Source organism: Staurois parvus, unplaced genomic scaffold, assembly GCF_062004578.1.
Source record: "Staurois parvus isolate SC_StPar_1 unplaced genomic scaffold, SC_StPar_1.0 ptg000184l, whole genome shotgun sequence".
In the NCBI taxonomy this organism is placed as follows: Eukaryota; Metazoa; Chordata; class Amphibia; order Anura; family Ranidae; genus Staurois; species Staurois parvus.
The window spans coordinates 1,277,222-1,421,400 of record NW_028317980.1 but is presented as its reverse complement, the minus strand read 5'-3'; positions in this window follow the sequence as shown (position 1 = coordinate 1,421,400).

Below are 144,179 nucleotides of genomic sequence, written 5' to 3'. Positions count from 1 at the left end.
GCCCTATAGTTCTGCACAGACAGGCAATGCACATTTTCTACAAACTTGCCTTCCAGAGACAGAAAAACAGTAACTGAGGACAACTTCCAGGAAACTATGGTCAAGTCCACAGAAGGGTTTTTCTCCACTTGGAGAGTTCTCCAGCCTATCCTGGCGTACCACTCCAAACCCTAGATAGTCTTTCTCTATCCTATTTCTATCTGAGGGCTTTCCCTGGACAAAGCAATCCTGTATCTGCCGCCTTAAGAGCACAGTCCACCTGGGGGCTAGTCAGGTTTCCCACCCAAATGTCCTCTCCCTTCTCTCTGGTCCACGAGGTGTAAAAGTACTCACTCTTCCTCTCCTACAAGCTGTAGGTTGGTAGCAGGCCTTCTGCTGGGCTGGTTCCTTCCTTAGCTCCACAGATGGTCCTCTCTCAGGAGACCGGTGAGGTTGAGCTCTCCTCCTGTCCAGATCCCACCTGGAGGCAGGTCCCTTCCTACTGGGTCCCCTCCCAGGCTCCACACTTGCCTCCTGGTCTCATATGTTCCACCTGAACTCTCCTCTTCTACTCTGAGCAGGTTCAGCAATGCTTATGGGCTGTCCAAACCCCTTGCCAAGCCTTCTTCTTCGGGATTGGTCAGGGTCTATTAAGCATACAGATCAGCCACTCTTCACCCCTGCCCACTGAGTTCTAAAGACTTCTCCAAGTCCCTGGATCAGGGGGAGGTACCAGAAAGCTGATCTGCAGAGTCTCTCAGCCCTGAATTAAATTAAAGAAACCAACAAATAAACAGCGCAAATCAAACACCTTGACTCAAACAATGCCTTAAAAATATAGTGTGAAAATCAATAAACATATGAGATATTCAAAGTAATTAAAGTGACCTTTTAAAAAAAAAAAAATTCCTTTTAAATATCATTCATATTAAAGTGTCCAAATAGAAGAAAAAGTCCTTTCTCCCCAATAAATTGTGAAAACACAAATATCCAACCGAGATAATGCTTCCACCAATCACCAGTGAAAAACCAACATCAACCACACTCACCAGATCATGGTGAGTAATGCGCCTTTTAGGATGTTAAGGGCTCCTAGACCCCCTTTAAAAGCTTTCAGGGCTCCTTCCCACCATATAGGATATAAGGTATTTTCTTCCACTCTCTCCTGCCTTCTCCTCTCACCAAACTCCACCGCAGTGCAAGGGAAAAAAATATATATTAGTGTAATACTGCTAGTAAAAATTAAATATTGGTAATAATCGCCACTCACATTTGATAGGATGAATAAAAGCATCTACTTTATTGCCTCCATAGGCTTAAATGAGCTTCCACATCTCATACCAGAGACCTCACAGCCAGGGGCGGACTGACAACTCATGGGGCCCCCGGGCAATAGGGGATCATGGGGCCCCTGTGTCCTTGCCCAAACTCAAAAAAGCCTATGAAAAAGGTACCAGGGGCATCTCATGGGGCCCCCTACTGACCCTGGGCCCTCGGGCAGTGCCCGAGTTTCCAAATGGTCAGTCCACCCCTGCTCACAGCCAGGTTGTAGCAAGGGATGACAGGATACAGCTCCAAAGATGGCCGCTTGGAACGCACCACTCAGCGTGCGTTCCACTCAACGGAAGTGACGCAGGACGGCAGACCGGCAGTGCGTCAACGCGTTTCGCCCCACCCCATTATTATTGCTGCTATAACTTTATTTCAAGAATGCGGTGCGTTCCAAGCGGCCATCTTTGGAGCTGTATCCTGCCATCCCTTGCTACAACCTGGCTGTGAGGTCTCTGGTATGAGATGTGGAAGCAGCACCGGAAGTGACGCAGGACGTCAACGCGTTTCGCCCCACCCCATTATTATTGCTGCTACAACTTTATTTCAAGACACTGATTCCTATTAGTTTGCGGACTACGTTGGCAGCTTTTTTGCTGCCTTGCCTTGATTAAGGAATACTTTATGTTAAGATCAATGACATTTACTGTCAAAGTTGACTTTGCAAACTGCTACAGAGAGAGGTCGCTGGGGAGCCCCAAGAGGGATCCAGTGATTCACATTTATGGCTCTGAGAGTAGGGAACATTTATCAACCTTGTTAAAGTGTTTGTTTCTATCTCTGTCAGTGGATCTGTCTGTGGATCACAATTAGCCACCAGACCAAAATTTAAAGGAAAAATCTTCTAATAGGTACACTTTTTTCTGGTGACAACTGTCAGACAGACACCACAAATAATTTCTGCAATGTACCTAATATGTGTATTTTCCATATTCTTCAGCTCCAACAAGTGGCCAGAAGGCAGTATTTTGCACAAATATGAAAATACTGCATTATGGCCACTAGATGGAGGTGAAGATCATAGGAAATACACAGAGAGTGTTTTGTAAATAGGCATCTTTGAATCTTTTTGAGGCTCTCTAGTTAAAAAAAAAAGTATGCTAATAATTAATAAATAAAATAAAGATTAAATAGTTATATCAGGGCATGAAGTAAGTGTTAGTGTCAGTGTCTGCATTAGGGACAGTGTCAGTGTTACAGTCAGCATCACTGTGTTTTAGGAAGTTTACATAGTTGTAAAGATATGGACAGTTTTACTAACACATGCCAAAGTTGAAAACAAATGGATTCTGGGGCTTTAAAGTGGCTGTAAAGGCTCAAGGTTTTTTCCCTTCATGCATCTTATGCAGAACCCTCCCAGCTCGCCCTAATACTTACCTAAGCCCCATCGCAATCCAGCGATGTGCACAAGAGCCTCTGCTCTCCAAGGACTTTCCCACCTGATGTGCTCCCGCTGCTGTCAATCACACTCTGTGAGCCAATGAGAAAAGAGAGGGGAGGGCTGAGCTGAGGTTCTGTGTGTGAATGAACATGTAGAACAGCGTCTCGGAAGTGAACCTGATTGGGTGCCCCCATAGCAAGCTGCTGTGGAGGGCACTTGGTAACAGGTGGGATTGAGGGGCAAGGATCACCAGTGGGAGATCTGTGAAGACGAAGATTGGGGCTGCTCTGTGCAAAAACACTTCACAGAGCAGGTAAGTATAATTGAATTTTCAGATTTTTTTTTTTATTGTCTTTATTATCACTTTAATTCCAAATTAAACATTCTCTGTATTGTATTTCTGTTACAGAGAGTATAGCAGCACACAGCTTTCTATTTAGAAAATGCAATGTGCAATGGGCATCCAAAGTGTGCCACATCAGTCTGGGCATCTTATTTCATGAGCGTACCATGCATTAAATACTTTTTTTTAAACAAAGGTTTCATTAAAAAAAATTACCTTAAGAAAAAAAACATAAAAAATGCATAAACTATAAAATAAGAATTGAAAATAAATTTACCAAAAATCATTACAGTTTTCCCCTTAGTTGGAGCTTTTGCCTTCAAGGAGCATCCCTGACAGGGTTCCTTGCCCAGGGAAGGTGGCATGGTAGGGTTATATTCCCTGCTAGTGCCATTGAACTATTCCGACCTCAATTTTTCTAATATGTCCTCAAATTATATTATTTGCAAGTCATGTTTATGTGATTAATGAGCTGTGATGCCTTACCGCAAACATGAAATGATAAGTACATATCACTTAATCCACCCAGACATAAGTTGGTGCCCTCTGGGTTCCAATCATGCTATATTGTTGCAAAGAAATGTTACTGTCTAACTAATAACAGAACCGAGCTGTGAAGTGACAAATCTCTTGTGTTAGAGCCCATTAGGATGGGCATTTCAATTTATATAGCAACGAATGGGAAAAGGTTTCTTTATGGGAGGTGTTCTTGCTAAATTGACAAGAGCCATCATCCCTGTCCTCCATGCTTGAGCTAGATTTGTGAGTCCATAAATAAAGAACCTCTGATAACAGGCATGAAGGGTTAATTTTTTTCTACACTGATGGGTTCTGTTTCAAAAGCAGCAAAAAATGAAATTTACTTACTTCACATTTTCTCTCTGTAATATTTTATACCTTCTTCTCCTCTTCCTTTACTCCTTCTTCCCATGCTCCCATTCATTTTTCTCCTTCTTCTTATGTTTCTTCACCTCTTCTTTACCCTTATCCTCTTTTATCTCTTCTTCCTCCTCCATTTTCTACTATTCTTCTTCCTTTAACTTCTCTTACTCTTCATCTTTTCCCTCCCTTCTCCCCATTCCCTCCCTTCTATTCATCTTCCTCATTTACATTCTCTTCATCCTCCCCCGTATCTCCTCCTTCTCCTTCTATTTATCTTCACCTTACTCTTCCTCCTCATCTTCCTCCTCACCCTTTCCCATTTCTCTTCCTTCTCCTCTTTTAATTCCTCCTCCTCCTCTCCTCCTCTTTCTTATTTCTCCTGCTCATCTTCCTTCTTCTCACCTTCCCTTGTCTTTCTTAAATTCCTCCTCCTTCTTCTACTCCTCTTTTTCCCTCTCCCCTGTGTCTTTCAATTCCTTTTCTGCATACTTCTCCATTTCTTTCTCCTCTTCTTCCATATCCACATTGACCTCTTCTTCTAACTTTTGATTTTCTTTCTCCTGCTCCCCTGTGCCATTCTCCTCCCTTTTCTCTTCCTCCTCTTTGTCCTTCCCCTCATCTTCCTCCTCTTCCTTCTATTACACCTCTTCCTCCTTCCCCTTTTCTTTTTCCCCATTTTCCTCCTCTCCCACCTCATACTCTTCCCCACCCTTTCCTTTTTCTCTTCCATCTCTTCTTCTTTCTCTTCATCCTCCCCCCTTTCTTCATTCCCCTGTTAATATCCCTCCACCTCACAACCTTCCTTTCCTTGTTCTTCATCCTCTTCTTTTCTTCATCTTTTTTTCTCTTCTGTGTCTTTCCCCTCTTCTTCCTCACTATATCTGGTCTCCCCCCGACCCTGCATTCACTATATCCGGTCTCCCCGGACCCAGTATTCACTATATCTGGTCTCCCCGGACCCTGCATTCACTATATCCGGTCTCCCCGGACCCTGCATTCACTATATCCGGTCTCCCCGGACCCTGCATTCACTATATCCGGTCTCCCCGGACCCTGCATTCACTATATCCGGTCTCCCCGGACCCTGCATTCACTATATCTGGTCTCCCCGGACCCTGCATTCACTATATCTGGTCTCCCCAGGATCCTGCATTCACTATATCCGGTCTCCCCGGACCCAGTATTCACTATATCTGGTCTCCCCGGACCCTGCATTCACTATATCTGGTCTCCCCGGACCCTGCATTCACTATATCTGGTCTCCTCGGACCCTGCATTCACTATATCCGGTCTCCCCGGACCCTTGGTCTTCTCTTCCATTCCATACTTATCCTCCTTCTTCTCCTCTTCTTCTTTCACCTCATCTTCCTTCCCTTCCTTCTCTTACTCCTCTTCTTTGTTCTCCTTATCTTTCTTCTCCTTCTTCTACTCCTCTTTTTTCCCTCTCCCGAGTCTTTCTTCTCCACTTCGTCCTCCTCTATTTCTTCCTCTTTTTCCGCTTTCTCCCTCTATTCTTCTTTCTCCTCCTTCTCTTACTTCTCTTTCCTCTTCTCCTCTGTGCATGTGATCAGCACAGGGCCAGTCAGCGCTGTCTAGACAGAGGGTAAGGGGTCATGCAGACTCATGGGACAATCAGGGGAGAAGGAAAACTCCTCCTACAAGCTTTAACCAGTGCTCTGCTGGATACTGATAGAAGACACAAGACTGCTATATACTGTTGATGAGAAAAGGTATTTAGCGGTTTATATTTACTAAAATAATTGCATTTCCAAGTTCTGTGTACTGTGGGAGACCAGATATAGTGAATGCAGGGTCCAGGGAGACCAGATATAGTGAATGCAGGGTCCTGGGAGACCAGATATAGTGAATGCAGAGTCCGGGGCGAGCGGATATAGTGAATGCAGGGTCCGGGGAGACCAGATATAGTGAATGCAGGGTCTGGGGAGACCAGATATAGTGACTGCAGGGACCGGGGAGAGTGTATATAGTGAATGCAGGGTCCGGGGAGACCGGATATAGTGAATGCAGGGTCCTGGGAGACCAGATATAGTGAATGCAGGGTCCGGGGAGACCAGATATAGTGAATGCAGGGTGCGGGGAGAGCGGATATAGTGAATGCAGGGTCCGGGGAGACCGGATATAGTGAATGCAGGGTCCTGGGAGACCAGATATAGTGAATGCAGGGTCTGGGGAGACCAGATATAGTAAATGCAGGGTCTGGGGAGACCGGATATAGTGAATGCAGGGTCTGGGGAGACCGGATATAGTGAATGCAGGGTCCGGGGAGACCGGATATAGTGAATGCAGGGTCCGGGGAGACCAGATATAGTGAATGCAGGGTCCGGGGAGACCAGATATAGTGAATGCAGGGTCAAACGTAGCAAGCAAGTCACAAAGAAGTTGCGTGACTTTGGGGTCGCAGCAGTGTGAACTGAGCCTTAACCATCTTCTGGTGACTCTTTTAAGGACTTCTATCAGCTTTCAGAGAATACATAGATGTAGTTTGAGAATATGATTTTGAAATGAAACATTTGCCACATACGGATATGAAGAGGACAACTTGGCTGCATAATGCTTACTGGATGGGAATCGTTCGTATAACTGCTGCCAAAATATGAACAACATTATATAGAATAATCTTCGGTAAACAGGGAATTCCTGCCAGCTACTTTATCTGCCAGCGTAAGAAAATGTCATTACAATTTCTACAATTCTCTGAGTTATACATATATGTTATTTCAAGTGTAATGCAAATATGTAGGTGGCAGAGATGACCAAAGCGGCAATGTTTACAATGATTCTCACCCATCTGTCCTGCTATATTTGTTATTAGTGAGGATTGTTTTTGCCTAAAGTGGATGCATAGCCAATTCTTTTTTTTCCTTTTGCTTAAAGCTAAAATTTAATCTGCTTTTATTTTGCCTTTTCTTCTTCCTTTCCCCATCATTAACATGGTAATGAAATCTAAAGAAAATCTTTCTGTTTTATTGCATACCATATATTAATAACTAAAACAATACATACAGTGCTTCCACACAAATATTATTTATTATTATTATTATCAGATTTTAGTGAAACAATGATCAAAATAATTAAAATCCATAAAAAATCCAATAAAGTGCAAAATCCTCCACTCCATAGTGTCATTGCTTCAACACCAGAATTGAGAGTCCTCAGTCACACACTCTCCACCACTGAAAGTACCAAAGACCCTTACCGGCTAGTTGGACCTCAGGATTTAGGAGGTCAAGCCACGATTGTGTTTGGAAATCACCCCATACAGATTTGGTGCACCCCTGTAACAGCTGCTAATGAACTTAGTCCTATTCCCCCACTTACAGAACACACAGCTAGGCACACAGCATTTCTTTATTCTTTTACTTGCTCAAAAGAACAGTCTAGGGGGTTCCTTTTGGGTTTTTACTGAGAAGGATGAACTATAGGGTAAAAGAGCATGGGATACCCCAATAAACTGTAGAACCAGGGGCGGACTGACCATTTGGAAACTTGGGCACTGCCCGAGGGCCGGGGTCAGTAGGGGGCCCCATGAGATGCCCCTGGTACCTTTTTCATAGGCTTTTTTGAGTTTGGGCAAGGACACAGGGGCCCCATGATCCCCTATTGCCTGGGGGCCCCATGAGTTGTCAGTCCAACCCTGTGTAGGACTGAACAATTTGAGGACTCCTTAACATCTGGCTGCACTGTACAAAAGGGAATGTCCCACAGGATCTCTATGCTGATGGTGACCTGTACTCTTTCCAGAGTTTAAAAGCTACACACAGTGACTGCCTTTCAGCACTGGGGTCAGTTATTCACAGGATCATTGCCTTCTGCCAATATCTACCAGGGTCTTCCTAGTGAAGGAGATGTAGATTCACACCACCATAGGATAGCTGGACTCTTTCCCACCAACTTCCTTCTGACTCTCTCCAGTGAGCTTCTCCAGACCCAATGTCATCCCAGGACTTCAGTTTGCGAACAGGCCCCAGAGTTAAGCCCAGCAGGGACCTCAGTATTTTCCTGATGGCTCCTTCAGACCTCTTTCCAAGAGGCAGAGCCTCCTGCACAGGGGTTTTCTCCCACAGGACTGGGCCCAAGAACTCTGCACCCTGCTGCTCAGGTTTCAGACTATTTATGGGCTCTCCTACCACCTACTGGGCACACCTCCCCAGGAACTGGCTGGAGTGCCATAAATATTGAGGCTGCATTCCCTGTTCTTCCTCCCATTCTCCTCTAATCTTCTAGAAGAGAGGGGAAAGCAACAGAGCAGCAGCCTGTGAAACACTGAGCAGCCCCAAATAATCAACCCTTTGCTCCTCTGATACAGTGGAGCCAATTAAATTTTCTTAGCAGCCTACTCTACACTAAGAGGGTGCTACGCAGGATTAGTAAGACCGCCAGCTGTACTGCCACTTGTAATAAGGCACAATAGGTACTCTGCAGTTTGCATAAAAAAGATGGCATGCTCCAAATAGTGCAGTCCAAAGGTTTATTAAACAGTTTTAAAAGAAATCCTTTGCAAAACCCTATTTCTAGTAACTGGGGTCCATGGTCATGTGACCCCGCCCCCCCCCCCCACAGGCACCTCTAGAAGTCAAGAAAAGTGCTCCAGTAAGAGACAGACATCAACCAGTCTTGTGTCTGCCTCTTGTTGCGACATCATCATGCTGGCACTACAGTCTTCAAGACCTCATGAGGAGCATGATAATGGACAGCCAATAGGAAGTGTCACTTCTCCCCAAACCCATGAGAACCACAACAATGGAAATCCATTGGATAGTGCTACCTGAAGAAGGGCCCATTTAATCTACTTTTTATAATTACTGGGTTAAGAGGGTGGTGGAGGGAGTGAAGTTTGTCGGGGATGGACCGTGGGCTGAATTAAAGCTTTAAAGTAGAAATAGGGGTATATAAACCCTGGAAGTTTTTTTGCCATCTGTGCCCCATTGGGGAGATTTCCCTTCATTTCCTGTCCCATAGACAAAACCATGAGGAAGTGAAAGGAAATCCCTCCAAAATGAAGGTATCCGTGAACTAGTGTCTCCAACGGAGGATTTTCTCTCTATTCCCATTCTGAATACACGTCAAAATTTGGGATTTTCTTTCACTTTCCTCAATGTTAAACAAGACAAACAGAGAGTGCAAATCTCCCAAATGTGGAAGCAGAAAGCAATAAGAAACTGAATGGCATTGTAATCCTTCTCCACTATATCAAGAAAAAAAAAAGTTGTGCCTTTAGTTATACTTTAGGGTAAGCAGGCTTAATATGTTTTTGCACATTTCTGATTTCTCATGGCTGATGTTAGCAACAGTTTGCCCATTGGTTCCATTGCCTGAAGATCTTTTTTTGTAGCTTAGAATTAAAGGACTAAAATGTAAATAAAAATAAAATAAGAACGCAGAGCAGATAATCTCTGCCGTATAGCGATAAATAATTAATGTACATCTAGGGACAAGATGCAAAGCGTGGCATTTCTTTTGCTGCCTCCAAGTGAAAAGATTTGACCTGTGCTCTCAGCTCTGAAGATGCACATTAAAAGGGCTTTATGACAGCTCGGAGCCCACTAACCCATGCAAATTGGAGCTTTCCCCTGGAGCGCTGTGATGGATAGGATTTGGACTTGCTGATTCAGTCACATTTGCTGGAGTGGGAGCCTGAGAGCAGGAACTGTTCTTTCAGCACCAACTAAGTCCCAGAGGGGACAGAGATGTTTCCAGTGGATCATGTCTGTTACAGACGAGGTGTCAAGGGCTCCCCGATGCAATAAATACTTCACTTATCTTGGCATTTTGATTTGTGCCTCTTAGACACCAGCATAAAAGGCTGTACAGGGCATTCTGGGTTACGCAGGTAGTGAGTCTACATACATAGCAATTGTATAATTAAAAAAATGATAAACCCTTTTATGACCAAAGCCCATTAATGCCCAGGTGGAATTTGCCAGCATCAGTTAAAGGTCAACTTTGAGTATTTGTGAAGTTTCACCTTGTAGTATTCTCTCACCCTCGTTCATCCCTTTACTGTAAAGATGAAATTCTCAATTATTCTAGGGTAGTGGTACTCAAACACTAGGCTTTGGTGTGCTGTCAAGCCCTTTACTGTAAAGATGAAATGCTCAATTATTCTAGGGTAGTGGTACTCAAACACTAGGCTTTGGTGTGCTGCCAAGCCTCCTGCCAGTTGGGGCTCTGAATGGGGCAGGGTGCCATTATGTGAAGATGGAGGTTTTGGAAAGCAGAGCACTTGGTGGCCCTGTAGAAGATGAGGTTTCTGAATAGGGCTAGGGTCCCTGGGGGAAGCTGGAGGTCTCTCCTGGAGGCTTGGGACTTCGCAGGGGCACTGTGGGAGAAAGGAGGGTGCTGAAGGGTCTGAGGTTCAGGCAGTGTCAGTACAAGGTCATCCTGCACCCAAGGTGAAGAAACCAAATGGCGCCCCACCCCCTCAAAATGTATGGGCATTATGTGTCAGCAATAATCCCTTTCCTCACCCAAAAAAATTCAAGCACTATAGGGGAAGTATAGAGGGCTATAGGATTGCAGTGTCGGGGTCGCACATTAGAGATGCCAATGGCTGTCAGATTGCCACTGTGCAGTGTTTGCTTTCCCACCCCGTACCCACATTCTGTGCTGGAAAGAGATGGGGAGGGTAAACAAATACTGCACAGTGGTGATCCTGAACTCCTGATCCAGTGGCAAGAGGAAGAACTGGTGGGGGAAAAGCACAGCCTATCCTTCCTCCCAGCTCTCTCCTCCTCTCCAGATCTTGGCTACGCAGACACGAGTAGCAAAGCTACCATCACTACTCCTGTCAGCTTCTAGGTAGGAACTCTCCATGTGGCACCCCTCACCTCACATGATACCATTGCACCCAGGGACGTTAACCCTCCCACCCACCCCTTGTTGAGGCCCTGGGTTCAGGGTTGGAGGCACTATGGAGGGCTGGAGGCTCTTCAGTAGGTTGCAGGGGCATTACAGGGGAGTGGGGGCACTGTGAGAGACTATATGTCACCGTGAGAGGTTGGAGAGAACTGTGGGAGGTTGAGAAGCACTGTGTGGGCTGAGAGGCAATGCAGTCCAAGATGGAAGGTTGGGGGAACACTAGGATAGATGGAAGGCACTATGGATGGTTAGGTGCAGCTGCAGACCCCCTATTCTCTCATAGTGTCACCCATCTCCCTTAGGGCCCCCCAGCCTTCTATAGTGGATGGATCGTGGTGCACCTCAGCCCACATAGTGCTTGCCAACTATCCACAGTACTCTCCTATCCCCCACAGTCCCATCCAGCCTCCCACAGTGCCATACAGCTCCCTGCAATGCCCCCCTACAAGTCTATTGCAGAGCTTCCAGCCCCCCATAGTGCCCCCAATCTCCAGCAGTGTGCCACTCTATCCTATAACCTCCCACAGTGTCCCCCAGTTCCTTCAGGAGCCCCATCCCCACATTTTTCCTTTGCCCCCTCCAGAAACTACATACCCTACAGGGCTACCAAGTCTTCTGAAGACTCTTATAACCCCCAACCCCCACAATGACACCCAGATCCATCCAGAGCCCCTGGTGTGAGGGAGGCCATGGCTGAGCCTGGCATTCGAGAACCACTGCTGTAGACTAAATGAACCAGAATCCAGAATCACGCCTAGCCTTATCCAGAGCCCTTTTAAAAATGCCTTGCTAGTGTTTTTTTTTTTTTGCATCCTTTATTTAAAGGTAGAACATATCACAGACGAGAGGAAGATTTTAAAGCGCATGAGCCATATATTGACAAGTAATTATTCATGAAAATACAATCAGTGCTACAAACAGAAATAGCATGGACTTCGTGATACAACACCTAAAGGAAGACGTGCACTCAGGGGCGGACTGACAACTCATTGGGCCCCCGGGCAATAGGGGATCACAGGGCCCACACTCAAAAAAGCCTATAAAAAAGGTACCAGGGGCATTTCATGGGGCCCCCTACTGACCCCAGGCCCTCTGGCAGTGCCCGAGTGCTCGAATGGTCAGTCCGCCTCTGTGTGCACTTGAAGTATCCAAACCGGAAAGAGAAGGAAATGTACAATTTAAAATAAAACTGCGACAAACGATTTCAAATACCAAATATCTTAATAAACAGGTCTCAGAATAGTAAGTGTTTAAGTCTCATTTATAAAAAAATTACTTGGACTTTGGCTGTAATTCAGTAGATAGGTTCACCTAGACCTGCTAGTCTGACACTATCCTCTCCCCAGATTGACAATGCTGCCGTCCAAGGATGTCTCCGTTGGTCCACCATCCAGAATGGAGACACCCAAGACAGGTAGCGTGTTACTACCAGATCACCAGGTGAAAAAAAGCCCCCCAAAAATGAATGCAGCCACCACATCCAAAGACTGGTAAGCTGCAATACATCATATTTTTGATTTTGGGTTGAATACTTCTTTAAATAAAAGGACCATTGTTACAGTAACTCTGAAGCAAACTGTAAAGCAGTGGTCTCCAAACTGTGGTCCAGGGGCCAGATGTGGTCCTTTGCTTGCATTTATCTGGCCCTTGCGGCACTATTTCACACTTATACCAACAATGGGGCATAATTCCCTCCACTGACACCAATGAAGCAGCATAACTCATCCCAATGACACCAATGAAGCAGCTCAACTCCTTCCAATGATGCCAATGAAGCAGCTCAACTCCTCCCGATGACACAAACATTGGGGCATAATTATTTCCAATGATGGGGTGCAATTCCTTTCAATGACATCAATGATGAGGCCAGGGGCGGACTGACAACTCCTGGGGCCCCCGGGCAATAGGGGATCATGGGGCCCCTGTGTCCTTGCCCAAACTCAAAAAAGCCTATGAAATAGGTACCTGGGGCATCTCATGGGGCTCCCTACATGGTATCATGTGAGGTAAGGGGTGCCACGATAGGGCACAATTCTTCCCAATAACACCCAACCATTTGGCTCAATGACACCAATGATAAGGCACATTTCCTCTCAATGACACCAATGATGGGGCACAATTCCTCTCAATGATACCCAACCATGGGGCTCAATGACACCAATGACACAAACGATAGGGCACAATTCTTCCCAATAACACCCAACCATGTGGCTCAATGACACCAATGATAAGGCACATTTCCTCTCAATGACACAAACGATGGGGCACAATTCCTCCCGATGACACAAACGATGGGGCATAATTATTTCCAGTGACACCAATGATGGGGTGCAATTCCTCTCAATGACATCAATGATGAGGCATAATTTCTCCCAATGACACCAACGATGGGGCTCAATTCCTCCCATTGACACCAACGATAGGGCACAATTCTTCCCAATAACACCCAACCATGTGACTCAATGACACCAATGATAAGGCACATTTCCTTCCAATGACACCAACGATGGGGCACAATTTCTCCCAATGACACCAACGATGGGGCACAATTCCTCCCAATGACACCCAACCATGGGGCTCAATGACACCAATGATAAGGCACATTTCCTCCCAATGACACCAATGATGGGGCACAATTCCTCCCAATGACACCAATGATGGGACACAATTCCTCCCAATGTCACCCAAACATGGGGCTCAATGACACCAATGATAAGGCACATTTCCTCCCAATGACACCAATGATGGGGCACAATTCCTCCCAATGATGACACCAGTGATAGGTCCCAATTCTTCTCAATAACACCCAATGTTAGGGCTCAATGACAACAACAATGAGGCACAATTCCTCCCACTGACAACAAAGATGGGGCATTTTTTTTTCCAACTGACATTGGGACCTCTTCTGCCTCCAATAGACACAGTCTGGCCCCCCTAAAGTCTGAAAGACAGTAAGCTGGCCCTTTATTTAGAAAGTGTAGGGGCCCCTGCTGTAAATGATATGTAAGAGATGATAAACTTTTTAGTAGGTATGATTTTTTACAGCCATCCACAATTACAATATAATAAATAGATGGAAAAAGATTTTAACCCTTCTCAACTCTATCCAATAACAAAAAAAAGAGAAACTTTTGGTTTTACTTAAAATGTAAAGAATAACTCCACCTTTGTTGTGTAAAAAAACACACATTCCTCTTTGGGTGATCAATGTACATTCCAAAGACTTTAACAAACTTTGTTGCAGAGTCCTACCTGTTTCTGTTCTGATGAAAAGGCTGGTTGTTGTATGCAGGATGTATCTGAATGAGAGCGACTTTTTCATTGTTATTCTGCTGATGCACTCTCAGTGTTCTAGTGATAAAAGTTGCAGTGTCTGCATCCCTGTAGAAGTAATTAATCCTTTTGGGAGTATCTCACCAAAAATGAAATTGTTGTTGCAGAGGATGCCTAAACTTTGACTTGTATCTCAATGTAGATTTTAGGGGAAATTAGTGAGCCAATCACACAAGCAGGAAATTACATTTGGGGGGGGTTGCCATATTGCATTATATTTTACAAAATTACAGAGCTGTAGATTGAAAAGGAAAGGTAATATTTAACCATTTCTCGACCTCCCTATAGCAGAAGTACTGCTATAGGGCGGCAGGGCTGCGCAAAATCACGTATATATGCGTGATTTTGCATTTCCGGGTAGGGGGCTTGTGCACACCACCCTACCAACGCTGCCATTGGCGGCTACAGATGTCAATCACTGGGTCCCAGATGGAGATACCCCACTGATACCCAGCGATCACCAAATATCGCTGACAGGGGAGCAGGGGCGGACTGACCATTCAAGCACTTGGGCACTGCCCAAGGGCCCGGGGTCAGTAGTGGGCCCCATGAGATGCCCCTGGTACCTTTTCATTGGCTTTTTCAGAGGCTTTTTTGGTTGTGGGCGAGGACACAGGGGCCCCATGATCCCCTATTGCCTGGGGGCCCCATGAGTTGTCAGTCCACCCCTGCAGGGGAGAGACCTGTGTGTACACACAGGTCTCTCTCCTGCCAGCAGTAACATGCTGCAGTGTATCTCTCTGCACAGCAGGCCTCCCTAGTAAAACACACACCGCACACAGTTAACCCTTTGATCACCCCAGATGTTAACCCCTTCCTGCCCAGTGCCATTAGTACAGTGTCAGGGCTTCTTATTAGCACTGATCACTGTATTAGTGTCTTTGTGATGTCAGTGGCAGTTAGTCAGTTCCCCCCCAGTTTCAGAATGCCCGCAACAGTCCCTCTATAAGTCGCTGATCGACGCCATTACTAGTATAAAAGAAAATTAAAGAAAAAAATCCCAGTATATATACCGCCATTTGTAGTCGCTATAACTTTCACGTAAACCAATTAATTTACACATATTGGGAATTTTTTTTTTGGCAAAGACATGGAGCAGAATACATTTTCACCTAAATTAATCCTGAAATTTGATTTGTACATTTTTTTACTGGATATGTTTTATAGCACTGATCACTGTATTAGTGTCACTGGAATGTCAGTGGCAGTTAGTCAGTTCCCCCCCAGTGTCAGAATGCCCGCCGCTGTCCCGCCATAAGTCGCTGATCGATGCCATTACTAGTACAAAAGAAAAAAAATTCCAGTATATATATCGCCATTTGTAAACGCTTTCACGTAAACCAATTAATTTACACGTATTGGGATTTTTTTTTTAGCAAAGACATGGAGCAGAATACATTTTGACCTAAATTTATGACGAAATTTGATTTAAAAAATTTTCTACTGGATATGTTTTCTAGCAAAAAGTCAAAAATATAGTTTTTTTCCAAAATAGTCGGTCTTTTATTGTTTAAAGCGCAATGAATAAAAAATAAAGATGTGATCAAATACCACCAAAAGAAAGCTCTGTTTGTGGGAAAAAACTCATAAATTTAATTTGTGTAAAGCGGTGCATGACCGCGTAATTGTCCGTTAAATTGACGCAGCGCCGTATCGTGAAAAATGGCCTGGTCAGGAAGGCGGTTAAATCCTCTGGAGGGCAAGTGGTTAATAAGAGAGATTTCAACCCATTTCCTTTTGTGCCAGCTTTACAGGAAGGGAAGGGAGATCCTACCAGTGGGAAAAGGCTTTTAACCCTTTGAGGACCAAGGGACGTATTTGTCCCATGTTTTTAATTGCGTGTATCATCTGATTAGGAACTTAAAACTCTTTTTTTTTTTGGTTTGAGTCAAAATATTAGTTCTTATCAACAAACAACAAATGGATCTAGCTTTTTGCCAATTATTTCATGAAATGGCTTAGTTACAGCAACTGAAGTGTACGAACTTTAAAAACAAAAAAATTGATTCTTTTGGCGTTCCAAAATCTTATGGTCCTCAAAGGGTTAACCCTTTAAGAGTTTTTTTTAAAAAGTTATGGCTTTACATAAGATCAGGGGTGGACTGATAAATCATGGGGCCCCCGGGCAAAAGGGGATCATGGGGCCCCTGTGTCCTCACCCACACTCAAACCACACCCAAAAAAAGCCTAGGAAAGGTACCAAGGGGCATCTCATGGGGCCCCCTACTGACCCCAGTCCCTCGGGCAGTGCCCAAGTTCCCAAATGGTCAGTCCGCCCCTGCATAAGATTTAAGTATTGAAGGTTTTGGCCAGCAAGTGAAAATTAGAGCTTCGAAAGTTGCAGGTAATCCTTCATATTTCCATATTTCTACAGAAATTTCAGGTCCATATTAAAGTCGTAATGGTCCGCAAAGCAAATGGTAAACATGCCCAGCCAATGATCATTAATCAAAAGTGCTGGCGTGGAAGCGTTGCGTGCTTATTATATCCCATAACTTATTGTTCTTTCAGGAGAAATAGTATAAAAAAAAAAAATGCAAATTGAAACTCGGAAAGAGAAATTGAGATTGCGGTAAGATTTACGCGCTGTCATTTGTTTTGCCTATTTTTTTTTTCCTCCTTGATAAACATAAACACAGCAAATTACAACATATTTCAATTGGAAAGCTCTTAAAATGCTCTAATTTTCCAATTCTGAACAGGTAGCGGCAGAGCCCCCGGCACAATGTATAGGAACAATCATTACCTGGGAATTAATCTCGCCTTCTAAACAGAAATGGCTTTCTTGCTCCCGATGGGAATGACCTGGAAAGTTTACCTGAAAATTTATATTGCGGGCATGTTTAATAAACCTGTTTGTTCATTCCTTGCCTCCGAAGATAGCGGAGAACAATTGTATTTTATGAATAGATTTGATTATTTCCTCTTTTTTGTCTCACAGGTGGAATGAATCATATCTAGTTCAAAAGACAGGGCAGCTAATTACCTGGCCACAGATGGTAATTAGATTAAAAAAAACAACTGAACAGTCAGTTTGAAACTTTGTTTTTTTTAACCCAATTTTCCCAGAAAAAAATGTACTTTGATAGACGTTTTGGTAAAATAGTAGATGCCATATTGGCAGGGATAGCACAGTGGCATAGTGGTTAGCACCCCTGCCTTACAGCACTGGGATGCCTGGTTTGAGTCCCAACCAGGACATTGTTTGCATGTTCTCCCATGCTCTATGAATGAAACGTGATCTATGAATATTATTATTATTATACAGTATTTATAAAGCGCCGATAGTTCGCTCAGCGCTGTACATTACAAAGGGGGACAGAACATGTGACAGAACAATAACAATACAATGCAAAACATGAGGGGATTGAGGGCCCTGCTCCTTGGAGCTTACAATCTAGGAGGGAGGGAATAGTGGTACAGGAGAAGATAGCTGTGGGGGATGGGGTGGTAGGGCGAGTGGAGGAGGTTGGCAAGTTAGCAGGGGGTGGGGTAGGCTTCCCTGAAGAGATGGGTTTTCAGGGTGCACCTAAAGGAGAGGAGAGTAGGTGATAATCTGATGGGTTGGGGCAGGGAGTTCCAGAGGATGGGTGACACCCTGGAGAAGTCCTGGAGGCGGGCATGGGAGGAGGAGACCAGGGAACTAGAGAGAAGGAGGTCTTGTGAGGAGCGTAGTGTGCGTGCTGGGCGGTTCTTGGATATTAGGTCAGTGATGTAGTTTGAGGCAGTGTGGTGGACGGCTCGGAAGCCAGTGGAGGGATTGGCAGAGGGGGATGGCGGAAACGGAGCTGTTGGAAAGGTGAATGAGTCTGGCAGCCGTATTCAGGATGGACTGAAGCGGGGATAACCAGCGGTGAGGCAGGCCAGTGAGGAGGGAGTTGCAGTAGTCAAGTCGTGATATGATGAGGGAGTGGATGAGCTGTTTAGTGGTTTCTGGGGTTAGGAACGTGCGGATTTTGGCGATGTTGCGGAGGTGGAGTCTGCACGAGTTTGTTAAAGATTGGACCTGGGGCTGGAAGGATAGGTTGGAGTCCAGAATGACACCAAGTACTCTGGCCTGCGGGGCGGGTTTGATGGTGGCGTTGTTGGATGTGATGGAGAAGTCAATGGGGGGTGGTGTGTGGGCTGGGGGGAAGACAATAAACTCGGTCTTGGAGAGGTTCAGTTTAAAGAAGTGGAGCGACATCCACTCAGATATGTCGCTCAGTAGGTGTGTGATTTGGGCAGAGACTGAGGGGGTGAGGTGGGGGGTTGAGAGATAGATTTGTGTGTCGTCGGCATATAGGTGGTAGTTGAAGCCGTGAGAGTGTATGAGTTGGCCAAGGGAGAAGGTGTAGATGGAGAAGAGAAGGGGCCCGAGGACGGAGCCTTGAGGGACCCCAACAGAGAGGGGGAGTGAGTGTTGTAACAGGTAGGATGAGAGCCAGGAGAGAGCAGAATCTCTGAGGCCGAGGGAGTGTAGTTTTTTGAGGAGGAGGGGGTGGTCGACTGTGTCGAAGGCCGCAGAGAGGTCAAGGAGTAGGAGCACTGAATAGTGGCCATTAGCTTTGGCGGTTAGCAGGTCGTTGGAAAATTTGAGTAAGGCAGTTTCGGTGAAATGTAGGGGACAGAAGCCGGACTGTAGGGGGTGAGAGCATAGGCGGGTGTAGACTAGGCATCGAGGAGTTTGGATGTAAATGGGAGCAGGGAGATGGGTCTGAGGTTGTTCGGGTCATTGGGGCCCAGGGAGGGCTTTTTAAGTATGGGGGTGAGGTGTGCATGTTTCAGAGGGGAGGGGAAAGTGCCGGAGGAGAGGGAGAGATTAAAGATGTGGGTGAGGGAGCGTAGGATGGAGGGGGAGGGAGGTCGTAGGAGTTGTGAGGGGATAGGGTCGAGGGGGCAGCTGGTGAGGCGGGCATCAGAGAGGATCTTGGAGACTTCCTCGATGGTTGGTGGGTTGTGTGGAATGGCTGTTGCGGAGGGGTCTAGGCCCTCTCTCCGCGGATGCGGCGTGCCAGCTGGATGTCTTTGGGCATGATGGTGGCCCTCTTGGCGTGGATGGCGCAGAGGTTGGTGTCCTCGAAGAGTCAGACGAAAATAGAATAGAGAATAGAGAATAGAGGATAGGCTGATGATTGGAAGGTCCTTCCCTTCAATTCATGGATCCTGTCTCATTAGTTACATTGCAGTTTGTCTTTGGCAGCATAGTGATTAGCACCCCTGCCTTACAGCACTGGGATGCCTGGTTTGAGTGCCAAACAGGACATCATTTGCATGCTCTATGAACAAAACAGGATCTATGAATAGAGGATAGGCTGATGATTGGAAGGTCCACCTCTTCTATTCATATATCCTGCTTCATTAGTTACACTGCAGCTTGACACAGACAACATAGTGGTTAGCACCCCTGCCTTACAGCACTGGGATGCCTGGTTTGAGTACCAACCAGGACATCATGTGCATGCTCTATGAACAAAACAGGATCTATGAATAGAGGATAGGCTGATGATTGGAAGGTCAACCCTTTCTATTCATATATCCTGCCTCATTAGTTACACTGTAGTTTGACACAGACAGCATAGTGGTTAGCACCCCTGCCTTACAGCCAGGGGCGTATTTATCACAAGGAAAACAAGTCACTTGCCTAGGGCGGCATTTTTCTGGGGGGGCAGCGGCATTGTCCTGGGGGGCAGCGCCACCCCCTGAAAGAAGGGATAGAAGAAGGGACACACGCAGCACGGTGACCAGGTGGGATCTGAGAGAGGCTGTGGGGCTGCTTGATGGTGTATGCAGAGCCTGACTGTTGTTCCTGGATGTCTGGAGCTGTGAAGGTGAGTGTCTTCTCTCTCGTCGGGGTGGGTGGGGGAGTTGCCCATGTATGGGGGGCGGTGGTAGTGGAAGGCTGTCTTGGGGGAGGGGGGTTGGGCTGGGATGTTGTTGGTGGTCAATGTCAGGCTCTCTTTGTGGGGTAGCGGGGTGTTGGTCAGTGTGTGTGGGGGCATTTTTGTGTTGCCTAGGGCAGCACAAAACCTAAATACACCACTGCTTAAAGCACTGGGATGCCTGGTTTAAGTCCCAACCAGGACACTGTTTGCATGTTCTCCTATGCTCTATGAACAAAACAGGATCTAGGAATAATAGAGGATAGGCTGGTGATTGGAAGGTCCACTCCATCCATTTGTAGATCGTGTCTCATTAGTTACACTGCAGTTTGCTTGGGCAGCAGAGTGGCATAGTGGTTAGCACTCCTACCTTACAGCACTAAGATGCCTGCTTTGAGTCCCATTCAAGACATTGATTGCATGTGCCCTTGCATGAGTTTCTACCATGCTCTATGAATGGAAGATGGGCCAATGACTGGGAGGTCCACCCCCTCCATTCATAGATGTTATAGTACAGCTTCTAAGGCTGGAGACATCCATAGTTACACCTCAGATTAGCTTGGGCAGCACAGTGGCATAGTGGTTATAAGCAGTAGGATGCCTGGCTTGAATTAAAGACTGTGCTGGACTGACTGGATCAGTCTCTGGTCATAGGTGGGTAGTTGTGTGGATGGGTAGGGAGATGTCCCTCCAGTCGGTTGTGCCCAATGGTGGATACAGTTGGTAAACCCTCCTAGAGTTTGGGCTGCTGCGTTTCTGGTATGGCCTTAATGTCATTTCCACACGTAGACTTGGAATAAAAGCAAAGAAGTGCCCAATGTTCAAAAGAATGCACTTTTGATGGTAGATTAACCACTTCCGTGCCGCCCTCTAGCAGAAATACTGCTACAGGGTAGCACGGGTGCACAAAATCACGTATATATATGTGATTTTGCAGTTACGTGTAGGGGGCACGCTGCCATTCGTGGCCTTGGCTGTCACTCATTGGGTCCCGGCCAGTAATTTCCCACCGTCACCCGGTGATCTCTAAGTATTACCAACAGGGGAGAGGTTTCTATGTAAACAATACAGATCTCTCCCCTGTCAGTTCCTGCACACTGCTTTGTATGGCTCTGCATAGCAGTGTGCTTACAGTGTAAAGCACACAGCACATAGTAAAACAGCACACAGGACTCAGTTAACCCTTTGATCACCCCAGATGTTTACCCCTTTAGCCCAGTGCCATTAGTACAGTGTCAGTGCTTTTTATTAGCACTGATCACTGTATTGGTGTCACTGGGAATGTCGCTGACACCAAAGCAGTTCCCCCCACTGTCAGAATGCCAAGTCAGTTCCCCCCACTGTCAGAATGCCCGCCACAGTCCTGCTATAAGTCGCTGATCAACGCCACCAAAGGAAAAAAAAAAATTCCAGTATATATATACCGCCATTTGTAAATGCTATAACTTTCTCGTAAACCAATTAATTTACACGTATTGGGATTTTTTTTTTAGCAAAGACACGGAGCAGAATACATTTTGGCCTAAATTTATCACGAAATTTGATTTTTAAAATTTTTTTACTGGACATGTTAAAATAGCAAAAAGTCAAAAATATTGTTTTTTTTCACAACTGTCTGTCTTTTTTTGTTTAAAGCACAAAATAATAAAAATGCAGAGGTGATCATATACCATGGGAAGAAAGCTCCATTTGTAGGAGAAAAAGGACATAACATTAATTTGGGTGCAGCATTGCATGACCGCTCAATTGTCAGTTAAAGTAACGCAATGCCGTATCGCAAAAAATGGCCTGGTCAGGAAGGGGGGTAAATCCTCTGGAAGGCGAGGGGTTAAGAGGCATTTATTGAGAATTTTGACAACTATATCAAACCAACGCGTTTAAGGAGAAAAGACTGTCCCTTCTTCAGGGCTGTTGCTGCTCGCTATTAAATGGGAAAGATTCCACACCAATTATATATTTTCCAGGTTTCAGAGGAAACATTGACAAAGTGACGGCTGTCATTCCAGGGGCAATGAAAACGACAGCCGTCACGCCAGTTTTTCTTCCGAAACCTGGAAAATATGTAACTGGTGTGTGAATCTTTCCCATTTAATAGCGAGCAGCAACAGCCCTGAAGAAGGGGCAGTCTTTTTTCCTTAAACGCGTTGGTTTGATGTAGTTGTCAATATTCTCAATAAATGCCTCTTAATCTATCATCAAAAGTGGACATTGGGTGCTCCTTCTCTTCTATTATTCCTGGTCTGAATCCCAGCCAGGACACTAACTGCATGGGGTTTGTATGTTCTCCCTATGCAGTTGCTTGCGCTTTCTCCCACGCGCTATGAATGAGTAACATCACTGTTGCCCCAGTGATGATCTCTGTTTGAATAAAACACGTCGTTCGGAATTACAGCGGTGACGTCATCATGCCCGCCGGGGCACTGAATGCTGTGTATACGATATACTTTGTTAGATGTGAGTATATGTCTATTTTTAAACAAACGTACTTTTATTTGCTGCACTATGAGCGTTCCCCTTCCTTTTGGAGTACTTCATTCTGAGTTGTGCTTGGTGCAGGGTGGCGTTATAAGGTGTGGTGATATTACCGATTGCCCAATCTGGTTGATACCAGCTGGAGTTGAGAGGTGATCCATCCCTAGAGGGATCTCTCCCTAAAGCACTGTCAGACCTTCTGTTACAGAGGTCTTTGCTTCTGGTAAGAGGCTTTGATATCCCCCCTTTTGTGGTGTTCGGGGCGGTGAGGATTGGCGACACAAGATCACTGCGATTGCTGTCAGGCGCACACATTGAGCACGTTTGTTTTATATAACACCTAGTTACTCCTTTACTATTTATGACCTTTCATGAACTTTTAAACACCTATTTATTCATTTGCCTATTTACTACACTTTTCTTTATGAATTTGTATTTATGTGTATTTGGCGATCTCTGAAAACCTCTCTCTTCAGGGAAGCCTATCCTGCCCTCAGCTAATAATGGAATCTTCTACTCTTCCAACCAGTCCATCCCCCACAGTTACTACCTTTTGTACTACTAGCCCCTCCCTCTTAGATTGTAAGCTCCCAGGATCAGGACCCTCCTATCCCTCTTGTATTGAACTGTATTGTTACTGTATTGTCTCCTGTTATATTGTAAAGCGCTGAGCAAACTGTTGGCACTATATAAATCCTGTATAATAATAATAATATATAAATCCTGTATAATAATAATAATATATAAATCCTGTATAATAATAATAATATAAATCCTGTATAATAACAACAATAATAATATTTGTGATGTGTGGTGAGAGTTTTTTTTTTTTTAATCTATTTATGCACTATATTGTATTTATTGTTAATTCACAATATTTTGGCAGCTCAACACATTTGCTTAGGTGGAATTTTTCTTGTATCATTGTGTATATATACAATGAGTGCCGCCGTCATCTGTTGATATCTTTTAGTGGTTTTTGTTATTGACACTTTAGCTCAGGATATTGTTTTTTTTTATATTAAGAGAGGATAGGCTGATGATTGAAAGGTCTGCCCCCTCCATATTCATAGATCCTATTCAAAGATCCCACCCACATAGAAGAAAAATATATTTGAAATACTACAATTTGGGCCATATTCAATATATTTAAAAAGATATATATATATTAAAAAAAAATATATATATATATATATATATACTGTATGTTGAAATGTGTTTTTCTTACTATATACATATATATATATATTTATATATATATACGGACAGACAAATGAAAGACCCCCCCCCCCTCTCCATTCATAGATCTTGTTTCATTGATATATGATATAGTACAGCTTCTTGTTTCATTCATAGAAGCACTCCAGCCTTACAGCACTAGGATGTGTGGCTAGAATCCCACACACTAGGATGTGTGGCTAGAATCCCACACACTAGGATGTGTGGCTAGAAACTGTCTACATGGAGTTTGCATGTTCTCGCTGCACACTGGCATGCTTGAGTTTTCTCCCACGCACTAGTAATGAACCAGAATCTATGAATAGAGGATGGATGTGTGAGATGGGAAAACAGCTCTCATTGTTTGAACACTGTTTGTGCGGACGTAAATTAATGTTTTGACTGACATTCTGCGGTTTAGCCACAAGATGTCACTGTTTTTCTAACACAGCCTCAGACTGCATAGATATTTGTATATTCATGAAAAGGTGGGGTTTTGCACACAGAGTTGGAGAGAACGGGGGAGAGGGAGAAGCCATGTTTTGGAGCATGGTGAATAAGGGGCCATGTGAGCTGAGAATCTGATGACATCCAGGTGTGAAAGCGTCCCTCAGTAACCAGAGCTGCAGCTGAGTGAAGCCGATGAGATTGCTGCCAGGAAGCTGATGAGATTGCTGCCAGGAATGCTGATGAGATTGCTGCCAGGAAGGCTGATGAGAGCAGAGGAACTAAGCAACATATACGGTGAGACCACATGCTTGTTGGAGAGACATTTGTTCTGTTCAGAGTAACCAGCGGATGAAAAAGCAGACCCGGGTCGGTAAGATCGTGCACGCACCTCATTTCAGTGTTGGCACCTTGAGACTGAGTCCAGGCCTATAGTTAGTTAGTTAGGGTCTCTGTTTGTTTCAGGCCACAAGTGTTGTTACTTATCATTGGAAGGACTCCACAACTTAAAGTGACATTTCACATTGGAGAGCTGATAAAATCCTACAAACTCAAGCCAGACTGGCGTTTTGCTCAGAAGGAATACTCAGGCACATGCTACAGGACCAGTTATGGGAGAGGGAATACTGTAGATTTGTGTAGGATTGTAAGCTGTTGTGCTGCACCGCAGGCTAGCCCATACCATACACCCATACACTGATTCCTGCTCTTTTAGGGTAATAACAGGTAAGGTGTGTTAGCTTAGTTGTGCCCCCCAGTAGGTAAATTACTTCACTTTCTACCTTCATCCATCAGGAGGCGCCGTGCTGTGCAGCACAAGGGTCTCAGCCTTTGGGCTGGGTGTATGTAAATTTATTGTATGTTCCCGGAATTTGTGGTTGTGTTTATTTGCCACATCTAAGTAAAATTCTGTTGTGGCAAAAGCTGGTGTTGGGGTTGCTTTCCTCATTCGTGACTTCACTGCATCCTGGGGAGCCCACCCCAGTACACGGCCTACAGATGGATGATTGAAAACTCCCCTCCTGACATTCATAGATCTTGTTTCATTTATAGAAGTTCTAGTACAGGTTTTGTGATGGAGGACAGACAGATGAATGAAAGTCCCCCCCCCCATTCACAGATCGTGGATGGTATAGTACAGCTTCTATGATTGGAGGAGGTGGGCAGGCATATTCACACCTCAGGTTGGCTTGGGCAGCACAGTAGCCTGTGGTTAGCACTCCTGCCTTACAGCACTAGGATGCTTGGCTTGAATCCCAGCTAGGACACTGTCTACATGGAGTTTGCATGTTCTCCCTGTGCACTGGTATGCTTGAGTTTTCTCCCATGCACTAGGAATGAACCAGGATCTATGAATAGAGGATGGGCTGGTGATTGAAAGCCCCCCTGACCCCCCTACATTCATAGATTTTGTTTCATTCATAGAAGATCTAGTACAGGTTCTGTGATGGAGGACAGACAGGTGAATGAAAGTTCTCCCCCTCCATTCATAGATCTTGTTTCATTCATAGAAGCTCTAGTACAAGTTCTGTGATGGAGGACAGACAGATGAATGAAAGGCCCCCATTCATAGATCTTGTTTCATTCATAGAAGCTATAGTACATGTTCCGTGATGGAGGACAGACAGATGAATGAAAGGCCCCCATTCATAGATCGTGTTTAATTCATAGAAGTTCTAGTACAGGTTATGGTGATGGAGGACAGATAGATGAATGAAAGCCCCCCTCCATTCATAATTTTTGTTTCATTCATAGAAGATCTAGTACAGGTTCTGTGATGGAGGACAGACAAATGAATGAAAGCCCCCCATTCATAGATCTTGTTTCATTCGTAGACACTCTAGTACAGGTGCTGTGATGGAGGACAGGCAGATGAATGAAAGCCCCCCCCCCCCCATTCATAAATCTTGTTTCATTCATAGAAGCTCTAGTACAGGTTCTGTGATTAGAGGACAGACAGATGAATGAAAGCCCCCCCTCCGTTCATAGATCTTGTTTCATTCATAGAAGCTCTAATCACAGAACCTGTACTAGAGGACAGACAGATGAATGAAAGCCGCCCTCCATTCATAGATTTTGTTTCATTCATAGAAGCTCTAGTACAGGTTCTGTGATAGAGGACAGACAGATGAATGAAAGCCCCCCATTCATAGATCTTGTTTCATTCATAGACACTCTAGTACAGGTGCTGTGATGGAGGACAGGCAGATGAATGAAAGCCCCCCTCCATTCATAGATCTTATTTCATTCATAGAAGCTCTAGTACAGGTTCTGTGATGGAGGACAGACAGATGAATAAAAGCCCCCCCTCCGTTCATAGATCTTGTTTAATTCATAGAAGCTCTAGTACAGGTTCTGTGATGGAGGGCAGACATATGAATGAAACAGGATCTATGAATGGGGGGCTTTCATTCATCTGTCTGTCCTTCATCACAGAACTACTAGAGCTTCTATGAATGAAACAAGATCTATGAACGGAGGGGGGCTTTCATTCATTTGTCTGTCCTCTAATCACAGAACCTGTACTAGAGCTTCTATGAATGAAACAAGATCTAAGAACGGAGGGGGGCTTTCATTCATCTGTCTGTCCTCTAATCACAGAGCCTGTACTATAGCTTCTATGAATAAAACAGGATCTATGAATGGGGGACTTTCCTTCATCTAAGTTCTAGTACAGGTTCTGTGATGGAGGACAGACAGATGAATGAAAGCCCCCCCTCCATTCATAGATCTTGTTTAATTCATAGAAGCTCTAGTACAGGTTCTGTGATGGAGGGCAGAGAGATGAATGAAAGCCCCCCTACATTCATAGATCTTGTTTAATTCATAGAAGCTCTAGTACAGGTTCTGTAATGGAGGGCAGAGAGATGAATGAAAGCCCCCCTCCATTCATAGATCTTGTTTAATTCATAGAAGCTCTAGTACAGGTTCTGTGATTAGAGGGCACAGGTACACCTCCGATCTGCGTGGGCACAGCACAATATTTATTAGTAATTATTCTGTATTTATTTGTTTTGCTTAGTAATCTTTCACAGTGTAGTCAGCCGTTGAACTTTCAAAGTTTTCTCCTACAGAAAAAAAAAAAAAAGTGTCAATCTATTCCTTCTCCTTCTGGAAAAAGAAAAAAAACACATTGACTTCTTGTGGAAAGCGAAACACACTTTGCTGCAAATAAGAGCAGCAGAACATAATTTGTTTTACAGCTGTTGCAGCAAATTCTGCCTCGTTCGCTTTTGTACACCAACGCCGGGGGGGGGGGGGTATCGTTTGTGACAAGCGCTGGGCTGACCGCATTACCTATCGGCCGGCCTCAGTCTCACCCAATTTCACAGCTGCGCTCGGCTTTCCGTACCGACCTCACCGCTCTGCCTTCTGCAGCCAGCGATAGCTCTATGTATTATCCGGCGGATTCGCAGCCATAGCCGATCGGGAAATAATCTCCGCCGCTAAGAAGATAAATTGACTCGGCCTGTTACTTACTTTATCGGGACCTGAGTGTGTCGCAGCCCCAGAAACAATTATGAATGATTAAATCAGGTATTGTGTGGCATGCTATGGTGATGGAGTATTATAGCAAATCCGCTCCTTAAGTAATGGAGGAGTTTAATAAATCAATAGAAGCCATTTGCATCAGGGCCGGATTTACATCTCAGAAGCCTATAGGCAGAGAATTCTGAAGCGTCTCCTCCCCAAAAAAAAAGACAGACCAACTTTTTTTTGCTTGCTAAAATATTTTTAGATACATATTTTTATATGTATAAAGGGGAATTTTTTTTTTAAGTCCGCAAACGTGCAACTATAACGAAAAAACCCGTAAGTGAATCACAAAAAAAGTGCAAGTGCAAAACACCACACAAAAAAGTGCACTTAGGGGTGTGCTTGTGTCCTACCCCTAAAGGGGCTTGGACCGCTTACCCTGATCCCCCGGGGCACGAAGCTCCTGACGGGGACAAGGTTCCCAATTGGTCCTCCTGGCCAAAAGGCCTGGTGGACCACCGTTCCTTGTGTCCAGCCGAAGCCGGACACCCAGTACTTGGTCAGGGGGCTCTCCCGAAGAAAAGCCCCCTAGGGATCAGGGGAGGAAGGAACCAAAAGGCCACACATCCTCCCCCTAGACTTCAGGGTAGGCCCGAGGACCCACACCCTCCAACCTGTGAAAACACACACATAAGCAAAGAAAAAGTGACAATGCTGCGGACTATGATGTAAAGGGGAAAGCTGCACACTCTGATGTACAGGGGAACTCTGATGTATTGTCACCAGAGCAGGGGCGGACTGACAACTCATGGGGCCCCTGGGCAATAGAGGCCCCTGTGTCCTTGCCCAAACTCAAAAAAGCCTATGAAAAAGGTACCAGGGGCATCTCATGGGGCCCCCTACTGACCCTGGGCCCTTGGGCAGTGCCCGAGTTTCCAAAAGGTCAGTCCGCCCCTGCACCAGAGCCTCCCCCTCCCCTCCCTTACTCGATAGTCCTCAGAGTTCCCCTTACATCCCCAATGAGGAGGGAGTTACAATAGTCAAGGTGAGAGATAACAAGGGAGTGAATAAGCTGCCTATTTATTGGTCATTTGGCCACAAAGGTTGCTATCTGAAAAAAAATACTGATTATGCTAATATATGCAAATGGGACAGAGACAATCCTTTTTTCCTGATTGCACTGATCGCATTGTACAGTATAATAGAATAAAAATAGCTTATCTGTTATTTAAAATAATGCGGGATGCCTTCTAAGCCCGGCTACTGCAGCTGCATGCAGACATGTAATCCCCACAGACTGAAACGCCATCACAAGCACATAAACCGCCTGTGGGATCGCGCGGCGTGCTTGCCAGGTCAGTCCAATTTTTTTCCCATTGTTTGCCGGTAATTTGTTCTGTCTGCCAGCCTCTCTGGCAGCTCCTATAAAGCAATAACATTAAGATCCCGGGTGGAGTCCCAGAGGTGCTCCATATCATGTCCCTCCCTGGGAAACAAGCCTATTAGGGACCGAAAGAGGACTTCGAAAAAGTAAAATAGCGCGCAGTAGAGGCTGCGGTGAATTACGACTCCAGAAGACGCTCCTTACGAGCTGCGTGATTTGTGGCCTGCTTATTAATGTCGGGATATCAAGATAAACTTTATTCCGCTGAGTTACGGGTGGAAGTACACTGACAGCGCGCTGCTTGTGCTAAAGATGTAACTCACCTTGCCGCGGAGGGTGGACCTTTAAATCTAATCTGCAAAGCCAATACCGGGAGCGATTTAAGTCGTAAGTCTCAGCTCGCTATAACTTCATAAGATGCTGAACTGACAGGTTGCAGGAGATGTAATAGCTCAGCGCATGGGAGATTATTGTCATCAAAGCTTGATTCAGCTTCAGTATGCATGCCTTCTTTTTAAAGGCATTATAAACCTTCCTACCTGCACCTCCATAAGATGTGTATTGATCACCTAGTTTCATGGTGTCATCTGTTGCCCTGTACACACAACCTATAGTACAGTAAAACTTCACATTCCGGTGTCAGCAGTTTCTGTTTGCATTCAAACATGAGGCGTGTGGCATGGCACTGCACAGGTTAATGCATGACCTCTGTCTGTAGTCTAAGAACTGAAACTTCCTGTGATAAAAACTACATGTCCCACAGTCCCTGGGTCTCTCAGTCTAGTATTCTGCAGGTGAGAACTACACATAATTAGATCTGACACTGACACAAACGGTAGAGCATTGATCATGTAGTTTCATAGTGTCATTAGTTGCCCTGTACACACAGCCTACAGAACTGTAAATCTTCACATTCTGGTGTCAGAAGTTTCAGTTTGCATTCAAACATGAGGCGTGTGACATGGCACTGCACAGGTTAATGCATGACCTCTGTCTGTAGTCTAAGAAGTGAAACTTCCTGTGAAGAAACTACATGTCCCACAGAACCTGGGTCTCTCAGTCTAGTATTCTGCAGGTGAGAACTACAAATAATTAGATCTGACACAAACGGTAGAGCATTGATCATGTAGTTTCATGGTGTCATTAGTTGCCCAGTACACACAGCCTACAGAAGTGTAAATCTTCACATTCTGGTGTCAGAAGTTTCAGTTTGCATTCAAACATGAGGCATGTGGCATGGCACTGCACAGGTTAATGCATGACCTCTGTCTGTAGTCTAATAACTTACACTTCCTGTGAAGAAACTACATGTCCCACAGTCCCTGGGTCTCTCAGTCTAGTATTCTGCAGGTGAGAGCTACAAAGCAATTGGATCTGACACAGACACAAATCAGCAGAACATTGATCATGTAGTTTCATAGTGTTATTAGTTGCACTGTACACACAGCCTACTGAAGTGTAAATCTTCACTTTCTGGTGTCAGAAGTTTCTGTTTGCATTCAAACATGAGGCACATGGCATGACACTTTAATGCATGACCTCTGTCTGTAGTCTAGGAACTGACACTTCCTGTGAAGGAACTACATGTCCCACAGTCTCTGGGTCTCTCAGTCTAGTATTCTGCAGGTGATAACTACAAAGTAATTAGATCTGACACAGACACAAAGCAGCAGAGCACTGATCATGTAGTTTCATAGTGTCATTAGTTGCACTGTACACACAGCCTACAGAAGTGTAAATGTCCTGTGAAGAAACTATTGTAGCACTACTCCCTTAGGAGTTGCCGAAGATTTGGGTCCCCCTATAGTCCTGCACTGCCAGGCAACACACATATTCCACAGACTTGCACTCAGAGTCGGTAAACAGTCATTGAGCTTGGTTTTATGGGGTTTTTTTAAGAGGTGTTGAACTTGGATGGGGTAAGGGGTTTACGGGATGCCCAATGGAACTGCAAAACTGAGCACAAACTCCTAAGCAACTATGTACAAGTCTTTACACAGAAGAAACTCTTCTTGGAGAGCTCTCCAGCCTCTCCTGGTGTACCACCCCAGACCCTAGATGATCCTCTTCTTATCCAGCTGCCTAGTGGAATCCCTTGGCAAGGGAATCCAGTGCCTGCCACTATAAAATGAAACCATCTTGGGTAAGGAGCTAATCAGGTTTCCCGGACCTGGCCTAGGGGGTGTAGGATTACTCACTCAGTCTCAGTCCTGCAAGCAGATGTAGGCAGGTGTCTGCCTTCAGGCGTTCTGCTCGGCTGACTCCTTTCCTGGCTCTACAGGTGATCTTCACTCTGGGGGCCGGTGAGGCTGAGCGATCCTCCTTTTTTTGCGCCCTGCCTGTAGGTAGGCCCCTTCCCACTGGGCTCCCTCCCAAGCTCCTGCATCTCAGCCTCCTCACATCTTCCATCCAAACTCTCCCTGCCACTGAGCAGGTTCAATCACTTTTAAGGGCTGTCCTGACTCCATAATCAAGTGTATATACATTATATTACCAAAAGTTTTGGGACGCCTGCCTTTACACGCACATGAACTTTAATGGCATCCCAGTCTTAGTCTGTAGGCTTCAACTCTTCTGGGAAGGCCGTCCACAAGGTTTAGGAGGGTGTCTATGGGAAGGTTGGACCATTCTTCCAGAAGCACATTTGCGAGGTCAGGCACTGATGTCAGACGAGAAGGCCTGGCTTTCAGTCTTTGCTCTAGTTAATCCCAAAGGTGTTCTATTGGGTTGGGGTCAGGACTCTGTGCAGGCCAGTCAAGTTCCTCCACCCCAAACTCTCTCATCCATGTCTTTATGGACCTTGCTTTGTGCACTGGTGTGCAGTCATGTTGGAACAGGAAGGGGCCATCCCCAAACTCTTCCCACAAAGTTGGGAGCATGAAATTGTCCAAAATGTCTTGGTATGCTGACGCCTTAAGAGTTCCCTTCACTGGAACTAAGGGGCCAAGCCCAATCCCTGAAAAACAACCCCACATCATAATCCCCCCTCCACCAAACTTTACGCTTTGCACAATGCAGTCAGGCAAGTACCGTTCTCCTGGCAACCGCCAAACCCAGACACGTTCACCAGGTTGCCAGACAGAGAAGCATGGTTCATCTTTCCAGAGAACACGACTCCACTGCTCTAGAGCCCAGTGGCGATGTTCTTTACACCACTGCATCCAACACTTTGCATTGCACTTGGTGATGTAAGGCTTGGATGCAGCTGCTCGGCCATGGAAACCCATTCCATGAAGCTCTCTACACACTGTTGTTGTGCTAATCTGAAGGCCACAGGAAGCTTGGAGGTCTTTAGCTATTGACTATGCAGACAGTTGGTGACTTCTGCGCACTGTGCGCTTCAGCATGTGCTGACCCCGCTCTGTCATTTTACATGGCCTACCACTTGGTGGCTGAGTTGCTGTTGTTCCCAGTTGCTTCTACTTTATTATGCTACCACTAACAGTTGAGCGTAGAATATTTAGTAGCCAGAAAATGTCACAGATGGACTTATTGCACAGGTGGCAACCTTTCACGGGACCACGCTTGGAGTCACTGAGCTCCTGAATGCAACCCATTCTTTCACAAATGTCTGTAGAAGCAGTCTGCATGCCTATGTGCTTTATTGTATACACCTGTGGCCATGGAGGGGATTGGAAAACCTGAATCCAGTGATTTAGAGGGGTGTCCCAATACTTTTGGCAATATAGTGTATGGGAATTCTGTTCATGTAGTGCGACTTTCATGTGACTTTACACTCTCTGGCACTCAAGTAGCATCAAAGTCACATCAAAGTAGTGCAGGAACCTTTATGTGACCAAAGTCACATGTTAGGTTTAAAGGCTAGAGTTAGGCTTAATTGCTAGGGTTAAAGAGAGGGTTAGAGTTAGAGTTATGGTTAGAAGTTATTGTTCAGGTTATCAGTGATTGTTCATGTTGAAACGCTAACCCTAACAATTACCACTAACCCCAACACTAATTATTACCACTAACCTTAACCCTAACTCTTTCATTAATCTAACCCTATCCCTTAACCCTAACATGCGACTTTGGTCACACAAAGGTTCCTGCACTACTTTGATGTGACTTTAATACTACTTTGATGCTACTTGAGTGCCAGAGAGAGTAAAGTTGCATCAAAGTCACACTACATGAACAGAACTGGCATACTTTTCTATTACCGAAAAAAAAAAAATGCAAAGTGAGTCACAAACGGTGTGTTTAACCTCCCTAGCGGTATGATTATTTCAGATTTTTGGTGCTGAAAGCGGTACCATTATTTTGCATGGAAATATGTCGTTTTTTTTATTGTAGGCTGTAATATTTAGGAATAACTCACTGAAATCTGTCCGAACAAGAGTCTATTAAACATCCCGGGTATGATAAAATTTGAAACACAAAATCATAAATTATAATTTAATAAATAATCATAAAAAATAATAATATAATAATATAAATTTAATTCAATAATATAATCAAACCAAAAACACTGAAATTTGAAATATAGCGCCAAGTTCGCACATCGCTGAGCAAAGTCGCAGAATTGTTTTCAGTGTCTGATGACGAATTTCTCCAAGAATCATTATCACTCAATTCTGCAAGTGGTTCTGATTTACTATCGCTGTTCTCTAGCTGATCTAAACCCGCTTTTGACCTAAAGGGACGCTTTTTGGACGCCATGAACGTTTCTCAGTTTCCAGGCAGAAAGAACATTCAAAATGCAGACAGGGGACAGGACAAAGCACTCGGGACAAAATGTATGTGAAATGGTTTGAAACAGTAATGTTTTACTATGTAAAATCGTTTTGAAAAAAATGACATTTTTTTAAAAATTTTCAAATTTCCCACCGCCGCCGCCCGTACGTCCCGACGTCACAGGGACCGGAACACAGGAGCCGGATGCCGGCATCGGCCGGAGGAAATGCTCGGGGACGCTGCAGGGGACACATTGCGGGAGCAAAGGACAAGGTAAGCTCTGCAGGGACTCCCTATGCAGCGCCGCATGGTGAGCCCGAGTGTAGCTTTGACATTTTACCCCGAGCTACACTCGGGAATACCGCCAGGGAGGTTAAAAACTCAAATGCGCAGGAAATACGCATCAACCGCAACCTGCATGGATGTGAACCTAGCCTTACTTTTGTTTGCTGCGGCAGTACTTGTCCATTACAAATTAGGAATTACAGTGCAGCTCCTCACAGCTGTGGGTAAGTTTCCAATAGCTGGAGAAGCTGTTGGAGAGCCCTATAGATGCAGAATTTTGGCAAAGATAGGTTCTATTGCCTGTTACAGGCTCAAATTCATTTTCTTCTTACTACTGCCTCCAAAATAAAATAAACAAACAGCAGCCAATGGTAAAACAATTTTTATTTTTCATAAATTTGAATAAATAGTTTTTTGTTTTTTGTTTTTTGCTTAGGATTGTCCTTAAACGTTAACAAAAAGCAGGGTGTAATTCTGATGCAGGACACTAGGGGCAGAAGAGGTTGCTGTGGCAATGGCATCTCGCCTGAAATAATATGTTTCTTCCGCTGCATATCACAAACTACTTATTGCAATTTTGACTTTAGAAGAAGTTATTTCTGAAATTAATTGGCATTTTACATATTAAAAACTCATCAATTTCCATTTCACCTGAAAGTCATTTTCCACTAATTTCCGCTAGACGGAACTAAACGCGGGGCCGTGCAAAGTTATTTACTGCTTAGTAAACTAAACTTGGAAATATAATTTAGCCTTTTAATTTTGCATTATGCTAAATAAATAAATGGTGCACGCTGTGATTAGTAAAAGGATATAAAAACTCATTTTCTCGCAACAAATGTTCTTATTAAATGCATGAAGGTAATAAACTGACATTGTCAGATTATCAAGAAAGGGCTTCGGGGTCTGCCTAATTGGTGGAGTTATTTTCTGGGTGAGAAAAGACAAATACAAAGCTGACTTAAAGTGGCTCTCTGACTCAGTTTTTTTTTTTACTTGGGGCCTTGTATGCATTGGCATGTGTTGCTCAATGCATTCTTGACCCATGGACATCAGAGTGTTACAGTATGTGCCCAAACCTATCATGATGAAATCAAGCCGCCATTGGAGACTAATGGAAATTGGAAGGATGTTCAAGCTACATAGCTAGTAGGAAGTGTCCTTATCACCCAGGCTCCTAAAAAGGACCCCCCTCCTTTGCAGTCCAGAAAAATGAAGACCTTGGATTGGCACATTATATCTAAGAACAGGGGCAGACTGACAACTCATGGGGCCCCCGGGCAATAGGGGATCATGGGGCCCCTGTGTCCTTGCCCAAACTCAAAAAAACCTATGAAAAAGGTACCAGGGGCATCTCATGGGGCCCCCTACTGACCCCGGGCCCTCGGGCAGTGCCCGAGTTTCCAAATGGTCAGTCCGCCCCTGTCTAAGAATGAAGCTCCACAATATATAAGGATATGTATTTTCGTTAATTATATCCTTCTTGTTACATTCTAGCCCTGGTGAAGGGGCAGAATATATCCTCAAAAACACATTGACTTTGTCAATAATTTGCCTTTGGAATACATTTAATTTTGGACATTTATTTTTGGATGTAGCATGATGGTTTTGTATTTGACCCTGGTGTTCTGAGACTGGGAGTAACTAGATTAGGCTGCAGGAACTTGGAACAAGTAAGCAGATCATGTCCTGGCTTTACTAACCATAATTGTTCTAGATGACTCAAGGAAATATTAATAAGGAAATGGAATAGAAAGGAAATGAAAAGAAAAAGGGAAAGGGTAAAATAAAGAGAAGAGGGAAAAAAAAGGGCAAGGGAAACAGAAAGGGAATAAGAGAAACAGAAGGGGAAAAGAAAGGGAAGGGAAAGAGAATGAGGTAGGAAAGGACAATGAAGAAAAAGAAATAGAAAAAGTAAAGGAGAAAAGGAGAGAAGAGGAGAGGAGAAAAGGAAAGGAGAGGAGTAAAGGAGTGGAGAGGGAGAAGGAGAAAGGGAAAGGAAAGGAGAAAGGGAAAGGAAAGGAGAAAGGGAAAGGAAAGGAGAGGGAAAGGGGAAAGGAAAGGAAAAGGGGAAAGGAAAGGAACGGAAAGGAAAAGGGGAAAGGAAAGGAAAGGAAAAGAAAAGGGGAAAGGAAAAGGGGAAAGGGAAAGGAAAATGGGAAAGGACAGGAAAGGAAAGGGTAAAGGAAAGGAAAGGGGAAAGGAAAAGGGTAAAGGAAAGGAAAAGGGGAAAGGAAAGGAAATGACTCAGAAAGACTCTTTCAAACAAGAGGCAGCCCACCGCCATGAAGTCTACACCGTTATAGATAGTAGGATCCTATTTCTACCCTGACAGGGTCACTCTAGAAAGACATAAACAACATTCTGATTGCATATAAAAGAAGATTTTGCGGGTGTATAATGGCCAAACTTTTTTAAAGGAAAAAAATGAACATTTCGATTGATCACTTTCTTTTTACTGGCAAGTTTTAGCTTGACTTTGTGATAAATCCTCAAAATGGATAATTTGACATAAGTTCATGACCCAACACATTCTTATCTCCTGTTAAATTTTTGAATGTGCAAATTAAATGTCTTGTCTTCCCCCTCCTCAGCATAACGAAAGACTGTTATTTTTTATTAGCACTTTCACAGACTCCACTTAAGTGCCGATGAGGTCAATTTTCACAAGTTTTACTCCATTTTCTACAACTAGTTAGCAGGAAAAAATATGAAGTCATGGAAATCAATAAAGTCATAAGTTGATAAACTTGGAAAATAACTCTGGTGTCAGCAGAGAACATCAAGAGATTGCCCTGCTTTAAATTTAGAACATAAAATATAGTCTGGTGTCACGCGGATCCCCAAAGTGGCCAGGACAGTGCGGGTAATTAGGGTACTGCAAACCTCAGTCACGCTCATTACAACATTCTGCATCTTTTAAACTTGGAAGCTGAGGAGAGTCAATTTGACTGCATCTATTCTGGGAATGAGGGAGTTCAGTAAGAAAGGCCTCACTTGGGGCTCTTTATCTTTCCGAAACTTGCAGAGTCTATCGTTTTTGGAAGAACAAAGCCAAGCACTATAAAGCAGATTTATTTAATAATGGGGTTTTTCATATGACTGATATGGTAAATCCAGCAATGAAAGTATATAGTGACACCGTCAAGATTAGAGGAGAAACTAAAAGCCATTGGTGCAAAATTTGAAAGTCGCTCCAGTCTTTTGTCACAATAAAAAACCTTATGATGGCCCTGGTCCTTTCTTTACTCCCTTTCCACTTTTCTGGACTCTTAGCTGCCAGCTATGGACTTACTGCCTTTATAGACCTACTGCCAAGGATTACTTGCTACCTCTCTGAATCCCTTGCCTTGATGGACTCTTGCCTCTAAAGTGGTACATACAATGACCATTAAATAATGAACTGAAATTGAGCGCTCACAAAATATAGATTGGGATGGTGTTATGGGGCATAATGGAAGGAAAATTGGAACTGACTGTACACAAGATGTAGCGGAGAAGAGTCACTGGGTTAAATAGTCCATAGGATGGGCAAATGAAGGAGAATGCAGACCAAGGAACTAGGGCAACTGGATTGGAGGCGGCAAACCTTGTTAGGGATGGTGAAGATCCTATGTGACTGATGTGGTAACCATATCAACACAGTTAATGCGTCCCGAAGCTGACCATCCTGAGCTTGTCTTGCCTCTAAAGGACTATGGATTTGCTGTTACCCAGGTATGATTAACTCATGGGTACTAGAGAACCTCTGCACAGGAATACAGGAATGTATGTGAAGCTGCTGTGGAAGAACTGTTCCTGTATGTTTTGCACTACTTCATTAAAGGCTGTTTGTTGTTCTTTTAAATGTCTGGTCTAAAGTCTCTCAAAGGGATGCAATGCATGGTATATCTAAAAAAAACAGGGCTTATATCAGGGAACTGTAGGTTAGAGAAGATGCAATTCATTTTGTCCAGCATGTAGTTTGCTGTCTACCATGGGCTATATTTCCATTGCTAGGGACAACTGTACATGTATCATTGCTAAATGTGGCCAACCAGCCAGGGAATGGGTGAATTGGCATAGGGTGACGGTTACTCTGGTAGTGAAGAGGTGTTCTGCTTGACCCAGGGGCGGACTGATCATTTGGAAACTCAGGCACTGCCCAAGGGCCCAGGTCAGTAGGGGGCCCCATGAGATGTCCCTGGTACCTTTTTCATAGGCTTTTTTGAGTTTGGGGAAGGACTCAGGGGCCCCATGATCCCCTATTGCTTGGGGGCCCCATGAGTTGTCAGTCCACCCCCGGCTTGACCCCTTCACTAGTGGCTGGCTCCCCACATATTGGGACTGGATCTGAGGCACAGCTTACCTAGGGACCTAGCCTGGAGGTTACAGGAGAGTTATGTTATGAAGAGGGCCCCTGAGAGAGAGGAAGCAAACACGTAGTTACAGAGTGAATTGCATTCCCTGTATTCAGTAGCAACAGTTGGACATGTTACTGGGAGGGAGTTGAGGGGAATTGCTGGGTTGGTGGATGCTGGTACAGGCTCTGCGGTATCAGGTCCTAAATGCTGCACACTTGGGAAGTGGTTTTCTCTAACTGTAGAGGTATCTAGAGTGCTTAGAGTTAACAGTGCAATAAGTTAGCCTCAGGTTACTAGAGGGTTAACTGTGTTAGTTGTTGCTCCTTTCTTAGGGCTCGTTCACACTAGGCTGTTTTACCAACGCTTGCCAAACGCCCCTATAGCGTTTGGCAAGCGTTGGTCCGGCGTTTGCGGAGCGTTTTTTAACGCTCCGCAAATGCCGCATGCGCGGTTTAGCAGCGGTTGCTAGGCATTTTCTGAGCGTTAAAAACGCCCCACAAATGCCTATAATGCAGTTTGAATGGTGTTACCGCTCCAAAAACTCGTCGCAACCGCCGGGCGTTTGCTGAGCGGCACCATAGACTAGAATAGGAGGCTTCAACGCCTCCTGACTCGACCAGAGGCGTCCGTTTTGCCGTGAGGTGACGCAAACGCTCCCGTTAGAACAGCACCATGTGCTCTAATGTGCAGAATTGGCAGAGGCTGATTCTTAATGACTGCAAACTCCTGCCTACTGTTTAGTCTTAGTGTCCTCCCTAGGGCACCTAAGCCACACCCTTATGGTCAGAAAGGACTTCTTGGACATTTAGTGAACCAAGCCTATGAGCAGAGGAATGAAATTTCTGGTAAGACCTATTCCGGAGGTGGGCATCATTGCCTAATGTGCAAGAAAGAGACTTGTTTGATGGTTGAAGTTGGCTGCAGATTGAGATGGAATAATATTTTGATATATTATTTTAGAAACATTAAAGGATCAGTAATGCAGAAACTTCCGTACTGCCATTTTTATTCATTTGGCAGAGCTGTCATAATTACCATAATATACTACTTACTGAGTCACTAACCCAGAAATAACATGTAGAATTAAGTCAGCACTTCCTTACTTCTAACCTCATATGTTCCCTATACAGCTGATCGCTGGTAAAAAAAAAAAAATCCATTTTCCCCACTTCCAACCTATACCTTTAGTTTTTTTCAAATGGATAAAATCACCAATTGCTAACCTTAAACAATGGTGGCCAAATAACAATTATTCTTTCTTGTGAAGTCTAGTGTTTAATTTCAAAGTGGATGAGAGCGGGCCAAATTCAGGCACCTCATCCCCTGAAAATGTTATCAGAAGCTCAAGAAAACAATAATAAATTGGACTTTTTAGGTGCCAACATTTACAACACAAATGTATGTATTACATAAAATCACATTTATGTACAGTTGAATTTAAAACTCAGACATTGTTAAAGCCAATGACAATTGGATAAGCATAATACATTTTACCACAAAATAAACACGTGGTGCGTAATTTCAAAGTTTCATCTTTCATTATTCCTATGCATAAACTATCATCATTGGTGGTTTCAACATGTTTCACTCTTGTGCTTCATCGGGAAACCAACTTTGTAAACCACTCCAACTGCCCAGTTGGATAAACTAAAGAGCCCAATGGTCCAGCCCAAACGGGGCCCCCTCCGACTTTGAAGACCCGGTCTGTCCCACCCAGAGGGAAGCACAGAGTGAACTTCAGGACCAGGTAATCAGGAGACAGGGGTACTGAAAGGTGTCTATCAAAGAACAAAACCCATGGAACATTTTTGGCATTAGGTGGCTGTCCATGCATGAGTGTCCCCTGAATCCAACCATCACACAGGGTCATCAGAGGGTTTTTGCAAGGTCTTTACAGGCTATCCTTTATGACTAAGTCTAATTGACGAAACATGTCAAAGGGAAGTGACGTCAGACGCACAGCTGAACTGGAAGTGATCAAGCGGACATTTTGGATCCTGGAAATCTCTATCTGAGACACAGGAGAGGATCCGCTGAGAATTTCCTGAGGTCTGGCTGGGCTGATTTCTTGTTTGATTGCAATTTTAAAGATGAAGATATATGTAAGCACATGAATAAAGTATATTCTGTTTACGTTTTTATGGAATTACGCTATTGTGGTTTCATTTATGGTGGGCATCGTTTGGAGACTGATGTAGAGAGGAGTATAATACTGCGGCTGTGAAGATCCCTCTGGAGGAACTTATTATTATATATCAGTACCCTACCTGGAGGATTACTAAGCTTGTGTTTATAATTTTTTGGTAAGGGTATTTAATTTGCACACTCTAGAAGTGGACACATTTTTCACAGTTTTTTATCACTAGATTGTTTCACGGGTACGTGTTTACACAGCTATTCACCTTACCATATAGTGATCACGAGTGTTTTTGTGTGAATCACATGCGTTATGGAATTAATAATTCAAGTTGTTAAGGATAATACACTATGTGCGTTTTCCTTTCTTTTTTTTTTTGAGGTTTTTTGGTTTCAGAAATCACTTTGAAGTCTGTCTTCACCTGGAGGTTGATTTTGAGATTTTGAATGACTGATATTTTGAAGGACTATTTTATTATTTTGGGACTTGTGTGGTTTTTGTTTTTGTTCAGAGCACTTATTATATTTGTATTTGTACTTGGGATACTAAGCATACTTCATAAGATTATCACACTTTTTGGGGTTTAAGTCTATATGCGTTTTGGGGAAGTTTGTTAATAAGTGAAGGGTACACTGTATTTGTTTGTCATTATTTTGCACTAGGGGGGTTTATTTGTATTTATATACTTGGGATACTAAGCATACTTCATAAGACTTTACAGGGTCTTCACAGGTTATTCACAGGGTCTCCTTTGAGTCCTTATAGGAACGTAACAAGGTCTTCATCGGTTCTAACCTTGTCCTAGCAGGGATTTCAAAGGGCTCACACCGGGTTCTCACAGGGTCTTCAATGGGTTCTCACAGGGACTTTACATGATCTGTACTGTGCCTTCACAGGGTCCTCACCAGTTTCTCAATGGGTCTTCACTGAATCCTTATAGGGACTTCACATGGTCTTCAAAGGGTCTAACCTTGGTCCAAAGAGAGACTTCACGGGGTTCTTACAGGATTTTCACTGGGTTCTCACAGGGTCTTCAATGGGTTCTCACATCATCTATACATAGTCTTCACAGGGTCCTCACAGGCTCTTCACGGGGTCTTCCCAGGGTTCTCATTGGGTCTTCATAGAATCCTCAAGTCTTCAAATGTCATGACACAAGGGACAGTAACAAGACCATCTGGTTGCGTTCAACTTCCAATCACCACTCTCCAGTATCAAATGAGACACTGCAGATCATCAAGTGACAGTGGATTCTGCTAAATAAAATGAGGTCTTAGAAGCTTTTAAAAAGATTACTGCATTAACAAATAGCTAAAGTGGGCTTCAAAATGACATAATGGCTGACTGTATGCAGACATGATATAGAAATTGTGAAGTTTATGTTTGTTCTATAAATACCACAGTATATTAAAAAAAATGCCATTTTCTCTCATTTGCTTTCGCACATTAGCTGAAGGCATCAATGTAATGCTTTTAGCAAATAAAATAGTGTGAGCATATAAGTGACTCTTATTAGCTGGCATAACAGCCAGAAAACCATTAGAGCAATTAATATATCATGGTAATAGGCTCACATGACTTAATAACATTGGTATTAGCGCATTAGTGTATAACCCGCGTGCTTAGTGAGAGACGTTAGCTACAGGCTTTTATTGCTATACAATGATATGTGCAGTGATGTATGCAGGGTTGGTATACATACACATTTGTTTGCAAACATATATGACATTTCCATTCATTTTTCTAAGTGTAACAGATAAAAAATACATAAAAAGTGGCCTGTGCAAAAATATGGGAACTCTGTCAGTCACAATTGTACTGTATCTATCTATACCAGGGCTTTTCTTCAGTGGGAATGTGGTAGTACACAGTTCAGGCACCTCCAACACTGAATGTATGTACAGGCAAGGGCTGCTTGGGCATGCTGGAGGGTCTATTGATATTGGCTACTGGAAGATCTATTGTCACTTGGGGGGGGGGCTATAGTTGGTGGGGTCTACTAATGATGGATACTAGGGGAGCTATTGTCACTAGGGGGAGCATAGTATTGCTGGGTGGGATCTATTGTTGCTGGGGGGTCTATGGCAGGGGGTGGATCTATTGTTGATGGCTGCTGCTAGATCTATTGTTGCTGGGGACTTGCTTGTTGCTTTTGGGGGATATACTGTATTGTTACTGGGGGAATCTATTGTTGCTGGGTGGGGATCTATTGTTACTAGAGGGTTTATGGTTGCTGGCTTCTGAAAGATCTATTGAGGCTGGCTGTTGGGGAATCTATTGATGTGAAGGTGAATCTATTGTTGCTGTGTTGGATCTACTGCTGTGGGGTGGATCTAATGTTGCTGGCTGCTGCTGGATCTGTTGTTGCTAGTGACTCAGTTGTTGCTTTTGGGGGCTATACTGTATTGTTACTAGGGGAAATCTATTGTTGCTGGGTGGGGATCTACTGTTACTACAGGGTCTATTGTTGCTGGCTTCTGAAAGATCTATTGATGCTGGCTGTTGGGGAATCTATTGATGTGATGATGGATCTATTGTTGCTGTGAGGATATATTTATTTCTGGGTAGGGGTCTGTTGTTGCTGGGGAGGATCTGTTCTTGCTGAGAGGGGTCTATTTTTGCTAATGGGATTTATTGTTGCTGGTGGGTCTATTAGGAGGAGGGTAGGGGGCAGTGACATGAAACAATGCTCGAAGGTGGATTGGGGGCACGGACAATGGTTGAGCTAGGGGGAGGAGGGTGTAACTCCACCTATTCTCTCAGAAAAGAAGCCCTTATTTATAATATATTACATTGTATGGCCAATAGTTTGTGACCTGACAAATACACGTATATGAGTCTTTTGGATATCCTATTCCAAGACCTTGGGCATTAATATGGAGTCAGTCTCCTTTCGGGACAATAAAAACATCCACTTTTCTAGAAAGGCTTTCCATAATTGGAGTGTGTCTGTGGGAATATATGGACATTCATCCAGAAGAGCATTTGTGAGATCAAATACTAATGTTGGAACAGAAGACCTGGTACATAATTGGTTTACCAATTCATACCAATGGTGTCCAGTAGAGTAGGAGGTCATAACTCTGTAAAGGCCAGCTGAGTTCCTTCACACCAAACTCATTAAATAATGTCTTTATGGAGTTGACTTTGTGCACAGGGGCACGGTCTTGCTGGATTAGAAAAGGGCCTTCAACAAACTGTTACCACTAAGTTGGACATGCAAATTGTCTAAAATGCCTTTGTATGCTGTAGCACTAATAATACCATTCGCTGGAAACACCATAACACAACAATTTGGAAAGTTGTCTACATATATTTGGTCATCTAGGTAGGTGTAATGGTCAGGTGTCCACAAATTCTTGGCTATACAGTATATGTGTGATCGTCAAGTGTCCACAAACCCTTGGCTATATAGTATAGATGTGATGGTCTGTTGTCCACAAACCCTTGGCTATATAGTAAAGATGTGATGGTCTGTTGTCCACAAACCCTTGGCTATATAGTATAGATGTGATGGTCTGTTGTCCACAAACCCTTGGCTATATAGTATAGATGTGATGGTCTGTTGTCCACAAACCCTTGGCTATATAGCATAGATGTGATGGTCTGTTGTCCACAAACCCTTGGCTATATAGCATAGATGTGATGGTCTGTTGTCCACAAACCCTTGGCTATATAGCATAGATGTGATGTCTGTTGTCCACAAACCCTTGGCTATATAGTAAAGATGTGATGGTCTGTTGTCCACAAACCCTTGGCTATATAGTAAAGATGTGATGTCTGTTGTCCACAAACCCTTGGCTATATAGTAAAGATGTGATGGTCTGTTGTCCACAAACCCTTGGCTATATAGTATAGATGTGATGGTCTGTTGTCCACAAACCCTTTGCTATATAGTATAGATGTGATGGTCTGTTGTCCACAAACCCTTGGCTATATAGTAAAGATGTGATGGTCTGTTGTCCACAAACCCTTGGCTATATAGTATAGATGTGATGGTCTGTTGTCCACAAACCCTTGGCTATATAGCATAGATGTGATGGTCTGTTGTCCACAAACCCTTGGCTATATAGTAAAGATGTGATGGTCTGTTGTCCACAAACCCTTGGCTATATAGTAAAGATGTGATGGTCTGTTGTCCACAAACCCTTGGCTATATAGTATAGATGTGATGGTCTGTTGTCCACAAACCCTTGGCTATATAGCATAGATGTGATGGTCTGTTGTCCACAAACCCTTGGCTATATAGCATAGATGTGATGGTCTGTTGTCCACAAACCCTTGGCTATATAGTATAGATGTGATGGTCTGTTGTCCACAAACCCTTGGCTATATAGTATAGATGTGATGGTCTGTTGTCCACAAACCCTTGGCTATTTAGTATACATGTGATGTTCAGGTGTCAACAAGATTTTGGACGTATAGTGGTCTAATTAATAATTATTCAGCATTCATGCGGTTGTCGTGAATAATCCCTGATCGATATACTGTACCTCTACCCGGAAAATACCACTAGACGGGGTTGCCAATCATGGCAAGCTGTGGAAAAGCTAATTTTTTTTTTTTTCAATAAACCCCCAAATAGATACAGTACATATATTTCAAATGATAAAATCAAAACACAACACTTTTCCCCAGAATTTCTGTAGCTTTCTGCAATTTATCAAAATACAGTAGCTAACATAGATATTTCAATATCAATAATACTACATTTGCCAGGTTTTGATTCCATATGTTTGTAAATTGAACTACACAAAATGTAAGAATGAATAATTGTACAATGTTGACTAAAACATTTTAGTGAAACATTTCAACATTTATGACATGAGTTTCTTACTGACATCAAACCTTAGACATGAAATATAAACAAAGCATATTTCCCTTTAGTATGTACTCATTAAGAACACAAAGTGTCATTTCTGTCTGCCGCCTCGTTCCTCTGCTATCAGCATGAATCACTTCTGACAAGTTTTCCTGACACCATGAGAAAAATGGTGCGATGGACCACCTGGCACTCCGCCTGGGTGCATCAGTCAAGGAACTGCTTCCTCGCCGCTGGGACACAGGACCAAGGTGTTATAGCTGGGCATTGCACCCAAGAACTAGACAACACTAGCTTTGGTGCAACAAGGAACTCTCTTTAATGAAAATTCAACCAGAATTTATATGACACACAATCAGATAAGAGCTTAATCACATGACCCTAAGCAATGCAAACTTTGACCAGTAATATCATCAGTACATAATAATAATAATAAATAGCTAGCAGCTAACAGTAACCTAATTAAACAGTGCTCTAATTAACAGTAAGCTAATCAACAGCCAGACACCAGTGAAGCATATTTCTCTATAGTATGTACTCATTAAGAACACAAAGTGTCATTTCTGTCTGCCGCCTCGTTCCTCTGCTATCAGCATGAATCACTTCTGACAAGTTTTCCTGACTCCATGAGAAAAATGGTGCGATGGACCACCTGGCGCTCCACCTGGGTGCATCAGTCGGAGAACTACTTCCTCGCCGCTGGGACACAGGACCAAAGTGTTATAGCTGGGCATTTCACCCAAGAACTAGACAACACTAGCTTTGGTGCAACAAGGAACTCTCTTTAATGAAAATTCAACCAGAATTTATATGACACACGATCAGATAAGAGCTTAATCGCATGATCCTAAGCAATGCAAACTTTGATCAGTAATATCATCAGTACATAATATTATTAATAATAATAAATAGCTAGCAGCTAACAGTAACCTAATTAAACAGTGCTCTAATTAACAGTAAGCTAATCAACAGCCAGACACCAGTGAAGCATATTTCTCTATAGTATGTACTCATTAAGAACACAAAGTGTCATTTCTGTCTGCCGCCTCGTTCCTCTGCTATCAGCATGAATCACTTCTGACAAGTTTTCCTGACTCCATGAGAAAAATGGTGCGATGGACCACCTGGCGCTCCACCTGGGTGCATCAGTCGGAGAACTACTTCCTCGCCGCTGGGACACAGGACCAAAGTGTTATAGCTGGGCATTTCACCCAAGAACTAGACAACACTAGCTTTGGTGCAACAAGGAACTCTCTTTAATGAAAATTCAACCAGAATTTATATAACACACGATCAGATAAGAGCTTAATCGCATGATCCTAAGCAATGCAAACTTTGATCAGTAATATCATCAGTACATAATATTATTAATAATAATAAATAGCTAGCAGCTAACAGTAACCTAATTAAACAGTGCTCTAATTAACAGTAAGCTAATCAACAGCCAGACACCAGTAAAGCATATTTCTCTATAGTGTGTACTCATTAAGAACACAAAGTGTCATTTCTGTCTGCCGCCTCGTTCCTCTGCTATCAGCATGAATCACTTCTGACAAGTTTTCCTGACACCATGAGAAAAATGGTGCGATGGACCACCTGGCGCTCCACCTGGGTGCATCAGTCAAGGAACTGCTTCCTCGCTGCTGGGACACAGGACCAAAGTGCTGTAGCTGGGCATTGCACCCAAGAACTAGACAACACTAGCTTTGGTGCAACAAGGAACTCTCTTTAATGAAAATTCAACCAGAATTTATACCACACAAAATCATATGAGAGCTTAATCACATGATCCTAAACAATGCAAACTTTGACCAGTAATATCATCACTACATAATAATAATGAATAGCTAGCAGTAACCTAATTAAACAATGCTCTAATTAACAGTAAGATAATCAACAGTCAGGCACCCAGGCCAGCCAGGAACCCACCCCAGACAGCCCAACAACAAGCCCACACCCCTGAATATATAAAGTACATTATACATGCTGTGTTTCAGATGTTTGCCTTTCACTTCTGTGATCTGTCCACTAGAAAAGTCTTCATAAGACAAAACTCATACAATGTTCCTGCAGTCTGAAAAAGTGGAATTAATTGATCTTTATAGATTTCTTGAGGGTGATTGTTGATAAATATTTCTGTCCCAAGTGGAGGAGCTTCTCCAACCCAGTCCACAGGAGGACCACCATATTTCCTCTGACCATTAACCTGTACAAGATTAATATTACACCTTACCATCCTCTCCAGAAGGAAAGCTTAATTGTCTTTATTGAGAGAATGAATCCAAGCCTCGCTCTCAGCATTTGTCACCTTATTATCCATCACTGCAGACTGATTTGCTCTCTCTATGTGACCAAAGGCTGAACTGAGTTCTTTTCCATGTTCTGACCAGGAGAAACAGATGAAATCCCTGGTTTCCTCCATGGGCCATAATCAGTGGGTAGATTGCTCAGCACTTTACAATATAACGGGAGACAATACAGCAACAATACAGTTCAATACAAGAGGGATAGGAGGACCCTGATCCTTGAAGCATACAATCTAGGAGGGAGGGGCTAGTGGTACAAAAGGTATTAACTGTGGGGGATGGACTGGTAGGAATAGAAGATTTTGTTATTAGCTGAAGGCGGAATAGGCTGTCCTGAAGAGATACATTTTCAGAGATCGCCTAAAAGTGAGTAGAGTCGGTGACAGTCTGATAAATTGGGGTAGAGAGTTCCAGAAGATGGGGGAGGCTCTGGAGAAGTCCTGGAGATGAGCATGGGAGGAGGGGACAAGGGAGCTAGAGAGCAGGAGGTCATGCGAGGAGCGGAGATTACGATTTGGGTGATTTTTGGAGACAAGATTGGTGATGTTATTTGGGGCAGAGTTCTAAATGGCTTTATTTGTTATTGTTAATGTTTTGAATTTTATTCGTAGGGCAACGGGAATCCATTGGAGGGATTGGCAGAGAGGGGTGGAGGATACTGAGTGGAGGCCAGTGGAGGGATTGGCAGAGAGGGGTGGAGGACACTGAGTGGAGGTCAGTGGAGGGATTGGAAGAGAGGGGTGGAGGACACTGAGTGGAGGCCAGTGGAGGGATTGGCAGAGAGGGGTGGAGGACACTGAGTGAAGGCCAGTGGAGGGATTGGCAGAGAGGGGTGGAGGACACTGAGTGGAGGCCAGTGGAGGGATTGGCAGAGAGGGGTGGAGGACACTGAGTGAAGGCCAGTGGAGGGATTGGCAGAGAGGGGTGGAGGACACTGAGTGGAGGTCAGTGGAGGGATTGGCAGAGAGGGGTGGAGGACACTGAGTGGAGGTCAGTGGAGGGATTGGCAGAGAGGGGTGGAGGACACTGAGTGGAGGCCAGTGGAGGGATTGGCAGAGAGGGGTGGAGGACACTGAGTGAAGGCCAGTGGAGGGATTGGCAGAGAGGGGTGGAGGACACTGAGTGGAGGTCAGTGGAGGGATTGGCAGAGAGGGGTGGAGGACACTGAGTGGAGACCAGTGGAGGGATTGGCAGAGAGGGGTGGAGGACACTAAGTGGAGACCAGTGGAGGGATTGGCAGAGAGGGGTGGAGGACACTGAGTGGAGGCCAGTGGAGGGATTGGCAGAGAGGGGTGGAGGACACTGAGTGGAGGTCAGTGGAAGGATTGGCAGAGAGGGATGGAGGACACTGAGTGGAGACCAGTGGAGGGATTGGCAGAGAGGGGTGGCAGATACAGAACGGTTAGTAAGGTGGATGAGTCTGGCAGCAGCATTCATAATAGACTGAAGAGGGGATAGCCTGCAATGAGGTCGGTCAATGAGGAGGGAGTTATAATAGTCGAATGGTGACAGGGGAATCTCCAGCAGATTGACAGCCTCATCTCTGTGCCTGTAAGGTGTGTGGATGGGAGCTTGGACCTCTCCTCACTGAGCTCTGAAGTGTGCAATTTTAGCTCTCCACCTCCCTGTTTTCTGAACTCTCAGACGAGCTGTATAAATTCCAGACTTTGAACCGATGTAGTGAAAAGAATTGTTTAGAGAGAGATTTGTTTCATCTTTGTGTAACACCTGAGACCAGTCACTTCACTGGATATATGGAAGGGTTTACAACCACTTTAAAACCAAGAAAAATGATGGAAAATATAAAACTGTCTTCTGAACCACTTTGCTTGTCTTGCAGCAATCAAATAATTATGTTTTTCACGTTCAGACTGTGCCTTCTTGGAACACACTATACCAATGAACCAATGAACAGCAATTTATAGGCACTTTTTAGTTTGCTCACAAGTGTTGTAATGACAACACTTACCAGGACACACAGAGAACATGAATCTTCCTAGCCAGGACACTGACCACAAAAATAAATAAATAACAAAAATAATAATAATAAAAAATGTAAAGATGTTAAAAATATGTTAAAGAATAAAAATCTGACACGGGTTCCAACCCCTTTATCACGCTACCATAGATACATTTTTAACCCCTCGCCCTCCAGAGGATTTACCCTCCGTCCTGACCAGGCCATTTTTTGCAATACCGCACTGCTTTAATTTCAATGACAACTGCGCGGTCATGCAATGCTGCACCCAAATGAAATTGATACCCTTTTTTCCACACAAATGGAGCTTACTTTCTGTGGTATTTGATTGCCTGTGCGATATTTATTTTTTTCGCTATAAACAAAAAAAGACTGACAATTTAAAAAAAAAAATATATATATTTTTGACTTTTTGCTACAAAACATATCCAGTAAAAAATGTATGTATTCTGTAATATTGTATAATATTATGTATTCTGCTCCATGTCTTTGCTAAAAAAATCCCAATACGTGTAAATTAAAATTGGTTTACGTGACAGTTATAGCGTCTACAAATGGCGGTATAGATACTCAAATTTTTTGTTTCATACTAGTAAGGGACTACAGTGGGCATTCTGGCACTGGGGGGAACTGACTAACTGCCACTGACATCCCAATGATACTAATATAGTGATCAGTGCTAATAAAAAGCACTGACACTGTACTAATGGCACTGGGCAGGAAGAGGTTAACATCTGGGGCGATCAAAGGGTTAACTGGGTGCTGTTTTAAATAATGTGCTGTGTGTGTTTTACTAGGGAGACATGCTGTGCAAAGAAATACAAAGCAGCATGTCCTTGCTGACAGGAGAGAGACCTGTGTTGTTTACATACAGGTCTCTCCCCTGTCAGTTCCACGCAGCAATGGTTGGGTGCCGGTGGGGAATTTCCAGCTAGGACACGGTGATTGACATCCATAGCCGCCAATGGGGGCTCAGGTAGGGCAGCGCACAGGCGTGCATGTCCCTTACCCCGAATTGAAAATCACGTAATTATATATATATATATATACACATGATTTTGCACAGCCCTGCCACCTTGTAGCAGTAGTTCTACTATACGGCAGCGGGGAAGCAGTTAATACTGTCTATACCCGATGACCCCCACAGTGTTTGTACCCAAAATTTAAATACATTTTACACCTCTTATAGTGTTACTGAACCCACAACAGTACAATCAGTCTGTAGATGCAGTAAAGCATGCTTGTTATACTCACTGTGGAACCTAAGGGATTAATCCTCTGCATTGTGTATAAAGGATGTTTGATCCTGATTTCTCTCATCCCCCCTTCTACTACTGTCCCCAATCCATCTGCTGATAGTACAGAGCCTTGGGGGCAAGCTGCACATGCTCAGTTTGGCTTGTATTGCTAGAGTGTTTTGTTTTTTATTGCTTGGGAGGGTGCATGTGATCAGCACAGGGCCAATCAGCACTGTCCAGACAGAGGGACAGGGGTTGTGCAGCCTCATAGGAGAGTCAGGAGAAAATGAAAACTCCTCCTACAAGCTTTAACCAGTGCTCTGCTGGACACTGATAGAAGTCACAAGACTGTTATATACTGCTGATAAGAAAAGGTATTTAGCAGTTTATATTTACGAAAATAATTGCATTTCCATGTTCTGTGTCCTGTGGGAGGCCAGATATAGTGAATGCAGGGTCCAGGGAGACCAGATATAGTGAATGCAGGGTCCGGGGAGACCGGATATAATGAATGCAGGGTCCAGGGAGACCGGATATAGTGAATGCAGGGTCTGGGGAGACCAGATATAGTGAATGCAGGGTCCAGGGAAACCAGATATAGTGAATGCAGGGTCCTGGGAGACCAGATATAGTGAATGCAGGGTCCAGGGAGAGCGGATATAGTGAATGCAGGGTCCAAGGTTTCCAGATAGAGTGAATGCAGAGTCCGGGGAGAGCGGATATAGTTAATGCAGGGTCCGGGGAGAGCGGATATAGTGAATGCAGGGTCCGGGGAGAGCGGATATAGTGAATGCAGGGTCTGGGGAGAGCGGATATAGTGAATGCAGGGTCTGGGGAGACCGGATATAGTGAATGCAGGGTCCGGGAAGAGCAGATATAGTGAATGCAGGGTCCGGGGAGACCAGATATAGTGAATGCAGGGTCCGGGGAGACCAGATATAGTGAATGCAGGGTCTGGGGAGACCGGATATAGTGAATGCAGGGTCCAGGGAGAGCGGATATAGTGAATGCAGGTTCCGAGGAGACCAGACATAGTAAATGCAGGGTCCAGGGAGACCAGATATAGTGAATGCAGGGTCCAGGGAGACCAGATATAGTGAATGGAGGGTCCAGGAAGACCGGATATAGTGAATGCAGGGTCCATGGGGAGACCAGATATAGTGAATGCAGGGTCCAAGGAGACCAGATATAGTGAATGCAGGGTCCGGGGAGAGCGGATATAGTGAATGCAGGGTCCGGGGAAACCAGATATAGTGAATGCAGCGTCCGGGGAGACCGGATATAGTGAATGCAGGGTCCGGGGAGACCGGATATAGTGAATGCAGGGTCCATGGGGAGACCAGATATAGTGAATGCAGGGTCCACGGAGACCAGATATAGTGAATGCAGGGTCCGGGGAGAGCGGATATAGTGAATGCAGGGTTCAAGGAGACCAGATATAGTGAATGCAGGGTCCAGGGAGACCAGATATAGTGGATGCAGGGTCCGGGGAGACCAGATATAGTGAATGCAGGGTCCAGGGAGAGCGGATATAGTGAATGCAGGGTCCATGGGGAGAGCGGATATAGTGAATGCGGGGTCCGGAGAGAGCGGATATAGTGAATGCGGGGTCCGGGGAGAGCGGATATAGTGAATGCAGGGTCCGGGGAGACCGGATATAGTGAATGCAGCGTCCGGGGAGACCGGATATAGTGAATGCAGGGTCCGGGGAGAGCGGATATAGTGAATGCAGGTTCCGAGGAGACCAGATATAGTGAATGCAGGGTCCAGGGAGACCAGATATAGTGAATGCAGGGTCCAGGGAGACCAGATATAGTGAATGCAGGGTCCATGGGGAGACCAGATATAGTGAATGCAGGGTCCAAGGAGACCAGATATAGTGAATGCAGGGTCCAAGGAGACCAGATATAGTGAATGCAGGGTCCGGGGAGAGCGGATATAGCGAATGCAGGGTCCGGGGAGACCAGATATAGTGAATGCAGGGTTCAAGGAGACCAGATATAGTGAATGCAGTGTCCGGGGAGACCAGATATAGTGGATGCAGGGTCCGGGGAGACCAGATATAGTGAATGCAGGGTCCGGGGAGAGCAGATATAGTGAATGCAGGGTCCATGGGGAGACCGGATATAGTGAATGCAGGGTCCATGGGGAGAGCGGATATAGTGAATGCGGGGTCCGGGGAGAGCGGATATAGTGAATGGAGGGTCTGGGGAGACCGGATATAGTGAATGCAGGGTCCATGGGGAGAGCGGATATAGTAAATGCAGGTTCCGAGGAGACCAGACATAGTGAATGCAGGGTCCGGGGAGACCAGATATTGTGAATGCAGGGTCCAGGAAGACCGGATATAGTGAATGCAGGGTCCATGGGAAGACCAGATATAGTGAATGCAGGGTCTGAGGAGACCAGATATAGTGAATGCAGGGTCTGGGGAGAGCGGATATAGTGAATGCAGGGTCCGGGGAGACCAGATATAGTGAATGCAGGGTCCGGGGAGAGCGGATATAGTGAATGCAGGGTCCGGGGAGACCAGATATAGTGAATGCAGGGTTCAAGGAGACCAGATATAGTGGATGCAGGGTCCGGGGAGACCAGATATAGTGGATGCAGGGTCCGGGGAGAGCGGATATAGTGAATGGAGGGTCTGGGGAGACCGGATATAGTGAATGCAGGGTCCGTGGGGAGAGCGGATATAGTGAATGCGGGGTCCGGGGAGAGTGGATATAGTGAATGGAGGGTCTGTGGAGACCGGATATAGTGAATGCAGGGTCCAGGGAGACCAGATATAGTGAATGCAGGGTCCAGGGAGACCAGATATAGTGAATGCAGGGTCCGGGGAGACCAGATATAGTGAATGCAGGGTCCGGGGAGACCGGATATAGTGAATGCAGGGTCCGGGGAGACCAGATATAGTGAATGCAGGGTCTGGGGAGACCAGATATAGTGAATGCAGGGTCCGGGGAGACCGGATATAGTGAATGCAGGGTCCGGGGAGACCAGATATAGTGAATGCAGGGTCCTGGGTTTAGTAACACTTTAATAACAAATTATAGACATCAGTATTGAACAAACCTCCAGGCAGACAGCCCGTCCAAAATCCAAATATGTTTAATTATCTGATAAAATATTCTAATTCAGTTCAGTTAGCCTTGTGATTTACACAACTCTATCACACTGTTCAGCCAGGTAGAACTCACTGAAACTTCTTGGTTCAGCTTTTCTGTGTTCTGAATCACCTTTCTGCTTGTATGGGGCAGATAATGCTGATCCATGCAGTGAGCAGATGGGAGCTGGAGTAATATTTGAAGCTTTATTGCTATCTCCTGTCTGGCTGGGCAATGTGACAGAGATGTGTATATCAAGAGAGTAGCTGAACACAATTCCAAATGCTTTGGCAGGTACACCAGTAAATATACACCTGTATGTATATAAATTCTGTATTACGTTGTATACCTAGAAATCTGATTTAAAGCCATGTTAAACCCAAAACCAAAAATTTAATTATTACAGCTTACCAATCATTAGATGTAGTGGCTGCATTAGTTTCCTTTTTTGGCTTTTTTCCCTTTTTTTTCACCTGATGATCCAGTCAGTAACATACCTCCTGTATTAGAGCGCCCCCACTCTGGATTAAGTAGCACAGGGGGCACTTTTTGACAGCTGCACATCCGCCTTAGGGGAGAGGAGTGTTAGATATACTAGCAGATTTAGATACACCAACAAACTGAGGCCAAGCTCTAGCTAACATTCCAATTACACAAGCAGTTAAAGCAACAGTTTTTTTATTTATTTTGGGATAAAGGTTTTACATAAATAAATAAAAGCTGATCATTGTAATCACCCATGTCAGTGGTACATTGTTCATCTCAACTCTGTAACTGCTATCGGTAGGAGACCTTGTCCTGTTGCAAAATAACAAACTTACTGGCCAGATCACAGGTGAAAATAAAAGAAATAAAGCCTAAAAAAGAAATCTAATGCAGCAATCTCATCTAAGAATTGGTAAGCTTCAATATAATAAATGTTTGCTTTTGGGTTTACAATCACTTTAATGTGGCATTGGTTATTATGGCAAATTATCATTGTATTACTGTTATTATTATTGTTATTTGTGTATATTCTTATTATTTTTCTTCTTTTTATTTATATTTTTATAATTCCTTTTTTTCTCCTTCTTCTTCTTAATATTATTATTATTTTATTATTTCCTCTTCTTCTAACTATTATTATTATTATATTATTATTTTCTCCTTTTTCTTCTTTTTATTTATATTTTTTTATTATTCCTTTTTCTAGTTCTTATTATTATTAGTAGAGGTGAGCGAATCGAACTTGGCGAAGTGGAATTCGTTTCGAATATTAGGAAAAATTCGATTCGCACCGAATCCGAATTTTAGCAAACTTCGGATGCACGAATCGAATTTTTCCCGATCAGCCGGCAAAAAGTGTCACTGCAGAGAGCTCCGCTATTTCTGACAGTTCTCTGACAGTTCCTTCACATGTACAGCGGTTGAAACATTGTATCTATTTGTTTCCATTTAGGATACAGATGTTTTTATTCGGAAATAAATAGATACAATGTTTCAACCGCTGTAAATGTGAAGGAACTGTCAGAGAACTGTCAGAAATAGCGGAGCTCTCTGCAAATACACTTTTTGCTGTACTGGAATTCTTCTTCTTTTCATTCTTCTTCTTCTTCTTCTTTTCATTCTTCTTCTTCTTCTTTTCATTCTTCTTCTTCTTCTTTTCATTCTTCTCCTTCTTTTCATTCTTCTTTTCATTCTTCTTCTTTTCATTCTTCTTCTTCTTTTCATTCTTCTTCTTTTCATTCTTCTTTTTATTCTTCTTCTTCTTCTTTTCATTCTTCTTCTTCTTCTTTTCATTCTTCTTTTCATTCTTCTCATTCTTCTTTTCATTCTTCTTTTCATTCTTCTTCTTCTTCTTTTCATTCTTCTTCTTCTTCTTTTCATTCTTCTTTTCATTCTTCTTCTCATTCTTCTTTTCATTCTTCTTCTTCTTCTTTTCATTCTTCTTCTTCTTTTCATTCTTCTTCTTCTTTTCATTCTTCTTTTCATTCTTCTCATTCTTCTTTTCATTCTTCTTTTCATTCTTCTTCTCATTCTTCTTTTCATTCTTCTTCTTCTTCTTTTCATTCTTCTTTTCATTCTTCTTCTTCTTCTTTTCATTCTTCTTCTTCTTTTCATTCTTCTTTTCATTCTTCTTCTTCTTTTCATTCTTCTTCTTCTTCTTTTCATTATTCTTTTCATTCTTCTTCTTCTTTTCATTCTTCTTTTCATTCTTCTCCTTCTTTTCATTCTTCTTCTTCTTCCTTTCATTCTTCTTTTCATTCTTCTTCTTCTTCTTTTCATTCTTCTTCTTTTCATTCTTCTTTTCATTCTTCTTCTTTTCATTCTTCTTTTCATTCTTCTTTTCATTCTTCTTTTCATTCTTCTTTTCATTCTTCTTCTTCTTCTTTTCATTCTTCTTCTTTTCATTCTTCTTCTTCTTCTTTTCATTCTTCTTTTCATTCTTCTTCTTCTTCTTTTCATTCTTCTTCTTCTTCTTTTCATTCTTCTTCTTTTCATTCTTCTTTTCATTCTTCTTCTTCTTCTTCTTCTTCTTCTTCTTCTTCGTCGTGCCCCGTGACTGCCCAAATGAGTGAAGTGTGCGGTGATTCTAAGATCGACGGCACTCATCTGCATGTCATACTGACTGACAGTATTATTTCTCTTCCCCAGCAGACTCCAAGGGCATTTAAATTAAAGGTACAGTGTTCTGCACTAATATAAAGGCTCTCTGAAGCCTAGAAACCCTTTTAATAAGTTAAATTCGCAGCGAATAAATTCGCATCGAATCAAATTTCTCCCGCAAATTCGGCGAATCAGCCGAATCGAATTTTTGAATAATTCGCTCATCTCTAATTATTAGTATTATTATTATTATTTTATTATTTCCTATTCTTCTAACTATTATTATTATTTTATTATTTCCTCTTCTTCTGACTATTATTATTATGTTATCTTTTTCTTTTACTTTAGATTTTTTATTATTCTTTTTTCTTCTTCTTCTTCTTCTTCTTCTACTTCTTCTTCTTATTATTATTATTATTATTATTATTATTATTATTAGTAGTAGTAGTAGTAGTAGTAGTAGTATTTCCTCTTCTTCTAACTATTATTATTATTATTATTTTATTATTATTATTAATAGTAGTAGTAGTAGTATTTTATTATTTCCCCTTCTTCTAACTATCATTATTATTATTATTATTATGTTATATTTTTCTTCTTTTTAGTAAAATTTTTATAATTCCTTTTTTTCTTCTTCTTCTTAATATTATTATTATTATTTTATTATTTCCTCTTCTTCTAACTATTATTATTATTATTAATAGTAGTAGTAGTAGTAGTATATTATTATTTCCTCTTCTTCTAACTATTATTATTATTAATAGTAGTAGTAGTAGTAGTAGTAGTAGTAGTAGTAGTATTTTATTTTTTCCCCTTCTTCTAACTGTCATTATTATTATTATTGTGTTATATTTTTCTTCTTTTTAGTAAAATTTTTATAATTCCTTTTTTTCTCCTTCTTCTTAATATTATTATTATTATTTTATTATTTCCTCTTCTTCTAACTATTATTATTATTATTTTATTATTTTCTCCTTTTTATTTATATTTTTTATTATTCCTTTTTCTACTTCTTCTTCTTCTTATTATTATTATTTTATTATTTCCTCTTCTTCTAACTATTATTATTAATTATTTTATTATTTCCTCTTCTTCTGACTATTATTATTATTATGTTATCTTTTTCTTTTTCTTTAGATTTTTTATTATTCTTTTTTCTACTTCTTCTTATTATTATTATTATTATTAGTAGTAGTAGTAGTAGTAGTAGTAGTAGTAGTAGTAGTAGTAGTAGTAGTAGTAGTAGTTAGAAGAAGGGGAAATAATACTACTACTACTACTACTACTACTACTATTATTAATAGTAGTAGTAGTAGTAGTAGTATTTTATTATTTCCTCTTCTTCTATCATTATTATTATTATTATGTTATCTTTTTCTTCTTTTTATTTATATTTTTTATTATTCTTTTTTCTTCTGCTTCTTCTTATTATTATTTTTAGTAGTATTATTTTATTATTTCCTTTTTTTCTTCTTCTAATTATTATTATGTTATTATTTTCTCTTTTTCTACTTCTTATTTCCTGTTCTTCTGCTTATGATTATTATTATAATACTAATAATATTTCTTGGTAATTCGCAGAACTTGCAGTACTTTATTTTTTCATGCAACAAACGATTCCACATATTCCCCCCAGATTCCTTATCTTGAGGAACTTTATGTTTATGTGAGATAATCTTCTATCGACTCATGCCATTGATGGCCACTCTCACTTCTAAGCAACAAACCTTGTGATTTTTAAAAGTTTGTTTTGAACATCTCTTGGGCTGTTGGAACATTGACGGATTCCTTCGCTCCTCGCTCTTCCCTTAGACGCCCCAGCTGTTGACCTATCGGCTAAGCGATATTCATGAGAACATGAAAGGGCTGAGACTTTGTGACCGTGGCTCACTAATTATCCTTGAAAGGTATTTAATCAAACAATTGATTCCTTCAATTTGGAGCAGCCTGTCTATTAAAGTCTGCTATTGACATACTGTCAAGGATCAAGTTGATAAGCTGAACACCAGGGAAGTATAAGCATAGCGCGTTGGTGGAATGGACCTTTTTTATTCTCTGCTCCCCGTAGAATTTTGTAACGTGTACAAAGAACCTGTCCTAATGATGTTTTGTACATGATGATGTCTTTGCATCAAAACAAAGCACAGAGGTAATACAGTGCCTTGAAAAAGTCTTCATACCCCTTGAAATGTTCCACATTTTGTCATGTTACAACCAAAAACATCAATGTATTTTATTGGGATTTTATGTGATAGATCAACACAAAGTGGCACATAATTGTGAAGTGGAAGGAAAATGAGAAATGGTTTTCAAAATTTTTTCACAAATAAATATCTGAAAAGTGTGGCGTGCATTTGTATTCAGCCCCCCGGAGTCAATACTTTGTAGGACCCCCTTTTGTTGCAATTCCAGTTGCAAGTCTTTTTGGGGATGTCTCTACAAGCTTTGCACATCTAGAGAGGGACATTTTTGCCCATTCTTCTTTGCAAAATAGCTCAAGCTCTGTCAGATTGGATGGAGAGCGTCTGTGAACAGCAATTTTCAAGACTTGCCACAGATTCTCAATTGGATTTAGGTCTGGAATTTGAATGGGCCATTCTAACACATGAATATGCTTTGATCTAAACCATTTAATTGTAGCTCTGGCTGGATGTTTCAGGTCGTTGTCCTGCTGGGGCTCGAGGTGAACCTCCTCCCCAGTCTCAAGTCTTTTGCAGACTCTAACAGGTTTTCTCCTAAGAACGCTTGTATTTGGCTCCATTCATCTTCCCATCAACTCTGGCCAGCTTCTCTGTTCCTGCTGAAGAAAGACATCCCCACAACATGATGCTGCCACCACCATGTTTCACGGTGGGGATGATGTGTTCAGGGTGATGTGCAGTGTTAGTTTTCCTCTGCACAGAGCGGTTTGCTTTTAGGCCAAAAAGTAAAATTTTGGTCTCATCTGACCAGAGCACCTTCTTCCACATGTTTGCTGTGTCCCCCACATGGCTTCTTGCAAACTACAAACAGGATTTTTTTGGCTTTCTTTCAACAATGGCTTTCTTCTTGCCACTCTTCCATAAAGGCCAGATTTGTGGAGTGCACGACTAATAGTTGTCCTGTGGACAGATTCTCCCACCAGAGCTGTGGATCTCTGCAGCTCCTCCAGAGTTACCATGGGCCTCTTGGCTGCTTCTCTGATTAATGCTCTCCTTGCCCGGCCTGTCAGTTTAGGTGGACGGCCATGTCTTGGTAGGTTTTCAGTTGTGCCATATTCTTTCCATTTCCAGATGATGGATTGAACAGTGCTCAAAGTGCTCAAAGTGAGATGTTCACAGCTTGGGATATTTTTTTATAACCTAAACCTCTGTTAAACTTCTTCACAACTTTATCCCTGACCTGTCTGGAGTGTTCCTTGCCCTTCATGATGCTGTTTGTTCACTAAAGTTCTCTAACAAGCCTCTGAGGGCTTCACAGAACAGCTGTATTTATACTGAGAATAAATTATACACAGATGAACTCTGTTTACTAGTTACTTCTGAAGGCAATTGGTTCCACTAGATTTTAGTTAAAGGTATAAGAGTAAAGGGGGCTGAATACAAATGTACGCCATACTGTTCAGATATTTGTAAAACATTTTGAAAACCATTTATCATTTTCCTCCCACTTCACAATTATGTGCCACTTTGTGTTGGTCTATTACATAAAATCCCAATAAAATACATTTACGTTTCTGGTAGCCAATGGAAAGCCTTAATGGCTATTATTAAAGTGTTACTAAACCCAGAAGCTTGCATTCACTATATCTGTCCTTCCACAGTACACAGAACATGGAAATGCAAATATTTTAGTAAATATAAAAAGATAAATACCTTTTCTCATCAGCAGTATATAGCAGTCTTGTGAGTTCTATCAGTGTTCTGCCGAGCACTGGTTAAAGCTTGTAGGAGGAGTTTTCTTTCTACTCTAGGAGGATGCAGGACCCTTGACAACAACACAGGTCTCTCTGCTGATCACATGCTGTGCAGAGAGATACAAAGCAGCATGTTCATACTGACAGCAGAGAGACCTGTGTTGTTTACACACATGTCTTTGTCCTGTTAGCTTTGCCAATGATCACCAACTGTCGGCTGGGACCCTGTGATTGACATTCCCAGCCAAAAATATTAGTGCGGGTAGGGCAGCATGAACCCCCTACCCAGAAATGCAAACCACATATATATATATGTGTGTATATATATATATATATACAGTCAGGTCCATAAATATTGGGACATCGACACAATTCTAACATTTTTGGCTCTATACACCACCACAATGGATTTGAAATGAAACGAACAAGATGTGCTTTAACTGCAGACTGTCAGCTTTAATTTGAGGGTATTTACATCCAAATCAGGTGAACGGTGTAGGAATTACAACAGTTTGCATATGTGCCTCCCACTTGTTAAGGGACCAAAAGTAATGGGACAGAATAATATTCATAAATCAAACTTTCACTTTTTAATACTTGGTTGCAAATCCTTTGCAGTCAATTACAGCCTGAAGTCTGGAACGCATAGACATCACCAGACGCTGGGTTTCATCCCTGGTGATGCTCTGCCAGGCCTCTACTGCAACTGTCTTCAGTTTCTGCTTGTTCTTGGGGCATTTTCCCTTCAGTTTTGTCTTCAGCAAGTGAAATGCATGCTCAATCGGATTCAGGTCAGGTGATTGACTTGGCCATTGCATAACATTCCACTTCTTTCCCTTAAAAAACTCTTTGGTTGCTTTTGCAGTCTGCTTTGGGTCATTGTCCATCTGCACTGTGAAGTGTCCAATGAGTTGTGAAGCATTTGGCTGAATATGAGCAGATAATATTGCCCGAAACACTTCAGAATTCATCCGGCTGCTTTTGTCAGCAGTCACATCATCAATAAATACAAGAGAACCAGTTCCATTGGCAGCCATACATGCCCACGCCATGACACTACCACCACCATGCTTCACTGATGAGGTGGTATGCTTAGGATCATGAGCAGTTCCTTTCCTTCTCCATACTCTTCTCTTCCCATCACTCTGGTACAAGTTGATGTCGGTCTCATCTGTCCATAGGATGTTGTTCCAGAACTGTGAAGGCTTTTTTAGATGTCGTTTGGCAAACTCTAATCTGGCCTTCCTGTTTTTGAGGCTCACCAATGGTTTCCATCTTGTGGTGAACCCTCTGTATTCACTCTGGTGAAGTCTTCTCTTGATTGTTGACTTTGACACACATACACCTACCTCCTGGAGAGTGTTCTTGATCTGGCCAACTGTTGCGAAGGGTGTTTTCTTCACCAGGGAAAGAATTCTTCGGTCATCCACCACAGTTGTTTTCCGTGGTCTTCCGGGTCTTTTGGTGTTGCTGAGCTCACCGGTGCGTTCTTTCTTTTTAAGAATGTTCCAAACAGTTGTTTTGGCCACGCCTAATGTTTTTGCTATCTCTCTGATGGATTAGTTTTGTTTTTTCAGCCTAATGATGGCTTGCTTCACTGATAGTGACAGCTCTTTGGATCTCATCTTGAGAGTTGACAGCAACAGATTCCAAATGCAAATAGCACACTTGAAATGAACTCTGGACCTTTTATCTGCTCATTGTAATTGGGATAAGGAGGGAATAACACACACCTGGCCATGGAACAGCTGAGAAGACAATTGTCCCATTACTTTTGGTCCCTTAACAAGTGGGAGGCACATATGCAAACTGTTGTAATTCCTACACCGTTCACCTGATTTGGATGTAAATACCCTCAAATTAAAGCTGACAGTCTGCAGTTAAAGCACATCTTGTTTGTTTCATTTCAAATCCATTGTGGTGGTGTATAGAGCCAAAAATGTTAGAATTGTGTCGATGTCCCAATATTTATGGACCTGACTGTATATATATGATTTTTGCGCAGCCGTGCAGCCCTGTAGCAGTATTTCTGCTATGGGGCGGATGGCAAGTGGTTAAATTCCCTTTCTTCCCAATTCTGCTGCTCATTTTGAATTTCAACAAGTCGTCTTCACCACGTCTAGATGCCTAAATGCATTGAGTTCCTGCCATGTGATTGGCTGATTAGCAATTTGTGTTACCAAGCAATTGAACAGGTGTACCTAATAAAGTGGCCGGTGAGTGTACATGCATTTGCCTGCGCATGGTTCTGTAATATGCTGTCTTCATTTTCCAAATCATTTTATACCTCGTACACACTGTTCTACAGTATGTATCTCTTCAGTGTGATATTTGGAATGCAGACAGTGAAATAACTACAGTGCAATCAATATTTCTAATAAACAATACTCTGTATCCTTGACCCCTCTGTCCTAGCCATCATCGGAAAAAAGTTTTGCAGACTTAGCTTATGCAGCACTAAACTTCAGGTCATTTTTAATTTCATATTGAGCCAACAGCTAGAAAGAAGTGTTTCTGTTGAAGCGCTTGGCACAAGTGGTCCTTGGTATCGGGGTTAAATTAGCTCTCCCCTTTTTTTTTTGAGCTGAACAGGAGGGTTTGGTAAAGAAAATGGATGAAACAAAAGGAAATAAATGTATCTTGTCAAAAACAGACTGATTATGGGCTTTCACGTGAACGTTCCAATCGCGTCCGCTTGGCCGTTTTTCAGGTGGACCCGATCGGAACTGCCATTCTCTTCTATGGAGCGACGGGTGTAAATGGACATGTGTCCGTTTACACCCGCCGACATTCGTTCCACCAAAAAGGGACAGATGGGGATCCAATTCTCCTTCCGCCCGTTGGATCCGATGAAAATGGACAGGCGGTCCTTTTTCATCCTACCTCCCATTGAGGCGAGCGAGCAGCTCTGTAGCAGTGGAGAGGACACTGCTGTCATCCGCTTGCTCAGTGGAGAGATTCCCCGCTGAGCATGCAGATCGGCTAAATTTATTTATTGATTTATTTATCTCAGGTACTTACATAGCGCCAATTTACACAGTGCTTTACATATATATATTGTACATTCACATCAGTCCCTAACCCTCAAGGGGTGTACAATCTAAGGTCCCTAACTCACATTCATACATACACATATTAGGGCCAATTTAGACAGGAGCCAATTAACCTACCAGCATGTCTTTGGAGTATATAGACTCTATAACATTCCTACAAACTAAATAATAAACACTGATTTGGGTTATTTTCACCAATGCCTGAGGGCCCAGGGTCAGTGGGGGGCCCCATGAGATGCCCCTGGTACCTTTCATTGGCTTTTTTGGGTGTGGGTGAGGACACAGAGGCCCCATTATCCCCTATTGCCCAGGGGTCCCATGAGTTGTCAGTCCACACCTGTACATACAAATACTAGAGACAATTTATACAGGAGCCAATTAACCTACTAGCATGTCTTTGGAGTGTAGGAGGAAACTGGAGTACCCAGAGGAAACCCATGCAGGCACAGGGAGAACATACAAACTCCAGGCAGGTGGTGCTGTGGTTGGGATTTGAACCGATGACCCTAGTACTGCCAGGTGGAAGTGCTAACCATTTAGCCACTGTGCTGCCCATAAATGGGTCCGTCCCGTCTGAAAGAGCCCTTAGATTCAATTCATTTTTGTTGAATATGTTTACCGTCGCACCTCAAGGTAGAGAGACTCCCAATCTCCAAGCACAACTCCTCCTGTAGTTGCTAGCCCAGCTCGTGCGCTGCATAGATGAGAACAAAGGATGTCCGATTGGCTGCACTCCAAACAATCCACTTTCTTGAACCAAGATAAAACCAATACCGACCCCATGGTAACGAATAAGCGCTGTCTTTAGAGTGAAACACATTTGCCTGCCAGTCCCCCCCCTGTGTTTCCACTGTCTGTATTGGTTTTATCTTGGTTCAATAAAGTGGATTGTTTGGCGTGCAGCCAATCGGACTTCCATTGTTCTCATCATTTTTGTGGAAGGTTGGAATTTGGGAGGTAAAATAAAACATGGTGTGGACCTTGCATATGCATACCTGATACAAGCCTTGCTGTCTGTTAGCTGGTTATTGCTTCTTTGAAAGAGTCCTACCTATTTCTCAACCTGGTACTTCACTTTGGTAGACCAATCTCTTGGTTCTCAACCCAAGATTTTTCTTGATTGAGCTTTATCTTACATCCAGGGCTGCTGTTAGAAACCATGGGGTCCCATACAGCCAACCTGACAGTGTCCCCTCAAAAAAAACAAAAGTTTACTATGCTTCAGTTATAAATGAACACAATGAGTGATCGGTACCAATCCTTCATTGCGTTCATTCAGGAAAGTAAGGGGCTGGTAAATGTGACATATTTACCGGACTCTTCCCTCAGTCTCCATCCTGAAGGAACCTTTTGCGTGACTACAGTTGCCGGTGGGAAGGAGAGGAGGGAAGCCATGAGCACTGCAGGGGTGGGGGCACACAGGGGCCCTGGGCAGCAAAAGGGAAACATATGGTGCACAGGGAGGGTGATGGGTGTGGCCAGGGGCGGACTGACAGCTCATGGGGCCCCTGGGCAATAGGGGATCATGGGGCCCCTGTGTCCTTGCCCAAACTCAAAAAAGCCTATGAAAAAGGTACCGGGGCATCTCATGGGGCCCCCTACTGACCCCGGGCCCTCGGGCAGTGCCCGAGTTTCCAAATGGTCAGTCCGCCCCTGGGTGTGATAGAGGGGTGAATTACTGGAACATAACCCCTATATTGCTCTCTCTGCAACAGATGAAAGCCAGCAGGGAGAGGAGAAGAAGCCAGCTTCCAGCTGCTGCAGAGAGAGTCATACAGGGGATTGGTTCCAGTAGTTGCACCCCTACTGTGACGATCACCCTCCCTGCCCACAAAGCTGATTCACCCAGCTGCCTGGGCCCCCCTACAGGAGGACTGGTGGTCCCCCCTTATCCATGGCCCTGCTTACACCATATAGCTTCTGATGTAAGAATATTCTCTGGTCTCCTATTTAATCCTATCAGGACCTACTTTATAATTCAGCACTATGGCCAGGGCAATTAAAGCAGAATTTCACTCTCTCAATCAGCATTCACTATTTTCAATCTTATGCTGCTAGCATTAGTAAGTAGATAGGAAAGTATATCATAATTACGTGTTTTAAACTTTTTTTTTAACATTTCTTCAATTGCTTCCTAGTTTCCAGGCCTCGGCAAATGATGCAAGGAGTCTTCAGGAGGGGAGGACGGGTTTTCTCATCTAAGCACACCCTTCTGCCTGCATGCCTGAGCTACGGGCAGATGAATTCCAGGAAGTAAATGCTACATGAATCTTCCTCCTTTACTCAAGATGGCTGTGTTTGGGGGTGTTTTTCAAAGTGATTTCTCTGTAAAATAAAGCATAGAGACATGGATGAATGTGTTTGCTTTGAAAATTAAAGATGAATGAAAGGAGAAGTGTCAAACAGACAAAGTTGCTATTGCACTGATCTTCTGTCAAACCTTCAGGCTGGTAATGCAGGGAGTGAAGGGAAAGGTATTGCAGCTCTCCAGTGTCTTCACAGGGTGGCAGAGATACATCTGAACAGGGGTGGACTGACCATTTGGATACTCGGGCACTGCCCGAGGGCCCGGGGTCAGTAGGGGGCCCCATGAGATGCCCCTGGTACCTTTTTCATAGGCTTTTTTGAGTTTGGGCAAGGACACAGGGGCCCCATGATCCCCTATTGCCCAGGGGCCCCATGAATTGTCAGTCCACCCCTGCATCTGAATATCAAAACAAAAAGACAGAGCGTAGCTCGTTCTCCACTCTTGTGCTCCAATTTCAGCTGACAGTGGGCTTCAACCCACTATCGGCTAACTAACGTCAGCCGATCCAGGCTGGGGAAAGATCCCAACTTTAGAGTCGGGATCCAACCCAGAGTCTGGAGCGGCACCTGGCTCAGCCTGTCAGTGATCTGCTGAGAGCCTGAGCCAGCCATTCCCTTCCCCTCCACAGCCTAGCACTCCAGTGAGCGCACGGTGGGAGGAGGAAGGCAGAGTAGACAGCTCAAAGTGGCTGTGAGAACTCCGTGATCATCGATCATGTGATCACTGAGTTCTCACAATTAGAGCCGGACCGATGCTACATCCCCCTAGGTAAGTATGATTATTTAAAAAAAAAAAAAAAAGCAATTCCACACTTCTCTTTTAAATAGCGTTTTCAGTTTGTGGTGCTCAGATGCAGTGTAGTTCTGCTTTAGGTATTCTCCTGACCCTAGTTCAGGGATCTCCAAACATTTAAGTATGAACCGAACCGGATAGCGTACAGTATGTACTCTCCAGCGCCTCAGGATATGCACAGCCAAAAGGGAAGCCAAGGGTACCAGGACAGCGACAACCAAAAGGAAATGTTCCAGGGGTGCAGCCCTCCTCAGACGGGGAAATCAGCCACTGGATAGAGAGAAAACAGGTGGCGCACACACCTAGTGCATTATCCAAGGTTTATTGTAGGAATTAAATCATAAAAACATACTCACAGACGAAGCATGTATCTAAAAAGCATAGAAAAATGACAATGGCCACAACGGCGGGCAAGGTGTTCTCACTGTCAGTGCGGTCAAATGGCTGACGCGTTTCGGGGACGAATCCCTTTCCTCAGAGCTGATGACCAACCTCTGATGCTGATGCACGATGAATGGAATAAATACAACCAGTCCATCACTGGTTGTATTTAAAAACAGACAAAAGTCCCACATGTTTATTTGAGCTTCCTTTCCCATTTTCTGATACCATTGCCAAGTCCATTACGGTGCTTAGAGTACTTGCCAATGAGTATGATCATTGATATAGCCAACCATACCTAACTGTGAGGTTTAGGTTGACTACCACTATGGTTAGAATTAATCTATAAGATACTGTGTACATGCAAATGGAATACAAGTACAGGCGTACAAATGTAATTAGTTTCGCGGAACTTTTCGTATTGCAAAAAAATTGTAAACTGAAACACGGTTTCCCATAGGAATGCATTGAAAACCAATTAATCCGTTTCGGAGGTCAGAAAAAAGTCCCAAAAAAAGTCTTATCTGTTCAAAACTCTTTATAAAGTGCACTTTAAAGGCTTAGTACTGTACAGGGACATGATTAAAAAAAAAATTATAAATGCATTGGAAACCAATTAATCCATTCCGGGGGTCAGAAAAAAGTAAAAAAAAGTCTTCTGTTCAAACTCCTTATAAAGTGCACTTTAAAGGCATAGTACTGTACAGGGACATGATTAAAAATGAATTTGTAAATGCATTGAAAACCAATTAATCCTTTCCGGAGGTCAGAAAAAAGTAAAAAAAAAGTCTTATCTGTTCAAACTCTTTATAAAGTGCACTTTAAAGGCATAGTACTGTACAGGGACATGATTAAAAAAATTCTTAAATGCATTGAAAACCAATTAATCTGTTCGTAATGCGAAAAAAATTCGTAAACCAAACCATTATTTTCAATGGATTTCCATTCGTAACCGAAAATGACATTAACCGAGGCGTTTGTAAACCGAGGTACGCCTGTATAGGAAATGACATGCTCAGTGTGTGTTAATATTAAAACAATACAATGTATATACAGTATGTATATAGATTACTTACTTGTTGTTTCTTCCTACTAGTGAAGCACAAAAATCAGGATTTGCTGCTTTTCTGATCTCCAATTTTAAGGCTTCATGTACACGAGCCTACTCTGAACGCCGGCCGCTGGGAAACGCGTTTTGTGTTTTCCCGCAGTCGGCGGTCAAAATGTTCCTATCCTGAACGTGATTCTTTCGCATTCAGGAGAGAGAGGTTTAACCTCACCTAAACGCAGCAGCCCTTAAACTCTGCTAAAAGCCTATGTGTACATGGACACGTAGGCTTTTATGGAATTGAGTTTAGGAGCTTTGACAAAAAAATGCCAAAAGCTCCAAAACTCGAGTTTAGCAGCTGCTCGTGTACATGAACCCTAATTCCACAGATCTGCTCAGTCCATAATAAACTTTGCTATGAGGTTAATTCCTTTTTTTCCTCTGTAGCTGTTCAGCAAGGGTGCTTACAGCGATAGCAGTTCTCAAGCCCCTAGAATAAAAAATGTATAAAACGTATATGAAAGATCGGCATGGAAACATGGTACATAAACCTGCAAGAGCCACATCAAAAATAATGCAAACGATGTAATAATATAGCAAAATACTGTACACATTGGTTAGTAACAGGGGCGGACTGACACAGTGTGCAGCACTCCCCTTTACACATATAAAAAATATGTGTCTAAACATATTTTATTAAGGAAAAAAAAGTTGGTCTTACTGACTTTTTTTTTTGGGGGGGGGGTGCTTTGGAATTCCCCGCCTATAGGCTTCTGAGATGTAAAGGAGGACTCTGATGTAAGGGGAACTCTGAGGACCATTGAGTAAGGGTGGGGGGGGGGGCCCTGGTGACCATACACAGAGTTCTCCTGTACATCACAGTGTGCAGCATTCCCCTTTATATCATAGTCTGCAGCATTCCCCTTTACATCATAGTCCGCAGCTCTCCCCTTTACATCATAGTCCGCAGCAGGGGCGGACTGACAACTCATGGGGCCCCCGGGCAATGGGGGATCATTGGGCCCCTGTGTCCTTGCCCAAACTCAAAAAAGCCTATGAAAAAGGTACCAGGGGCATCTCATGGGGCCCGCTACTGACCCCGGGCCCTCGGGCTGTGCCCGAGTCTCCAAATGGTCAGTCCGCCCTTGGTTAATAATAGATCATAGATATCCATTAATGCATAGATTTTACTTGTAAGACGTATTCAAATGCCAGTCAAATCTACAACAAGCACCTAGATGTGCCTAAACATACCTCTGCTAAGTTTCCAGAGCCTTTAAACGCACGATGGAATGGATCCATATTTAGGATCCCATCTCAGGCACACCTCTCTATTTCTAATTGACCAATAGAGAGAAGAGCACTGTAAGGGGTGAGGCACAGCTGGAAAGTCAACTTTTACATACAGATTGTCCCAGGTTCAAGAACTGAGAAACAAAGTATATATTGCTCCTTTTAAGTTCTCTTGACACTTCCAAAGTTATCCAAATGGAAGATCTTCGTAGCCCCCCTGGCGGTATTCCCAAGTGTAGCTCGGGGTAAAGTTTCAGTACCAAAAGCGGTAACCCCGAGTTACACTCGGGCTTACCATGCGGCGCTGCTCCGGGATCCCTCGATCACTTATCTTGTCCTGCGCTCCCGCGATGTCCCTCCTGCAGTGTCCCCTGTAATGTAATCTGGCGGATGCCAGCATCTGTCATCTGGTTTCCGTCCCCTGCGATGTCGGGACGTACGGGGGACGGAACTGGCAGGAAATTTGAAAATGACAAAAAGTGACATTCACTAAAATCACATAGTATAACATTCCTGTATCAAACCATTTCACATACATTTTGCCCCGAGTGCTTTGTCCGGCGCCCTGCCTGCATTTTTATTATTCTTTCTGCCTGCAAAATGAGAACCGTCCATGGCGTCCAAAAAGCGTCCCTTTAGGTCAAAAGTGGTTTTAGACCGGCTAGAGAACAGCGATAGTAAATCAGAACCACTTGCAGAATTGAGTGATAATGATTCGTGGGGGAAATTCCTCATCAGACACTGAAAACGATTTTGCAACTCTGCTCAGTGATGTGCGAACTTGGCGCTCTATTTCAAATTTCAGTGTTTTTGGTTTGATTATATTATTGAATTAAATGTATTATTATTATATTATTATTTTTTATGATAATTTATTAAATTATAATTTATGATTTCAGGTTACAAGTTTTATCCTACCCGGGCCGGGATGTTTACTAGACTCTTGTTTGGACAGATTTCAGTGAATTATTCCTAAAAATTACAGGCCTACAATAAAAAAAATACATATTTCCATGCAAAAAAATGTACCGCTTTGAGCACAGAAATATGGACATAATCAGACCGCTAGGGAGGTTAACAAAGGTGAAGGTACATAGTACAAGATGAACAATAAAAAAATATTAAATATACTGTGACAGTGATGAGCCCTACCACTGTGAAAAAAGGTAAATGGAATGCAGGGTTCTCAAGGATGAAGATTGAAGAGATCCAGAATGTCTATTATTAATGGAGAGCATTGCATTTTTTGTTTTCTCCAAGACTGGTAATTTCTGGTTTGGGCTCTGGAGTTCGGAGGCTTTAAAGAGTCTTGGGAGAGACAAATCCTCTAACCCTGCATCCAGGTCTTCCTAGTGATCAGCAGGGTGAGTGTGCAGGCACACACATCCTTTATAATCAAGGGCCTGTTTGGAGTTCAGGGCTCCACCTGGAAGACAGGAGGTCCCCTTCCCAAAGACCAGGGCATGGGCCAAAGCAGCTGGGAGCTTCAAGAGAGAGAGAGAGAGCCAAAAGAGCTGAGAGAAAGGTTGCATGTGAGCACAGTGGTGCTAAGAGACGATATGAGGGAGGAGACTAAAGGCCTAAGCTTGAGGCCTGAGCAGCGGTGCTGCAAGAGGAAGCCATGAGACTTTATGGCCTTTTTTCCTTATGTTTGAAATGATGGTGGAAATTTGTGTAAGGGAAACCATTTTCTTGGAACTTTTACTTCCTTTTTAAATAAAAGTAGGCCAGCAAGCCCTAAAACAGTATCTTTTGGTTGGACTGATCTCATTGGGAACCACTACACTTGAGTGAAACCCCATAATATCTCAATACATTTAAATAAAATTGTCCCTTCATCCAACTTTTAAATTACTTCTACAGATGTACACTTACAGATTCGGCCGCATATAAGGTTTTCAGAGAACCCATTATATCTCCTGGCAGTTGGCCAATACTAGGAAGTGTCCTTGCTTGACTCAAGTTTTTCCTTTTTTTACTCTCCGAGTTCCACCAGGTGAAAGGCAGCTGATTAATGTTGTGAATGGAATTTAACAAACTCAATGGAACAGCTGTTTGGCTGTGATACATTAACGAACGGTGAACTGTAAGATCACATACAGAAGATTATAGACAAAGGCAAGCTTGATGACACGGAACATCAGAGGACTGCCAAATGCGCACCTGTGGGGGATAATCGCACACTTTCTTCATTCTAAACAATTGCCGCAGACTGAGACGTTGAATGATTGTACAAGGGAGCACTCAACAATTAGCACAATGTTGGAGAGGAGCTAAGTACTAACTGTAGCTTGTAGAAAAGCTTTGATAAACACTGAAATATGGCCAAATACAATGCGCACTATAGTTTTAGAAAAAAAAAATACAGCTTTTTCTGCAATGACAACTTTCAGCAGAGCATCCCTCCCCTCATTGTAGATCTGGAGCAACTGCACTTGCAGTGCACAGTATATTTGCATTTTACAATCAACCCCAATGTCTGTACCATGGGGTGCACATGGTCGACCAAAGTTTGTACATAGTCACTGGCAGTGACTCTACTTTTCAAGGTGATGATGGGGCCTGCAGAATACCAAGATATGGCTGCCCAAAGCATGCTTGCTTTGAAAGGAAGGGGGGAGAGCAACAGGAACATAAAGAAGGAGGGAGAAAGAAAAAGAAGACGGTAGGAGCAGGAGAGACAAGAAGGGGGGGGGGGAGAGAATGTGATGGAGGAAAAGGGAGAGGGGGACAAATCAAGAGAGAAAGGGGGAGAAAGAAATAGAGAGAGAGTACGGAGAGAGAGAAATGGGAGAAGAGGGAGAAAAGAGAGAGCACAAAAAAAAGAAAGGTGGGGGGAAAAGAGAGGGAAATGGGGAAGAGGGAGAAAAGAGAGAGCACAAAAAAAAAGAAAGGTGGGGGGGAAAGAGAGGGAAATGGGGAAGAGGAAGGCATGGAGGGAGAAAGAGAGAAGAGGGGAAGAAGGAAACAGAGAGGAAGGATGGGGGGGGGGGGGATTGACCCTGAGAAAAGGTTGACATTTCCCTTTATATAATATATTCCTTGGCATGATGTTTTTGATTTTATTGTTTGTTTTTTTGGAAGATCCTTTTTTCTTTTTCTGGAACATCAAAATCTAAAAAACAATCACTTCCATTGAAACGACAAGCTCATTTTGGGTTTAATACATCATTTTAAACCAGAACTGAGCATTGCAGCGCATGTCCCTTAATTTATAATTTCCTTTCATTCAGTAAACATGACGCACTCGGCGCCATACACATCCGCTCCACGTGAAGGCATCAACGTTCAGACCTTTTGCGCTGACATCCAACTCCCAGCCCAGCAGGAAATGGATGTCACACAATCGATGGATGTCACAGACAAAATGAAATCTCACACTCTGTAGTGGGAATGTCACAGCAAATACTGATCAAAGCTCAGCCGCGCGTTCAGCGGGTCACATGACTAACACACCAGTCACACAGGAGGAGTTAATACAAGATGTGTGCGGCATCGATTTTCTGTCCTGTGTGCAAAGACACAACGGGGGGATTAATATCTGGAGCATGGGATAGCCATTTCGGCGGTGTGTGAAAACAGGCTTTTACTACCAGACCTCCATACTGAAATTTCCAACTGGTTTAGATAAAGTGTTTCAATCGCATCCATTACATACATCTATGTCTAAAAGTATCAGAAAAGTAAAACATCTGAATTTATTTAGTCCTCATGCACACGGGGCGTTTTTACAGCGGCTGTTTTTGGCTTTTGATGTTTTTTTCTACAGCTAGTAAACCCCCCAGCATGTTATCCTATGTGTTCATGCTCACCTAGACTGTAATCAACGTTTTTTGGCAGGGGCGTTTTTTGGCTGGAGAAAAAACCCAGGACTAGTAGGTTTCTAGAGTTTTTTAGCTGTAAAAATGCTCTAACCCTGAAAAATGCGTAAAAACACGGTAAATCATGGTAAATCGCAGAAAACTGGTGTTTTGGGACTTTTTTGGACCACAAAAAAATTTTTTCTCGTAAAAAAAAAAGGCTGCAAAATAGACATGAAAAAACACAAAAAAAGTGGAAAAACGCTAATGCAAAAACGCTAAAAAAACACTGAAAAATAGACACGAAAACACAAAAAAGTGGCAAAATGCTAATGCGAAAACGCTAAAAAAACACTGAAAAATAGACACGAAAAAGCACAAAAAAGTGTCAAAATGCTAATGCAAAAACGCTAAAAAAACCACTGAAAAATAGACACAAAAAAACACAAAAAAGTGGAAAAACACAAAAAAGTGGCAAAACGCTAATGCGAAAAAGGCTAAAAAAACACTGAAAAATAGACACAAAAAACACAACAAAAGTGGAAAAACGCTAATGCAAACACGCTAAAAAAAACACTGAAAAATAGACACAAAAAAGCGCCAAAATGCTAATGCAAAAACGCTAAAAAAACACTGAAAAATAGACACGAAAAAACACAAAAAGTGGCAAAATGCTAATGCGAAAATGCTAAAAAAAAGCTGAAAAATGCAAGTTTTTAACGTGACTTAACACAGCTACCGTTACCAGCGTTATTAAAACGCCCCGTGTGCATGAGGACTTAAAATGACTTATAGCTGAATTTACAGCTTGAATCAGGCATAAGGGCTCTTGGGAAGAGTACTGAGGCAGGGTGTGCAATGTTTTTTTTAAAGTTATGTATAGCACCCCACTGGCTCCTCCCACCAGCCATGATCTGCCTGCATTGCATGAAAAAGCACAGAGACCCCGTGATGATGTCACCGGATCTAAAATAGGATATGTAATGAAAACAGAACTTTTTAAAATGTTATTAGCATGTTGAAGAGAGGAAAAGAGGAACCAGAAAATGCAAAATATAAGCAGATTGATATTCAGCTTTAAAATCTAAAGACCGAGCTTTTTTTTTAAGTTTTAGTAGAGAAGGGTTAGAACCCCTGCTTTATTTTTATTGCTGTCTATGCATTATTTGTTGGTTATGTGGTAGAGAAGACACTGGTAGCTTGTGATGAGGCAGAACTATGACTTTACTTGTGTGGCTTAAGTTGCAAACATACAAAGCACATTTTAGCAATGTATAACAGCAGACATCTTACTTCCTGAAGAGAGAGAACCAACGAGTTTTACACAGATGCACAACTAGTAACCTTAGTGTACAGTACCATCTACTGGTCAAGTGATATTAACACACAATACTATATAGTACATGCAGTTGTATCTCCAACATTATTAACTAAGAGAAATGTTACTCCATGGATGTGCCTGAAATGTAAAACTACGATCTGTCAATGTGATATGTACAGTAACAATTCTTATTACCAGTAGGAGCCATGATGTGGCCAATATTGTGAACATTGAGTAATCTTTATTTATTTTTGTACTGTTATAAATTATTAAACCAATGAATAAAATAAGATTGAACAAAAACCCATCCTGTCTGTACTTACATGGCTTGGGAACCTTCCATTACAATGGCTCTATACAGTCTCTAGCCAAGTAAAATGAGTACAATGCTAAACCTATTCATTATTTGGTATACCTGTATTAAAGTGAACCTAGCGTGATATAGATTTTTTCATGATAAGTGCATCCATGTAAAGTAGTTACGTAAATATTACTCTTACAATAGTGTATCACATTTACTAATTGATATGTCTTTATGGATCCTCACACCACTTCCTCAATGTCAGCCTTTATCAACCTTTTTAACACCGAGGATTTCTTGACCTAACTTTCTGGTCTCAGGAACCCCCTGCTAAAAATTGCTATGTCCACAACTCATGACACATTAGTGTGATGGTTAATGGGAAGAATGCTCCTTACACTTGTGATCATTGGGAATAATTACCCCCTTGCGAAAAAGATCAATGGTGTCGGTGGGAACTTATCCGAGAGACGGAACCCCTACTAACCTCTGGAAGAATAGTATGTGAAAAGACAAAAAAGAGGGTGCAGGGGCCTAGTGCATTGCTTTTAAAAATTTGACTTATTGATAAAAAGTAAAATACTTACAAGAGAAATAAAATCAAATGGAAAGCATGTCACAAGAGATGCAGTGTGGTCCAAGACCCCTGAAGGTAGTCTGGTGGGGGACTGTAGAACCCTGGATAGCTGATGGTTGACGCATTTCGAGGTTGTACCTCTTCCTCAGAGCCCACCCTTGCACTTGTGGTCATTGGGAAAAATTACCCCCTTGCGAAAAAGGTCAATGGTGTCGGTGGGAACTTATCTGAGAGACAGAACCCATAGCAACCTCTGGAAGAACCCTAGGGTTCCATGGAAGTGTGGTTGAGAAACCCTGCCTTAGTGCCCCCCAGCATGTGTCTTGGGCTTCGCTGTCTCACCAGAGCTTCCAGGACTTGCATTGTGGGCAGGCGGGAGCTAAACTATATTTCCTGAGGGGGGCGCAAGTAGCTGGTCTTGCCTAGGGCGAAAAATAAACATTTTTAAAAACAGTAGAAAAGATTAAATCAACAAGGCATGAAACTGTTAAATTTATCATCCAGAGTCAACATCCTAAAGGAGAGCCTATGAGGGCCTTGAATTAACTGCCGTAATAAACTTTTTATGAGCGAGGACTTTCTGGTCCCAATGTGTTGCAGAAATTGTTTCCTATCAGCACTATCAGTGTGTTTGGTGATGAAGTGTGTCAGGCAATGCTTTGGTCATACAGCTGGCACAGCAATATTCAAAGGGCAGCATGATCTGCTTGGGACGTTTTGTCATGAGACAGAACGTTTTTTACTAGCTCAGTTGAATTGTGCATGAGGATCAGTTGCAAACTATTGTTTATTATTCCTCTTTGCTTTTCTTGTCTCTGGTATGGGAGCTAATGGAAGAATATGTCCATATATTTATTATTATTATACAGTATTTATAAAGCGCCCATAGTTCGCTCAGTGCTGTACATTACAAAGGGGGACAGAACATGTGACAGAACAATACCAATACAATGCAAAACATGAGGGGATCGAGGCCCTGCTCTTTGGAGCTTACAATCTAGGAGGGAGGGGATGGTGGCACAGGAGGAGATAGCTGTGGGGATGGAGTGGTAGGAAGAGTGGAGGAGGTCGGCAAGTTAGCAGGGGGTGGGGTAGGCTTCCCTGAAGATATGGGTTTTCAGGGTGCACCTAAAGGAGAGGAGAGTAGGTGATAATCTGATGGGTTGGGGCAGGGAGTTCCAGAGGATGGGTGACACCCTGGAGAAGTCCTGGAGGCGGGCATGGGAGGAGGAGACCAGGGAACTAGAGAGTAGGAGGTCTTGTGAGGAGCGGAGTGTGCATGCTGGGTGGTACTTGGATATTAGGTCGGTGATGTAGTTCGGGGCAGTATGGTGGACGGCTTTGTACGTCAGCGTTAGGGTTTTGAATTTGATCCGTTGCGCAATCGGAAACCAGTGGAGGGATTGGCAGAGGGGGGTGGTGGAGATGGAGCAGTTGGAAAGGTGAATGAGTCTGGCAGCCGTATTCAGGATAGCCAGCGGCGAGGCAGGCCAGTGAGGAGGGAGTTGCAGTAGTCGAGTCGTGATACGACTATCAAATTATATATTTTGCAAACACTCCTTAATGTGACTCTCAGCAGTTAAAATTAAATAAGGATGAATGAAATTTGGAGCTTTAATTTCCCCACAATTTTGGAAAAAGCTCTGAGATATAGGAAAATGTTGCTGTTTTGGTGAAATGCATTGGAGCCAACGTGAAACAATGGAAGCTTGCCGGGCATCAGTAGGAGATATAGCATGTCGGATTTTAAGCAGAAGCATAGTCGGTAAACAAAGGGGGGCAAGTGGTTTTAGGCTGAAATCAAGCAAAAGCGTAGTTGAGTAACAACCAGTAAACACAGATAGCAGCAGGAGTGACAAAAACAAGATATTGGCTTCAGAAAGCACAACAATTTGGCAAACAGGATGTGCAAACGCATACCTTAATTGACAAATTCATGGAAGGAGCAAAGTATTCAAGGTTCAAAAGAAACATGACATCAGGCAAGGATCTGTCCAGAATCTCAGGTGTCTCAGCAAGATGAGATACTACCAGACACAGCAGAGGTTACAGGTTGAGATCTGGGTCCTGACAGACAATACACAGATAAAGAGAAAAACATACACACTCAAAAATATGCACAAATACAAAGAACATTAAATAAAATAAAACAAAAATATCTTAAATATATCTGGCCATCTCTCAACCCCTAAATATAAATAGAATATGCCACTTAAAGTGCTAAATAAGCAAAATTGCAATTTAGAATTTATTGGAGAAATGCAGCTAGATAAAAATACATATAGCTAGATCTATCTATCTATTTATATATATATATACACAGGGGTTAAAATTTTCGAGTCCAGACCTACCTACTAGCCTACAAAACTTACTCTCCACCAGTTGCCTCACCCAACTATGCCCAGGTCCGCCCCAAACCCACCCTTGCCCCTCCCCAAATCCAACCCCGCCCCCCCTCAACCATGACCCCTTAAAGCTTATGAAATTACATTTTTCTTTAGAATAAATAGTCCAAAATATAAAACTGTACACAGTAATGTATATCCCCCCCTCCCCTGTACCCCATTATAGTGATATGACATGTATACAGTAATGTATATCCCCCCTCCCCTGTACTCCATTATAGTGATATGACGTGTATACAGTAATGTATATCCCCCTCCCCTGTACTCCATTATAGCGATATGACATGTATACAGTAATGTATATCCCCCCTCCCCTGTACTCCATTATAGCGATATGACATGTATACAGTAATGTATATCCCCCCTCCCCTGTACTCCATTATAGCGATATGACATGTATACAGTAATGTATATCCCCCCTCCCCTGTACTCCATTATAGCGATATGACGTGTATACAGTAATGTATATCCCCCTCCCCTGTACTCCATTGTAGTGATATGACATGTTGTATACAGTACTTACTGTCCCCCCCGAGTCCCCCACGGCGGTGGAGAGGGTGTCTCCTCTCAGCAGAGGAGAACGGACCTCTCCTGCACCTGTCCCCTTGGCGGCGGTGCCTCAGAAGCCAGAAACCGGAAGTTGTAAACCAGAACTCGGCTTCACAATGAGGCTTGGAGCACAGGTGCAGTCGCTCCATGCTTCATCTGTGCTCACTGCTCGCAGCCGCTTCCCGCTCACCACAGAGGAATTTCTCCTCGCATTTGGCAAGCAGGCGAGCGGCTTTTTCAAGCCCTGTATATATATATATATATATTTTTTTTTTTTGTACAAATAAACATTTAAAAAATGACAAAAAACCCTCATCAGCACAGCTGAGAGTGATGTGATGCTTCATATGTGAAAAAAAAACTAGAACACCCCCTGCTGGGCTGGACAGAAGACTTCTTAATATTATATATGCCATATTTGAGTTAATTACTAAATATATATATATATATATATATCAAAGTATAGCCATAATAAAGAAAATTTAGATAAAACCATTATATGTTCCCTTTAATTGTCTTATCTTGCGTTTATAAAAGTGCATTGTGGCTAAGACAAGTATGAAACGCGTAGACTGTGGAGGATTTGGCTGTTGTTCTTATTGCACACAGACATCTAATTGAAGTCATCAACTATAACAGCCTCTCTGGAAAGGCTTGGGGGCAAAGTGAAGCTGTAGAATGCCTTCACACCTTGTGGCAACTGAGAATCGCCCTGGAGCTCTGTAAATGGCATCCTTAAGCGTCAGGGCAGTTATCACTCTGATAGGGCTTGGCATAAGCTGCTAAGCTGGGTTGATATTATTTGACAGCTTTTTCTTTTTTTTTCTTGAACTGTCCATTTACACAATGTTGAAGTTCAGTCCAATGTGCCTAGGACGGCAGCTGTGTGCCAAGGAGGATGACTTGAGCAAGCTTATTATCATGAGAAAAGTTTATACGTATGTCACAACACATCTGTCAAAAGATCTGGGGTAAAACCTCAGCACGGTGTCTCTCAGGAGTTCCAAGAGGAAGGAACTGGCATTGGCAAGAAACTTTGTAAATAACTTCGTCTGTCAGTTGTTACTGTTATAAAAGAAATAACACAAGTATAGTATGGTTATAGAACTGAACAAACCATAGAAATGTTGCATTGCTATAAACAAGAACGGGCAAGCTGATAGCAATCGACTTTGTCCCAATTATCTATCTGGCACTGCTGATCCATAGAAACATAGAAGAGTGACACAAAAAAAAAATCGATCCATCAGTCCATTAAATGTGCCCCATTTTTTTAGACATTAAAGTGGTAGTAAACTCTTCTGTAGGTAAAATTAAAATCTCCTAAATGTGAACTGTTTAGGAGATATTAGCCCTTTTTGATACTCGGCACATGCGCTCTGAAGGGGCATACCTGTGCCGTTCCTTCAGGGCACTTTGCCGTGGCTTGGGAGTCCTGTGGGACTGACGTCACCGCGGCTCGGCAAGTCAGCTGGCCAAAGCTCACAAACCCGGAAGGAAGACCTGGTGAAGATGGAAGTCCTGGGGAGCCATTACAACACTCCTCTGGAGGGCTTTGTTTCAAGGCAAGTCCTTCATAATGTGCTAGTATGCAATGCATACTAGCACATTATGCCTTTACCTTGCAGGGGTTTTTTCTTTCTTTTTTTTGATGCAGTTTACTACCACTTTAACTGAAGTAAAGGGTGTGATGAGACATATCTTTACTTGTTTACTAAAGAAAAAGTTGCCAATTAAAGACAGTTATAAATAGGATAATGAAACTGTACAGAACAAATTGTGATCTATCGACACAAACATGCAGTTAAACTGAACCATCTACACTCTGATTAAAGTATAAAACCAAGTAATAAATCATCTGCCCATTCAATGAAAGATGATATAAATTGTATCAGAACCCAAGAACACATACTGTATGTATATTTTTATTATTATTATTCAGAGTTTATTTAGTACCAACAGTTTGTGCAGCAAAGATAACAAGAACCATAGCATACAACATCAACATAAAGAGAGACAATACAGTTACAATGGAAGGGCCCATCTCATGACAGGTTGCAATCTAAAGAGAAGAGGAACTGATAGATAGTAGCTATGTGGAAATTAATTGTTCAAAAAGTAAGATGCAGTTGTAGCTAGAGGCAGGATAGGCATGCCTGAAGAAAATGGTGCTCAGAGATGGCCTAAAAGCAGATTGAAATTCTCTACCTTAACCTGTATGGCTATCTCATATTTTAAGGATGGGAGAGGCCCTGGAGAAGTTCCAGGGAGAATCAGAGGCTCTGGAGAAGTTTCTGGGGATGAGTGAGGCTCTGGAGATGCTCCAGAGGGTGGGAGAGGCTCTGGAGAAGTTCCTGAGGATGGGTAATTCTCTGGAAAAGTTCAAGAGAGTGGGAGTGTCTCTGGAGAACTTTTAGAGGATTGTAGAGGTTTTGGAACTTCTCCAGTGCATCTTCCATTCTCCAGAACTTCTTCAAAGTATTGGAGAGGCTAAAGAGATGTTCTGGAGGATGGTAGAGGTTCCAGAGGGTGGGAGGGTCTCTGGAGAACTTTCAAAGGATAGGAAAGACTCTAGAGAGGTTCTGGAGAATGGAAAAAGCTCTGGAGAAGTTCCAAAGTATGGGAGATGCTCTGGAGATGTTCTGGAGGATGGGGGAGGCTCTGGAGAAGTTGAGGTTGGAAAAGGTTGTAAAAGGCTCCAGAGAAGTTCCAGAGGACTGCGGAAGCCCTGAAGAACTTCCAGAGGTTGGGGGCTTTGAAAAAGTTCTGGAGATTGAGAGAGGCTTTGGAGATGTTCCAGAGGATGGGAGAGGCTCCTGAGAAGTTCGGTTGAATGGGAGAGGCTCTGGAGACGTTCCAGAGTTTGGGAGAGGCTCTGGAGAAGTTTCAGAGCATGGGAGAGGTGCTGGAGATGTTCTGGAGCTGAGTATGAGAGGAGGTGATGAAAGTGCTAGAGAGAGCAGAAGGTCTTGATAGAAGCAGATAGGATGGTTTGGCTGATATTTTGGGATGAGGTTGGGGACATATCTTGGGAAAGAGCTGTGGATGGCTTTGCATGTAGATGTTAGTATTTTGAATTGTATTTGTTGGATGATCTGGAGCCAGTGGAGGGATTGGCTGAGTGGTTGATGATGAGGTGGATGAGTCTAAGTCACGATAGGATGTTAAAATGAAGGGGAATGTAGTATGTTGCAGGTTACCAGTTTAGATTTGGTGGCTGCCTTAGCTTTTTGTTTCAGGAATTTTCCTCTTCATTTTAACATACTCATCCTGCCAGTATTACACTCCCTGTCCTAACACTCAGTTGATGTATTATATCTATAGAGGAGAAGTGTTGTCACCTTGGACTGGAAGTGTTTTAGAACTATCAAATACCTCTCCCTCTCCTATTCACCAACACATATAAGCTTGATCTTCTATTGTCCTAGCACAGTCCTTCCTGATTACGGTGTTTGGGATAAGACTGCATAGTAAAAAATAAAACAAAGTAATATAAAATGGCTCTATTGCTGCTCTGCAACTCTTCTGTCTGGTGTTGCTCTGAGAGGACAGTTGAATACTGGTTCTAATATAGATCTTTGAGTTCATCCAGGTTTTATCCCATGTTGAGCCCTGATGAAGGGGAAGTGGTGTTACCCTTGAAACGCATTGGTTGTTTTTATGTGACTCTTTTACTAACAATTAAAATGGCTCCATGGCTTTTCAACAATTCATAAGAAGATATATCTATAAATACCACTTCCTTAAATAATTTCAAATCCAACAAGTAACAAATTCAAAAATAAACTAAAACAAAATCTTAAATCCCCATAGCACAAATAACACCTTTACCCTTGAAGATGTGCAACAGTAATATAAAAATGTGCCAAACTTATATAAGAAATATTTTACAAACTAGTGTTTATACAATCCACCCCATAAATCCATACATATATTTGCTATAAGTGTTCAAAATATATAAAAAAAAGTCGAAAAAGAAATAAAATATAAGTCCAAAAATTATGAAAATAAAATAAAAATGAAAGTCCTTCCAATCTTTCCAATCCTTTCTCACGATGATAAAACCTCAAAGAAAGGAAATATCACATAGTGTATTATCTTTTTAATACATCAAAAATATTCGTGACAACACTCTAGTGAATATCCAAATAGGAATATAATTTTTCCTTTTGGTAATTAGTGTAAAAAGTGAATCAAGTGAACAAACGTAAATTCAAAATAGTGCAAAACACTGTGTATTGTGAATCACTTTTCAGTGCTCCAAAACAAATCCACACCGTGACACTTCTATTATAGTAAGGAATGCATACCCTTACCAACACTCCTCAATAAACTTGCTTTCAGTATTATATAATGTCAGATGGATGGTGACCCTCCTGTAGTGCTTCCCCAGATTACACTGCATTCAAGGCACTATTTGGGCAGGATGCTCCATGTCTCCATATAGTAGGCACCATATAAGTAAAAGCATATGAGGGACAAAATAGTATAATACCGCCAAAGTAATATCCACAAAGACACTGTATTCTAACTGCTCACATTGTTTGAAATTCAAAACCGCTTTTAAATACCGTCATAACGCCAGGCTACCATCCAGGAAACATCTAGGGACCAACACACAGTCTTTTTCCCTTTTCCAAAATGGCCGCCGGTCAACTTCTGGTTCCTGTATGCATCTTGTAAAATATTTCTTATATAACTTTGGCACATTTTTATATTACAATTCATAAGAAGAGTTCAATACCAGTTCTAATATACAGTAGGTCTGTGAAAGCACTGTTTTTTTTTCTGAGCCCATCCAAGTTTTGTCCTGTTTTGAGCCCTGATGAAGGTGGAGTGGTGTTGCCCTCAAAACACATTGGCAATTTTTGTATGAATTTTTACCACCATTTAAAATGAGCTTGGACTCTTTCATCTGGTTTTGTTCTGGCATGCCTTTTTGTATGTCTATGATGTGAGCTGTGATGTTGCTTCCTAACCCACAGGGAAGGTATGGGAGACCCCATACTCAGCCAAGGGTAACCAGCTCATTTTGGACACATTTGCTAAGACTATAAACCAGCCAGTGCACTATAATGCATCTCCATAAGGTTCAGCACTCCTACATCACAAAGATAATTTTTGCTGGGTCTGACATTGATAGTTTCAAATTCAGTGATAGTTCTTTTGATAAAAGCTGATGACTGTTGATTTAGAGTTTTGACAGAATTAAATATTCCTAGATTGTAAGCTCAAAAGAGCAGGGCCCTCGAACCCCTCGTGTATTGTATTGTTACTGTCTTGTCTCATGTACTGTCCCCCTCGCTATTGTACAGCGCTGAGCAAACCCTTTGGCGCTATATAAATACTGTATAATAATAATAATAATTTACAAATTTAAAAAAGTGCATACAAGGGAGAGGTGCAGCGCTAACTAAATGAATAAATATACTTATATACTTGATAAATATAAATATAAATCAGTAAAAAGTGCTATTAAAGTGCAAAACGGTGACTAAATGATGGATATAGTCCATATCGTGCTCAGAATCCAAGAGAGTCCTTTAAGAGCTCCAATCCCTGGATTCGTGGATGAGGTGATAAAAGTAAAAATTGCGCACTCACCAAATGCGCAATTCAAATGCGCATTCAAAGCTGATATTCCAAGGTCCTCATATGGATCTGGTCAGATCTGGTCATGGAAAGCCCTCTGTCACCTGGTAGTGTATTCCACACATAGAAGAAAAGGCCGCTCTGCAGATGTAAAGGACTCCCATGGTGATCTGTGAACCGTGTTACTGCCGAGGCGGAGTAATCTACCTGAGGAGGTGCGTTAGCACGTGGGCGTGCTGTTGAGTGTTCTCAGTGGGAGTCCTTTACATCTGCAGAGCGGCCTTTTCTTCTATGTGTGGAATACACTACCAGGTGACAGAGGGCTTTCCATGACCAGATCTGACCAGATCCATATGAGGACCTTGGAATATCAGCTTTGAATGCGCATTTGAATTGCGCATTTGGTGAGTGCGCAATTTTTACTTTTATCACCTCATCCACGAATCCAGGGATTGGAGCTCTTAAAGGACTCTCTTGGATTCTGAGCACGATATGGACTATATCCATCATTTAGTCACCGTTTTGCACTTTAATAGCACTTTTTACTGATTTATATTTATATTTATCAAGTATATAAGTATATTTATTCATTTAGTTAGCGCTGCACCTCTCCCTTGTATGCATTTTTATTGAGAAGGTTCATATGGTACCTCTTTGGTGTTCAGCTGCTGTTTTCTTCTTCTTTTATTTTAATTTTTGTGATTTTATACTAGTTGTTTTAAGCGCTCACTTATTTTGGAAATTTAAAAAAGTGTTTAACCTCATACATTTTTAATTCTGTCTTTTTTCTTTTTAATCTGAAAAAAGAAGCAGAGAAAAAAATGCTCCCAAATCTTTTCTCAAACCCATTGCATCCAGGTGGTTTCTGATATTTTCTATGCTTAAAGAAAATCAGAATATTGGAGCACAGGATGGCTGTTTCCAAAGACGTAACAATTTAATTTTGGTGGCTGGAGGAATGAAATGATTTAACACAGTTCAGCAAGAGACCAGTATTGAAATTCAAATTGAATTCTGCTCATCTGAAGTGGCAGCCATTTACTGTCAGGCACATTTTCTGTCTTAGGAACCAGGCGGGCTCCCCTGTGACTACTGAAATCATCTGTGAACCTCTTTTCTTTAGATGTCATGGAGAGGACACTATCTCCCTCTGTGAACAGTTTGCAGGCTCCATTTCAAGACATTTCAGGACCTTGGACAGCTCCCCCTGTTACAGGGTATGATGACAGCTTTTGTCCATGTGACACCTCTGTACAGGAGGAAAGAGGATTCTAGATTACATATTAAAGAAAAGAAATGTATAGTAAATAAGAAGTCTAGGAAAATATATCAAATTCAGTGCTATCTCTCTCTTCTTATAATATTTCTTTCCACGTCTTCTTCTCTTTCCTTTTTTCTTCCTCTGATTGCCTCCTCACTTTTGTTTCTTGATTCTTTTTTCCTTGTGTCTTTCTTTATTATAGCTTTAATTTCTCTCATTATCTTTTCTTATTCTCTTTCCAATTCATTTTTTTTTATCCTTTTCTCTCTTGTTATCTTTTTCCTTACCTTCCCTCTCCTTCTACATTCTCTCTCCTGCTCTCCATTCCTTCCTTTCTTTAGAAGAAGAAGCATGGAAGAGTGATGGCAGAAAAAAAGACCAAGTGGCCTATTGAGTCTCCCTATTTAAATATATATATATACTGGAATGGACTGTAAAAAAATGTTTGCTTACCTTACCTATATACTAGTGACTATTGTCACCTTCACAGTAGTACCCTTGTTAACCCTTTGAGGACCGTAAGATTTTGGAACGCCAAAAGAATCAATTTTTTTCTTTTTAAAGTTCGTACACTTCAGTTGCTGTAACTAAGCCATTTCATGAAATAATTGGCAAAAAGCTAGATCCATTTGTTGTTTGTTGATAAGAACTAATATTTTGACTCAAACCAAAAAAAAAAGAGTTTTAAGTTCTTAATCAGATGATACACACAATTAAAAACATGGGACAAATACGTCCCTTGGTCCTCAAATGGTTAAGCAACACACTTTTCTAGATGACTGTACCACTGCCAGGAAAAAAACAAACTTTCTTCTTCATTCATTCCTAAATACTACGCAGTATCTTTGTCACGGCGCACTGGATGCCCAGAATGCCAAATCTGTGTCCTTTTAAGGCACAAGGTGCTACGTCAGGAGAATAAGGCGGATGGTCAAGTAGTACCCTTGTGAAGCAATACACTTTTCTAGACGACTGTACCACTGTCAGGAAAAAAAAAAACATTCTTCATTCATTTCTATATGCTACGCTGTATATTTGTCACAGCGCACTGGATACCCGGAATGTCAAATCTGTGTACTTTTAAGGCACAAGGTGCTACGTCAGGAGAATAAGGCGGATGGTCAAGTAGTACCCTTTTGAAGCAACACACTTTTCAAGACGACTGTACCACTGCCAAAATAACCCCCCAAACATTCTTCTTCATTCATTTTCCTGAACGCTATGCAGTATCTTTGTTACTGCGCACTGGATGCCCGGAATGTCAAATCTGTGTACTTTTAAGGCACAAGGTGCTACGTCAGGAGAATAAGGTGGTTGGTCAAGTAGTACCCTTGTGAAGCAACACACTTTTCTAGACGACTGTACCACTGCTAGGAAAAAAACAAATATTCTTCTTCATTCATTTCTAAACACTACGCTGTATATTTGTCACAGCGCACAGGATGCCCGGAATGTCACATCTGTGTCCTTTTAAGGTGAATAAGGTGGATGGTCAAGTAGTACCCTTGTAAAGCAACACACTTTTCAAGACGACTGTACCACTGCCAAAAAAAAACCCAAACATTCTTCTTCATTCATTTTCCTGAACGCTATGCAGTATCTTTGTCACGGCGCACTGGATGCCCGGAATGCCAAATCTGTGTCCTTTTAAGGCACAGGGTGCTACGTCAGGGGAATAAGGCGGCTGGTTAAGTAGTACCTTGGTTAAGCAACACACTTTTCTAGACGACTGTACCACTGCAAGGAAAAAAAAAAACATTCTTCTTCATTCATTTCTAAACACTACGCTGTATATTTGGCACGGCACACTGGATGCCCGGAATGCCAAATCTGTGTCCTTTTAAGGTGCAAGGTGCTACGTCAGGAGAATAAGGCGGATGGTCAAGTAGTACCCTTGTGATGCAACACACTTTTCTAGATGACTGTACCACTGCCAGGAAAAAAACAAACATTCTTCTTCATTCTTTTTCCTGAACACTACGCAGTATCTTTGGTACGGCGCACTGGATGCCCGGAATGTCAAATCTGTGTACTTTTAAGGCACAAGGTACTACGTCAGGAGAATAAGGCGGCTGGTCAAGTAGTACCCTTGTGAAGCAACACACTTTTCAAGATGACTGTACCACTGCCAAAAAAACCCCAAACATTCTTCTTTATTCATTCCTAAATGCTACGCAGTATCTTTTTCACAGCGCACTGGATGCCCGGAAAGCCAAATCTGTGTCCTTTTCAAGCACAAGGTGCTACGTCAGGGGAATAAGGTGGTTGATCAAGTAGTACCTTTGTGAAGCAATACACTTTTCTAGATGACTGTACCACTGCCAGGAAAAAAACAAAAATTCTTCTTCATTCATTTTCCTGAACACTACGCAGTATCTTTGTCATGGCGCACTGGATGCCCGGAATGTCAAACCTGTGTACTTTCAAAGCACAAGGTGCTACGTCAGGAGAATAAGGCGGTTGGTCAAGTAGTACCCTTGTGAAGCAACACACTTTTCTAGACGACTGTACCACTGCCAAAAAAACCCCCAAACATTCTTCTTCATTCATTTTCCTGAACACTATGCAGTATCTTTGTCACGGCGCACTGGATTCCCGGAATGCCAAATCTGTGTCCTTTTAAGGCAGAAGGTGCTACGTTAGGAGAATAAGGTGGATGGTCAAGTAGTACCCTTGTTAAGCAACACACTTTTCTAGATGACTGTGCCACTGCCAGGAAAAAAACAAACTTTCTTCTTCATTCATTCCTAAATGCTATGCGGTATATTTGTCACAGCGCACAGGATGCTCGGAATGTCAAATCTGTGTCCTTTTAAGGCGAATAAGGTGGTTGATCAAGTAGTACCCTTGTGAAGCAACACACTTTTCAAGACGACTGTACCACTGCCAGGAAAACCCCAAACGTTCTTCTTCATTCATTTTCCTAAACGATATGCATATTCTTTGTCATGGCGCACTGGATGCCCGGAATGCCAAATCTGTGTCCTTTTAAGGCAGAAGGTGCTACGTCAGGAGAATAAGGTGGTTGATCAAGTAGTACCCTTGTAAAGCAACACACTTTTCTAGACAACTGTACCACTGCCAGGAAAAAAACAAACATTCTTCTTCATTCATTTTCCTGAACGCTACGCAGTATCTTTGTCACAGCGCACTGGATGCCCGAAATGTCAAATCTGTGTCCTTTATAGGTACAAGATGCTAAGTTAGGAGAATAAGGTGGTTGGTCAAGTAGTACCCTTGTGAAGCAACACACTTTTCTAGATGACTGTACCACTGCCAAAAAAACCCCAAAATTCTTCTTTATTCATTCCTAAATGCTACGAAGTATCTTTTTCACGGCGCACAGGATGCCCGGAATGTCACATCTGTGTCCTTTATAGGCGAATAAGGTGGTTGATCAAGTAATACCCTTGTGAAGCAACACACTCTTCAAGACGACTGTACCACTGCCAGGAAAAAACAAACTTTCTTCTTCATTCATTCTTAAATGCTATGCAGTATATTTGTCACGGTGCACTGGATACCCGGAATGCCAAACCTGTGTACTTTCAAAGCACAAGGTGCTACGTCAGGAGAATAAGGCGGTTGGTCAAGTAGTACCCTTGTGAAGCAACACACTTTTCTAGATGACTGTACCACTGCCAAAAAAAACCCCAAACATTCTTCTTCATTCATTTTCCTGAACACTATGCAGTATCTTTGTCACGGCGCACTGGATTCCCGGAATGCCAAATCTGTGTCCTTTTAAGGCAGAAGGTGCTACGTTAGGAGAATAAGGTGGATGGTCAAGTAGTACCCTTGTTAAGCAATACACTTTTCTAGATGACTGTACCACTGCCAGGAAAAAAACAAACTTTCTTCTTCATTCATTCCTAAATGCTATGCAGTATATTTGTCACAGCGCACAGGATGCTCGGAATGTCAAATCTGTGTCCTTTTAAGGCGAATAAGGTGGTTGATCAAGTAGTACCCTTGTGAAGCAACACACTCTTCAAGACGACTGTACCACTGCCAGGAAAAAACAAACTTTCTTCTTCATTCATTCCTAAATGCTATGCAGTATATTTGTCACGGCGCACTGGATGCCCGGAATGTCACATCTGTGTCCTTTTAAGGCACAAGGTGCTAGGAGAATAAGGCGTCTGGTCAAGTAGTACCCTTGTGAAGCAACACACTTTTCAAGACGACTGTACCACTATCAAAAAAACCCCCAAACATTCTTCTTCATTCATTTTCCTGAATGCTATGCAGTATCTTTGTCACGGCACACTGGATGCCCGGAATGCCAAATCTGTGTCCTTTTAAGGTGCAGGGTGCTATGTCAGGGGAATAAGGCGGCTGGTCAAGTAGTACCCTTGTGAAGCAACACACTTTTCTAGATGACTGTACCACTGCCAGGAAAAAAACAAACATTCTTCTTCATTCATTTTCCTGAACACTACGCAGTATCTTTGTCATGGCACACTGGATGCCCGGAATGCCAAATCTGTGTCCTTTAAAGGCACAGGGTGCTACGTCAGGAGAATAAGGCGGCTGGTCAAGTACTACCCTTGTGAAGCAACACACTTTTCAAGATGACTGTACCACTGCCAAAAAAACCCCAAACATTCTTCTTTATTCATTCCTAAATGCTACGCAGTATCTTTTTCACGGTGCACTGGATGTCTGGAATGTCAAATCTGTGTCCTTTTAAGGCACAAGGTGCTATGTCAGGGGAATAAGGTGGTTGGTCAAGTAGTACCCTTGTGAAGCAATACACTTTTCTAGACAACTGTACCACTGCTAGGAAAGAAACAAACATTCTTCTTCATTCATTTCTAAATACTACACAGTATATTTGTCACAGCGCACTGGATGCCCGGAATGTCAAATCTGTGTCTTTTTAAGGCACAAGATGCTACGTTAGGAGAATAAGGTGGTTGGTCAAGTAGTACCCTTGTAAAGCAACACACTTATCTAGATGCTTGTACCACTGCCAAAAAAACCCCAAACATTCTTCTTTATTCATTCCTAAATGCTACACAATATCTTTTTCACGGCGCACTGGATGCCTGGAATGTCAAATCTGTGTCCTTTTAAGGTGAATAAGGTGGTTGATCAAGTAGTACCCTTGTGAAGCAACACACTTTTCTAGACAACTGTACCACTGCCAAAAAAACCCCCAAACATTCTTCTTCATTCATTTTCCTGAACGCTATGCAGTATCTTTATCACGGAGCACTGGATGCCCGGAATGCCAAATCTGTGTCCTTTTAGGGCACAAGATGCTACGACAGGAGAATAAGGTGGATGGTCAAGTTTTGGAACAGATTTCTGGGTAAGGAACTGCAAGTACTTAAAGTGTTACTAAACCCAGGACCACTATGAATGACATCTAAAATCCATGTTGTGCGTTTTGCCATTTTAGTAGAGCGTTTTGAAATCATGGGCAGAGTGAATGCAGCCTGAAAGAAGCATAGAAGAGAAGACGGAAGAAAAATCTCACTTTCCAACATCTCTCAACCTTTTTCTCCCCCACACCAGTCTCTCTCTTGCCTCTTTCTGCTCCCCACCCCCTTCAAAGTTTATCTTTCACTTGATTTTTCCGTTTTTGCACCCCCATTCCCAAATCTCCCTATTGCTTCATTTTTTTTTTTCTCTATCTCCCCCAGTATTTAATTCCCCCCTTTTCTCTCTTGCTCCCTTCCCCAGTTCTTCTATTCTCTCTTCCACTTTTTCTTTCCTCTCCATCTCTTTCTCCTGCTTACTTCATCTATCATCCTTTTTCATCTCATCTTCCCTTTACCACCCCCCCCCCATCCACACACACATGGGTTGATTTACTAAAGCCAAATAGACTGTTCTCTTTGCAAGGGAATTTTCTCCAGGGCTCAGGGAATTGGGTAAAGCTTTGCTTTGCTTCCATAATCCAATAAAGCTGCTTTGACTTGAGCAAAGGCCCTTCTAGTACACGACCCATCTGATATGTCATAAATAAATCCCTTTACACTCAGCTCCAGGGCTCTACGATCCCATATCTCCACCTCAGGGTGCCAGCTCAGTTACAGTTCCATTCCCACCAACCAAAATATAACTAAAGCAGTATTAACCTCCCTGGCAGTATTCCTGAGTGTAGCTCGGGGTAAAGTTTCAGTACCACAAGCGGTAACCCCGAGCTACACTCGGGCTTACCATACGGCGCTGCTCCGGGATCCCTCGATCACTTACCTTGTCCAGCGCTCCTGCGATGTCCCCCCTGCAGTGTCCCCGGCAATGTAATCCGGCGGATGCCGGCATCTGTCTTCTGGGTTCCGTCCCCTGCGACGTCGGGACGTACGGGGGATGGAACGGCGGGAAATGTGAAAATGACAAAAAGTGACATTCACTAAATTCACTAAAATCACATAGTATAACATTCCTGTATCAAACCATTTCACATACATTTTGTCCCGAGTGCTTTGTCCGGCGCCCTGCCTGCATTTTTACTGTTCTTTCTGCCTGGAAACTGAGAAACGTCCATGGCGTCCAAAAAGCGTCCCTTTAGGTCGAAAGCAGTTTTAGACCGGCTAGAGAACAGCGATAGTAAATCAGAACCACTTGCAGAATTGAGTGATAATGATTCGTGGGGAAATTCATCATCAGACACTGAAAACGATTCTGCGACTTTGCTCAGTGATGTGCGAACTTGGCGCTCTATTTCAAATTTCAGGGTTTTTGGTTTGATTATATTATTGAATTAAATTTATTATTATTATATTATTATTTTTTATGATTGTTTATTATATTATAATTTACGATTTTGTGTTTCAAGTTTTATTATCCCCGGGATGTTTACTAGACTCTTGTTCGGACAGATTTCAGTGAGTTATTCCTAATAATTACAGGCCTACAATATAAAACGCCAAATTTCCATACAAAATAATGGTACCGCTTTCAGCACCAAAAATCTGAAATAATCATACCGCCAGGGAGGTTAAACCCCAAACCAGAAATTTAACCCCTTGCCCTCCAGAGGATTTACCCCCCTTCCTGACCAGGCCATTTTGTTTGTGATACGGTGCTGCGTTATTTCAACTGACAATTGCACGGTCATGCAACGCTGCACCACAAATAAATGTACATCCTTTTTTTCCCCCATAAATAGAGCTTTCTTTTGGTGGTATTTGATCGCCTGTGCTGTTTTGGTGCTATAAATAAAAAAGACCGACAATTTAGAAAAAAAACAATATTTTTTACTTTTTGCTATTAAACATGTCCAGTAAAAAAAAAATTTAAAAAATCAAATTTCATCATAAAATTAGGCCAAAATGTATTCTGTGGTGTTTTGCTAAAAAAAAATCCCAATACGTGTAAATTACTGTACTGACAGGAAGATTCAATGAACTACCAAGGCGCTCCACAGCAGGGGACCGGTGCTTTCATAACATGTTACATGCTACACCCTGAATGTGAACCTATCCTTTAAAATGTGGGTTTTCTTTTACTTTACTTATTTATGTATTTATTTTGTTGTTGTTATTTGTTCCCAATCATATATCACAAATATGGTTTTTTTTTTAATAGGAAATATTTAAAAATAAATATGGTCAGGTGCCATGGCTGATGCTAAGAATGGACAGTTTCATAGTGTTTTTGTTTGTTGTTTTCTAAATCTTTAACCCTTTGTTAGTAATTCACAGCTGATACTGAAGAGCTGTGAACACAGTACAGACCGGGTTCTTTATGTTTAATAATACTCCACAGCCCCCCCCCTAAAAAATACAAAGCAAGGGAGATCATGCAAGAATTTTTAATTAAATAAAAATCACTTAAAAAGATAACCAGCAATTTTATTTTTTGATGCTATTTAATGGTAACAAAACAAATATAAATGATCCGAATTTGGCTGCAAAATGTGGAAATACCCTTTAACTTAAAGGAGTTCTTTTTGGAGGAAGTGGAACGCCAATTTAGGCCAAGCCAACATCAGCGCCCATCTCACAAAAAATGATGATGTCATATTGGAGTAGTAACAAATCCCACCAACAATGCTCCAGCATCAAACGGAAACCCATTTTTATAACAATAGAGAATTTTATAGCAGAGGGGGGAGGGGCAATTTAATACCCGAAGATTTATACTGAGATTACCATCTGGAGGGAATCTGCTTTTCGCTATATAATGTATCAAAACTCAATAGGGAAAGCATTGTCTCCCAAGGTATCTATTTTGTTTACAGTGATAAAGTACCTTTGTAAAATCGTTTCTGTAAAATCGTTGAGTATCTGAGCAGAACGGGTTAAATTATAAGTTCAGATTTAATTATAAGTTGTGTTTGGAATGATAATAATCAGGATTCAGCACACAGCTCATTAACCTTTCCCTTAATGTAATAAAATAACCATTTCTTGCAAATTAGGAGCGTTCCATACCGAGACACCATTTGGGTCTCAACAGTAACTTCTATTTTCATATTTTAAGCCCCCCCACAGACCAAGGAGCAAAAAGGGCTCCTCTTCACCAAGTTTCCAATAAATAAATCTCCATGAATGTTTTTTTTTTTTCCCTGTAAATCTCTGGGTAATATTTAGTCGTTGCGTTGGCTCAATCAAGCAGTAATTGTCTTTGCTCATAGGAATAAACAGCATATAGCAGAATTTCCGATAAGGGGAGGGAAATTAATTCTACTTCAAGCTGCCAAAACTAGGAATAATTCCAAAATTAGCCCCAGTGGTTGATCAATGAACATTGATAAGGTCAGAAACATTGTGGAAAGTAATGGATTCCTTTCCAATTTGTAAACAGCTAATTATTACGGGAGATAATGTTATTATGTGCTGATTTACTCCCCATTCAGAAAGGAATAATGACAGGTTTATATAATTCAATAAAAATAAAGGTTTTTAAAAAAAAAATATGTAGCTTCTTCCTAGCTAGGCTGTTAGGCAAATTTACTGTTTTGGCTTCTGCTGTAGTCACAGAAGCAGCCATTGTTTAGTATAGTCTGTCCAGGGCTTCATAGGCTGGGAGTTTGATTCTTCCCCCTGCCTTGGAGGAAGCTTCTCAGCCAGGGTTCCATGGATCCCGAGGGTTCCTCTGGAGGTTGCTAGGGGTTCCTTGAGCAATGAGTAAGGTCTGCCTCTCAGATAAGTTCCCACCAACACCATTGATCTTGTGAGCTCCATTGATCTTGTGAGCTATCTGAAATGGGGTAATTCTTCCAAATGACCGCATGTGTAAGGAGCATTCTTCTCACTGGCCATTACACAAATGTATCAGGGGTTGTAGGTACATTTTTAGCATGGTTTCCCTGAGACCAGAAAGTTATTTTAAGGGTCCCTCTGTGTTGAAAAGGTTGAGAAATGCTGTTTTAGAGCTTAGAGTGGGAGGATTCAAATCCCTAGTCTGAATATTTAGTAGGGCCTAGCCAATCCATGGGGAGGTGCACCTAGATGGTGACTTGGTCGCTGTTAAATAGTCTGGAACCACTTATTCCAGGATACCCCCTTCTTGGACTGGAAACTGGACTTCCTGGGTGGGAGGCGTGGCACCTAAGGGACAACATCATATCCTGGAGGCTCTCTTGGATGTATCATATGGGATGGAGTGTCCCCCCCGAGATACCCGCATTATTGATACATTGGTGTGGCGGAGCGTGGGGGATGGTGGATTTAGACAGGGCAACGCCCTATAGACTGGGCACTTTTGGATGCCATGTTTCTGTTGGACCATGTGGTTTTGTGAGCTGGACAAGTACATTTGGATAGGTGAGAAGTTTCTAGAGCAGGCTTTCTCAACCAGGGTTCCATGGATCCCGAGAGTTCCTTTGGAAGTTGCTAGGGGTTCCTTGAGCAATGAGCAATATCTGCCTCTCAGATAAGTTCCCACCAACATTATTGATCTTGTGAGCTATCTGTAAGATGGTAATTGTTCCCAATGACCACATGTGTAAGGAGCATTCTTCTCACTGACCATCACACAAATGTATCAGGGGTTGTAGGTACATTTTTAGAAGGGTTTCCCTGAGACCAGAAAGTTATTTTAAGGGTTCCTCTGTGTTGAAAGGGTTGAGAAAGGCTGTTCTAGAGCTTAGAGTGGGAGGATTCAAATCCCTGGTTTGAATATTTAGAAGGGCCTAGCCAATCCTTGGGTAGGTGCACCCAGATGCTGGCTTGGTGACTGTTAAATAGTCTGGGACCACTTGTTCCTTCTTGGACTGGAAACTGGACTTCCTGGTTGGGGGGCGTGGCGCCTAAGGGACAACATCATGTCCAGTAGGCTCTCTTGGATGTACCATATGGGATGAAGTGTCTCCCCAAGATACCCACGTCATTGATGCATTGGTGTGGCGGAGCACGGAGGATGGTGGATTTAGGGGGGGCAACGCCCTATAGACTGGGCACTTTTGGACACCATGTTTCTGTTGGACCATGTGGTTTTGTGAAGTGGACAAGTACATTTGAATAGGTGAGATGGCTTTCTATGCATGTTGGCCTATATTTGTTTGTCTAATGTTTGGCATATTTATGGGCAGCTTTTCTCCTTCCTTTCTGTATTTCAGTATGCAAGTAACTGGTCCTGGAGGTGGTGATACATTTGGATTTAAGGGCAGCTTTTGTCCTCTCTACCCTCTTCTCTGGTTCAATGCGCAATTACTCAACATCTGTGTGATGACATATCTGATTGCTAATCTTGAGGTTTAAAGTCAAATTCTCCTATGTCCATATATTCATTCACATGTCCATATATTCATTCACCTAGCCTGTCTCTTTTCAGTAAAGGGGCAAGACACGTCTGGTTCCAGGTCACACAACATCCTGGCCATGCCTTGCCATTCCCTCTTTGTTGCATCACAAATGTGGGAATGATAATGTGATAAAAAAACACATCTCTTCCAGCATGGCAATCCCTCTGTTAATTGTTCTTCCTGCTTGTGTCTGTGTCAGATCTAATTACTGTTTCACTCACCTGCACCAGACTGTGAAACCCAGGGATTGTGGGATATGTTGTTTCTTCGCATACCTCTGTCTGTAGTTCTCAGACTACAGACAGAGGTCATGCATTAACATGTGCAGTGCCATGCCTCATGGCTCATGTTTCAACACAAACAGAAACTTCTGACACCAGAATGTGAAGATTTACTCTACTTCAGGCTGTGCATACAGTGACACCGTGAAACTACATGATCAATGCTCTGCCTGTCTGTGTCTGTGTAAGATCTAATTACTGTTTAGCTCTCACCCGATGAACACTAGACTGAGAAACCCAAAGAGTGCAGAATTTGTAGTTTCTTCATGGAAAGTGTCAGTTCTAAGACTACAGACAGAGGTCATTCATTAACCTGTGCAGTGTCATGCCTCATGTTTCAAAACAAACAGAAACTTCTAACACTGGAATGTGAAGATTTACTCTACTTCAGGCTCTGGATACAAGTGACACTGTGAAACCACATGATCACTGCTCTGCCTGTTTGTGCCTGTGTCAGATCTAATTACTGTGCAGCTATCACCTCCAGAACACAAGACTAAGAAACACAGGGATTGAGGAATTTGTAATTTCTTCATGGTAAGTGTCAGTTCTCAGACTACAGACAGAGGTCATGCATTAACATGTGCAGTGCCATGCCACACGCCTCATGTCTCAACACAAACAGAAACTTCCAACACCAGAATGTGAAGATTTACTGTACTATAGGTTGTGTATTTCAGGCAACAAATGACATCATGAAACTACATGGTCAACGCCAGGGGCAGACTGACAACTCATGGGGCCCCCGGGCAATAGGGGATCATGGGGCCCCTGTGTCCTCCCACACCCAAAAAAGCCTATGAAAAAGCAAATGAAAGGTACCAGGGGCATCTCATGGGGCCCCCTAAAGACCCCGAGCCCTCGGGCATCACCCGAATGCTCGAATGGTCAGTCCGCCCCTGATCAATGCACATCTTATGCTGGTGAAAAACACAAGGTGCAGGTAGAAAGGTTTATAATGTCTTTAACCGCTTCCTGTCTGCCCTATAGCAAAAATACTGCTGCAGGGCGGCACAGGTGAGCAAAATCACGTATATATACATGATTTTTCATTTCCAGGTACAGGGCGCATGTGCCCTACCTGCGCCACCATTCGTGGCCGCGGCTGTCTATCATTGGGTCCCGCCCAGTGATTACTGAGGATCTCCGATGGAGAGGAGGACTGTTTAGTTTATTGACAGTTCTCCTCCCTGTCAGCTTGGGCACACTGCTCTGGGTGGCTGTACAGCACAGCCATCCAAAGTGTGCTTACAGTGAAGCACACAGACACCGGCCCCTAGTAAAACACAGTTAACCCTTTGATCGCCTTTCATGTTAACCCGTTCATGGACAGTGCCATTAGTACTGTGTCAGTGCTTTTTTTTGGCACTGATCACTGTATTAATGTCACTGGGGATGTCAGTGACACCGAGTCGGTTCCCCCCAGTGTCAGAATGTCCGCTGCAGTCCCGCAGTTCCGCTATAAGTCGCTGATCACTGAAATTACTAGTAAAAAAAATTTAAAAATTCCAGTATATATACCGCCCTTTGTAGATGCTATAACTTTCACGTAAACCAAACTTAAAAGTAAACATACACGTATTGGAATTTTTTTTAGCAAAGACATGAAGCAGAATACATTTTGTCCTAAATTTGCCAAAATTCGATTTTAAATTTTTTTTTACTGGACATGTTTAACCTTCCTAGCGGTAATCCTGAGTGTGGCTCGGGGTTAATTACAGTACCAAAAGCGGTTACCCCCGAGCCACACTTGGGATTACACTGTAGTCCTTGTCCTGCGATCCCCCGATCCTTACCTTGTCCTGCTATCCCCTGATGTCCTCCCGCTGTGTCCTCCGGCCAATGCCGGCATCCATTCCCTGCGAGCGTCAGGACGCAGGGGGGTGGAACCGGCGGAAGATTCAAAAAAGTAGAAATATGGCATACACACAATACATTGTAATCTGTTAGGATTACATTACTGTAGCAAACCATTTCTCCTAAATTTTGTCCCTAGTGCTTTATCCTGCGCCCTGCCTGCATTTTTACCTTTTTGTCTACCAGAAAACTTGAGAACGTCCATGGCATCCAAAAAATGGCATCCCTTTAGGTCAAAAGCAGTTTTAGACCAGCTAGAGAACAGCGATAGTGAATTAGAACCACTTGCAGAACTGAGCGATAGTGAATTGTGGGGAAATTTGTCATCAGACACTGAAAACGATTCTGCGACTGAGCTCAGTGATGTGCGAACTTGATGCTCAAATTTCAGTGTTTTTGATTTGATTACATTATTGAATTACATTTATTATTATTATTATTATTATATTATTTTTTACAATTAGTCAGAATTATTTATTAAGTGAAAAATAATTGGTGCTAGCGCAGCACCAATTATTTTTCACTTAGCATTGTTCCATTTGGTATATGGTAAGGTGTTAGCAGCTTTATATAAAGATTAGGTATTTAGAGCGTGGGAGGACTACATAGATATATTTACTTATCATATTATAATATGATTTTGTGTTTCAAACTTTATCATACCCGGGATGTTTACTAGACTCTTGTTTGGACAGAGTTATTCCTAAGAATTACAGGCCTACAATATAAAACAACAAATTTCCATGCAAAACAATTTACCGCTTTGACATTCAAAAATATAGATTAGTAAGACCGCCAGGGAGGTTAATAGCAAAAAAGTCAAAAATATTGTTTTTTTTCTACTTCAGTACAAAGAGAAAAAAACAAACAACCGTGTACCTCTAGTAACCACATACAACCCAGCACTAGAAGGAATAAGAAAAATAATAATTATTATTATTATACAGTATTTATATAGCGCCAAAGGTTTGCTCAGCGCTGTACATTATAGTGGGGGACAGTACGTGAGACCAGGGGCGGACTGACAACTCATGGGGCCCCCGGGCAATAGGGGATCATGAGGCCCCTGTGTCCTTGTCCAAACTCAAAAAAGCCTATGAAAAAGGTACCAGGGGCATCTCATGGGGCCCCCTACTGACCCGAGTTTCCAAATGGTCAGTCCGCCCCTGCGTGAGACAGTACAGTAACAAAACAATACACGAGGGGTTCGAGGGCCCTGCTCTTTCAAGCTTACAATCTTTACAACCCATCATAACAGTGGATGGAACTCTGAAAGAAATATTCCAGCAACCACCAATACTGGCCTTCAGACAACCCCCCAACCTCAGAAATAAACTAATCAGTAGGAAACTTCCTTCGGATTATGATGTCACAAATAATGGAAGCAAATCCTGCAATAAAAAACGCTGCAAACTGTGCAACCAAATCAATCCATCAAAAGGTGTCAGACAATCAAAAGGGATCTTCAATATTTCCGGATCATACAGCTGCACCTCTAGTAATGTTGTGTATCTTATCCAGTGCAGAAAGTGCAGCAAAGGATCTTATGTTGGCGAAACAGGACAGAGGTTGCAAACACGGATGAATTTTCACAGACATACCATCAAGGAACATAAAGAAGATGACTTTTGCACACCTGTGGGACACCATTTTGCACAACCAGGCCACACTTTGGTAGATCTCAATATTTTAGTTCTTAAAGGAAATTTCAAATCCATTCAGGAAAGAAAAACTTTTGAACTAAGAATGATAATTCTATTTGACAAAAGAGATAACGGCCTGAATTTGGACATGGGATTCCTCAATCATTACCCAACAGTTTTATCACCTCAAGCATGACTGCCTCTGTGATTGTTGTCTCCCCCCCCCCCAGACTTAGCATTTGCTGTGTCTTATCTCTGTTCTCTTCTTTTTTCTTTTTTTTTTCCATCCCCTACATCTCTTCTAACATTCTGCTATACTTTTGTGATCAGTACTGCTTGGACCTGAAGAAGGGGACACTCCCTGAAAGCTTGTCCTCAAAATTGTTTGTTAGTGCAAATAAAAAAAGGATCACGTCAGTACTCAATTGTTTCTGCCGCAAATGCACTAATACGGCCAGGGGCGGACTGATAACTCATGGGGCCCCCAGGCAATAGGGGATCATGGGGCCCCTGTGTCCTTGCCCAAGCTCAAAAAAGCCTATGAAAAAGGTACCAGGGGCATCTCATGGGGCCCCCTACTGACCCCGGACCCTCGGGCAGTGCCAGAGTTTCCAAATGGTCAGTCCGCCCCTGAATACGGCTACAATCACCTCAAGCTGTTTTTTTCTCAAAATTGTCGGTCTTTTTATTTTTTATAGCGCAAAAAATTAAATACGCACAGGTGATCCAATACCACCGAAAGAAAGCTCAATTCGTGGGAAAAAAAGAATATAAATTTCATTTGGGTTCAGCGTTGCATGACCGCGCAATTGTCAGTTAAATTAACGCAGCGCCGTACCACAAAACATAGCCTGGTCAGGAAGGGGGGTAAATCCTCAGGAGGGCAAGGGGTTAAATGTAAAAATAATCCCCGGGAGTGACGCTTTAAGCTAGAGGTGTTGTCTTACCAGACAGCGCAAGCGGTGTTCTAGTGTAACCGTCAAACATACAGAAGGAAAGCCAAGTTTGCAGACAACAAAGGGCCGGCACAGCAAGTACAAATGTTGTGAAAACCTTCGACGGACCAGAAGACTTTGTGTCTTGCAGTCCAAAATGCTACAAAGGTAAAGGAAAGCTTTCAAAGGAAACAACAGGCTTCAATCTGCGGCGAGCAGTCGCATCAGAAGCCGCCAGCTTTTTTGAAGCTCCCAGTGCAACCTATTCTAAAACATCTTCATTGTTTATTGATTATAGATGTCAGCAATACAGACTTTGGCAGCGTGTTTCTTCTGACCGATCTGCAATCAATAAACTATGAAGATGTTTTAGGACTCGGTGCCCTGGGAAGTTTTTCAGAAGGCCACATACAGTTGTCGGTTTCATTTATTTTCTTTAAAAATGGCATCCTCGCATACACAGCTTTTTTTTCCCTTTGTATGCACCAGTTCTGATTTAAAGTAATATTAAGCTTTTTAGTTTAATACATTGAGCACATTAAAAAAAAAATCCCCAGTAGACTATTTGCTAAATTTCTTACCTCAGCACCTACAACTTTTAATTCTGCTGGCTCCTGATTTTTTTTAGTGCTACTTCCCTGAACTTCTGGTCTTCACAGGAAAGAGTAAGTCTACCCACATGGAAGAAAAATGTTTTGAAATATATTTTTCAAGTCCAATCTTTAACAAACTCATGCAGACTCCACCTCCGCAACATCGCCAAAATCCGCACGTTCCTAACCCCAGAAACCAGTAAACAGCTCATCCACTCCCTCATCATATCACAACTCGACTACTGCAACTCCCTCACTGGCCTGCCTCGCCGCTGGCTATCCCCGCTTCAGTCCATCCTGAATACGGCTACCAGACACATTCACCTTTCCAACCGCTCTGTCTCCGCCACCCCCCTCTGCCAATCCCTCCACTGGCCTCCACCCCCCTCTGCCAATCCCTCCACTGGCTTCCGATTGCACAACGGATCAAATTCAAAATCCTAACACTGACGTACAAAGCCATCCACCATACTGCCCCGAACTACATCACTGACCTAATATCCAAGTACCGCCCAACACGCACACTCCGTTCCTCACAAGACCTCCTTCTCTCTAGTTCCCTGGTCTCTTCCTCCCATGCCCACCTCCAGGACTTCTCCAGGTGTCACCCATCCTCTGGAACTCCCTGCCCCAACCCATCAGATTATCACCTACTCTCCTCTCCTTTAGGCGCACCCTGAAAACCCATCTCTTCAGGGAAGCCTACCCCACCCCCTGCTAACTTGCCGACCTCCTCCACTCTTCCTACCACTCCATCCCCCACAGCTATCTCCTCCTGTGCCACCATCCCCTCCCTCTTAGATTGTAAGCTCCAAAGAGCAGGGCCCTCGAACCCCTCGTGTATCACATTGTATTGGTATTGTTCTGTCACATGTTCTGTCCCCCTTTGTAATGTACAGCGCTGAGCGAACTATTGGCGCTTTATAAATACTGTATAATAATAATAATAATAATAATAATAAAATATTCTTCCCAAATATATTGACATATATTTGAAATGCTACAATTTTGGCCATATTCAATATATTTCAAAATATATATATCACCTCTGTGTGAGGTTCATGAATAGTTTATATATACCGTATTTGCCGGCGTATAAGACGACTTTTTAACCCATGAAAATCTTCTGAAAAGTCGGGGGTCGTCTTATACGCCGGTATACGGCAAGCCTGTGTCAGGGCGGCACTTTTTCGAGGGGCGGCGCGGTGGCGGAAGGGACACTAAGTACAGGGGCGGGCAGGGGGCTGCTGTACCTTACCTGGCTCCGGTCCCGGTCTCACGATGATCCGGTCCAGGAAGCGCAGCTGCTCCTTCTTTCAGTTCGGCCGCTCGATGGTCGCGCAGCCGCACGGCTCCGCCTCCTCACTGGTGATTGGGCGCCAGCACTGGAAAGGCACACAGGCGACCAATCACCGTCAAGGAGGCAGAGCCGAGCTGCCTCGCGAAAATCGAGTGAGGGAGCGGCCAGTAAGTGTGCAGCAGCACCATGCTGTGACACTCTTGGCACTATTCCTCTCCCCCACTGACACTAACGATAGTGCCCCATCATTGGTGTCAGTGGATGAAATAGTGCCCCATCATTGGTGTCAGTGGGAGGAATAGTGTCCCATCATTGGTATCAGTGGGAGGAATAGTGCCCCATCATTGGTGTCAGTGGATGAAATAGTGCCCCATCATTGGTGTCAGTGGGAGGAGTAGTGCCTCATCATTGGTATCAGTGGGAGGAATAGTACCCCATCATTGGAATACCATACTGAAATACCATACCATATTGAAATCAAATCTGATGTTTTTTCATTTTGATTTGGTGTGTGTTGGAAGAGGGGTAGTCTTATACGGCGAGTATAGCTCAAACCCTATATTTTAACAGGAAAAGTAGGGGGTCGTCTTATACGCCCAGTCGTCTTATACGCCGGCAAATACGGTACATATCACCTCTGTGTGAGGTTCATGAGTAGTAGTAAACAAGATGTCACTTCCTGACATCATTGCTTACTACTTGTGAAATCTGTGATCACAGATGTCACATGGTACAAGGCTATTCACAACAGCCTTGTACCAGGGGCAGACTGACAACTCATGAGGACCCCAGGCAATAGGGGATCATGGGGCCCCTGTGTCCTTGCTCAAAGTCAAAAAAGCCTATGAAAAAGGTACCAGGGGCATTTCATGAGGCCCCCTACTGACCCTGGGCCCTCGGGCAGTGCCCAGGTTTCCAGATGGTCAGTCCGTCCCTGCCTTGTACCATGTGACAAGCTATGACCAATCACAGTTCTCACAGTATTTCTCAATGGCTGCAGGAATGCAGTCAGAGGGAAGGAAAAATTATTGCTTTTACAGCTTTTAGGGGTGTTAAAGCAATTAGTGTAAAAAAAGAAAAAAAAATCATCATCACCCCCCCCACAAGTAGTACAGTGTCACTATGGTGTTATGTTAAAAAAAATACATAAATAATAATATTAAAAAAAATAAAAACGTAAAAAAAAATTTAGGAAAATTAATATTTTTGGTTATAAACTAATTTGGGTTAATTGTTTTTTAATAAAAATATAGATGAATACATTTTGGCCAAGATTTATGAAGAAAGATTATTTATTTACAAAATTTTATAAGAAAAACACTTTTTTTTCAAAATTTTTGGACTTTCATTTATATATATATATAAAAAAAATACAAATCCCAGTGGTGAATAAATACCACCAAAATAAAGTTTTATATGTCTCAAAAAAATGCTAAACAATTCACAGTGCTGCAATTGTCATTCAAAGTGTGATAGCACTGAAAGCTGAAAATTTGGCCTGGACAGGAAGGGGGTAAAAGTGTTCGGACTTGAAGTGGTTAAACAGGAACCTAGATAAGGATTAAAATTATAAAGAAGCTGCCTACTCAGGATGTGATCACATCAGCTGCGGGTGTAATATCATTTTAACTATTTAGGATGACTTTCAAGCAAACAGCTATCAAGGACTCACACCTAGGGTGTTTGGACAATAAAGGAGGAGTAGTAGTCCACTAATGAGGTCAGCTGTACATCCCACCCCTTCTGTAAGCATAACCATACATTGAAATGACAGTTCTATGCAATGCAGTAGAGCCCTGACTGGCTCAGAGCCCTGATGTCCCATTAACCAGTCTGGTTGCTGCTGCAAAGTAAATTATTGAGAGCCGATATAAAGAAAAATTCAGGTACCTATGCTTTTCATGGTTGCTATGTAGCCCACCACTTTCTACTTTCCTCACCTTCCTGTTGTCTATTGAGGATGCCCATTAGACTTTAAGGCCAATAGAGGGGAAGAGATCATTAAACAGCAACCACAAAGATTTGTTTTTTTTTCCTCTAACTAGTTCATTTTTGACAGCTGAGGACTTGTGGCAACAGGCGAAGGTCCACAAATCCAGCTCCATAAATATATGGTTTGACGGGTTTTGCTGTGGAGGAACTTGCACGGAGCCTTGACTGTAACCCTATCGAAGAATTTTAACATGAACAAGAACACTGACTGCAATATAAGTCTTCTCATCCAGCATCAGTACCTGACCTCTCAAATGGCTGAATGGACATCATTTCTCACTGGCATACTCCAAAATTTTGTGGAAAGTCTTCTCAGTAGAGTAAAGGCTGTTACAGCCTCAAAAGAAAGGAAATTCCTATGTTTTTGGAGTGAGATGTCCAAAAAGCTCATATAGATATGATGGTCAGGTTTCCACAAGTCTTCTGTGTTATTGAGCTTGATTGCCTTAAATGGGTTTTGCATCCCAAGCCTTTGAAAATGCAAAACCTGCAACTGTGGGTGTAGAATTATAACTTTTTTTTTTTAATGGTTGAACTGGATGGAGTTTTGTCTTTTTTCAGCCAGACTACCTATGTAACTATGCTTAAAGCAGGTAAGAAACAGGTCAACTGCAGATCAAATGCGCCTGTCAATAACTTCTGAATGTTCTCAAAAGCTGATTATCAACACAAATCCAAAGACTTTCAACACAGACTTTTACTGATCAAAAATCCATCACGATTGCATTGGATTTCATTACGTATGCATAAATATCTTAGTGCTGACAACTATTGGCAGTTCAATGCAACTGCAACGTGTCACTGCCATGTCTGGTATATGGTAAATTCCAGTTTACCTGTATATTGGAGCTTTCTATCATTTGATAGATCCCTCCATTCTTCTTCATGTTCCCTCAATTAGTTATAGAGGCTTAGAAGATTATTGTCTCTTTACACTTCAATGACTAGTGAATATCCCATGTACCAGGTCACATACCTGGTAAGTCACTGGATTTCAAGTGGTTATACCAAAATGATGCCAGCATCTGTCCGCCAACCGAAGCTCCACAGAGGATGGGTGATGCAACAGGACAATGACCCAAAGCATACAAGTCATTCAAGAAAACAAGGCGTATTCTGTGCTGCTGCAGCCATTATTTTGTTGAATTACTTGTATGCTTTGGGTCATTGTCCTGTTGCATCACCCATCCTCTGTGGAGCTTCAGTTGGCGGACAGATGGTCGTACGTTTTCCTGCAAAATGTCTTGATAAACTCTGGAATTCATTTTCCCATCAATGACAACAATCCATCCAGGCCCTGAGGCAGCAAAGCAGCCCCAAACCATGATGCTCCCTCCGCCATGTTTTACAGTGGGGATGAGGTTTTGATGTTGGTGTGCTGTGCCTTTTTTTCTCCACACATAGTGTTGTGTGTTCTTCCCAAACAACTCAATCTTGGTTTCATCTGTTCACAGTATATTTTGCCAGTAGTGCTGTGGAACATCCAGGTGCTCTTTTGCAAACTTCAAACGTGCTGCAATATTCTTTTTGGACAGCAATGGCTTCCTCCGTGGTGTCCTCCCATGTACTCCATTCTTGTTTAATGTTTTCCTTATTGTAGATGTGTCAACAAAAATGTTAGCATGTGTCAGAGATTTCTGTAGGTCTTTAGCTGACACTCTGGGATTCTTCTTTACCTCATGCAGCATTCTACGCTGTGCTCTTGCAGTCATTTTTACAGGACGACCACGCCTAGGGAGAGTAGCAACAGTGCTAAACTTTCTCCATTTGTAGACAGTCTGTCTTACCGTGGACACATGAACATCAAGGCTTTTGGAGATACTTTTGTTACCCTTTCCAGCTTCATGCAAGTCAACAATTCTTGATCGTAGGTCTTCTGAGAGCTCTTTTCTGCGAGGCATGGTTCACATCAGACAGTGCTTCTTGAAACCAGTAAACCCAAAACAGGTGTGTGTTTTTTAAGGGCAGGACAGCTGTCAGCAACACATCCAATATCATCACACTGATTGGAGTCAAGGTTGGCTCAGTCCTGGCTCCAATTAGTTCCATGTAAACAAAGAGTGCCAGAAAAGTCCTGGTCTTTAAGTTGTTTTAAACTTTGTGGAGGTCTGCTAGGCAGTTGAAACCTTGGGGCACCCTCACAAGTTTCTGGAGGTTTCTCTAGTAGGATAACATTGAACTAAGTAATGTGCAGATTGGCCGGTAGATGGAGATGACCATCACTACTATACATTACACATACTGTACATAGATTGCACCAAAATTATTTATTTATTTCAGGTACTTATATAGCGCCATCAATTTACACAGCGCTTTACATACAGTCAGGTCCATAAATATTGGGACATCGACACAATTCTAACATTTTTGGCTCTATACACCACCACAATGGATTTGAAATGAAACAAACAAGATGTGCTTTAACTGCAGACTGTCAGCTTTAATTTGAGTTTTTTTACATCCAAATCAGGAGAACGGTGTAGGAGTTACAACAGTTTGCATATGTGCCTCCCATTTGTTAAGGGACCAAAAGTAATGGGACAGAATAATAATCATAAATCAAACTTTCACTTTTTAATACTTGGTTGCAAATCCTTTGCAGTCAATTACAGCCTGAAGTCTGGAACGCATAGACATCACCAGATGCTGGGTTTCATCCCTGGTGATGCTCTGCCAGGCCTCTACTGCAACTGTCTTCAGTTCCTGCTTGTTCTTGGGGCATTTTCCCTTCAGTTTTGTCTTCAGCAAGTGAAATGCATGCTCAATCGGATTCAGGTCAGGTGACTGACTTGGCCATTGCATAACATTCCACTTCTTTCCCTTAAAAAACTCTTTGGTTGCTTTTGCAGTCTGCTTTGGGTCATTGTCCATCTGCGCTGTGAAGCGGCGTCCAATGATTACTGAAGCATTTGGCTGAATATGAGCAGATAATATTCCCGAAACACTTCAGAATTCATCCGGCTGCTTTTGTCAGCAGTCACATCATCAATAAATACAAGAGAACCAGTTCCATTGGCAGCCATACATGCCCACGCCATGACACTACCACCACCATGCTTCACTGATGAGGTGGTATGCTTAGGATCATGAGCAGTTCCTTTCCTTCTCCATACTCTTCTCTTCCCATCACTCTGGTACAAGTTGATCTCGGTCTCATCTGTCCATAGGATGTTGTTCCAGAACTGTGAAGGCTTTTTTAGATGTCATTTGGCAAACTCTAATCTGGCCTTCCTGTTTTTGAGGCTCACCAATGGTTTCCATCTTGTGGTGAACCCTCTGTATTCACTCTGGTGAAGTCTTCTCTTGATTGTTGACTTTGACACACATACACCTACCTCCTGGAGAGTGTTCTTGATCTGGCCAACTGTTGTGAAGGGTGTTTTCTTCACCAGGGAAAGAATTCTTCGGTCATCCACCACAGTTGTTTTCCGTGGTCTTCCGGGTCTTTTGGTGTTGCTGAGCTCACCGGTGCGTTCCTTCTTTTTAAGAATGTTCCAAACAGTTGTTTTGGCCACGCCTAATGTTTTTGCTATCTCTCTGATGAGTTTGTTTTGTTTTTTCAGCCTAATGATGGCTTGATTCACTGATAGTGACAGCTCTTTGGATCTCATCTTGAGAGTTGACAGCAACAGATTCCAAATGCATATAGCACACTTGAAATGAACTCTGAACCCTTTTATCTGCTCATTGTAATTGGGATAATGATGGAATAACACACACCTGGCCATGGAACAGCTGAGAAGCCAATTGTCCCATTACTTTTGGTCCCTTAACAAGTGGGAGGCACATATGCAAACTGGTGTAATTCCTTCACCGTTCACCTGACTTTGATGTAAATACCCTCAAATTAAAGCTGACAGTCTGTAGTTAAAGCACATCTTGTTCGTTTAATTTCAAATCCATTGTGGTGGTGTATAGAGCCAAAAATTTTAGAATTGTGTCGATGTCCCAATATTTATGGACCTGACTGTATATATTGTACATTCACATCAGTCCCTAACCCTCAAGGGGTGTACAATCTAAGGTCCCTAACTCACATTCATACATACACATACCAGGGACAATTTAGAGAGAAGCCAATTAACCTACCAGCATGTCTTTGGAATGTAGGAGGAAACAGGAGTACACGGAGGAAACCCACGCAGGCACAGGGAGAACATGCAAACTCCAGACAGGTGGTGCCGTGGTTGGGATTCGAACCAACGACCCCAATACTGCCAGGCGGCGAAAGTGCTAACCATTTAGTCAATGTGCTGCCCATTCTTCATGTATTTTTACAAATCTTACGTATCTCCCAATCTCACCAATAACCATGAACAAAACCAAAAAAAAATTGCCTCCCAGAAGATGAGCTTTTAGGAGACAAACTGTAATGTAAACCTGATATATATGGTTTATGTACTTTAGGTTGTTACATTACATTAATACAGTATTTTCTCTATGTCTTCCATGTAACTTCTCTGTTTCTTTGGGTTGATTATTTTTTTCTATATTCTGTAAACAATGTATGAAAGCTTCATTGTAATTTTCTTTTGAGATCAAATCAATATTATTTTGATCCATTGTTATGGGACCCTGGCCCCTTACACGGCACGGGGCCCATAGTGCCTACTCTGGCTATTTGGTAATCAGGCACTGCATGTACTGCATTTTCACAAGGATAAATATGTTAGATTAAATTGCCTGGTCTCATTGGAGAGTTAAGCTGTCTGTTGAGGGTGCTTATTCAGGTGACCATTCTGATCCAATAGACCAAGTTCCAAAAGAAGCATAAAGCAACACTTGAAGCAAAACGAACCCTAACAGAGGTTGTGTACTATAAAAAAATAAAAATATTATTTCCATGCTTCTAATGAGCCGTTGCCTGTAGCTGTGCATTATGAGATATTTTAGAATTATAGCTTTTTCCACTCACAGTCTGTATTAGTGTCAGAAAGCAATTAAAACTGCTAATTAGCAAATAATGCATGCAAATGCTCTTAAACGGTTACAAAGCTCAGCTGATTATTCCTCTCAAACTGCAAAACCTCCCAGAGCTCCCCCAGTTTGCGCCAAGCAGATGTGACAAGTGAAGTCAGCTGTTGAGCGGCCAGTGGACACAGCTAACCACGGGGATATTACTTATTTAGAGAAGCTTGAAATCAGCAGCAGTGTGGAGGTCTGTTTTAAAGCACGGGGCTTATATGGATGAGATTACATTAATTAGATATGCGGTAGGAATTTAAGATGATAGGAGCCTAAGAGGACAGGAGAGGGAAGAAAGCTGCTTGAGGGTCCCACCAGGGAGTAGAATAAGAGGACAGAAGGTGGAAGAAAGCTGCTTGAGGGTCCCACCAGGGAGTAGAATAAGAGGACAGAAGGTGGAAGAAAGCTGCTTGAGGGTCCCACCAGGGAGTAGAATAAGAGGACAGAAGGTGGAAGAAAGCTGCTTGAGGTTCCCACCAGGGAGTAGAATAAACGGTAAAAGATGGGAATTACTGGAGGACAATAAAGCTTCTCTGTACCACCTGAGGCTTGGCTCCTATAAACATGAGATAAACATGTTTAAAACACCAGGAAATGCCAGGGATGTTTAGGCAGTGTTTAAAAATGGCTCCGAACTATGGCTATGGGCCTGGGTGTGGATAGTAGTACTAATTACCTGCAATAGAGATCTAAGACCTCACTATCCATCAGAGGTATCTGGAGGAAGGTTGGGATATTTAGGCAGCAAGTAAGAATGTGTCAGCACCCAGTCTCCAAGGTGGTTCCCCTCTTGTGCCCCTTATTAATGCTGCATCGAGGAGAAGGGGTGGAGGTGGGCATGCTTCCCTGCTTTTATTTTTACTATTCTGTTTGAGCAGGAAGGAAAGATGGGGGCAGTTGGTGAGAGTGGGAGCACAATGGCCAGAGATAGTTAAAGTGGATCTATTAGACCAGTGGACTCTCTAAACTGTGACCTGTGGGCCAGATGTGACCCTTGGGGCACTATTCCTGCTACTGATGCAAGGCACTATTCCTCCCACCAACACCAATGAGGGGGCTACTATTCCTCCACTGATATGAGGCACTATTCCCTTCACTAACAACCATGATGGGGCACTATTCCTCCCACCAACACCAATGAGGGGGCTACTATTCCTCCACTGATATGAGGCACTATTCCCTTCACTGTCAACCATGATGGGGCACTATTCCTTTCACTGACAATCATGATGGGGCACTATTCCTTCCACTGATGACAATGATGGGGTACTATTCCTCCACTGATCCGAGGCACTATTCCTTCCACTGACAACAATGAGGGGGCATTAATCCTTCACTGACAGCAATAATGGGGCACTATTCATCCTTGTATAAGAGGCACTATTCCTTCCATTGACAGCAATAATGGGGAACTATTCCTCCACTGATCCGAGGCACTATTCCTTCCACTGACAACAATGATGTAGCACTATTCCTCCACTGATACAAATTATGGGGCGCTATTCCTCCCACTGATACCAATGATGGGACACTATTCCTCCCACTGATACCAATGATGGGACACTATTCTCTAAGGGACACCAATGATGGGGCACTGCTTCTCCCAGTGACACCAAAGACCTGGCTCTATTCAACCTCCCACTGACCACCATATCTGGAGAATTATTTACTCCCACTGAATTCTGGGATATTTTCTACTTCCACTAGCCACACTCTCGCCCCCTCAAGTCTGAAGCACAGTAAACTGGTCCTTTTTGGGAAAATTTGGAGACCCCTGTATTAGACCCTGGAAATATTGTCAAAATCTACAGGCATCTTGTGGTGTATCTCATCGTCTTCAAATTAATCCCTGTGACGCTTTGAAGGACCTTAGACCCTAGACTGTATACAGAACACTAAGGGCCATGCCTCGTGGAGCTTAGTCCCTTCCCTAGTCATTTAACAATCCAGAGTCTTATCAGTGGCCACCAAATTGGGTATTAGACATGGCTGGTTGGTTTAGGGACAATTAAAACACAAGAAATTGTGGCCCTCCACACAGCAGTCTTGGCCTGGGATTTAGGATCTTCCCTAGAGTTACCACTTTTGTTCTGATAAAATAAGGAACAGGGACAAAGAGTGCAGTAAGTGGAAGAGTCTGCAGCATAATAGGAAAGGGGGTTTATAGTGTTGCACAAATTACACATCCGGCGCCCCATTCAAGAACTGTTACACATGTTTTGGGTGCCTTCTACATTTGCAGTGACATGGCAGAAGGCTGGAGGCAGAGCAGGTCTGGCTTAAGGGGACTCCAGATACAGAACTGCTTCCATCCTTTTTTGAATGCTGGGGCAACCCTGGATATCAACCACCCTGGATAAGCATAATGCATTTCCAAGATGCTGGACAGCCACCACCAAAGCAAGGAATGACACCATGCATCCTGGCCGCATGGCATCATTGGTTAATTATAGTGTGGCTGGCCACGTGACCAAAACCAAAGGCCACCTGAATTGAGAAGGATGAACAAGTCTGAAGCAAGCTAAATCCTCCTGTTGAAAAATACTTTTTCAAAAAAATATGAAATCACTGCATTGTAAAGAAAACACTTTGCAACAAGGGTTACTTCATGTGACAAATAAGTCATAAGAAACTAAACTTGCAGTAGCTTACATTTCCGGGGACGGTTAACCAAAATCTTCAGTCTATTATGAATGTTGCTGCTAGACTCATACACCTTACCAACCGATCAGTGACTACTGCCCCTCTCTGCCAATCCCTTCACTGGCTTCCACTAACCCAACGTATAAAATTCAAAATACTAACCACAGCTTACAAAGCCATCCACAACACTGCCCCCAGCTACATCGCCAACCTCATCCGCAGATATCGTCCAAATCGCCCACTCCTCTCCTCCCATGATATCCTCCTCTCTAGCTCCCTCGTCACCTCCTTCCACAATCGCCTCCTGGACTTCTCCAGAGCCCCTCCCATCCCCTGGAACTCCCTACCACAGTCTGTCCGGTCAGCTCCCACCCTGTCTGCCTTTAGGCGATCTTTGAAAACTCACTTATTCAGGAAAGCCTACCCCACCTCCACCTAAGAACTGTACCTCTACATATACATATCATATCCTCTACAACTGTTTTGGATGTGTAGGCCATTTAAGATCTTTTTTAGGTCATTTTCTCCTAGCTCCATGAGCTTTCACATCCAGGGTAAGCCATTGAGTCCCATATATATATATATATATATATATATATATATATATATATATATACTGTATATATATATACTGTATATATATCAGGGGCGGACTGACAACTCATGGGGCCCCCGGGCAACAGGGGACCATGGGGTCCCTGTGTCCTTGCTCAAACTCAAAAAGCCTATGAAAAAGGTACCAGGGGCATTTCATGGGGTCCCCTACTGACCCCGGGCCATCGGGCGGTGCTCGAGTTTCCAAATGGCCAGTCTGCCCCTGATATATATATATATATATATATATATATATATATATATATATATTTGATTAAATAATCTGTATATATATTATATATTAAAGTTGTTTGACAATTGTACAATTTTCCTTTCATATACCTTTAGACTGCCTCGGCGGTAGAAATTTCTTTAAAAAAATCATCCCTGAAGAAGCCCGTGAGGGCGAAACATGTAGGGAGTAACTACAATTACATAACCAAGTTTGAATCTCAGTTTTACTCTTAGAACTGAAATTGTTTTTATGTTTCTGTATTTTTTCCTTTCTTGTTGTGTTTTTTACAAAAATTCGAAATAAAAATGATACATTTTTAATATGTTTGGTATTCGTGTTCATGCACCCTGAAAGTCCCATCTTCTCTATTGAATATGTACTTGAATCACCTCCACCAGATCATCCCCCGCAGCTATCACCTTTTGTATCACCTCCCCCTTCCTTTAGATTGTCAGCTCCACGAGCCGGGACCTCCTTTCCTTCTGTACTGAAATGTATTGTAATTGTACTGTCTCCCTTATATTGTAAAGCGCTGAGCAAACTGTTGGCACTATATAAATTCTGTATAATAATAATAATGATCTTAAGTTGCCCTGAAATATTGTGCACACATGGAATTACGAATGTACAATTCTGCATAAAAGACAAGACCGAGGAGAGAACACACCGCCTAGGAATCCCCGGGGACACAGAACTCCCAGCACACACTATGGCCCCGGCAGTAACTTTTCCAACGGATAGTTATTTATGAGCGTGCCGCCATGCGGAATCCCGGTATTAGCTGAAGACGGCGCCGTAAATTTCTAGCAGACGGAAACGGCGATAAGTGTGAGCGATGGAGCCTCGACTTTGCAATCTCCCAGGCTCTCAAGCAGTTAAAGCTATATAGGGAAAACCTCTGTGAATCGTCTGGCACTGTAATGGGTAATTATCTGCCATGAGTCAGCCTGCTCTTGCACAGTCACCATGGCGACGGCCCATGCTGCAGGTGAGGATTTTTGCCTTTCTGCGTTTTGCAACCATTTGCAGTAATAAAGAGCTATGCGTGCTGGGTTTTTAGTCATAAGGATGAACCATGAATTACCCTTGTAATGCTGCGGACGGGGAATTATGCCTCTAGTGTTTACAATAAATTTTTGAAAAAAAATAAAGTGACAGGAGAAAATGATGGGTGTCTGTATAGATCTTCCTGACCTTGGGTTGCAAATTTATGTCTGATGGTAAATTAATCCCGAGGGTTGGCTGGCTCCATACTTAAAATGCACCTGTAGTTTTGTCGCAAGATGTACTCTGTAAAAAAAGATGAGAGGGAAGGTATGCGCCGTATTTTTTTTTTTCAATTACGAACATTCATTTTTTTTTTTTGTTTCAATTACAAACATTCTTTTTGATTTTTGTTTCAATTACGAACATTCTTTTTTTTTGTTTCAATTACGATCATTCATTTTTTTTTTTTTTTCAATTACGAACATTCATTTTTTTTTTGTTTCAATTACAACATTCTTTTTTTCTTTTGTTTCAATTACGAACATTCATTTTTTTTTGTTTCAATTACGAACATTCATTTTTTTTTTGTATCAATCACGAACATTCATTTTTTTTTTGTTTCAATTCAGAACATTCATTTTTTTTTTTTGTTTCAATTACGAACATTCATTTTTTTTTTGTTTCAATTACGAACATTCTTTTTTTTTTGTTTCAATTACAAACATTAATTTTTTTTTTGTTTCAATTACGAACATTCATTTTTTTCTTTTATTTCAATTACGAACATTCTTTTTTTTTTTTGTTTCAATTACAAACATTCTTTTTTTTTTTTGTTTCAATTACGAATATTCATTTTTTTCTTTTATTTCAATTACGAACATTCATTTTTTTTTTGTTTCAATTACAAACATTCATTTTTTTTTCTTTCAATTACGAACATTCATTTTTTTTTTTCGTTTCAATTACGAACATTCATTAATTTTTTTTTTTCAATTACGAACATTCATTTTTTTTCCCTTCAATTACGAACATTCTTTTTTTCTTTTGTTTCAATTACGAACATTCATTTTTTTTTTTGTTTCAATTACGAACATTCATTTTTTTTTCGTTTCAATTACGAACATCATTTTTTTTGTTTCATCCTCATCTTCTTCTTCTTCATCATCCTCATCCTCTTCTTCTTCTTCTTCTTCTTCCTCATCCTCATCCTCTTCTTCTTCTTCTTCTTCTTCTTCTTCTCTTCCTCATCCTCATCCTCTTCTTCTTCTTCTTCTTCTTCTTCTTCTTCTTCTTCATCCTCATCCTCTTCTTCTTCTTCTTCTTCTTCTTCTTCTTCATCCTCGTTTTCTTCTTCTTCTTCATCCTCATCCTCTTCTTCTTCTTCTTCTTCTTCATCCTCATCCTCTTCTTCTTCTTCTTCTTCCTCATCCTCATCCTCTTCTTCTTCTTCATCTTCATCCTCTTCTTCTTCTTCATCCTCATCCTCTTCTTCTTCTTCTTCATCCTCGTCTTCTTCTTCTTCATCCTCATCCTCTTCTTCTTCTTCTTCATCCTCATCCTCTTCTTCTTCTTCTTCTTCTTCTTCTTCCTCATCCTCATCCTCTTCTTCTTCTTCTTCTTCTTCTTCCTCATCCTCATCCTCTTCTTCTTCTTCTTCTTCGTCCTCATCCTCTTCTTCTTCTTCTTCTTCATCCTCATCCTCATCCTCTTCTTCTTCATCATCCTCATCCTCTTCTTCTTCTTCTTCTTCATCCTCATCCTCGTCCTCTTCTTCTTCTTCTTCATCCTCGTCTTCTTCTTCTTCATCCTCATCCTCTTCTTCTTCTTCTTCTTCATCCTCATCCTCTTCTTCTTCTTCTTCTTCTTCTTCTTCTTCTTCTTCTTCTTCCTCATCCTCTTCTTCTTCATCATCCTCATCCTCTTCTTCTTCATCCTCATCCTCTTCTTCTTCCTCATCCTCATCCTCTTCTTCTCCTTCTTCTTCTTCTTCTTCTTCTTCATCCTCATCCTCTTCTTCTTCTTCTTCTTCTTCTTCTTCTTCTTCTTCCTCATCCTCATCCTCTTCTTCTTCTTCTTCTTCTTCCTCTTCTTCTTCTTCATCCTCATCCTCTTCTTCTTCTTCTTCTTCATCCTCATCTTCTTCTTCATCCTCATCCTCTTCTTCTTCTTCTTCTTCTTCTTCTTCTTCTTCATCCTCATCCTCTTCTTCTTCTTCATCCTCATCCTCTTCTTCTTCTTCTTCTTCATCCTCATCTTCTTCTTCATCCTCATCCTCTTCTTCTTCTTCTTCTTCATCCTCATCCTCTTCTTCTTCAATTGAAGCTGCTTCTGCTCCGCCACTCTGTCATTGGACTCTTGATAGTCGTCTCCCCACGCTGCTGCTGGGGGGACTTTTTAACATAGGCCTCTGTATGGCCTTCAATTTAAGCTGCTTACGCTTCGCCACTCTGCTGCCAGGCCCGTAATCTGCCATGGGCCCCCGTACCGACTCCTCATGCTGCTGCCAGGCCCGTAATCTGTCATGGGCCCCTGTACCGCCTCCTCATGCAGCTGCCAGGTCCAGAGTGTGTCATGGGTCCCTGTACGGCCTCCCATTGCTGCTGTCTCCATTGCCACACTCTGCCATGTGCCACTTTCAGGTCTCCTCACACTGCTGGTGGGTTCCATTTTGTCATAGGGTGCTGTATGGCCTCCCATTGCTGCTGCCTCCACCGCCACACTGTGGCTCCACACTCTGGTTTTGGCCCCAAGACTGCCCAAATGAGTGAAGTGTGCGGTGATTCTAAGATCGACGGCACTCATCTGCATGTCATACTGACTGTCAGTATTATTTCTCTTCCCCAGCAGACTCCAAGGGCATTTAAATTAAAGGTACAGTGTTCTGCACTAATATAAAGGCTCTCTGAAGCCTAGAAACCCTTTTAATAAGTTAAATTCGTAGCGAATAAATTCGCATCGAATCGAATTTATTCCGCAAATTCGGCGAATCAGCCGAATCGAATTTTTGAATAATTTGCTCATCTCTAATTACGAACATTCATTGTTTTCTTTTGTTTCAATTACGAACATTCATTTTTTTTTGTTTCAATTATGAACATTCATTTTTTTTTTTGGTTTCAATTACGAACATTCATTTTTTTTTTCTTTCAATTACGAACATTTTTTTTTTGGTATCCCCTCTGATGATGTGCTTTGGCATGAAAGGCCTTAGGAGGAACCGACAGAGCATGATGTCATTTCCCGCCCGGAGCCACGAGATAGCCTGGCGGCCATTTTAACTTAGGGTCAGTATCATCACTGCATACTCTGCTGTATATCATATACTTCACACAGCCATTACTACCCTGTACTCACCACTATATTTGGTCTAATAAACTTGTTTAAAATACTACACTATGGGCACCTGTCTTTTTGGCTCCTATTGGGAGCTAAATCAACTTGCAGGATCCCTGTAGTTTTAACCTACTACCACCAGAGGGACGGAGCTTTGGATTCTGGCTGAGCACCATACCATCCTTAAGGGGACCTCCGGACTTCCCATATATTTTTCCCAGGCTGATTGACCTGCAGATTGAAGTTTACCCTCTTCATCTACTATAAAGATTCCAGTGGATATTTATTATATGCGCATTTTCCATGCGCGTCCGGTGAGTGCGCATTCTTTCCATTGTTTCCTGGTTTCATCAGCTATCTTTTTGGGACTTACTCATATGAATCAATTTATTAACCACGGACTATCTTCTTTTGCACTTTATATATTTTTTAGCGCTGCACTCTGTTTTACTTGCCATTTTATGGGTACACTGTGATTACCTTTAGTGCTTTAGCTGCTTACTCAGGAGAGCTCACTTTATACCATTTTATTCTTTTTTTTTTTTGTTTCAATTATGAACATTCATTTTTTTTTTTGTTTCAATTACGAACATTCATTTTTTTTTTAAAAAACTGCTGGTCTTTAGGCAAGCATGTAAATACACAGAAAAAATGCACACATGGGGCATTGTTACTATCAAGATGCCATCCAGAACAGAGGTGCGTGTGTGCCAATACGCAGGCTAGAAACTTCCACCCGTATGATGCATGGGCACGTTTGTGCGAAAACATGTGGAGGCACATTGGTTGGACATCTGAGTGTGTGCAGTCATATGTGACTGCATGGGTTTCCTCCGGGTACTCCTGTTTCCTCACACATTCCAAAGACATGCTGGTAGGTTAATTGTCTCCTGTCTAAATTGGCCCTAGTATGTGTATGTATGAATGTGAGTTAGGGACTTTCGATTGTACACCCCTTGAGGGTTAGGGACTGATGTTAATGTACAATATATGTATGTAAAGCGCTGCGTAAATTGACGGGGCTGTATAAGTACCTGAAATAAAATAAATAATAAATAAATATGTGTGCATGTATCTAATTCCTGGACTGGTGCCAAACACCCTACTTAAAGGAAAGAGTATTGACAGATGGTTGCCCAATGATCTTCAGCTAGCCCTTAGTGATTCCTACTCCTGTTTATCCTAATCTTGTGTTTTTCCTGATTCCCTGTTACTGACTCAGCTTGCCCTTGGATTTCCCTCTGTCTGATTCCTAGTTGTGACCTTGACTCGTTTAAGGACCTTTTTTTATACTGATCAACTGTGTATGACCCTAGCTTTGGTTCCTGATAACTCTGGTACCTTCAATCCTACTGACCACCCGTGTATGACTGTCAGGGTAAGGAAGCCATGCGTCGGCGCACATCTATACACCAATGCTGGGTGCCTCTCGGCCGTGGCAGTGCGCATGCGGTAGAGCGCAAGCACACCGGCGAGCACAGGTGGGCTATTTAAACCCCTGTTGCACTTAAATCTCTGCCTTCTGGTCTACTATGTTCCGTGCTTGTTGCTTTGTATCCTGATTCCTGTTACTCACCTGATTTTACCTGACCATGATTGAACTCCGACTCATCCCTTGACTATCCACTTGCCTGTTCTCTGTACCTGATTTGCCCGATTGATCCTGACCCGGCTTGTCTGACGCTGCAACCTCTCCTGCCTGTGACTATCTCTGGCTGCCAGCTGCCCACGGTTGTCCAAACCTCCGTTATTCCTTCCTGCTGCTGCACCTGTTCACCTGCAACCTCAACTGACCTGCATCCTGGTCTTCCGGGTCATCACCTGCCTGCTGTCACCTGATACCCACCAGCCACTCATGCCTCTCCTGGCTCGGGACCTTCTGTTTACCATATCAGGGGTCCTGATCGGGAGTGGTAAGAGGACGCCCTCCTCTCCATGTCAGGCTGCCCAACCAGGTACGTGACAATGACCTTGGCTTGACTCCAGACCCCAACTCTCTCTCTCTACATCCTATTGCTCACCTGTATATGAACTTGGCTTAGCCTTTGACCTATACACCACTACCCTTTAGTCTGTTATGGTCAGGGTTCAGGCTCGGGGACCAGTAGCTATAGCAGTAGAGAGGCTCCCACTGACCAGCTGGATACGTGCAGCAGTAGGTCATCCTGGTGGATGACATGGGACTCACCTGAATCTAAGCACTAATCGGTGTTCACCAGAACTCCTGATGGTGGAGAAGGGTTTTGCTGCATGTTAGTACCAGGTTGTGGTCTTCAGGATTGCCCCACCAGGAGGTGAGCAAGCCAGGGTCCAGTACAGGGGTGAACTGATGACACATGGGGACCCCGGACAATAGGGGATCATGGGGCCCCTGTCCTCGCCAACACCCAAAAAAACCTATGAAAAAGCCAATGAAAAGGTACCAGGGGCATCTCATGGGGCCCCCTACTGACCCTGAGCCCTCGGGCAGTGCCCTAGTGCTCGAATGATCAGTCCGCCCCTGGTCCAGTACCATATATAGCAGGTTGGGATCAAACAGAAGTGTAGTCAGTAAACATGCCAAAGGTCGGTAACACGTGGTCGCAGATTGGGATTAAGCAAATGTCGGTAACAAGTGAGATACGAATGGCAGTTGGAGTGACAAGAGCAAGATATTGGCTGGAGAGAGCACAATAGTCTGGCAAATAGGAAGTGCAGAGAAATGGCTTAAGTTAGGAAGTTCATGGGAGGAGCAAAGATACAAGGCAAGATTGCCTAACAGATCAGAGCGGCACTTTACAGCATCTCAAGTGGCTCAGCAAGAAGAGTTACTGCCGGATACAGCAGAGGTCGTGGGTTCAGATCCCTCTTGGTAACTGTAGTGTAAAGAGTCCATTGGCCACATTGTGTGGTTGCTGTCTTGAACTACAACTCCCATTGGGCATAACATCAGCACCACAGTAGAGAGTGGAGCAACAAAAGACATTGTATCCTCCATGTTGTATTAGTCCAGCACCTGGACACACTTGCAATGGACTGGAATATCTTCTTGCCAACTTTTGCCTGCTCTTCAGTACCCAGGAATCATCCTGGAAGGACGGTGACTTCACATGCAACAATGTGGAAGATTGGAGTACGGTAAATATAAAATCTAACTTAATTCACATCATTTCTATTGTGGACACGATTTCCTAAAGTAAGAATCTATTCTCAACAAGAAAAAGAAAACAAAATTACCAACAAACCTCATTAAATCCATCCAGAGTCTCCAGTATACAACCTAATACAACCAAAAGAGGGGAAAAACAAACTGCTGAAAGGCTGAAACTAGAGATGAGCGAATCGAACATGGCGAAGTGGAATTCGTTTCGAATATTGGGAAATATTCGATTCGCGCCGAATCCGAAAATTAGCCAACTTCGGATGCACGAATCAAATTTTCCCAAAAATGGCGGCGACATGTGTGGCGACGGAGCGGGGATCTCTGGGAAGGCGCGCAGACAAGCCGCGCTGACCCATAATGCATTAATTCATGACATGTGATCGCATTAGCCAATCAGCAGCCAGCCAGCCAGCACTGTGTAATGGTGGAGCTATAAATTGCGGCCATCTTACAATTCTCCATTAGCCTCCGGTCATTCAAGAGAGACAGACCTCTGTGTATTAGGGACAGAGTTAGGGCCAGAGAGACTTTAGGGCCACAGAATCGTTACTTAGGGACACAGAATCGTTACTTAGGACACAGAATCGTTACTCAGGGACACAGAATTGTTAATCAGGGACACAGAATTTTTACTCAGGGACAGACACAGAATTGTTACTGAGGGACACAGAATTGTTACTGGGGGACACAGAATTGTTACTGAGGGACACAGAATTGTTACTCAGGGACACAGAATTGTTACTCAGGGACACAGAATTGTTACTCAGGGACAGACACAGAATTGTTACTGAGGGACACAGAATTGTTACTGAGGGACACAGAATTGTTACTCAGGGACACAGAATTGTTACTCAGGGACAGACACAGAATTGTTACTGAGGGACACAGAATTGTTACTCAGGGACACAGAATTGTTACTCAGGGACACAGAATTGTTACTCAGGGACACAGAATTGTTACTGAGGGACACAGAATTGTTACTCAGGGACAGACACAGAATTGTTACTGAGGGACACAGAATTGTTACTGAGGGACACAGAATTGTTACTCAGGGACACAGAAGTGTTACTCAGGGACACAGAATTGTTACTCAGGGACACAGAATTGTTACTAAGGGACACAGAATTGTTACTCAGGGACAGACACAGAATTGTTACTGAGGGACACAGAATTGTTACTGAGGGACACAGAATTGTTACTCAGGGACACAGAACTGTTACTCAGGGACACAGAATTGTTACTGAGGGACACAGAATTGTTACTGAGGGACACAGAATTGTTACTCAGGGACACAGAATTGTTACTCAGGGACACAGAATTGTTACTCAGGGACAGACACAGAATTGTTACTGAAGGACACAGAATTGTTACTGAGGGACACAGAATATTACTGAGGGACACAGAATTGTTACTGAGGGACACAGAATTGTTACTGAGGGACACAGAATTGTTACTCAGGGACACAGAATTGTTACTCAGGGACAGACACAGAATTGTTACTGAGGGACACAGAATTGTTACTGAGGGACACAGAATTGTTACTCAGTGACACAGAATTGTTATTCAGGGACACAGAATTGTTACTCAGGGACAGACACAGAATTGTTACTGAGGGACACAGAATTGTTACTGAGGGACACAGAATATTACTGAGGGACACAGAATTGTTACTGAGGGACAGACACAGAATTGTTACTCAGGGACACAGAATTGTTACTCAGGGACAGACACATAATTGTTACTAAGGGACACAGAATTGTTACTCAGGGACACAGAATTGTTACTCAGGGACAGACACAGAATTGTTACCGAGGGACACAGAATTGTTACTGAGGGACACAGAATATTACTGAGGGACACAGAATTGTTACTGAGGGACACAGAATTGTTACTCAGGGACACAGAATTGTTACTCAGGGACACAGAATTGTTACTCAGGGACAGACACAGAATTGTTACTCAGGGACAGACACAGAATTGTTACTGAGGGACACAGAATTGTTACTGAGGGACACAGAATTTTTACTGAGGGACACAGAATTGTTACTCAGTGACACAGAATTGTTACTAAGGGACACAGAATTGTTACTCAGGGACACAGAATTGTTACTCAGGGACAGACACAGAATTGTTACTGAGGGACACAGAATTGTTACTGAGGGACACAGAATTGTTACTCAGGGACACAGAATTGTTACTCAGGGAAAGACACAGAATTGTTACTGAGGAACACAGAATTGTTACTGAGGGACACAGAATTGTTACTCAGGGACAGACACAGAATTGTTACTGAGGGACACAGAATTGTTACTGAGGGACACAGAATTGTTACTCAGGGACACAGAATTGTTACTCAGGGACAGACACAGAATTGTTACTGAGGGACACAGAATTGTTACTGAGGGACACAGAATTGTTACTGGGGGACACAGAATTGTTACTAAGGGACACAGAATTGTTACTCAGGGACACAGAATTGTTACTGAGGGACACAGAATTGTTACTCAGGGACAGACACAGAATTGTTACTGAGGGACACAGAATTGTTACTGAGGGACACAGAATTGTTACTCAGGGACACAGAATTGTTACTCAGGGACAGACACAGAATTGTTACTGAGGGACACAGAATTGTTACTCAGGGACACAGAATTGTTACTCAGGGACAGACACAGATTTGGTACTGAGGGACACAGAATTGTTACTGAGGGACACAGAATTGTTACTGAGGGACACAGAATTGTTACTTAGGGACACAGAATTGTTACTCAGGGACACAGAATTGTTACTAAGGGACACAGAATTGTTACTCAGGGACAGACACAGAATTGTTACTCAGGGACACAGGATTGTTACTCAGGGACACAGAATTGTTACTGAGGGACACAGAATTGTTACTCAGGGACACAGAATGTTTCTCAGGGACAGACACAGAATTGTTACTCAGGGACACAGAATTGTTACTGAGGGACACAGAATTGTTACTGAGTGACACAGAATTGTTACTCAGGGACACAGAATTGTTACTCAGGGACAGACACAGAATTGTTACTCAGGGACACAGAATTGTTACTGAGGGACACAGAATTGTTACTCAGGGACAGACACAGAATTGTTACTCAGGGACACAGAATTGTTACTCAGGGACACAGAATTGTTACTGAGGGACACAGAATTGTTACTCAGGGACACAGAATTGTTACTCAGGGACACAGAATTGTTACTCAGGGACAGACACAGAATTGTTACTCAGGGACACAGAATTGTTACTCAGGGACACAGAATTGTTACTGAGGGACACAGAATCGTTACTGAGGGACACAGAATTGTTACTCAGGGACACAGAATTGTTACTCAGGGACACAGAATCATTGAATTAAAGAGTATGTCAGACAACACGCAGAGGAGTGGCAGAGGAGGCAATGTTTCAGGAGCGAGCAGACGTGGCAGCAGAGGAAGGGGTCGAGGCAGCACTAGTCGCAGCCAGAGGCCAGTGCTCCCGGTGTCATACAGCGGTCGTGTCTCCACGGACAACCCTGCCGTCATCGATTGGTTGGCTCGGTCGTCTTCCTCTTCCCAGGTCACCTCTGACACCTACAGCCAACGGTCGGTGGGTACGTCAGACACAACCGTTAGTTGGCATGGCCCGGGAGCAAGCCCACTGAAATCACGTGTCCTCTACCTGCCCCTGTCCTTTGGTGTTCCCTCACCAAGTGAAGTATCGCATGCTGTGGGCTCAGCCCCACTGTACAGTGAGGAAGAGCTAACAGAGGGCGGTCAGGAATGGGGGGAGACATCCGCCTCTTCAGCAGCCAGGCGAAGAAGTACTGGCGAGGAGAGTGGCTCGGTAGCCGGTCTAGAGACAGGTCTGTCTCCTGACCCACACGCAGCCGAGGGGGCTAGTAGTGAGGCGGAGACCCTAATTGATGATGATGAGGCTGATCGCACTTGGCAGCCTCGTCGTCATCTGCCAGGCCCGTAATCTGCCATGGGCCCCCGTACCGCCTCCTCATGCTGCTGCCAGGTCCGTAATCTGTCATGGGCCCCTGTACCGCCTCCTCATGCTGCTGCCAGGTCCAGAGTGTCTCATGGGTCCCTGTACGGCCTCCCATTGCTGCTGTCTCCATCGCCACACTCTGCCATGTGCCACTTTCAGGTCTCCTCACACTGCTGGTGGGTTCCATTTTGTCATAGGGTGCTGGCTGATTACGGGCCTCCCATTGCTGCTGCCAGGCCCGTAATCTGTCATGGGCCCCTGTACCGCCTCCTCATGCTGCTGCCAGGTCCAGAGTGTCTCATGGGTCCCTGTACGGCCTCCCATTGCTGCTGTCTCCATCGCCACACTCTGCCATGTGCCACTTTCAGGTCTCCTCACACTGCTGGTGGGTTCCATTTTGTCATAGGGTGCTGGCAGATTACGGGCCTCCCATTGCTGCTGCCAGGCCTGTAATCTGCCATGGGCCCCCGTACCACCTCCTCATGCTGCTGCCAGGTCCAGAGTGTCTCATGGGTCCCTGTACGGCCTCCCATTGCTGCTGTCTCCATCGCCACACTCTGCCATGTGCCACTTTCAGGTCTCCTCACACTGCTGGTGGGTTCCATTTTGTCATAGGGTGCTGGCAGATTACGGGCCTCCCATTGCTGCTGCCAGGCCCGTAATCTGTCATGGGCCCCCGTACCGCCTCCTCATGCTGCTGCCAGGTCCAGAGTGTCTCATGGGTCCCTGTACGGCCTCCCATTGCTGCTGTCTCCATCGCCACACTCTGCCATGTGCCACTTTCAGGTCTCCTCACACTGCTGGTGGGTTCCATTTTGTCATAGGGTGCTGGCAGATTACGGGCCTCCCATTGCTGCTGCCAGGCCCATAATCTGTCATGGGCCCCCGTACCGACTCCCCATGCTGCTGCCAGGCCCGTAATCTGTCATGGGCCCCTGTACCGCCTCCTCATGCTGCTGCCAGGTCCAGAGTGTCTCATGGGTCCCTGTACGGCCTCCCATTGCTGCTGTCTCCATCGCCACACTCTGCCATGTGCCACTTTCAGGTCTCCTCACACTGCTGGTGGGTTCCATTTTGTCATAGGGTGCTGGCAGATTACGGGCCTCCCATTGCTGCTGCCAGGCCCGTAATCTGCCATGGGCCCCTGTACCGCCTCCTCATGCTGCTGCCAGGCCCGTAATCTGTCATGGGTCCCTGTACGGCCTCCCATTGCTGCTGTCTCCATCGCCACACTCTGCCATGTGCCACTTTCAGGTCTCCTCACACTGCTGGTGGGTTCCATTTTGTCATAGGGTGCTGGCAGATTACGGGCCTCCCATTGCTGCTGCCAGGCCCGTAATCTGCCATGGGCCCCTGTACCGCCTCCTCATGCTGCTGCCAGGCCCGTAATCTGTCATGGGTCCCTGTACGGCCTCCCATTGCTGCTGTCTCCATCGCCACACTCTGCCATGTGCCACTTTCAGGTCTCCTCACACTGCTGGTGGGTTCCATTTTGTCATAGGTTGCTGGCAGATTACGGGCCTCCCATTGCTGCTGCCAGGCCCATAATCTGCCATGGGCCCCTGTACCGCCTCCTCATGCTGCTGCCAGACCCGTAATCTGTCATGGGTCCCTGTACGGCCTCCCATTGCTGCTGTCTCCATCGCCACACTCTGCCATGTGCCACTTTCAGGTCTCCTCACACTGCTGGTGGGTTCCATTTTGTCATAGGGTGCTGGCAGATTACGGGCCTCCCATTGCTGCTGCCAGGCCCATAATCTGCCATGGGCCCCTGTACCGCCTCCTCATGCTGCTGCCAGGTCCAGAGTGTGTCTTGGGTCCCTGTACGGCCTTCCATTGCTGCTGTCTCCATCGCCACACTCTGCCATGTGCCACTTTCAGGTCTCCTCACACTGCTGGTGGGTTCCATTTTGTCATAGGGTGCTGGCAGATTACGGGCCTCCCATTGCTGCTGCCAGGCCCGTAATCTGTCAAGGGCCCCTGTACCGCCTCCTCATGCTGCTGCCAGGCCTGTAATCTGTCAGGGGTCCCTGTACGGCCTCCCATTGCTGCTGTCTCCATCGCCACACTCTGCCATGTGCCACTTTCAGGTCTCCTCACACTGCTGGTGGGTTCCATTTTGTCATAGGGTGCTGGCAGATTACGGGCCTCCCATTGCTGCTGCCAGGCCCATAATCTGCCATGGGCCCCTGTACCGCCTCCTCATGCTGCTGCCAGGCCCGTAATCTGTCATGGGCCCCTGTACCGCCTCCTCATGCTGCTGCCAGGTCCAGAGTGTCTCATGGGTCCCTGTACGGCCTCCCATTGCTGCTGTCTCCATCGCCACACTCTGCCATGTGCCACTTTCAGGTCTCCTCACACTGCTGGTGGGTTCCATTTTGTCATAGGGTGCTGGCAGATTACGGGCCTCCCATTGCTGCTGCCAGGCCCGTAATCTGTCATAGGCCCCTGTACCGCCTCCTCATGCTGCTGCCAGGCCCGTAATCTGTCATGGGTCCCTGTACGGCCTCCCATTGCTGCTGTCTCCATCGCCACACTCTGCCATGTGCCACTTTCAGGTCTCCTCACACTGCTGGTGGGTTCCATTTTGTCATAGGGTGCTGGCAGATTACGGGCCTACCATTGCTGCTGCCAGGCCCGTAATCTGTCATGGGCCCCTGTACCGCCTCCTCATGCTGCTGCCAGGCCCGTAATCTGTCATGGGTCCCTGTACGGCCTCCCATTGCTGCTGTCTCCATCGCCACACTCTGCCATGTGCCACTTTCAGGTCTCCTCACACTGCTGGTGGGTTCCATTTTGTCATAGGGTGCTGGCAGATTACGGGCCTCCCATTGCTGCTGCCAGGCCCGTAATCTGCCATGGGCCCCTGTACCGCCTCCTCATGCTGCTGCCAGGCCCTTAATCTGTCATGGGACCCTGTACGGCCTCCCATTGCTGCTGTCTCCATCGCCACACTCTGCCATGTGCCACTTTCAGGTCTCCTCACACTGCTGGTGGGTTCCATTTTGTCATAGGGTGCTGGCAGATTACGGGCCTCCCATTGCTGCTGCCAGGCCCGTAATCTGTCATGGGCCCCTGTAACGCCTCCTCATGCTGCTGCCAGGCCCGTAATCTGTCATGGGTCCCTGTACGGCCTCCCATTGCTGCTGTCTCCATCGCCACACTCTGCCATGTGCCACTTTCAGGTCTCCTCACACTGCTGGTGGGTTCCATTTTGTCATAGGGTGCTGGCAGATTACGGGCTTCCCATTGCTGCTGCCAGGCCCGTAATCTGCCATGGGCCCCCGTACCGACTCCTCATGCTGCTGCCAGGCCCGTAATCTGTCATGGGCCCCTGTACCGCCTCCTCATGCTGCTGCCAGGTCCAGAGTGTCTCATGGGTCCCTGTACGGCCTCCCATTGCTGCTGTCTCCATCGCCACACTCTGCCATGTGCCACTTTCAGGTCTCCTCACACTGCTGGTGGGTTCCATTTTGTCATAGGGTGCTGGCAGATTACGGGCCTCCCATTGCTGCTGCCAGGCCCGTAATCTGCCATGGGCCCCCGTACCGACTCCTCATGCTGCTGCCAGGCCCGTAATCTGTCATGGGCCCCTGTACCGCCTCCTCATGCTGCTGCCAGGTCCAGAGTGTCTCATGGGTCCCTGTACGGCCTCCCATTGCTGCTGTCTCCATCGCCACACTCTGCCATGTGCCACTTTCAGGTCTCCTCACACTGCTGGTGGGTTCCATTTTGTCATAGGGTGCTGGCAGATTACGGGCCTCCCATTGCTGCTGCCAGGCCCGTAATCTGCCATGGGCCCCCGTACCGACTCCTCATGCTGTGACGTTGCAACAAGGTGGAATTCAACCCTACATATGTTAGACCGCCTTTACGAACAGCGAAAGGCCATCACCGATTTCCTGATGTTACAAGCGGATAAAGGTACTCCCCTGTGTAACTTAGATGTCAGCCATTGGCAGCTCATGCGTGACACCTGCCGCTTGCTCAGGCCCTTTGAGGAGGCCACGCTATTCGTGAGTCGGCAGGACTATGGGATGAACAACGTCATTCCTCTGTTGCACGTCCTGGAACAAATGCTGTTAACAATGGCTGGTCAGGGTGCGGTAGACGTGGCGCACAGATCTCAACGCCACATGACCCCTGTGGGGGCAGGACAGGAAGAAGAGGAGGAGGTAGAGGAGGACATTGGTGCTCAGGAATTATTGAGTGAAATGGGTGGTTTTTCCACTCAGCGGACAGGAGTGGAGGAGCAGGAGCATCTGGTAGAGGAGGAGGAGGAGACAGAGGACCCAGACGCACCGTGGCAGTATGCTGTGGAGATGGAGGCAGGGAGTCCCTCGCATTCCTTGGCACAAATGGCCCATAGCATGCTTGCTTGCTTGCGTAGCGACAGCCGAATAATAACCATCAGACAGAGGGATGACTTTTGGCTGTCCACCTTGTTGGACCCTCGCTACCGTTGAAAAATGGTGGCCTTTTTCACACCTGCTGAGAGGGAGGCCAAAATAACGTACTATAAAAACCACCTATGTAGTCAGTTGGTCTCTGCCTTTCTGCGCCAACGTCCATCCTCAGACACTGTGGGCCCTGTGCGCTAGCGTTCTGCTGCCATGGCAGCAGGGGAGGGGTGGGGTGGTAGGAGCAGTGGCAGCTCCACCAGCAGCGGCTGCCTCAGTCTGCAGTCGATGATGAGTAGCTTTCTTCACCAGCGCAGTGAGGAAACTACTAACCAGCTGCAGCAGCAGCAGCATCAGGTGGACCTGGAGCAAGACCTCAAACAACAGGCTTGGGCCTACTTGGACAGCACCCTGCCAACCGAGGTAGACAATCCCCTGACTACTGGGCAACGAAACTTGACCTTTGGCCCCAACTAGCTGAATTTGCCCTTGAAAGGCTGTCATGCCCGGCCAGTAGCGTGGCATCGGAGCGCGTGTTTAGTGCGGCAGGAGGTATTGTAACTCCGCGGAGGACACGACTGTCCACCCAAAGTGTGGAGAGACTCACGTTTGTGAAAATGAATCAAGCGTGGATTAGTCTGGATTTCAAACCACCAGTTCCTGACACAACTGACTAAATCCGCCATGAATCATGCCCCAAACATGTTATTATTTTTAACATAGGCCTCTGTATGGCCTTCAATTTAAGCTGCTTACGCTTCGCCACTCTGCCATGGGCCCCTGTACCGCCTCCTCTTGCTGCTGCCAGGTCCAGAGTGTCTCATGGGTCCCTGTACGGCCTCCCATTGCTGCTGTCTCCATCGCCACACTCTGCCATGTGCCACTTTCAGGTCTCCTCACACTGCTGGTGGGTTCCATTTTGTCATAGGGTGCTGACAGATTACGGGCCTCCCATTGCTGCTGCCAGGCCCGTAATCTGCCATGGGCCCCCGTACCGCCTCCTCATGCTGCTGCCAGGTCCAGAGTGTCTCATGGGTCCCTGTACAGCCTCCCATTGCTGCTGTCTCCATCGCCACACTCTGCCATGTGCCACTTTCAGGTCTCCTCACACTGCTGGTGGGTTCCATTTTGTCATAGGGTGCTGGCAGATTACGGGCCTCCCATTGCTGCTGCCAGGCATGTAATCTGCCATGGGCCCCCGTACCGCCTCCTCATGCTGCTGCCAGGTCCAGAGTGTCTCATGGGTCCCTGTACGGCCTCCCATTGCTGCTGTCTCCATCGCCAAACTCTGCCATGTGCCACTTTCAGGTCTCCTCACACTGCTGGTGGCTTCCATTTTGTCATAGGTTGCTGGCAGATTACGGGCCTCCCATTGCTGCTGCCAGGCCCGTAATCTGTCATGGGCCCCCGTACCGACTCCTCATGCTGCTGCCAGGCCCGTAATCTGTCATGGGCCCCTGTACCGCCTCCTCATGCTGCTGCCAGGTCCAGAGTGTCTCATGGGTCCCTGTACGGCCTCCCATTGCTGCTGTCTCCATCGCCACACTCTGCCATGTGCCACTTTCAGGTCTCCTCACACTGCTGGTGGGTTCCATTTTGTCATAGGGTGCTGGCAGATTACGGGCCTCACATTGCTGCTGCCAGGCCCGTAATCTGCCATGGGCCCCCGTACCGACTCCTCATGCTGCTGCCAGGCCCGTAATATGTCATGGGCCCCTGTACCGCCTCCTCATGCTGCTGCCAGGTCCAGAGTGTCTCATGGGTCCCTGTACGGCCTCCCATTGCTGCTTTCTCCATCGCCACACTCTGCCATGTGCCACTTTCAGGTCTCCTCACACTGCTGGTGGGTTCCATTTTGTCATAGGGTGCTGGCAGATTACGGGCCTCCCATTGCTGCTGCCAGGCCCGTAATCTGTCATGGGCCCCCGTACCGACTCCTCATGCTGCTGCCAGGCCCGTAATCTGTCATGGGCCCCTGTACCGCCTCCTCATGCTGCTGCCAGGTCCAGAGTGTCTCATGGGTCCCTGTACGGCCTCCCATTGCTGCTGTCTCCATCGCCACACTCTGCCATGTGCCACTTTCAGGTCTCCTCACACTGCTGGTGGGTTCCATTTTGTCATAGGGTGCTGGCAGATTACGGGCCTCCCATTGCTGCTGCCAGGCCCGTAATCTGCCATGGGCCCCTGTACCGCCTCCTCATGCTGCTGCCAGGCCCGTAATCTGTCATGGGTCCCTGTACGGCCTCCCATTGCTGCTGTCTCCATCGCCACACTCTGCCATGTGCCACTTTCAGGTCTCCTCACACTGCTGGTGGGTTCCATTTTGTCATAGGGTGCTGGCAGATTACGGGCCTCCCATTGCTGCTGCCAGGCCCGTAATCTGCCATGGGCCCCTGTACCGCATCCTCATGCTGCTGCCAGGCCCGTAATCTGTCATGGGTCCCTGTACGGCCTCCCATTGCTGCTGTCTCCATCGCCACACTCTGCCATGTGCCACTTTCAGGTCTCCTCACACTGCTGGTGGGTTCCATTTTGTCATAGGGTGCTGGCAGATTACGGGCCTCCCATTGCTGCTGCCAGGCCCGTAATCTGCCATGGGCCCCTGTACCGCCTCCTCATGCTGCTGCCAGGCCCGTAATCTGTCATGGGTCCCTGTACGGCCTCCCATTGCTGCTGTCTCCATCGCCACACTCTGCCATGTGCCACTTTCAGGTCTCCTCACACTGCTGGTGGGTTCCATTTTGTCATAGGGTGCTGGCAGATTACGGGCCTCTCATTGCTGCTGCCAGGCCCGTAATCTGTCATGGGCCCCTGTACCGCCTCCTCATGCTGCTGCCAGGCCCAGAGTGTGTCTTGGGTCCCTGTACGGCCTCCCATTGCTGCTGTCTCCATCGCCACACTCTGCCATGTGCCACTTTCAGGTCTCCTCACACTGCTGGTGGGTTCCATTTTGTCATAGGGTGCTGGCAGATTACGGGCCTCACATTGCTGCTGCCAGGCCCGTAATCTGTCATGGGCCCCTGTACCGCCTCCTCATGCTGCTGCCAGGCCTGTAATCTGTCATGGGTCCCTGTACGGCCTCCCATTGCTGCTGTCTCCATCGCCACACTCTGCCATGTGCCACTTTCAGGTCTCCTCACACTGCTGGTGGGTTCCATTTTGTCATAGGGTGCTGGCAGATTACGGGCCTCCCATTGCTGCTGCCAGGCCCATAATCTGCCATGGGCCCCTGTACCGCCTCCTCATGCTGCTGCCAGGCCCGTAATCTGTCATGGGTCCCTGTACGGCCTCCCATTGCTGCTGTCTCCATCGCCACACTCTGCCATGTACCACTTTCAGGTCTCCTCACACTGCTGGTGGGTTCCATTTTGTCATAGGGTGCTGGCAGATTACGGGCCTCCCATTGCTGCTGCCAGGCCCGTAATCTGCCATGGGCCCCTGTACCGCCTCCTCATGCTGCTGCCAGGCCCGTAATCTGTCATGGGTCCCTGTACGGCCTCCCATTGCTGCTGTCTCCATCGCCACACTCTGCCATGTGCCACTTTCAGATCTCCTCACACTGCTGTTGGGTTCCATTTTGTCATAGGGTGCTGGCAGATTACGGGCCTCCCATTGCTGCTGCCAGGCCCGTAATCTGCCATGGGCCCCTGTACCGCCTCCTCATGCTGCTGCCAGGCCCGTAATCTGTCATGGGTCCCTGTACGGCCTCCCATTGCTGCTGTCTCCATCGCCACACTCTGCCATGTGCCACTTTCAGGTATCCTCACACTGCTGGTGGGTTCCATTTTGTCATAGGGTGCTGGCAGATTACGGGCCTCCCATTGCTGCTGCCAGGCCCGTAATCTGCCATGGGCCCCTGTACCGCCTCCTCATGCTGCTGCCAGGCCCGTAATCTGTCATGCGTCCCTGTACGGCCTCCCATTGCTGCTGTCTCCATCGCCACACTCTGCCATGTGCCACTTTCAGGTATCCTCACACTGCTCGTGGGTTCCATTTTGTCATAGGGTGCTGGCAGATTACGGGCTTCCCATTGCTGCTGCCAGGCCCGTAATCTGCCATGGGCCCCCGTACCGACTCCTCATGCTGCTGCCAGGCCCGTAATCTGTCATGGGCCCCTGTACCGCCTCCTCATGCTGCTGCCAGGTCCAGAGTGTCTCATGGGTCCCTGTACGGCCTCCCATTGCTGCTGTCTCCATCGCCACACTCTGCCATGTGCCACTTTCAGGTCTCCTCACACTGCTGGTGGGTTCCATTTTGTCATAGGGTGCTGGCAGATTACGGGCCTCCCATTGCTGCTGCCAGGCCCGTAATCTGCCATGGGCCCCCGTACCGACTCCTCATGCTGCTGCCAGGCCCGTAATCTGTCATGGGCCCCTGTACTGCCTCCTCATGCTGCTGCCAGGTCCAGAGTGTCTCATGGGTCCCTGTACGGCCTCCCATTGCTGCTGTCTCCATCGCCACACTCTGCCATGTGCCACTTTCAGGTCTCCTCACACTGCTGGTGGGTTCCATTTTGTCATAGGGTGCTGGCAGATTACGGGCCTCCCATTGCTGCTGCCAGGCCCGTAATCTGCCATGGGCCCCCGTACCGACTCCTCATGCTGTGACGTTGCAACAAGGTGGAATTCAACCCTACATATGTTAGACCGCCTTTACGAACAGCGAAAGGCCATCACCGATTTCCTGATGTTACAAGCGGATAAAGGTACTCCCCTGTGTAAATTAGATGTCAGCCATTGGCAGCTCATGCTAGACACCTGCCGCTTGCTCAGGCCCTTTGAGGAGGCCACGCTATTCGTGAGTCGGCAGGACTATGGGATGAACAACGTCATTCCTCTGTTGCACGTCCTGGAACAAATGCTGTTAACAATGGCTGGTCAGGGTGCGGTAGACGTGGCGCACAGATCTCAACGCCACATGACCCCTGTGGGGGCAGGACAGGAAGAAGAGGAGGAGGTAGAGGAGGACATTGGTGCTCAGAAATTATTGAGTGAAATGGGTGGTTTTTCCACTCAGCGGACAGGAGTGGAGGAGCAGGAGCATCTGGTAGAGGAGGAGGAGGAGACAGAGGACCCAGACGCACCGTGGCAGTATGCTGTGGAGATGGAGGCAGGGAGTCCCTCGCATTCCTTGGCACAAATGGCCCATAGCATGCTCGCTTGCTTGCGTAGCGACAGCCGAATAATAACCATCAGACAGAGGGATGACTTTTGGCTGTCCACCTTGTTGGACCCTCGCTACCGTTCAAAAATGGTGGCCTTTTTCACACCTGCTGAGAGGGAGGCCAAAATAACGTACTATAAAAACCACCTATGTAGTCAGTTGGTCTCTGCCTTTCTGCGCCAACGTCCATCCTCAGACACTGTGGGCCCTGTGCGCTAGCGTTCTGCTGCCATGGCAGCAGGGGAGGGGTGGGGTGGTAGGAGCAGTGGCAGCTCCACCATCAGCGGCTGCCTCAGTCTGCAGTCGATGATGAGTAGCATTCTTCACCAGCGCAGTGAGGAAACTACTAACCAGCCGCAGCAGCAGCAGCATCAGGTGGACCTGGAGCAAGACCTCAAACAACAGGCTTGGGCCTACTTGGACAGCACCCTGCCAACCGAGGTAGACAATCTCCTTGACTACTGGGCAACGAAACTTGACCTTTGGCCCCAACTAGCTGAATTTGCCCTTGAAAGGCTGTCATGCCCGGCCAGTAGCGTGGCATCGGAGCGCGTGTTTAGTGCGGCAGGAGGTATTGTAACTCCGCGGAGGACACGACTGTCCACCCAAAGTGTGGAGAGACTCACGTTTGTGAAAATGAATCAAGCGTGGATTAGTCTGGATTTCAAACCACCAGTTCCTGACACAACTGACTAAATCCGCCATGAATCATGCCCCAAACATGTTATTATTTTTAACATAGGCCTCTGTATGGCCTTCAATTTAAGCTGCTTACGCTTCGCCACTCTGCCATGGGCCCCTGTACCGCCTCCTCTTGCTGCTGCCAGGTCCGTGGTGTCTCATGGGTCCCTGTACAGCCTCCCATTGCTGCTGTCTCCATCGCCACACTCTGCCATGTGCCACTTTCAGGTCTCCTCACACTGCTGGTGGGTTCCATTTTGTCATAGGGTGCTGGCAGATTACGGGCCTCCCATTGCTGCTGCCAGGCCCGTAATCTGCCATGTGCCCCCGTACCGCCTCCTCATGCTGCTGCCAGGTCCAGAGTGTCTCATGGGTCCCTGTACGGCCTCCCATTGCTGCTGTCTCCATCGCCACACTCTGCCATGGGCCACTTTGAGGTCTCCTCACACTGCTGGTGGGTTCCATTTTGTCATAGGGTGCTGGCAGATTACGGGCCTCACATTGCTGCTGCCAGGCCCGTAATCTGCCATGGGCCCCCGTACCGACTCCTCATGCTGCTGCCAGGCTCGTAATCTGTCATGGGCCCCTGTACCGCCTCCTCATGCTGCTGCCAGGTCCAGAGTGTCTCATGGGTCCCTGTACGGCCTCCCATTGCTGCTGTCTCCATCGCCACACTCTGCCATGTGCCACTTTCAGGTCTCCTCACACTGCTGGTGGGTTCCATTTTGTCATAGGGTGCTGGCAGATTACGGGCCTCCCATTGCTGCTGCCAGGCCCGTAATCTGCCATGGGCCCCCGTACCGCCTCCTCATGCTGCTGCCAGGTCCAGAGTGTCTCATGGGTCCCTGTACGGCCTCCCATTGCTGCTGTCTCCATCGCCACACTCTGCCATGCGCCACTTTCAGGTCTCCTCACACTGCTGGTGGGTTCCATTTTGTCATAGGGTGCTGGCAGATTACGGGCCTCCCATTGCTGCTGCCAGGCCTGTAATCTGCCATGGGCCCCCGTCCCGCCTCCTCATGCTGCTGCCAGGTCCAGAGTGTCTCATGGGTCCCTGTACGGCCTCCCATTGCTGCTGTCTCCATCGCCACACTCTGCCATGTGCCACTTTCAGGTCTCCTCACACTGCTGGTGGGTTCCATTTTGTCATAGGGTGCTGGCAGATTACGGGTCTCCCATTGCTGCTGCCAGGCCCGTAATCTGTCATGGGCCCCCGTACCGACTCCTCATGCTGCTGCCAGGCCCGTAATCTGTCATGGGCCCCTGTACCGCCTCCTCATGCTGCTGCCAGGTCCAGAGTGTCTCATGGGTCCCTGTACGGCCTCCCATTGCTGCTGTCTCCATCGCCACACTCTGCCATGTGCCACTTTCAGGTCTCCTCACACTGCTGGTGGGTTCCATTTTGTCATAGGGTGCTGGCAGATTACGGGCCTCCTATTGCTGCTGCCAGGCCCGTAATCTGCCATGGGCCCCTGTACCGCCTCCTCATGCTGCTGCCAGGCCCGTAATCTGTCATGGGTCCCTGTACGGCCTCCCATTGCTGCTGTCTCCATCGCCACACTCTGCCATGTGCCACTTTCAGGTCTCCTCACACTGCTGGTGGGTTCCATTTTGTCATAGGGTGCTGGCAGATTACGGGCCTCACATTGCTGCTGCCAGGCCCGTAATCTGCCATGGGCCCCCGTACCGCCTCCTCATGCTGCTGCCAGGCCCATAATCTGTCATGGGTCCCTGTACGGCCTCCCATTGCTGCTGTCTCCATCGCCACACTCTGCCATGTGCCACTTTCAGGTCTCCTCACACTGCTGGTGGGTTCCATTTTGTCATAGGGTGCTGGCAGATTACGGGCCTCCCTTTGCTGCTGCCAGGCCCGTAATCTGTCATGGGCCCCTGTACCGCCTCCTCATGCTGCTGCCAGGCCCAGAGTGTGTCTTGGGTCCCTGTACGGCCTCCCATTGCTGCTGTCTCCATCGCCACACTCTGCCATGTGCCACTTTCAGGTCTCCTCACACTGCTGGTGGGTTCCATTTTGTCATAGGGTGCTGGCAGATTACGGGCCTCCCATTGCTGCTGCCAGGCCCGTAATCTGTCATGGGCCCCTGTACCGCCTCCTCATGCTGCTGCCAGGCCTGTAATCTGTCATGGGTCCCTGTACGGCCTCCCATTGCTGCTGTCTCCATCGCCACACTCTGCCATGTGCCACTTTCAGGTCTCCTCACACTGCTGGTGGGTTCCATTTTGTCATAGGGTGCTGGCAGATTACGGGCCTCCCATTGCTGCTGCCAGGCCCATAATCTGCCATGGGCCCCTGTACCGCCTCCTCATGCTGCTGCCAGGCCCGTAATCTGTCATGGGTCCCTGTACGGCCTCCCATTGCTGCTGTCTCCATCGCCACACTCTGCCATGTACCACTTTCAGGTCTCCTCACACTGCTGGTGGGTTCCATTTTGTCATAGGGTGCTGGCAGATTACGGGCCTCCCATTGCTGCTGCCAGGCCCGTAATCTGCCATGGGCCCCTGTACCGCCTCCTCATGCTGCTGCCAGGCCCGTAATCTGTCATGGGTCCCTGTACGGCCTCCCATTGCTGCTGTCTCCATCGCCACACTCTGCCATGTGCCACTTTCAGGTCTCCTCACACTGCTGTTGGGTTCCATTTTGTCATAGGGTGCTGGCAGATTACGGGCCTCCCATTGCTGCTGCCAGGCCCGTAATCTGCCATGGGCCCCTGTACCGCCTCCTCATGCTGCTGCCAGGCCCGTAATCTGTCATGGGTCCCTGTACGGCCTCCCATTGCTGCTGTCTCCATCGCCACACTCTGCCATGTGCCACTTTCAGGTCTCCTCACACTGCTGGTGGGTTCCATTTTGTCATAGGGTGCTGGCAGATTACGGGCCTCCCATTGCTGCTGCCAGGCCCGTAATCTGTCATGGGCCCCTGTACCGCCTCCTCATGCTGCTGCCAGGTCCAGAGTGTCTCATGGGTCCCTGTACGGCCTCCCATTGCTGCTGTCTCCATCGCCACACTCTGCCATGTGCCACTTTCAGGTCTCCTCACACTGCTGGTGGGTTCCATTTTGTCATTTTGTCATAGGGTGCTGGCAGATTACGGGCCTCCCATTGCTGCTGCCAGGCCCGTAAACTGTCATGGGCCCCTGTACCGCCTCCTCATGCTGCTGCCAGGCCCGTAATCTGTCATGGGTCCCTGTACGGCCTCCCATTGCTGCTGTCTCCATCGCCACACTCTGCCATGTGCCACTTTCAGGTCTCCTCACACTGCTGGTGGGTTCCATTTTGTCATAGGGTGCTGGCAGATTACGGGTCTCCCATTGCTGCTGCCAGGCCCGTAATCTGTCATGGGCCCCTGTACCGCCTCCTCATGCTGCTGCCAGGCCCGTAATCTGTCATGGGTCCCTGTACGGCCTCCCATTGCTGCTGTCTCCATCGCCACACTCTGCCATGTGCCACTTTCAGGTCTCCTCACACTGCTGGTGGGTTCCATTTTGTCATAGGGTGCTGGCAGATTACGGGCCTACCATTGCTGCTGCCAGGCCCGTAATCTGTCATGGGCCCCTGTACCGCCTCCTCATGCTGCTGCCAGGTCCAGAGTGTGTCTTGGGTCCCTGTACGGCCTCCCATTGCTGCTGTCTCCATCGCCACACTCTGCCATGTGCCACTTTCAGGTCTCCTCACACTGCTGGTGGGTTCCATTTTGTCATAGGGTGCTGGCAGATTACGGGCCTCCCATTGCTGCTGCCATGCCCGTAATCTGTCATGGGCCCCTGTACCGCCTCCTCATGCTGCTGCCAGGCCCGTAATCTGTCATGGGTCCCTGTACGGCCTCCCATTGCTGCTGTCTCCATCGCCACACTCTGCCATGTGCCACTTTCAGGTCTCCTCACACTGCTGGTGGGTTCCATTTTGTCATAGGGTGCTGGCAGATTACGGGCCTCCCATTGCTGCTGCCAGGCCTGTAATCTGCCATGGGCCCCCGTACCGCCTCCTCATGCTGCTGCCAGGTCCAGAGTGTCTCATGGGTCCCTGTACGGCCTCCCATTGCTGCTGTCTCCATCGCCAAACTCTGCCATGTGCCACTTTCAGGTCTTCTCACACTGCTGGTGGGTTCCATTTTGTCATAGGTTGCTGGCAGATTACGGGCCTCCCATTGCTGCTGCCAGGCCCGTAATCTGTCATGGGCCCCTGTACCGACTCCTCATGCTGCTGCTAGGCCCGTAATCTGTCATGGGCCCCTGTACCGCCTCCTCATGCTGCTGCCAGGTCCAGAGTGTCTCATGGGTCCCTGTACGGCCTCCCATTGCTGCTGTCTCCATCGCCACACTCTGCCATGTGCCACTTTCAGGTCTCCTCACACTGCTGGTGTGTTCCATTTTGTCATAGGGTACTGGCAGATTACGGGCCTCGCATTGCTGCTGCCAGGCCCGTAATCTGCCATGGGCCCCCGTACCGACTCCTCATGCTGCTGCCAGGCCCGTAATATGTCATGGGCCCCTGTACCGCCTCCTCATGCTGCTGCCAGGTCCAGAGTGTCTCATGGGTCCCTGTACGGCCTCCCATTGCTGCTGTCTCCATCGCCACACTCTGCCATGTGCCACTTTCAGGTCTCCTCACACTGCTGGTGGGTTCCATTTTGTCATAGGGTGCTGGCAGATTACGGGCCTCCCATTGCTGCTGCCAGGCCCGTAATCTGCCATGGGCCCCTGTACCGCCTCCTCATGCTGCTGCCAGGCCCGTAATCTGTCATGGGTCCCTGTACAGCCTCCCATTGCTGCTGTCTCCATCGCCACACTCTGCCATGTGCCACTTTCAGGTCTCCTCACACTGCTGGTGGGTTCCATTTTGTCATAGGGTGCTGGCAGATTACGGGCCTCCCATTGCTGCTGCCAGGCCTGTAATCTGCCATGGGCCCCCGTACCGCCTCCTCATGCTGCTGCCAGGTCCAGAGTGTCTCATGGGTCCCTGTACGGCCTCCCATTGCTGCTGTCTCCATCGCCAAACTCTGCCATGTGCCACTTTCAGGTCTCCTCACACTGCTGGTGGGTTCCATTTTGTCATAGGTTGCTGGCAGATTACGGGCCTCCCATTGCTGCTGCCAGGCCCGTAATCTGTCATGGGCCCCTGTACCGACTCCTCATGCTGCTGCTAGGCCCGTAATCTGTCATGGGCCCCTGTACCGCCTCCTCATGCTGCTGCCAGGTCCAGAGTGTCTCATGGGTCCCTGTACGGCCTCCCATTGCTGCTGTCTCCATCGCCACACTCTGCCATGTGCCACTTTCAGGTCTCCTCACACTGCTGGTGTGTTCCATTTTGTCATAGGGTACTGGCAGATTACGGGCCTCACATTGCTGCTGCCAGGCCCGTAATCTGCCATGGGCCCCCGTACCGACTCCTCATGCTGCTGCCAGGCCCGTAATATGTCATGGGCCCCTGTACCGCCTCCTCATGCTGCTGCCAGGTCCAGAGTGTCTCATGGGTCCCTGTACGGCCTCCCATTGCTGCTGTCTCCATCGCCACACTCTGCCATGTGCCACTTTCAGGTCTCCTCACACTGCTGGTGGGTTCCATTTTGTCATAGGGTGCTGGCAGATTACGGGCCTCCCATTGCTGCTGCCAGGCCCGTAATCTGCCATGGGCCCCTGTACCGCCTCCTCATGCTGCTGCCAGGCCCGTAATCTGTCATGGGTCCCTGTACAGCCTCCCATTGCTGCTGTCTCCATCGCCACACTCTGCCATGTGCCACTTTCAGGTCTCCTCACACTGCTGGTGGGTTCCATTTTGTCATAGGGTGCTGGCAGATTACGGGCCTCACATTGCTGCTGCCAGGCCCGTAATCTGCCATGGGCCCCCATACCGACTCCTCATGCTGCTGCCAGGCCCGTAATCTGCCATGGGCCCCTGTACCGCCTCCTCATGCTGCTGCCAGGCCCGTAATCTGTCATGGGTCCCTGTACGGCCTCCCATTGCTGCTGTCTCCATCGCCACACTCTGCCATGTGCCACTTTCAGGTCTCCTCACACTGCTGGTGGGTTCCATTTTGTCATAGGGTGCTGGCAGATTACGGGCCTCCCATTGCTGCTGCTAGGCCCGTAATCTGTCATGGTCCCCTGTACCGCCTCCTCATGCTGCTGCCAGGCCCAGAGTGTGTCTTGGGTCCCTGTACGGCCTCCCATTGCTGCTGTCTCCATCGCCACACTCTGCCATGTGCCACTTTCAGGTCTCCTCACACTGCTGGTGGGTTCCATTTTGTCATAGGGTGCTGGCAGATTACGGGCCTCCCATTGCTGCTGCCAGGCCCGTAATCTGTCATGGGCCCCTGTACCGCCTCCTCATGCTGCTGCCAGGCCTGTAATCTGTCATGGGTCCCTGTACGGCCTCCCATTGCTGCTGTCTCCATCGCCACACTCTGCCATGTGCCACTTTCAGGTCTCCTCACACTGCTGGTGGGCTCCATTTTGTCATAGGGTGCTGGCAGATTACGGGCCTCCCATTGCTGCTGCCAGGCCCATAATCTGCCATGGGCCCCTGTACCGCCTCCTCATGCTGCTGCCAGGCCCGTAATCTGTCATGGGTCCCTGTACGGCCTCCCATTGCTGCTGTCTCCATCGCCACACTCTGCCATGTGCCACTTTCAGGTCTCCTCACACTGCTGGTGGGTTCCATTTTGTCATAGGGTGCTGGCAGATTACGGGCCTCCCATTGCTGCTGCCAGACCCGTAATCTGCCATGGGCCCCTGTACTGCCTCCTCATGCTGCTGCCAGGCCCGTAATCTGTCATGGGTCCCTGTACGGCCTCCCATTGCTGCTGTCTCCATCGCCACACTCTGCCATGTGCCACTTTCAGGTCTCCTCACACTGCTGTTGGGTTCCATTTTGTCATAGGGTGCTGGCAGATTACGGGCCTCCCATTGCTGCTGCCAGGCCCGTAATCTGCCATGGGCCCCTGTACCGCCTCCTCATGCTGCTGCCAGGCCCGTAATCTGTCATGGGTCCCTGTACGGCCTCCCATTGCTGCTGTCTCCATCGCCACACTCTGCCATGTGCCACTTTCATGTCTCCTCACACTGCTGGTGGGTTCCATTTTGTCATAGGGTGCTGGCAGATTACGGGCCTACCATTGCTGCTGCCAGGCCCGTAATCTGTCATGGGCCCCTGTACCGCCTCCTCATGCTGCTGCCAGGTCCAGAGTGTGTCATGGGTCCCTGTACGGCCTCCCATTGCTGCTGTCTCCATCGCCACACTCTGCCATGTGCCACTTTCAGGTCTCCTCACACTGCTGGTGGGTTCCATTTTGTCATAGGGTGCTGGCAGATTACGGGCCTCCCATTGCTGCTGCCAGGCCCGTAATCTGTCATGGGCCCCTGTACCGCCTCCTCATGCTGCTGCCAGGCCCGTAATCTGTCATGGGTCCCTGTACGGCCTCCCATTGCTGCTGTCTCCATCGCCACACTCTGCCATGTGCCACTTTCAGGTCTCCTCACACTGCTGGTGGGTTCCATTTTGTCATAGGGTGCTGGCAGATTACGGGCCTCCCATTGCTGCTGCCAGGCCCGTAATCTGCCATGGGCCCCCGTACCGACTCCTCATGCTGTGACGTTGCAACAAGGTGGAATTCAACCCTACATATGTTAGACCGCCTTTACGAACAGCGAAAGGCCATCACCGATTTCCTGATGTTACAAGCGGATAAAGGTACTCCCCTGTGTAACTTAGATGTCAGCCATTGGCAGCTCATGCGTGACACCTGCCGCTTGCTCAGGCCCTTTGGGGAGGCCACGCTATTCGTGAGTCGGCAGGACTATGGGATGAACAACGTCATTCCTCTGTTGCACGTCCTGGAACAAATGCTGTTAACAATGGCTGGTCAGGGTGCGGTAGACGTGGCGCACAGATCTCAACGCCACATGACCCCTGTGGGGGCAGGACAGGAAGAAGAGGAGGAGGTAGAGGAGGACATTGGTGCTCAGGAATTATTGAGTGAAATGGGTGGTTTTTCCACTCAGCGGACAGGAGTGGAGGAGCAGGAGCATCTGGTAGAGGAGGAGGAGGAGACAGAGGACCCAGACGCACCGTGGCAGTATGCTGTGGAGATGGAGGCAGGGAGTCCCTCGCATTCCTTGGCACAAATGGCCCATAGCATGCTCGGTTGCTTGCGTAGCGACAGCCGAATAATAACCATCAGACAGAGGGATGACTTTTGGCTGTCCACCTTGTTGGACCCTTGCTACCGTTCAAAAATGGTGGCCTTTTTCACACCTGCTGAGAGGGAGGCCAAAATAACGTACTATAAAAACCACCTATGTAGTCAGTTGGTCTCTGCCTTTCTGCGCCAACGTCCATCCTCAGACACTGTGGGCCCTGTGCGCTCGCGTTCCGCTGCCATGGCAGCAGGGGAGGGGTGGGGTGGTAGGAGCAGTGGCAGCTCCACCAGCAGCGGCTGCCTCAGTCTGCAGTCGATGATGAGTAGCTTTCTTCACCAGCGCAGTGAGGAAACTACTAACCAGCCGCAGCAGCAGCAGCATCAGGTGGACCTGGAGCAGGACCTCAAACAACAGGCTTGGGCCTACTTGGACAGCACCCTGCCAACCGAGGTAGACAATCCCCTTGACTACTGGGCAACGAAACTTGACCTTTGGCCCCATCTAGCTGAATTTGCCCTTGAAAGGCTGTCATGCCCGGCCAGTAGCGTGGCATCGGAGCGCGTGTTTAGTGCGGCAGGAGGTATTGTAACTCCGCGGAGGACACGACTGTCCACCCAAAGTGTGGAGAGACTCACGTTTGTGAAAATGAATCAAGCGTGGATTAGTCTGGATTTCAAACCACCAGTTCCTGACACAACTGACTAAATCCGCCATGAATCATGCCCCAAACATGTTATTATTTTTAACATAGGCCTCTGTATGGCCTTCAATTTAAGCTGCTTACGCTTCGCCACTCTGCCATGGGCCCCTGTACCGCCTCCTCTTGCTGCTGCCAGGTCCAGAGTGTCTCATGGGTCCCTGTACAGCCTCCCATTGCTGCTGTCTCCATCGCCACACTCTGCCATGTGCCACTTTCAGGTCTCCTCACACTGCTGGTGGGTTCCATTTTGTCATAGGGTGCTGGCAGATTATGGGCCTCCCATTGCTGCTGCCAGGCCCGTAATCTGCCATGTGCCCCCGTACCGCCTCCTCATGCTGCTGCCAGGTCCAGAGTGTGTCATGGGTCCCTGTACGGCCTCCCATTGCTGCTGTCTCCATCGCCACACTCTGCCATGTGCCACTTTCAGGTCTCCTCACACTGCTGGTGGGTTCCATTTTGTCATAGGGTGCTGGCAGATTACGGGCCTCCCATTGCTGCTGCCAGGCCCGTAATCTTCATGGGCCCCTGTACCGCCTCCTCATGCTGCTGCCAGGCCCGTAATCTGTCATGGGTCCCTGTACGGCCTCCCATTGCTGCTGTCTCCATCGCCACACTCTGCCATGTGCCACTTTCAGGTCTCCTCACACTGCTGGTGGGTTCCATTTTGTCATAGGGTGCTGGCAGATTACGGGCCTCCCATTGCTGCTGCCAGGCCCGTAATCTGCCATGGGCCCCCGTACCGACTCCTCATGCTGCTGCCAGGCCCGTAATCTGTCATGGGCCCCTGTACCGCCTCCTCATGCTGCTGCCAGGTCCAGAGTGTCTCATGGGTCCCTGTACGCCCTC